The sequence below is a fragment of the Hyaena hyaena genome, unplaced genomic scaffold (genome assembly GCF_003009895.1).
Source record: "Hyaena hyaena isolate Hyena2069 unplaced genomic scaffold, ASM300989v1 scaffold_109, whole genome shotgun sequence".
Taxonomy (NCBI): Eukaryota; Metazoa; Chordata; class Mammalia; order Carnivora; family Hyaenidae; genus Hyaena; species Hyaena hyaena.
This window is the reverse complement of record NW_024080740.1, coordinates 2942272-3067982: the sequence shown is the minus strand read 5'-3', so window position 1 is coordinate 3067982 and position 125711 is coordinate 2942272. Positions and strand designations below refer to the sequence as shown.

At 38.1% G+C, this 125711-nt stretch overlaps 2 protein-coding genes across 5 annotated transcripts; one reads left to right on the top strand and one right to left on the bottom strand.

Moving 5' to 3' along the window:
* Positions 1–18162: 18162 nt before the first annotated feature.
* SGCE (sarcoglycan epsilon) lies at positions 18163–87568 on the bottom strand. 4 transcript variants are annotated; one of them, XM_039236281.1, is made up of 12 exons: positions 87412–87568; positions 60303–60425; positions 57877–58034; positions 51757–51829; positions 46332–46530; positions 36050–36212; positions 33280–33491; positions 32320–32346; positions 31397–31585; positions 21343–21386; positions 20428–20462; positions 18163–18444 (listed from the first exon to the last, which is right to left on the bottom strand). In XM_039236281.1, exons 1-12 carry the CDS (start codon positions 87518–87520, stop codon positions 18394–18396), a joined length of 1383 nt encoding a protein of 460 aa, XP_039092212.1. In that variant the 5' UTR covers positions 87521–87568; the 3' UTR covers positions 18163–18393. The 4 variants fall into 4 exon arrangements, with proteins under 4 accessions (XP_039092212.1, XP_039092215.1, XP_039092216.1 ...); XM_039236284.1 differs by having other exon boundaries at positions 57877–57980; XM_039236285.1 differs by lacking the exon at positions 20428–20462.
* Positions 87569–87828: 260 nt separating this feature from the next.
* PEG10 (paternally expressed 10) lies at positions 87829–100669 on the top strand. Its single transcript, XM_039236239.1, is given in 3 exon segments — positions 87829–88034; positions 94234–95438; positions 95441–100669. Coding segments are annotated over 3 exon segments (2382 nt in total). The 5' UTR covers positions 87829–88029; the 3' UTR covers positions 96613–100669.
* The last annotated feature ends 25042 nt before the right edge of the window (positions 100670–125711 follow it).

Below are 125711 nucleotides of genomic sequence, written 5' to 3'. Positions count from 1 at the left end.
GAGTGGTCCAACATTTTTAAAACATACACACACACAAGGGACATAGAGCTGGAGCCCTTTCTCAGAGACTACAGAATTTGAAATGTAAACTGTAAAGAAGTAATACGTGGACAAGAATATTCAAGAAATAATTTAAATAGACCAATGAAAAGGGTAGGACTCAGACAATCGGATATTTAGACATATTATTAAGTTATAGTTATATCAGTGCAGAATAGTAGATGCAAGGATATATAGATTAATGACAGAATATCAAGCACAGAAATAGATTATAATTCAGAACATATTAGAATAATGTTATAGTTTGATTTTTACATTACAAGAGAAAGGTACAAATATTCTTTAGATAGTCCCAAGAATTGCATTAACTATGGGGATGGGGACAGTAGACTCCCATTCTTACTCTCTATACCAAAAGACATTTAGGATGAGTAATGGGTTTAAAGATATGTAAGAAGTAGAAAATGTAAGTGAATATCTCAAGATGAGAAAAGACCCATAAAGGATAAAGCAAAGGGGAAAACCAGAATTGCTGCATCCTATTACATAAAAATGTAAAACCAATATCCCAGAAGTCATAAATAGAAAAAATACAAGCTGGAAAATTGTTGAACATGAACATTCGAGAAAAAAAAACATCTGGAGTACATACAGGACTCTTAAAGTTTAGAAAACCCAGGATATTTTCCAAACTTCAGTTGGTTCCTGATTAATTCTATACAGAAGTGCACTTCATTCAGCTACCTTGAGGAACATCACTCCTATAATTTAGCTTGGAAGAGCATCAGGAAATCACAGTACTCAAAGCTAGGCTTTCTATGGATGCTTTTTTTAGAGTTGGGGGATGGGGATCAACGGCCACTGTATTCAGTCATACCTTCTTTACACATATTCCAAACTAATATTAAGACCAGGTTATAATGAGCAGACATTTCAACCTAATGTCCCATCTGTCTGTGTGATAGTATATATTCAGCATTTTTCATCCCCCTAAAAAGAATCTTAGCCAAACTCTATAGTATTCCATCAGAAAATAGTGACGATTAGACTTAAATTTCTCCAAAAGATGTCGCTCCTACATTAGTTCAGTGTCTAATTGAGACCACTTTTTCTTACTAGATCCCTAGATTTCCTAGCCGAACTTCAGATTAGGCTATCTGGGATTTAACTCCCAGCTACTTGATATCTGTCAGCTATGGGTTTGACTGAAGCACAGTATTTATTTATTTTTGTTTTTAAAGCTTATTTTGAGAAGAGAGAAAGAGCGAGTAGGGGAGCAGCAGAGAGACAGAGAGTGAGAGAGAGTCTCAAGCGGGCTCTGTGCTGCCCGCGCAGAGCACAACACAGGGCTCATGCCCACAAAACCATGAGTTCGTGACCTTAGCTAAAAGCAGGAGTCAGACTCTGAACTGGCTGAGCCACCCAGGCACCCATGAAGCACAGTATTTATAAAGGACCATAAAGAATTTGCTCTTTAGGGGCACCTGGTGGCTTAGTTGGTTAAGCATCTAACTTTGGCTCAGGCCATGATCTCCTGGTTCATGCGTTCGAGCCCAGACTCGGGGGTCTGTGCTGACAGCTCGGAGCCTGGAGCCTGCTTTAGATTCTGTCTCCCTCTCTCTCTCTCTCCCCTGCTCATGCTCTGTCTCTGTCTCTCAAAGATGAATGCACATCAAAATTTTAAAAAAGAGTTTGCTCTTTATCACTTCCTCAGATGTGATAAAGATACCCCAGAATTAAGTCAGGCAAGCACCTAGCAAAGACCACCTGTACAATATTTTCCTCACGTATCCCTAGAATCTCTCTTCAGTTTGAAGCCATTGGTCAGCATTGCCGGACACTCTGTAAAACAGTTACATGAAATTCATCATTGTGTCAACTGTAAGAATGTTGTTGATTATGTTACACAATGGCCTCTTTATGTGGCCTGGTAAGAGTTATTTCATTCTGGCCTTAGAATTGGAATATTTGTGCTTCTGCTGAACAGTTCATCTGCTACTATCTTACAGACACTGTGAATCGGCTTTTCATATTTGCTGATTAAAAAACTAGAGCTAAATTTTTGCTTTATCCCAGACAACAGAGCTCTTTGGTCTTCATTATTTTTATTAGCCTCCTTCTTGTCTTGGCCCCTTTTTCCTTCTCATCTACTTCAAACGATGTTCCCTGACTATATTTTGCCCAGACCACTAAGCCTTCTTATATCCTTTTTGGAACAAGGCTGTGTGATGGTCTTAAAGGTTTCTTCAGAAGATACCAGCCTGTTGAGCAATAGCGGCTCCAGAGCAGCTCATAAAATATCCTGATAGCAAACCTTCACAGTTCTCTGCCCCTCTTCATAAAAACAGGGCTGGGAGTCTCCTCCTGTTCCCTCCACATCACTTCTTCCTTCTCAGCCGATGCTATTGCCTCATTTTTTTTTTAATATTATCAAACAATCAGGGGCACCTAGGTCACTCATTTTGTTAAGCATCCGACTCTTGATTTCAGCTCAGGTCATGATCTCAGGGTTTGTGAGTTCAAGTCCTGCGTCAGGCTCTGTGCTGACAGAGCGGATCCTGCTTGGGATTCTCTCCCTCCCAAGAGAGACTCCCTGTCTCTCTGCCTCTCTCCCAATCACAGTGTGTGTGTGTGTGTGTGTGTGTGTGTGTGTGTGTGTGTGTGTGTGAAGAAAAAAATTAAAAACAAAAAAAGATTACCAAAACTTCTAGTGGTATCCTTACTGGTTCCTTCTCTAACTGGCAATTTTGTTTCCTTTTCAGAAGTTACTGCTCTGAGGACCAGATGCCAGGTGGCAGAGTCAAGTTGTTGGTACACATTTGTTCTAGGCACAGGGCAGTGACCTCGTCTGTGGACACTTGCTTCTTACTGCCCAGCATCATGATACTGCTTTAAGAGCATCTAGGTCCAGTAAGTGGCTTTATAAATTAGACCATGAATCAGAGGCTCTTTCCTCACTAGAATGTGGTCTCAACTGCCCCCTTTTCCCTGTATCCCAGAGAATGTTGGATGCTTCTAGAAAATTCCTGTTTCTCCTGGCTTTAGTTTTCCTGGCCCTTCATAAAAATTTGAGACACTGTGACATATGATGGTGCTTGGAAGGGAAATGAAGGTAACCCCACCCTACACACAGAGGGCTTGGGAAAAATAGCACGGTTTTCTTTAGGGGGGTTCTAACCCATAAATCCCTAATCTGTGATCTATGACAAAGTGAGCAGTGACCCTTAGCAGAAAAGTGGATGGAAGGAAGGAGCATGGAACTCAGAGAAGGTGTTAGGTAGACCGCTTAAGACAGGAGGTTATCCTGAAACTAATGTAATGTTGTACATCGACTACACTCAGATAGATAGAAAGATAGAAAGATAGAAAGATAGAAAGATAGAAAGATAGATAGATAGATAGATAGATAGATAGGTGCAAGACAGCATATATTGTATGCTACATTTGTGTTTAAGCAAGAAAAACAATAAAACAAAAAACATATCTAATGTTGTGGGGGAGGGGGATTATACTACCTCCCCGCATTTCCTAAAAGGAGATGATGTTACAGAGGCCTCTTCCATGCAGAGGTGGGATCTGGCCTCTCTGAGGAGATAACTTTTCAGCTCTGAGACAGTCTCGTACACAGCTAAGGAATTCTTTGAGGGAAGGAAATTATTTGGGTGGACTAATAGGAGAATCAGGTCATAATTAGTTATTTTCAGTTTTCAATTTTGTCCTAAATAAAATGTCTATTTCCTTTATCTACATGTAACTTAAAGGCTTATGTTTTTCTTGGTAACCTTCAGGCATTCTTTGTAAAATAAAGATAATAACCGCTTGTCTAATGTTGCAAATACTTCCCCTGGTTGCCATTTGTCTTCTTTTTTGACTGAAGATAACTTTTTTTTTTACATAAAAATGCTCAAAGCTCAACACCCATTATTCATTTTGATGACTCTCTTTCCCTCACACCATGATGCATTTGGGACCCCTGTGAAAGGGAGAGAAAAGGTGGAAATTTGGGTAAGAGGAGCTTCCCCGTGCACAAAACTCAGAAAATCTCAGCCAGGCTTTGAGATGCCCCAGAGAAAAGCTGACCTGATCAGAAGAGTCCTGCATCAGAGAGGAACAGCCTCAGTAATTGGCCCCTGCCCTGCTCATTGTCCCCTGCTGACAGGGGACAGCCCAGGGCGACTGAGGCCTCTAGCTGAACAGAGAGGCAGAGCCATAGCGCAGTATCCGCGGACTGCCTGTTACCTTCTTCACAGCGGGTTCTCCCCACGGCAGATGTGAACAGGTCATGCCCACAACCGCCACAGCCCGCCCTGCTGGGGTGCACAAATCCACGTCCACACTTGTTCTACATGATTTTCATGGGCCGCTTTTTCTGAAGGTAAATTTTACTTTTATTTTTTATGTTGAAAAAAATTTTTAATTTTTTTAAGTTTATTCATTTTGAGAGAGGGAGAGAGAGAGCACAAGTTGCAGAGGCACAGAGAGAGAAGGAAAGGGATAGAATCCCAACCAGGCTCCACACTGTCAGTGCAGAGTCCGATGCGGGGCTCAAACTCAGGAACTGTGAGATTATGACCTGAGCCAATAACAAGACGCTTAACCAATGAGCCACCCAGGCACCCCTCTGAAGGCAAATTTTAAAAAGAGAGGTCAATAAGACACGCGACAGTCCCTGTCTGTGCTGTTAGCCTCCAGGACACAATTGATGGTCATATCTCCATCCTCCACCATCAATTTTAAACTCCCCTTTCCCTTAGCTATGCGGCTTTCGGTGGCTTACCTAGAGTTGTGATTGATCCACATTCCCCTTCTGGCTGAGTCTCTGAGCTCTTGGTAACCATACTCATTAGGCAGAGGTTGATGGACTCGTTCATTTACATTTCCAGGAGGACAAGGGAGCGGTGAGCAGGACCTAAGTAGATCACCTCAGTTCCGCACGTATTCTTTCCATCTGTCATTGTGTAAGAGCAGCCCTAGCTTCCTTCTAGTGCTGATCAGGAGCATTTGCTGCTTCCAAAATGGTGACTCTTTTTCATGCATGCTGGACCTCGCAGTTGATTTTTTTGAACTGAGAGCTTACCTCCCCTCCACGGCCGCCGCAAAGAAATGATGAGGGAAGTATTTGCATTCAGTAATAAATAATAATAAAGAAGCCCAGAAATTGACAATTAAATTCATGTGCTACATTGAGAGATCAGAAGAAAAAACTGGGAATAGAGTCATTTGATATATGAGAATTCATAATTTAGTGAACATAGAATTTTAAATAAATAAGGAAAGGAGGGGGACATGCAATTTAATTTTTTCTAATCTCTGATACAGAAAAATAGCTTAAACATATAAACAAAAGAGGAAAGCAAAATGCATATGATGGTAATATTTATAAAAAAAAGAAATATTTCTCTTGGCCAAACGAGATGCCACAAATAAATGGCAAATTGAAATAAAATACTTAAACTGATAGATTACTTTTACTATCCTTATATAAAGATGTCTTACAATTTTTTTTTTTTTTAAAACAAGAGTCTCTCCGACTTATGGCTGGTTTATGGTTTACAATTCCATCTACTACATCACTTTATTCCATTACCTTGGGCTACGTTACATAAATAGTTTAACTTGGATGGTATGTCAGGAAGCGACATTGCTCAAAGCTGGTCATTCCATGGGAGCTTTATTGAACTTTTCTTTTTTTTTCCCATTTTTTCTTTAATGTGAGTGGTGTGCTTTTGTTATGCCTTCCTTAAACATTACATGGTACAAAATTATCGAGTCTGTGCTGTATGGAGCAGAAATGTGGGTCCTCCATCGTCCATCTGTCTGTGATTAAGAGCAAATTCCAAGTTCCCTCCCACCCCCACCCCAGGAGCATCTTACCAGGTCATTACTGGCCCACAGCCGATGGTTCTTCTGGTTTTCAATATGCGAGAAAATGTTTCCCTCCCCCTATGTCCCCTGTCAGTCTGTGTTTACATTGGTACTTGCAATCAAACAAGCAAAATAGCTGTAGTCCAGATATTGCTAGAGGGATTTTACATTGTCATATTTTTTTTCTGCTAACTGTAATTTTTAGTCTTGCTATTTCCATCCCATTTTATATTATTACTCCTTATTGTTGTGGTTTATTTTTCTCTTTTCTAAAATGTTGCAATCGTCCAGTGTTTATTTTTCTACTGATTTAAACCTTTTGTCCCCTGCTTCTACCATTCCAGTAGTTATCTTTAATACTTTGAAAAAAAGTTCTAATATTATCCAATGGGGCACATGTAAAAAGAAGCAGGCATATTATTGGAACAAAAATTGCAACGGTCCATCACTTCCCGCATGAAGCATGTGTACGCTTCTTTTTTGGTAAGGTACTAGCCTTGAAAATACCAATGGAGTTATAATAAGGGGAGATCAGAAAGAAGACACCAGAGGGTTGGCAAAGCCTCTCTCTCAGCATTCTGGTCATCTTTAAAATACCAGGGGAGATATGTGGAGATAACAGAAATAGGAATGTAAACTGGCACCAGCCTGTGTCCTCTACTTCCCTCTTTCAAGGTCAACTGCCTTCCTATAATTCTTTTTCTGTGTTTGTTTTTGAATAGGAAATAGAGTCAGATGGTTCAAATCTCAAAAAAATATTAAAGGCAGAGAGTGAAAACTTGTATTTTTCCTCCACAGTCCTTCATCTACTGAATTCTGATGTAGCTTGTACTTAACCAGCTTTTCATGTATTCTTACAAAGTTCCTTTATATATAGTACAAAGAAATGGATAGGGGAACCCCTATCAATACCTAATTCCCCGCCCCACCCCACCCCCGTTCTTTGTTACCATGGTGTTATATGGCATCAGTGTCCCAACATCAATCCACATTCCTTCACTGATTCCCATGATGACCCACCATTCCTTTCTTAGTTCCAAACAATTATGATTACAAGTAATATAGTGAAGTGCTTTATTTATATGTCGTTTTCCACCAATATGAGTATGTGAAAGTTCCCAGATGTAGAATTACTGGGTCATAGGGTATATGCATTTTTAATTTGGTATTTTAGTGAGGTTCTTCTCCTTAGGGACCCCAGCAATTTATACTCCTGATCAGCAATGCAATAGTGCTTATCTCCTACAACCCCACACCCTCAACAGTGTTTCAACTTGCATCTTGCCATATATTTAAAAGCAATTCATACTTCCATTTCTGCGAACACTCTGCTTACACTGTCTTTCCATTTATCTATTACTGGACTTTTTCTTATCAACTCTGAAGAATTCTTTACATGTTTAGGAGATTAGCCCTATGTCTATCATATAAGATACAAATATGTTTTCTCAGTCTGTCTCAGTCTCTCAGCAAAGTTTTGTTTGCTTTGTAAAAGTTGTTTATACACAGAGAGATTTTTGTCAGTCAACTTCTGGGTTTTGAATAGTTTCTGAATATTTAGAGATTTCCTAACTCCAAAGTAATAAAGGAAATCACTTGCCTTTTTTCCCTGTACCTTATGATGTGAGGTAGGGATCCAACTTAATTTTGTTTCAAATGACTATCTGTTGCCAGTATTATTTATTCAAGAGTCCACCTTTTCCATCATTGGCTTTACTAACAACCGATAGCACATACTAAATTAATTCATTTGTATGGGATAATTTATGTACTTTTTACTCTGAATCGACAGATTGTCAAGCAACAGTCTCACTCAGTTCTAATTATAGAGGTTTTTCATATATTATTTCATAATGTTATAATATAATATGGCTTTCTGTCTAGTGAAAGTACCCTATTGCTCTTTTTTTTAAGCAGAGATTTTTTTTTTTTTAGCTATTCTTGTTTGTTGGTTTGCTTTTCCAAGTAAAATTCAGAATCAGCTTTTGTGTTTCAAAAAAATCCCACAGCTCTATTAGTATCTATATTGGAATCACATTAACTTCATAAATTAATGTAGAATAAATAATATCCTTTGGTTGCGATTTTGATCAAAACACTTACGCACCTTCATTTGCGTAAGTTGTATTTTATATCAGTTAGTGGCACATTAAACCCTTTATTCATATAAGACTTGTTCTGTTCCAGTTAAGTTCATTCTTGAATATTTTCTCTTTTTGACGACTACTCGAAGTAGAATCTTTTCTATCTTTGTAGCTTCTAACTAACAATTGTTTCCATATGGAGATGTCTCTATATTAAATCTACATCCCCTCTATCTTAGGGAATTTTTTATTATTCATTTGAAATAGTTTATTCAGTTGATTTCTTTAGGGTTCTCAGGCGTACAACCATATCATCTTAAAAGATTGATAGTTCAACCTCCTTCCTTATTGTTTTCTACTTTTATTACCTTATGATGTTTGTTTCTTGTTGTTTCCATGTTTTCTTGTCATGATCCTTCAAGTAAGATTTTCCTGATTTAGTCAGTGCCTCTATTGTTCCACAAGGCTGGCAGGACATGTCATCTTAAGGAATTAGCCATCTAATGTGCATTTTAGAGTATTTTGGAGGTCAAAATTGGAACTGAAAATTTTATCAAATGACTCTTCAGTTTCTGTGGAGATGATCATCTCATTTTTGTTCTCAGGTCAATTGATACATTGACGTAATAGATTTTATAATATTTACAAGGTAAAATATAACATTAAATATTTTATTTTATTTTTAATGTTTATTTATCTTTGAGAGAGAGAGAAAGCACACAAATGGGAGAAGGGCAGAGAAAGAGGGGTTGGGAGGATCTGAGGCAGGCTCTGCGCTGACAGCAGAGAGTCCAATGTGGGCCTCGGACCCACCAGCCTTGAGATCATGACTTGAGACCAAGTGGGATGCTCAATCAACTGAGACACCCAGGAACCCCTAAATATAAAATATTTTAAAATACTAAAGATGTATTTGCATCTTTTCATATGCTTACTGGCCACTTGTATTCCTTCTTTGGAGACATGTCTTTCCAAGTCCTTTGACCACTTTGAATTGGGCTACTTGGCTTTTTTGTTGTTAAGTTGTAGGAGTTCCATGCAAATTTTGGGTATTAATCCCTATGGCATATGATTTGCAAATGTTTTCCCCCATTCTGAGGGTTGTCTTTTCACCCTTTAGGTAGTGTCTTTTGGTGCACAAAGGTTTTTTATTTTGATGAAGTCCATTTTACCTATATTTCAAAGAGTTTTGTAATTTTAGATTTAAGTTCAGGTCTTTGATACATTTTGTGATCATTTTTATTTTTGTGATATTCCCAATTTACAGCAATTGAAAACAAATCAATGACTGCTATATGTCTCCAAGGCTTCTCTGTTTAAAAACAAGTGTCTATTGTACTTATCAAATCTGTGTCTCACCATTTTATGTTGAGTTTTGGGAATGGGACACATGACTCACAGTTTCAGTGTATGTCTCCATATCAAAAGAGCCACATCCAAGGAGAAGATCATAAAAAGTACTTTAAGTGTGTTGCCATGTTTGAATGAGAATTTGGAGCTTTTAAAGGGGTTTACTATTTTCTGCATGTGGGAAGAACATAAATAATCAGGACCAGTTCGCAGACTGTGGTAGGTCGATTGCATTAATGGCTCCTGTTAATAGCTACCTCATATTCACAGTCTGCCCTGTAATCTTATATTCTTCTCCCACTCCAGTTTAAGACTCAGCCAGTTTACTTGCTTTGACTAATGGGACATCAGCAAATGTGTCACAAAGAGTGCCTTGAAAGAAGATGCACATCGTCTGCTAATCTCTTGCATGATTGAGTTAGATTCTCTTTTGTGTTTCTGCTACGCTATGAGAACATGTCCATGCCAGCTTAATTAAGTGAGATAAACTCAGAGGAAACTAAGTTTTCCAGTCATCCCAGTTGAGGCCATCCTCAATGAGCCAGTAGTTAGCCAACTCTAGGACATATAAAGATATCCAGCTGAGATTAGAAGATACTTCTAAGCAAACTCAGTCTAAATAGTTGACCCAGGGTGAGCTAAAAAAATACTTATTATTTGAGGCAGGAGAGGTTGTCACACAGCACAGTTGTAGCAGATAAATGATACATCAAGAAATAAGTTACATAGCATAATCTAGTTGAAAGATACATCTCCTGTCTCATTCTTTATTTTTAGGCACTTGGCATTTCCTACAAAGTAGACATTATAGGCTTGTGGGTCACTCTGACGAACTTTGTGGACATGATAGATCTGAACTTTTTTAACAAAGACCTTAGGTATCTAATCTAAGATTATCATCTATCAAAATGTCACATCAACGTACATTGCTATGTCTCACTAGAAATTCCATGGACAATCAGTAAAGAACTCTTCTCTTTTCAATGACCCTGATTTCTTGGCTTGGCCTCGGAGCTCATGATGTTAACATTGAAACCCCTAAACACAAAGAGAAGGCAATTTTAATTATCCATTTTAATTTTCCAGTGATTTTCAGAGATGAGCTATTGCTACAAATAAATTAGGGCATAATTCTATTTACCTCTGAAATGTGTTTGTTCTTCTTCAGGTTTGTCTAAGATAGCCCCATGTTACACATTCACCTGAAACAAGACCCCTGAACTTCATTATCTTTATCCATGGCAGACCTTTGAACACTTTGCACTGATATAGATGTTACCAAGCATTAGTATACATGCTAGTTAACATTTTACTAATGTTACTGCTGTAGCCAATACAATTTGTTTTAGAGACTTACCACAAACTTATATACACAAAAATTTGGCACATGGTAGTGAAAATTCCTGAGATGGCACATCTACCCTGCTCTTTGCCCTAGTAAAGGATAGCCTTTGTAACTAGAAAAAAAAAGTTCAAAACTAAACCCTTGACTTTATCTTAGAGGTATTCTTTGCCTAACCTTCTCAAACTCAGTAAATGGATCAAAAATGTACCTAGGTTCCTAAGGTTATAAGTCTGAAAGTCATCTTGATTCCTCCTTTCCCCACATTCCCAATCTGTCAGCAAATCCTATCAGTTCTGTGTACAAAATATTTCTCAAAGACAAACACTTCTCTCCATTTCTTCTTTCCCATCATATTCCTGAACAGTTACATTAATTTATTGCCTTTTCAACTATTCTTCAGATTTTAGTTAGCATGCTATTTTTAAGAATTTTTATTTTGACATTAATTTCAGATTTGCAAGAAGTTTTGAATATGGTACAACTGTTCCCATATACTCAAATTTACCAAATGTTAATATTTTACCGCACTTGCTTTATCATTTCTGTCTATATAGCCATTCATTTCTATCTATACAATTTATTTTCTAAAAGAGCTGGGAATTCCTGTCCAACATCACACATTGCATTTGGTTGTCATGTCATTTTAGTCTCTCTAAATCTGGAGTTCCTCAGTGTGTATTTCCATAAGTGTGATAGTTTTGAATAGTAAGGCTAATTAGTTTGTAGAATGTCTCTAAGTTTTATATTGTCATATTTAGATTCAGGATATGCATTCAGTAGGAGTATCGCAGAAATGGTGGTTCTCATTGGTGCATCATATCAGGAGGCACATGTATCAATTTATCCCATTACTGGTGATAATAGATTTGATCATTTGGTTAAAGTGGTATTTCCCAGGTGTCTTCACAGTAGAGTGTTTTCTCCTACGCCAATGCTATGATCTTGTGATCAAACAGATATTTGCACACCCATGTTCATTGCCCCCTGACTTGTAATAGCCAAGAGGCGGAAGCAACGTAAATGTTCATTGATGGATGGATGGATAAAGAAAATGTGACATAGACATACAATTAATAGTATAGGTCCACAATACGTTACTGGAAATTCTTAAGACCATGTATATTTTGGTATTAAGTTGTATTCAGATTTTATAAATGTAATCAGTGTGTGTTCCTTGTATTATGTAACATAGTCAGGTAAAGGTGATATCACGTAATGAAATGTTAATGTTTCTATAGCAAAGCATCACACCAAGTGGGATCAAGAAAGATAAAATAAGCCTCCTCCTTTTTGTTCAGGTCGTATTCTACCATTAGATTGATTTGCTATGAACTTTCAAAGAAATTGAAATATCTGGATTTGGGAATTGCAGGTAAGAGATTGTGAACCTTTTATATTGTGAACCTCATGTATTTTTCTGCCAGAATTTAATGCAATATTTCTCCAAAATTTGTTTATCTAGTCCGATTATTATATCTACTCTATTTCTTTGTAGTAGTTGTTTTTATTTCCAGTTGAAAGTTCTAACTCACAGTATAGGTCACTGAGAATGATAGAACTACCTATTTGTGTAATTTTGTCCTCCATTGTTATACATACTTCTATTAGTCCATAATCACTAATCACATGTTTTGCCCAGTCCACATTTGTGGCAAAACAATGCTCATGTTTACCACCCATTTCCTCTTCCTAAGTACACAAGAAGACTACTTTTCCCAGCGTCCACAGCATTAACTTCTGGAGAACATGACATTACCAGATAATAGAGTATAGATGGAAGTGAGGAAAGCCATTTGAAAGCCCAGCTCTGAAAAGATATCTTACATGACCCTTCAGCTCTCATTTTCTTTACCTAGAAATCCTGGATACCATGTGTTCCAGATCATACAGCATACAAGGTGGAGGAAGACTGACCTAATCGCATTGTACTACGATCTGAGTGAACAGTGGCTAAGCCACTGTGATTTCAGTGATATGTTTGTCACACCAACACAGCTCACAAAATAATTTTTCCCCAGGGGCGCCTGGGTGGCTCAGTCGGTTAAGCATCCAACTTCAGCTCAGGTCATGATCTCACACTTCGTGGGTTCGACCCCACATCAGGCTCTGTGCTGACAACTAGCTCAGAGCCTGCAGCCTATTTCAGATTCTGTATCTCCCTCTCTCTCTGACCCTCCCTCCCCTGCTCATGCTGTCTGTCTCTCTCTCTCTCTCTCTGTCTCTCTCAGAAATAAACATTAAAAATTTTTTTTAAATAATAATTTTTCCCCAATTGAAAATCTATCCTCTCATGGCATTGAGTTTTCAGTATAGAGCAAAACAACAAAAACAAAAACAAAACCAAAAATCAAAAACCAAAAGCAAAAAACAAAAAACAAAAACAAAAAAACCCCCATAAAAACAAAAACCTCATCAAGCAATTTTCCTTTATGTATGACTCTCATGTGTATCCCAAGTTGACTTTACAGGCTGTGTGTCAATGATTTCAACCCACCACAAATTGAAATGTCAACGAATAAGTTCAAATGATAGTAATTGCCTATTAACAATGTATATCAATGATGCGGTGCAAAATCCAGCAGCATCCTTTGCTTGATCAAGACATCCTGCTGGTAGCTTGTGTAGCTTTCTTTTCTCACCTCCAGTTTCCATAGCATCTCTCAGCTTCCCTGTCCCAGGATTTTCTCTGGAGCCCCAGGATCTTGCTCTGCCCACTCACAGCCAAAGCCCAGGAATGCAGGGGGGTGAATGCCCCCCGGGGGCAAGTCAGTAGCAAGATGATGAGTCTGTGGATCAAAGTCTAAATCTCTTGTCATTTGGAAGGAAAATTTTGAGGTGTATTCTATACAGTTCATTAGAGGACCCCCAGGAGAACAGAGTTCTTCTTTCCAGAATAGTAGCCAGATCAACGACATATTCTTTCTTGGTTTTCCTTCAGAACCTCCTAACCTCAATCTTTCTGCTTCCATAGCCTGGCTTCCTGGGATCATCCCCAAATACGTGACCTGTTTGGGGGAAAACCAAACTAATTCAGTATTTCTGTTGTATTGCTGCCGTTTGTGAATTTGTGCTATAAGAGCGATCAATTTGATTCCCAGTGGATTAGAAATGAATTACATATTGTTTGAAAATGGTGCAAAAACAGCACACTGGTTACTGGGGTGGTTCTAGCGAACAGATTTCTGATTCAATAAAATCTACTTTTTTAATGTTTTATTTATTTCTGAGAGATAGAGAGAGAGAGAGAGAGAGCGAGCAGGGGAGGGTCAGAGAGAGAGGGAGACACAGACTCTGAAGCAGGCTCCAGGCTCTGAGCTAGCTGTCAGCACAGAGTCCGACACAGGGCTCAAACTCACAAACCGTGAGATCATGACCTGAGCTGAAGTCGGATGCTTAACTGACTGAGCCACCCAGGCACCCCTAAAATCTACTTTTAAGATTGACACTTTTCTGTTTTGGCTTCTTGTATGTAAAATCTTCACCAAAGTCATGTAGTATAGGACACACAGTCATATTCTATATTTGTAATGGAGCTTTAATCAGTCTTATTATGTTTTTTTCTTTAAGTGTATTTTTTTGATGCAAGGAGAGAGAGTGTGTGGGGAAGGGGCAGAGACAGAGAGAGAGAGAGACAGAGAATCCTAAGCAGGCTCTGAAACAAGCCCAGCATGGGGCTGGAACTCATGTACCATGAGATCATGACCTGAGCCGAAGTCAAGAGGCGGATGCTTAACTGACTGAACCACCCAGGCTCCCCATTATTATTTTGAATTGAAGGGAAATCTCTAATCCATGATGGAGATCTGACCTAACTAATGGAAAAGCAGGACTGGGCAAGGAGATCATCCAACTGCAATGCAAACCTGAGGATCTCAGCCAACTTATCAGGAAGCTCCAGAGTAAAAATTTCCCAGTAGAGGAGTCCTAGGCCCTGGTGCTGATACCATGCTTGGCCATGACTGGATGGTGGCTGCCCAGGAAAACTGTTCCTCTGTTTAAAGGCCAAGGCAGATTCTGAAGGTGCTAACAGCTGGGAGCTGGGAGTCAACATCCCTTTTTGCAACTGAATGGCAAATTCTTTATTTTTTTAAAGTTGATTTTGAGAAAGAGAGGGCTGAAGGGGCAGAGAGAGAGAGAGAGAGAGAGAGAGAGAGAGAATTACAAGGAGGCTCCACACCATCAGAGCAGAGTACGATGCAGGGCTTGAACTCACGAACCGTGAGATTGAAATTGAGAGTCAGACACTTAACTGGCTGAGCCAACCAGGAGCCCCAGCAAATCCTTTCTTGAAGGAAGATCCAAGCAGCACCTCCCCATGGCTGCCCCAGTTTTACAAATATAATCGCCAGTATGAAAACTACATGGTAAATTACTTAAGATGAACTGCACTCTATTAACTGAAAGTGAGATAATCTGACTACAGAAATCCTTGTGGATTAAAAATGTAATATTTATTAATGAAGTGAGATGTCTACAAAAATCATAATATTATATTTTAATTCTGTGAAATGTGTATAAATTAGATTCTGGCAAATACCCAACTTTATGCACTTTATCTTTCTGCTAGCTACTGTAGGAATAGCTGTCACACAGACTTGAGCTGACCGGGGAACATTCAGCTGATACACTGAGGACAAGTTTTTTCATCAACTTTCCCAGCTATACGGACTACCTAGATCCAGATGACTTACCAATTATATCTTCAGTTCAGACCTCTACTTTGACCTTCAAATTCATATATCCAACTGCCTCCTTTGCTTGGCTTTCTAAAGGTATTTCACATTCACTTTGCCTAAAATGGAACTCATTGTTTTCTTCAATGTTAGTTCTATCCACAAGGGACAGCACCACCATTTGACAAACAAACAAAAGCCCCGTCATCAGAATTAGCCCTTTTTGTTTACTTAACATTATTTCTAGAGTAGGGATGTACCAACAACTACTGCTTTTTATCTACCAAATAGCTCTTGAATCTGTCCATTTCCTGCCAACACTATCCTGATCCGAGCTACTATTTCTCCAATTGTGTTTACAACAGACCTATCCATACCCACCCAACCCACCTACTCTATAGTGTAGCTGGATTGATTGTATAAAAATGCAAGATATGGCCACATCACAGCCTTCTTCTTAAACATCCTTCAGACTTCACTTTTCTGCCTTTCAAGTCATGCATGGTTTAGTCCTACCTATCTCTTGGATCTCACCCTACACACTTTCCCAACATCTTCCTATTGTCCATACTCCAGCTGCACTGAAATTTCTTATAGAATTTTGTATTCACTAGGATCTCTTCTCCCAAAATAATTTACTCTCTTTTCTCCATCTCAAATATTCTTTCTTACTCCACTTATGGATTTATATTCATCCTTTTGATAGCACAAGCTTCCTTAGGAAATCTTCTCTGACCTTGCTCACGAGGTCAAGTCCCTCTAAGATAAGTTTTTATACCACCAATGATTTTCCTTCAAAGTATTTATTACAATTGCAATTTGACATTTATTTGTATGGCTACTTGATTAATGTCTGTCTTTTCTACTACAATGCAAATTCCATGATGGCAAGTCCTGTGCTTCGTTTGGCTTACCACCATATCCTCAGACCATGACTTGATTCATAAGCAAATACATAATGCAATAAATAAGCAGCTAGTAAGGATGTTGTATAGGAAATTCCAAAATGCAAATTTATGAAGCTATTCCATCTGAAAATGGCTTGTTGGAAAGTGTTTATTCTTCCACTCAATTCGAGATAGTTAGGACATAGGAAGTGATAGCTCTAATCCTGGACCATTCATGGATCCCAGAAGTCACATACCCCACCTAATTGCTATTTTTATATTTGGAGGCTCTGGTCTTGATGTTGTTTTAAATTATTTTCTGAATAGTTTCTTAGCCTCATATTTAGCCTAAACATTTTTACCTAATGTTCTTTTCTATGATCAGTGTAGGCTTGCAGATATGAACTCTTCCAAAGAGAGATCATAATTTATTGGGTGACTATACCTTGGAGGAAGGAAAATTTATAAACTTTTAGGGGATATTTGGAATACAAATCTGAGTTTTCTGGAATTCCTGAGGGTACTAAAAACCACTGCAGTTGATTTTGGTTGGGACAAGGGCTTACTGTGGCCAACTGAAAAAAGGTATTCTAATTTAAGTTCACCATTAAGATCCCAAATTTACCATATACTCATTTGCCCACCACGAGGATGTGTAGTTGGGATAGAAATCCTCACCATGTGGTAGAATCCCCACCGTTTTTGACCCATAAAGTCAGGACTATTAAGTTAGTAATGACCACTGGAAACTATCTTAACTCTTTCTCCCATCAAAATATGAAGTCAGAGGCAAGACCACTTTTTCAGAGGGAATGGCAGAGATTAAGGCAATTTTATCAACAGTTTGTGGGATGCTGGCCAATAATTTTTATCCCATTCAATTCCTTAATATGATCAGTGCAAAAACCAATGCTAACTCCAACTGCAGTTTCCAATCGTCACAGCGGCCTCTTTCTTAGAACTGATGAATAAAGTTCCCGATTCTTGATCTATAGTTCCTTATTTGTGGATCGTGTCTTGTTCCTGCTCACTTGGACTACCAGTTTGATTTCACCTGGAAGGAGCTATGGTTTGTTAATTTTCTGCCACTGTGTCACAGTCTAGTCATCTGGAATCATAGTGACCTTTCCTCCTAGAACTTGAACCTGACCCCAATGGTATTCACAACCTCAAGCTGATCAGTTCTGAAGAACAGCAAGTGGTAACCCTCTATTTGTCTTAGGAAGGAATAAAAATACAAGATAAATCTTTAAGAAGTTGAAGAACATACACCCTCTGTACAGTACAAGAAAGGAGTCAAGGCGGTAGGGAAGGTGAGTTCCAATGCCAAGGACATGATAGAGCATTCCCTTAAGTGAAAGACATGTTGTCACGTACAATGCTAACAGGGAGTCTTTTTAAATTTTGGAATCAGACTTACACAGCCTTAGTGTGTCCTCTGACCAATGAATAAGTAACACAGAAATCTGCTCAGAGCAGAGGAGGAGAAGGTTTTGTAGCTGGTCTAGTCTGCAACGAAAGTGGCCCTGTGAGGTAGCCTATAACCATACTGATCCAATAGTGTCCAGACCCAGGAAGCAGACCACCACTGTACAAGGAAAGTCTTGGAAGTGGTGTTATCACAGAGGAGCTCAGGGTTTTGGAACCAATTCATGTCACCAACAGCAGGTAATGATCTCTTTTTGAGTAACAGCTTCCAGCTTGCTTCTAAAACCAAATATATGATTATGGAAACAGGTAATGCAGGCTGGGCCATCCTTCATAAACTAGGTGTCATCAGATCCATAATCCATAAAACCAGGTCTACCTTACAACACTTTAAGAAGTAGTGTCTGAAAGAACAGATTAAATCATGCCACAAGGATACAAATACTGAACCTGTTCCCAGCAACAGAAGATGCCAACTATACAGGAGGCAATGGAGTATTTTCTGAAATAAATTTCAGCAGACATTAAGCTTCATTAATAATATTTATTTTAAAGGTAACTTTTTATTGTAACAAATATAAAGTCATCAATGTTTTACAAATTGTCAAAAATGCTTTAAGTACAAAAAAAATACATTAGTAAAATGAAAGTTATGTTATTTGGTACATACTTAATACCGTGGACATGCACACCAAATGTCAGAAAAGTTCATGCATTATTGGGAAAGAGAAGAAATAAGATATAACTGCTATATTGCCTGATTACAAATTCATTGCTTCAGTTAGTTTTCTTTCTTCAGGGATACCATTTACCTGCAACGTGTAAGAATGAGCACAGGCACGAGTTAGTCAGGGCATGGACACTTAGATTTTGAGCAAAACATATTATGACAAGGAGAAATTTTCTATCTTCTTAACATAATTTAAAGTAATTATGTTGCATTATATCTCTGCCTTAAGTTTTTTTTTTTCTTTAAAAAAAAAAGGAAAAATTCTAAATTAGTCCTCTCCTTCTTGGGCCAAAGCTATAATGGTTTATACTTCTCAAAAGGTATGGTCTGAAAAGTCCTCCCACAATAAACAAAAAGAATGAGGCTGACTGCGGGATATATGACTGTACCTTTTAATCATGGCTTTTTAGAAAGTATTGTGTGGGTTGGAATGGCAAAGAAAATGAGAAAACCTAAAGGGGCATCAAATCTAATGGCTTGGGCCTCACCCAAAAGGCAGTACAATTGTCAGCTTGTAACTGCTCTATTATACCAGCCAGTGCTTAGGTCCAGGATTGCAAAACCAGCAGCTAGTTCATTTCTGAAACTTTTGGTGATCATTAAAACACACACACACACACACACACACACACACACACACACACACACCTAAATAAAACAAACTTCAAAATATAATCTCCCTAACAAATTCCACATAAGAAGCTACAGATAAAATTACTTGGCATCCAACAGACAAACCCTGTGCTTAAGTTGTATTCATTAAAAAAACAAAACAAAACAAAACAAAACAAAAAAAACCTATGACCTCGCTTAGTGCTTTGAGATACTTGGAAAAGGCAAATTATTACTGCATGATAATAATAACCAGAAATGTGGCTGCCTCTTTGTGGTACCAGGATAAGCAGGAAGGAGTGACAGAAAAGCTGTGGTACCCATGAAAATACATTAATAGCAGTAAATCCATGAATATGCATACAGAGCAGAATAACTCAGAAGTTGAGAAACAATTTTTTCATTCGAATGAACAGAATGGGAATAAGGAATGTAAGCTGCCCATTCAGCTCTTCTCTCTGGGAGGCATAACTCTATTTGATCATGCATTTATCAGAGGCAGAAACACAACCATCTATCATAATTATAAAAAATGCTAGGGTGGTCTCTTTCCCTTTAGCACTTAGATACTTTGGGGACTCACCGAAAACAACAATGACAAGAAGTAAACAACCAAGAGGAGATAGTGCACTTTAGTCAATAATGTGCTCCAAATTACAGCAAAATAGAAGAAAACAAGAAGGTAATAGGCTATAGTATTAACTAAAAAGGAGATCAAAGCTTCCTTGACTCAAGCAAAATGCCTGCTCCCCAAAATCTATTTTAGAAAAATAATCTAGAAAATTGGGTTGAACAGCCTAAAATTCCCCTAGGGAAATTCTTTGGCTTTTATCCTATTTGCTCAGACATAAATTGTCCCTGGAGTTGGAAATGCTGCCTATTACTAAAATATAGCATACTAACAAGACTACTTGCTAAAAATCTATACAACTATCAAATATCTCTCTCTAATATCATCTACTTAGGTTTCCTTATTTTCTCTAATGGAGGAATAAGTAAAATTTACCTGGGTTTTTAAAATATACAGGTAAATTATTTACTGTTCCACTAGAAACTGTCTCCCTCTGCTCACTCCTTGCATGAAATAATTAAGAATCAGAGGAAAGACATCTTAGAAGAGTTAGAAGTTTATGAATTTAATGAGGGAAATGTAGAAATATTCCCTTAAAATTCTCCTTCTTAAAAAAATAAAGCCATGCAATTAGTGTTAATAGGGATTCTTTTTTTTTTTTTTTTTTTGCTTTGCTCTTTAGGTAACACATATTTATAATGAAGTTTGTTCCTTCATCAATCTCCTGAATGCTTACACAGTAGCACCACCACATCAATATATTGAACATCTTTGTTGAAACATGTTAGCATTTAATTAAAACAAGCGGTCAAAATGATGGGGGAAATGCTAATAAACATTATCTCGTAATTAAAATCTGATGAACAACCTTATTATACTTGCCTCAAATCTTTGAAAAGTTGTCAAACGAAAATCTCCTTAAATTCCCGAAAGCAGTAATAGAGAAAATAATTTTTGAATGAAAACATCCAATAAATTTCTATATGTGCCTAAGGTTTTTAAGAGACTTACTTAATAGCTTCCCTACTACAATACCACTATTCATACTCAGAATTCCACATCCAACTTACATTTTTAAAACTTCTCTTGCTTCTCCAAAAGAGCTACAAAAGACATTACTGGTTGCCTGGCAATTAGAACTAGGAATCAACCACTAATTAGAAGACAATCATGAATAAGTTATCTACTCAGTACTGAGATGAATGAAATAATTGGCTGTGGAAGTTTTTTTAGGGACACTTGAAAGAAATAAACTTAAAGAAAGCAAGTCTTAGGGAAATAGAATAGTCAAGGGAGAATCGTCCGCCATCTTGTTGTCACTGGTCATGTTGTAACAGCTTTCTAAAGTGGCATTAAAACCAGGCCAACCATTTCTCATTTATCCCCCTGAAGCCTCAATGATTAGTCACGATGGTTTCCTTTTGTAAGAGTCAGTTTCAAGCTGCTCACTTACTGAGACAAATCCTGGACGCATCCAAGCTAAGAATCTTTCATACCAAGGGGAAGAATAGGGAGCTTCGCTGAAGGAAGGGGATTTTATTCAGTCTTCCTTAATTAGACAGGACTTCCATAGATGCTTTTGCTCTAAGATCATTTACCCAGTGTTTATCACTCTGATGCCAATCTATGCAATAATCTAAGCTATTATTTTGAGGTTCTAATTCTGGTTAAGGAATGATACAACTGTTTTGCCTTACTTGGTGAAGCTAGCTTCATAAATTATATAGTACTATAATTATCTTTTAATCTGTTAGCCTCATACGTAAACATCATTACATTATTACTTTTCGTACTTACCTGTAGTCTGCTGTTGGGGAATCTGAGTCTGATGTGGCAAATTCCTAGAAATGATTGACATTTTTGAGTAAAATTGTCTTTGTCTATACACATGTAAACAGACAGCAGACAGAATAGAATGAAAAAATGTATAGTTAAAAAGCTCCCCAGAAATCATCTTACCCAGCACAGCCCCATGAGTTTATGGATGAGGAACCTGAAGTCTGGGGAAAATAAATAATAATATTATTTGCAACCTTCATAAAGTGCCTACTAAATGCTAAGTTCTACCTCATAACAACCCTAGGAGGTAGGTATTATTTTCCCCAACTTAGAGAGGAGAAAACAGGCTTTAGAGGTCCAAGGCTACATAGCTAAGAAGCAGTAGATAAAGCTGTGAACACAGGGATTCCAGGCTTGTGCTTGTAGCCTTTATACTTTCAGATCTAGGTTTAGAACATACATACACACTCACACAGAACAACATACATATCCATCTTCATTCACTGTGCCAAATCTGTGCTGTTGTATCCCTGACCCAGGGAATGACACTGGCCATTCATCCAACTGCAGTATTCAAGATGTAGAAATCATCATCAGCCAAGCCTTCCTTCTTCTTCAGTCCCCACATCCCAATCTTGAGAACCCTTGACGATTCTTTTTAACCTCCTTTGAATCTCTCCTCTTCTTCCCCACCTCTGTTGCTAACTTGGTTGAAGCCATCACTGTTTCTCACTTGGATGTTTGCAACTGACTGGATTGTCTCCTTAGTCCCATTCTTACTCCCTTATAATCCACTGTGCACGTTCTAAGACACAAGTCTGATTACGTCATTCAAACAACACACATTTCATGGTTTCCTTACACCTACCTGCAAATTAAGTTCCAAGTTCCTTAGTGTGGCCCAAAAGACTATCAATATATCTGGTCCCTACATGGAGTACTCCCTGAATTGCTTTAAGTAGAACCGCCATCACATCATGGCCATTACCTCTCTTGTACCCAACTGGTTCCCATTTGTCCTTGAAAACTCAACTTAAAATTTGTTACAAAATGGAGTGCCTGGGTGGCTCAGTCAGTCAAGCATCTGACTTAGGCTCAGTTCATGATCTTGCAGTTTGTGAGTTCGAGCCCCGCGTCGGGCTCTGTGCTGATAACTCAGAGACTGGAGCCTGCTTCAGATTCTGTGTCTCTCCCTCTCTCCGTCTCTCTGCCCCTCCCCAGCTCATGCTCTGTCTCTCTCAATAATAAATAAATGTTAAATTTTTTTTTTTTGTTACGGACACGAATTACTCTTATAACGTAAAAATAGCCCACAAGAAATGCTAACTAAAATTTTTTAACTTTTATCTTTTTTAATTAAAAATATCTCAAGTACCACTTGTTCTATGCCTCCTCACTCTCTAATCAGTCCCTTCCCATTAGGTTACCATTTAGCATGGATTTACACACATGCTGAACTGTCACTGTGTTTCTCGTCACATAATGTTTACTTGGCCCAAAGTGCCTTAACAGTAAGAACCCCTTATTTTGTTTAGTATCCTCAACAGTAAGCATGCAATAAATAATTTTTAATGGATACAGGCAAAAGTGAAGACACTTAGATTCACAGAATACATATGTGTTTGTTAATGTTCACACATAGTTTCAAATATCGATATTCAAATTCATTTGCAAAAATATACAATTTAGATTCTGTGTGGAAGAGATTCTAGGAGTCCGTCCCTTGCTATGGAGTAGGCCTTGATGCATGCCAGGGGTTTTCAGAGGTTTTTTGTTGCCGTTTCTCTTCAGCAACAGAATTCCTTTTAATTGAAATCCTAAGCAGAACTTGACGTACAAAAGAGATAAATGTGAAGTTGCCTGGGTTGAAACAAGGGAGCCAGGAATCCCGCCTGCTTTGTTTCCTTTGCCCCACATGCTGGTCCCTAAGGCATTTCTAAGAAACCTCCAAGAAACAGAGTTTGAAAACCATTGATCCGAATCATTTCAGCCAGGCAAATATTATGTTCCAAATACAACGATCTAAAGTGGAAAGCTGTATATGCTAGTTAAATACTGTTTAAACTCTTAAATTAATCTATAGAAATGTTAATGACTTCAAGTAATTTCTTTTTAAATTTTCAGTTCCATTTTAAATATATTGTTAACAAAATCAATTCTAGTTCAATTCAAGGAAGTTACTTAATAATTCATCCCAATAATTATATTCTTTTTTTATTACCTAGCAGCCCTACTTATCCTTGTGCGGTCTCAGGGAGCATTTTGTTTGTTTAGTCTTTCAGTATTTCACATGATGTATTTATAGTGGTTTTGATCTTGGAAGTATCAAAAGATTTATTTATAAGCCAGAGAAAAAATAGGTTCTAGATTTAAAGACGGAAAACAAACAATTTTAATACAGAAGTCAAAATGCAATTTCATGGGCATTTGGGAGGGGGATAGGAGTTTTGTTCTAACTTCTCAGGAACAACTAATTTGGTTTTACCTATTCTACATTAGAAGCTATTACACTGTACCTTACACACACACACACACACACACACACACACACACACACACTTACTTCTTCATTTACCATCATCTTTGGCTCTACCAAGCCTATCGATGGATTAAATCAATACATTTTGATAAAACAAAAATACTGAAGAGGACAAGTCTTTCAAAAGCCCTAAATCAAGGATACCCCAAATTCCAAATCAGTATCTGGCTAAAGTGGTTGCCACCCCCTCGCTCCTATCTGCCAGCCCAACTTACCCTTCTGTGGAACACAGTTTGAAAACCAGTGATCAAAGTCAATCTCCACCCTGTTGTTTCTTCTCTAGCCTCTGATTTTTTTTTTCTCTTCCTCTACACTCCTACACTTTCTAAGTAGTAATGGGCTTGGCTAGGTTTGAGAAGAAACGGTTGAGAAAGTGCCAAAGGAAGGTAGCAATAAATCTGAAGATCTATGAGAAAGCAACTGTGTTACTTTGGTTTAGGGATCTACCATTACCTGCAGTGCATGTCCCACTTGGTTAAGTTTGAACAAGGTACATGCACTACTTGCAACTTCAAATAAAATACAGATGAGTTACATAAAAGTGCTTATATGTGCAAAAAGGTGCTTAACAAGAAATATGTGGAGACACAACATGCCCAGAATCTCCGGGGTGTGCACACTTGGCTCTGTTTTTGTGGGTGCCCAAACCTGCGACTGCCATGTGAGCCTGAGTGTCAGGGTGTTAACACATCCATGATGGGCATACTTGAAGTGTGAATTCCATCAAGCAGCTGAAGGGAGGCCCCTAGTAAGAGCACTGCTTCAGGCATACTGGAGAGATGCCGGAGTAACTCGGCTACAGTCAAGCAGACCAGGCAGTGAGAAAACGGAGGCATTTCCATCATTGGTGAAAGCAGACTGCTAAAGGTAATTATACAGGAAAGTGTGGCTGACCTCAAATGGAAGTCCAATAATCCTTCAAATAAAGGACCTCTATAAAGTCATTAAACTGTTTAGAATAATTACATTATTAATGGACTGACTGAAAATTATGTGTAAACTGCATTACACAGAAAAAAGATTTAAGAAAACGGTATTTCTCTAAATTATTAGCATTAATTATTTTCTAATTTTGCTACCATTAATTACATGCATTTAAATAGAAAATTATGTAAATTAGCCATTGCACAAACTTTATTCTTTAAGGAAGCAAAGGTAATAACTTGCAAATTAATAAATAAATGATTGGGGGGGAGCACACGATTATTTATTATTTGTACAACCATTTTAAGGTTATTTGACATTCTTGGATATCCTGTAGAGTAATTCTATGAGTAAGGTTGATGATTATCAACCCATTATATTCCTACTTGTCTTAAGACTCAAAAGCAAAGAAGGGTTAAGTGATTTTCATTAAGCCACAGAATCTGTGCTAGAGTTGAAATTAAATGACATTAGTTTGGCTATGTAGAATACAAAATACTTCTCTTTTGAATGAGTATGGAGCCATTTAACAATAAGTAATATATTTAATAACAGTAATGTATCTTTGGAATTTCCCAGTTATTTCAACAAAATTGATGTTGCTCAACCCTTAAATTTTCTATAATTTTTTGCTAACAAAAATGCTGATTTGGACCCCTCACCTACTTTCACTAAGGAACCAGGCCACTGGGATTAAGGACGAAAGGAAGGACTCAGAAACATCTATAGTTTTTAATTTCAGAACCTAATTTTCACTAAAGTCAATGTAGAATATATATAGAACATAAATGAGAAGGGAGACATTTATTTCTTTTAGTTAGTTTCCCCTGCTCATATAAAGCCAAAAGCAAGCCCACCACAGCTTTAAACAGAAGCAGTACAAGCCTACAGAACCAAAATTCATCAGAGATACTGCATCCATTGCTGAATTAAAAAAAAAAAGTTCAAAGGCTCTAAAATATTCTTGGCTGCCTGACACTTCTTGTCAACAGGAAACCATTATCTGGGTACCCTGAAACATTCTCTTCAGCTGATATTAACTTTCATTGAAACCTAATGTTTTATTTATGAAATTTTACCATAGCTACTTCTCATTATTACCAAAGGGAAGACAAACAGAAAAATACTTTAGATAAAAGTTAAAATGATTAGTTACTATATCGCTAAAAAGAAGACTTAATTCTAGATTTCTATTCATTAATTTTGAAAAGATTAAGCATGATATACCTCCTGTTTTCAGGGAGACCCAATGACTCTGGATTAGCCATCATGTTTAGTATAATGAATAAGAAAAATTTTGTATAGACAATTAAAATCTTTCTAGAAAATTGGGCACTTTTCCCTAGTACCCATTACATATGAAGTAGTATCCATTACATTCTATGAAGATGTCTCCCATTCAAGGAAAGTTGACTGATACTGTGTTGGGATAAGAAAAGGATTCACGATGAGGCAGATCCACCCGCTAGAAAACCATGTAATATGTTACAAATTTTAGAATAAATTCTTTTTTAGAAAACCGAATAACTGAAATCCTCCAGTGAATGCCTCCTATAAAATTGAAAAATTACAATTTCCCAGTGGTTTTTAGTTTTTCAAGGTTCAGCATTTCTCTGCCCCAGTCAGTACTAATCAGTACTCATTTCTCACTTCTCTACATCATTTCCTCAGGCAGCAGAAGGAGGTGTGAAAAGGATAGCAGCTGAGAAATAGAAGCCCACAAACAGTCCCAACACTACCTCAGGCCCCTGGACTGCCCCCTTTCACACTTTTCCTTTGTACATCACCTTTTGGGGGGAATCAGGAGAAACTGCTCCCCTTTTAAAACTCTAGGGGGAGGAGTGTGAATAATAACCCCTTCCCCATCTCCACCCCCAAAAGAAATACCAAGCTGGTGTTCTCAAATTCTAAAGCCTAGCTCCTTTAAGTATTTTAATTGGGAATCCTCAATGCCTTTTCCTGGTCCACCAGATTCCCAATCCGCAGACGTAGGGCCCTGGGATCTGCATTGCAAAGGCTCCACAGGTGAATGTGATCTGCAACTTGGCTGGAAACAACCAGGCTAGACTATCTCTCAACATACCTTCTACGACCTAAAATTCCATGACTTGGAATTTGATTTTCCCCATTTAAATCATTACAAAGGTTTGTTTTTGAGGTACATCAAAACATCTGTAATATGTTTTAAATTAAGTCTTTGGTCAAAACCATAACCCCTAAACACAACAATGGTTCTGTGGGCAAAGCAAAATTTACTTTCAAGAATGACTTTATGGGGCATCTGGGCAGCTCCATCAGTTGAGTGTCTGACTCCTGATTTCAGCTCAGATACTGATCACAGGGTCATGAGGTCAAGCCCTGCATCAAGCTCCACACTAAGCATGAAGCTTGCTTAAGATTCTCTCTCCCTCTGCCTTTCTCCCCTATTCTCTCTCTCTAATAAAAAAAAATTAAAAATTAAAATAAAGAATTGCTTTATAATGCAATCTCTAGCAATGAACAGGATAAGTAAGGGAACAGCCTACAGAGAGAAAAGTTCTTACTATTAATGGTAACATGTATTCACTCCACTGAAAAGGTAATTAAGTACAGATGCAGAAAGCCTGACTGTATTAGGGGATGAGGAACATTCTTCAGAATATGTAGTTAGCGCTCTTCAAGACTCCAGGTCATGGGAAAAGAGGAATGTCTAAAAAACTGCTCAGACCAGAGGAGGCTAAAGAGACATGCCAATTATTGTGTCCCCAACAGAATCTTGGAAAAAGACATTAAGGGAAAAACTAGTGGAATCTCAAATTATTTAAAATAAATCTGAAGTCTCCTTAATAGTCAAGCACCAATGTTGGTTTCTTACTTGTGACAAATATACAATGGGAGCAATCGGGTGACATCTCTGGAAACTTTCTGTATTGTCTTTGCAACTTTTCCGGACCTCGAAAATCATTCCAAAATAAAACATTAAGTAATAAAGACATTAGCAAAGATCAAACCAATTTGCCCTGACATTTCCATGCTATGTGCTCATTTTAACAGCCTGTTTATATTGTCTCTGTAACCTGAAATGTGGAAGGAATACTGTACAACACGAAATCGCCCTTCCTGAGCATGTACTCCATCTCCTGGACCCTCTCCGGGTTTCCTTTCCACTGTCTGTTCAATCACATTGCCTCTTATCTGGATCAGAGATCCTTCTGAGGCCAATGACTACATTATCTTTGACTTAACATCAAGATAGGCAAATCATCCAATCCAGTTTTGACCTAATTCAGCACTGTCTCTTATCCATGTCCCAATTTTATCAAGTGCAAATAACTCAACATTTTTTTACTGTCTAATGAATGGTGCCAGTCTAGAGTCCTGTGAAGCACTGTACCAAGAAGGAAATATTACTGTGTAACTGACATGTTACTGGGACAGCCCCTCATCATACAACTGTTAGGAGTTCTCTTTACCTCACGCTGTTATAAGGTTCTCTGGATCCTAGACTGACTTGTTTAAAAGATCCAAGCGAGTCTCCATGCTGCTCTGAAGGAAAGCTTTGAATGTTCTGAGTCTCACTTAAATGCCAACATAAACTTTCAGCCATATCCTTATGCCTGAATATTTCTGGTGTCAAGCCTGACGAATAAACATGAAATCCTGAAGCTAGCCAACTTATTTATGAATGATAAAATCAGTAAAGTCAGTATGAATATGTGAAGATGAAGCACAGGCCCTTGTGGGAAGGGTTAATGAATAAATACCTGGCAGCATTATCCAAGCTTGGACTTGGTTATCAAGTGCTGTAATACCTCATCTAAGGTAATATCTCATTTTAATGTTGAGAATTCAGTTCAACCCAAATGACCAAACTATTTATGTATATATATATATACTTAGCACTGAAATAAAACTTGAAAAACATGCTTTTTAAGGTAAGGAGTTAAAGCTGAATTTGCGTAAAGGACAGCTGTGACGAACGTGATACAATGAATTCCCTATTATCTGGCATGGTTGGAAAATGAGGTTAATCACATATTCTGGCTTATAGGGAGTTACCATAGAGACAGTGCACATATTATCCATTTCCAAGAATAAAAGAAAGATAATATACACTCAACACTGAAACTACACCAAATGTAATTTAATTTTCCTCTGATGAGTCAGACGTACTTGATGATCTCGCAGTGCCTCAGAATAATCATTGTGAACATCATCAATTATCTATGTACCCTATTTAGATAGAAGTGCTAGTTAATGGAGTTTTTCCATTAGCAGAAATCTGAATAATGTGAAGGTTTTCTGGACTTAAAAATGCGTATATGGTCAAACTGTTGCAAGTTCAAGAAAATAACCTATTGCATTTGCAAATAGATAGATCTGATCAACATAATGACAGTCGATGGGGTTATGGAAGGACCAGGAAGATGTACTGGGTTGTAAACTAGACAGAAAATTTTATAGTGTTTGTATATTAGTAGCAACCTTGCAAAATCCTAACCACAGAAAATCAAAATAATTTTTAAGGAGCTATTATTAGTCTCAAAATATATAGTTGGAAAGTCTATCTAAAAACGCAGCCTTCTTCTTTCCTTTAAACTTCACTAGCAATATAGTTTTACTGACTTACAAATATACTTAAGTTCCCCTACTCATTATAACAAATATTTCTCTATTCTAAAATGTGACAGCATTGTTATTTTATCAATAGGAACATTTCCCAAGCTGTGTTCTGGAAGTTATGTCTGGCCTTTTTTCATGGATTCCTGAAGCATATCAATATACTCAAGTCCTCTGAAAAGTCTTGTAGTTTTAAAGCAAACAAACAAAAAGATGGCTTCTCAAGTATATTTGACCATTTTATTTTTTGAGGCTATATGTCACCATTTGAAGAGTATATACCCAGATTTCACTGGCACTCTTGGGTAAAGAAAATACAAAATGGTAGCCTTAAAGACTTTGAAAAATTCTTTCCATTTGGAAATGAATGATAAGGTTGTTGATAATCTTCACCTAAAAAAAGCAAGAAAGGTTGCTAGATTGTGAGCTATTACAATACTCTTGAAATTATACTCATTTTTTCCGTCGGTATCTAATCCTGGTAAAGGGGATTTTAGGATGACCCACGAACCATCAGAGAGCATAGAAATCTACCCCTTCCATTCAGTACAACTACATTTTGTGAGACTTTGCTATTCACATCCCTGATAGAATATTAATATTTCCAAAACTGAAAAATTTTAAATGTATGCAATTTTCTCCATTGTCTATGAGACTTGAATCAATTACTGTACACACACATGCACACATTAACACATACTTTTGCCTATTCAACACTAAGTAAATAATGTTAGAGTAGTTTGGGAAAATATAATACTTTTAGATTTCTGGAGTTTTTTGGACAAATTTATCAAATCTGACTAGCTATTTTACTCCTATTAATTACTGTTTAATCTTCAAATTACCACATATATTTTACATGATTACAAAAAAGCACTTGCAGTGGGAAACTGTTTGTACCCAGTATGGATCCCAAGGAAATCTTTAATCAGTAAGAGGTTACCCTAAGGTTTATGTGGGGAGAAGGAGGTAGATTTTTCCCTATATCCATCATATTATATTCACAAAAGTAAAACGAAAAAGAGGAGGATCTTGAAAGCAAGCTTTGACTTCCTTGGGAAACTGAATTTAACCCATTTTAACATATGGTTAAAATGCAGGGGAGATCCATGTTCTTAAAAATAAATGACAATTTTACCTACAATCCCCTTATATCAAAGTTAAGCTTCTAGGCATATAAGGTGGGTTCTCACAGAGCAACTGGGGAATTTCCTTAATCCCTTGTTCCCAAAGGTACCCTTTACAAAGGCTTCTTCCAGGCTTTCTGATCATAGTCCTTCTAGTACTACAAAGGTTGGCACTAATAAATTATGCTTTTAGTCAAAATTGGAACTACTCATTTTTATAAATAAGCAGATCCTTTTACCCTGAGGCACAAAACATTAGATTAAATAGATCTCTGGCAATAACATTAAAAAGCAGGTTAACAGGGGTGCCTGCGTGGGTAAGTCAGTTAAGCATCTGATTCTTGATTTCGGCTCAGGTCATGATCTCAGGTTCGTGAGTTCTAGCCCCATGTCACACTGACAGCATGGAGCTTGCTTGGGATTCTCTCTTTCCCTCTCTCTTTCCCCTCCCCTGCTTGTACTCTCTCTCTCCAAAAATAAATAAATAAGCTTTAAAAAATAAGTTAACAGAATCAGATAATTCTAATAATAGCTCTAAAAAAGAATTAATTTGTTATGTTTTAGGATATGCTTCTCTTTTCACAATTAACTCATCTTTGAGCAAACATGTTTAGTCTGTTAGCAGTGTCAGTTTCTTAAGTATTAAGGTGGACGTCATCTTCTTCCAACTAGTGAAGAAGAAAAGTGCATTTCCTGAAAGTAAGTCTTTATATTCGGGTCAGCATAGTGGGGTTGGGATCTATACCATCAATGTCCTATTGGTATTTTCTCTTAGAGTTATAAACAAACAAACAAAAGCAATAATGAAAGGTTCTGGTCCTTACAGAAATTAAGTAGATATATTCACACACACTAATAATTACAGTACCAAGCAGATACTTACTGCTGTGTTTGCATCAGAGGCATATTGGTGCTCTCATAACTGTCTGTGTGCAGAGGGGGTATGATTTCCCCCGTCACAGGGTGGAACACAGGAAGCGTTGACAGGGGCCATGCTATCTCTCTATTCTTGGACATGTCACGAAGTTCTTTGGTAGATTTCTGAATAGCACTATGATGGACCAGTTGGATGCTAGGTCAAAAAGAAATAAAACAACACATGTTTAAAATCATATATTAGCCCGATGGGTCTTCAAATTTGAAAAAATTATGAATATTTTTTCTTTTTAAAACAAGACGTTGTTGCACTTTTGGACACTCTACAAGTTATGTCTGAAAGAGATACATTTCACATACTTTTAACACAGCAACACTGAAAGTTGCAAATCAGCTTTTAAATAAATGTGTCTTGCATTAAACTAAGCTACAAAGCGTTGTGTTAATAATATCACAGCCCTAAGTGATAAACTAGCGCTCTATTTAATTTCTACGATTAAGATTAGACTACCATAGCTTTTATATTGTTGCTTCTGATGGGGCATTTATAAATACTCACAGAAGTTTCATTTTATGGTAGGTTATTACTGTAGATTCAGGAAAACGTGTATGAAAGGCCTTTTCATCTGTTCTCTGGTTTATAGAAATGCAGGTTGGGAAATCACATAATATAAATGTCAAGTTAATATTCTGAATCTGAAATTTTAAGTTTAATTTTTATCTACATCATCTTGTTTTCAAACCCTTTTTATTTTTTAGTTTCTACCACTACTAAAAGTCTCTATTTAGAAAGCAGCTTTCACATTCATGAAATAAACTATGAAAGATGACAAATGAAAAAATAAAAGCATGACACACATGTGTGGAGCGGATGAGCAACTGAGAAGTGAGAGAAATGATAAAGAAAATAACAGGAAAGAAGACACTTACTCTGGTGTTTGCATGTTTCTCTTTTCCCTAGAAACAAAACAAAAGTTATGAATTAAATCATAGCATTGATATTTGGAACATTAAGACTATATGCTCATGGGATCTTGCATGATGTGGAAATGCTGACATTGTTACTATTAAATGCAACCAGGCAGCATTTGCCACCAGGTTGATGACATTACTTGGATGCGTACACATACGGAGATGGAATACTGATGAGAAACACACAGAAAAATGAAAAAAAAAATGGAGATTAAGAATCAAGCTCTTGGAAACAAATTCTATGACATAATGAAATCAGGCTACATGTAAAAAATGGAAGAATCTGTTACTTGCTGCTTTATTAATTTTTTATCCTTTGCTTTGTTACCCTGGCTTCCAGATAGTCTTGGGAGATAATTTTAATTGACAGAGATGTCCTGAAAGTACTAACTAGTCATGACGTGAACTCATTACTCAAACTATATTCTTACTTTCAGTCATTACTCCTAGGTTTATGTGTAGAGATCCATATTTTTTAAACATTTAGATTATGCCACCCGTTTGACAGCAGAACAATTTCAAGAAGAATTCTGACCTTCACTTCTGAGCAAACTAAGACAATTTATTTATTTAAAGTGCAATTACCATATCAATAGATCCCCTTCTCTGCACAAAATGGCTTATATAACCAAAAGAGCTATCCTCAATTATTCTTGGAACTGTTTTGCCACCATGAATTTACACCTAGCCTTAATAATTGTTGAATAAAGTAATTATATCTCCTAATTTGATTTACTAGACTCAAAACTATTTTAATTCATTTTAAAGGACTAAAGTACTGTAGTTTGACTTGAACACAACTTCAATTAATTTATAAAGTGTTTTATGAACCAAATGAAACTTGGCTCTTAATGGAATCTTATGTGTTGTTACCCTAGTAGGCTCTATAATTTTTTATTAGTGCTTTAAAGTACTCACACTCCTTCCCGTCGGCAGCACATGATATAAGCAAGTATTAGAAAAAGGACCAGTGCTACTGCCGAGGGCACAGCCAGTGTAATTAGGAAATCCGTGTAATAGTCTCTGCTTTTCAAAGAATCAGAAGGGGGTTTGTACTCTCCACCATCAGGTAAAATCCCCTCTCCTCGAATCACCTCCTGATAGGTGGACACTTGCTTTGTTTTATCAACCTGATATAAAAGAAGACAATTACACATCAAATTAATAGCTACAAACATTTCAAGAGTTGAAGATCTAGACATATCAAAACATTCTTTGACACACTGCTCAAAATCAATCTCTTCCAATTCCTTTACTGTCTTGAACTCGTGGTTATTTATGGGAGCTAGGAAGTAAAGAGCAAAAACAATAAACGGTTGGGACACCTGGGTGGCTCAGTCCGCTAAGTGTCCGACTTCAGCTCAGGTCATGATCTCACAGTTCATGAAATCAAGCCCCGAATCAGGCTCTGGCTGACAGCTCAGAGCCTGGAGCCTGCTTCAGATTCTGCCTCCCCCTCTCTCTGCCCTGCCCCCAACATGCTCTCTCTCTCAAAAACAAACATTAAAAACAAGTAACAAAGGGTTTATGTTGGCCTACTTTCTATGTCCTTTTCACAACATACAGACATATGTAAGGGAAACCATATGCAATAAAGCTATGTATGTATGCAGATATTCTTTTCTAGAAGTTTCCATCCCCCAAAACAAAGTATCTTCATACTACTATGTACATTGCATGTTTCCTAGTGACAAACCTCTACTGCAGATGCTAACAAACCATGAACTGGCTGATAACCAGGTGTGCGGGTATGGTTTCTAAGATTAATGAAAGAGAAAAGACAAACAGAATGAGAGACAATTTCTAAATGATTACAATCTTGATCTTTCTTTCTGCCTAGCAGACAGAAGTAATTCTTAGGAAAGACAGCCAAGGGAGCAAGTCACTCATTCAATGCTACAATTTTACTAAATTCTATCCCAGAATCAAAAAATACACAACATTTGCACTATATTAATTTACCTCCATATTAACAAAATTGCTTTCACAGAGTTGCATTTAATTGTTAGTTTTTATTGGAGGGCTCTAAAAATAGCCAGGAGAAATTGGTTATTATGTTTACTCTCTGTCCTTCCCACCCCAAAATGCTGGGGAGAATGATTTGTGGCATTTCTCAGCATCCTCTCAAAAAAAAAAAAAAAACACTTGAAGAATTTTGTGAAGAATGCAATGCTAGTAAAACTTTATTTTCTGCTAAGAAATTGATGCTCTGCTTCTTTTAAGAAGGAGAGAACTAAAGTAACTGATGAATTTCCTCCTTCAATCCTTGATGTAGGAAGCTTGTTGTCAAACTTGACCTTAGGCTTTTTTTTTTTTTTTAAATAAAGTTCAGGTCCTGATCTTCCATTTCTTTGATATCTTATTTATTATATTTACTGTTGGATTATTTCATTTAAGCCTTCGGAAATCTTTTGGGGTGAGATGTGACATATAAATAAATGCATGTAAAATAAAAAATGAAAATCCCAATCTTTCCATGTATAAAGTCTTACCATAGAAACTATAATCTTCAAAGCCTGAGTCATCTTTAAACCTTTGGAAATGAGATAATATTCCTAAGCAGAAGCCATTTACAGCAAAAGCGTAAGTAAAATGGTGCTGCTGGGGTCTGCCGCCCATGGATTTTGATTACAGGTGCCCCCTCAAGCTATGATTGTGGCCACATAGTCTCTGGCACCCTTGCTCTGCAAATCCGACATTTACCTATAGTACACATAAACCACAGCATCTTCATAATTTTACTTGATTTAAGAAGACAAAGAAAGAAACTTGTTTTCCTAAGACACAGCCACATGCAAAGAGGAGTCCGGGCCAAGGGCCACAGGTGCTAAGTGCTACAACGTGAATACTATGTTCTCCCATACTGGATCCGGGCAAGTTGCCTGCAGTCAGTTCCCTAAGACATGAAGTGACAGTTGTGTTTATGTGTCAATAACTTTGTTCAAATGTCAACTTTAAACTTAGATCGAATTCACTCACCACCAATCATCAAGAGTTGAAAGAAGTTAAATCTAAAGGTCACTAAAGAAGTAAAACAACTTACCTATCTTCCAGAAAGCAAGATCAAAAAATATGTTTTATATGAAATATTATATATACCAAGTGTAGAGGAAACCTTACCTACATTTTCTTTAGTCTTTTAGCATGCTAATTACAAGGTAATTTAAAAAGAGATATTTAATATTTATGGGGCTGTGGGAAAGGTTCTGATTTTTCACCCCTGGAATTGTTCCTTATTCCTTGAATTCTACCTACAATTTGAATTTCTAGGATATTGACTCATAACACAATATTGGTTTATTTTCAGATTTATTAATGTGCTACAGTCCCTCCTTCCAAAGTGGATAGTGGCAGCATATTTGAGAATTTCTTCACATGTCACACAGATTCCATAATTTCTTCTGACTTAGCAGCCACCTGGATGTCCAGGCACACCATTTGGACCACCTGCCAAGCTAATGCAGCCCCAGCTAATCAATAGCAGACTCAGGACAAAAGTGGAAAGCCTCTTTCCCAAATGGATGCACTGGCAACGAGCTTGCCAAATCCTTAACGTCGAGAGAAGTCAACTGCGTTAACAAAGTAAACCTAGGATTTGTTCCTAAGAGCCATTCAGGTTTCAGTCAAATGTTATCTCCAGCCATATCACTTCTAATTACATTTGCCAAAACAAAATAAAAAAACTCACCAATGAAATTTTGCACCAGTCAATGTAAAATTGAGTACGAAATTTTTTATCACATGTTATCACAGGCTCCATTTCTTGACTGCATCTCAATTGATTCTGTGGATTTTCGACTTCTCGTAAACAAGAAGAAAATGGTACATCGGCACCAACCATGACATAAACGCTGCAAAAATGTGAAACTCTCAGGTTATCCTTTGAGAAAATTGGAAACACTGAAAAACAATCTACCCTGAAAGCAGGATTTATCCTTTTGAATTGAAGGATTATCTAGAATCATCCCTAAGGTAGGGGCCTGGGCTTTAAAAGCAGTGATTCATGTAGGGGCTGCCTTCCATTCTTTCTTATTCAACCAATATTTACTGAGTGCTTTGGTGTTCCAGATACTCTCTTGATTCTATGTTAATTTCTAAAAAAAATGTTTTTTCTTTCATACTATTTATTTTAATTCATAGTAATCATGTGTCTGTCACATTATGATTACTGTTTGATACATTGTTTACATTTTAAATTCTTAATTATTTAGAAATAACACTATTCCTAAATAATAAATAATTGTTAGTAATAAATCTCATTCAATTTTATTTTAATAAGATCCTGAAATTACATCTCTGGAGGTGTAGACACATAGCTATTCTACCCAAGTGTTCTGTCAGCTTTTCTCCTGCATAGACCCCTACTGTTAAGTTTCTTATTACACTCTTTTATCCAAGAAGTTAATCTAAAAGAAAAATTATGGTTTGATAAGCACAAATATGGCAAGCAGACTTTATTTTCTTGGTGTATACCTTAGCAATTAGGGGGAAAGAACTCTACCTAATTGGTCAATAAGAGTTTCACACACACACACACACACACACACACTCACACACACACACACAGAAAGAGAATGGGAGAGGGAGAGAGGATAGTGTTAAGACCATTTAAATAATCTTGAAGCAGCTTGAGAAAAGGGAGTCTCCTACGTCTTTCAGAAGAAGAGAGAAAACCAGGAAATTAAATAAATACTTCCTTTTCTAATGACGAAGCTATAACAACTTATAAAATGAAATAAACCCATCAAAATTCCAGTTCTTCGCAGAAATTGACAAGCTGATGCTAAAATGTATATGGAAATTCAAGGAACCTAAGTAACTACAAAAAAAACTCACAATTACCAATTCTAGAACTTACTACAAAGCAACAGTAATCAAAACAATCAGCAATAGTTATCTAGCAGAAGGACAGAGATGTAGATCAATGGTATAAAACTGAGAGTTCAGGAATAAACTCTTACATTTAGTAAACTGATTTTTATCACAAGTGCCAAGAGAATTCAATGGAGGAAAGAATAGTCTTTATAGCAAATGGTACTGGTACAACAGGGTATCCACATACAAAAGAATAAAGTTGGGCCCTTACCTCATATGATATAAAAAATAAACACAAAATAGATCAAAGACTTAAATGTAAGAGCTAAACCTATTAAGCTCTGAGGGGAAAAAGTCAGACATTTTTATGATCTTGGATTAGACAGTGGTTTTTTAGATATGACACCAAAATAACAGAAAAAAAATCTGATAAGTTGGACTTTATCAAAATTAAAAATTGTGTACTTCAAAGGTCACCATCAGCAAAGTGTGAAAAGGCAACCCATGAAATGAGAAAAAATATTTGTAAGTCATATATCTAATAAGAAAATTGTATCTACAATATAAAGGACTCTTATAACTTAATAACAAAAAGACATATAATCCAATTTAAAAATGGCAAGGGATCTGGGACGCCTGGATGGCTCAGTTGGTTAAACATCCAACTCTTGATTTCAGCTCAGGTCACAATTTCACGGTCATGGGATCAAATACCATGTCAGGCTCCATGCGCATGAAGCCTGTGTGGGATTCTCTCTCTCCATGTCTCTCTGTCCTTCTCCCCAACTCATGCTCTCTCTCTCTCTCAAAATAAATAAACATTTTTAAAAATTAAAGAAATAAAAATGGCAAGGGATCTGAACAGACACTTCTCCAAAGAAGTATACAATGCCCAATAAGCTCATGAAAAGATGACCAATATCATTTGACCTCAGCAAAACAGAAATCAAAAGCACAATACGATAATGCTTCACATCTATTAGGATGGCTCTAATTTAAAAAAAAAAAAAAAAAAAACACAGATAGTAAGTGCTGGTGAGGATGTGGAGACATTGGAACTCTCCTACTCTACTGGTGGCAATGGAAAATGGTGGAACTGCTTTGAAAAACAGTCTGAAAGTCCCTCAAAAGGTTGAATACAGAGTTACCATATGACCTAGCAATTCCACTCCTAAGTATGTACCCTAAGTTAAAATAGATGTCTTGTAACAAAGATTTGTACATGAAGGTTCATAGCAACATTATTCATAGCAGTTAAAAAGAAGAAACAATCCGAATGCTCACTGATGAATGGATAAAAGGTAGAATATTCATACAACAGAATATGACTCAACCATAAAAAGAAACAAAGTACCGATACATGCTACAACATGGATGAATCCTGAAAACAATACTGTGGATGAGTGAAAGAAGCCAGTCACAAAAAAACCACATACCATATGATTCTATTCATATGAAATGTCCACAATAGGCAAAGTTCTAAAGATAGCAAGTAAATAGTGGTTGCCTACAGCTTGGGCTGGTGGTGGTAGTAAGTGGTTGCTAATGGGTCTCAGAGGAGGTGTTAGGATGATGAACACGTTCTAAAATTGACTGTGGTAATCTAATGATTATACATCTTTGTGAATAAGCTAAAATCCATTGAGTTAGAGGTTTTATTTTTAAATATTTATTTATTTTGAGAGAGAGAGAAAGTGCAAGCAAGGGAGGACAGAGAGAAAGAGAGAGGGAGAGGGAATCTCAGGCAGGCTCTGCGCTTTCTGAGCAGAGCATGATGTGGGGCTCAAACTCACGAACCATGAGGTATGACCTGAGCCAAAATCAAGAGTTGGATGCTTAACTGACCGAGCCACCCAGTGACCCTAAGTTATATGTTTTAAATAGGTGAATTGTTCAGCATATGAATTACATCTCAATAAAGCTGTTACTTTTAGGAATGAAATTAAATGAAAAGCGTAGCATAAAAATTTAAAGCTATGTCAATGGAAGTGTGAACTCAACTGAGTCCCAGAATTTGACTACACAAACTCATTTGCTTGCTCTTTGTGTCCAATTTATATTTGGACTTAAGACTCATTGGAAGGAACATTTTTTTTTAAAACTATGGTGCCTTGGGGAGGCAAGTAGTATATAATGGACTGAAATTAAAGATGAAAATACAGATCAAAAATTCTGAACAAAAGTAGGTAGAAGAAACCATTGTGAAGTACTTAGATGTTCAGTAAATATAAATATATTCTATTTAAAATGAGTTCTTACTTTTAAGCTTCACATAAAGCCAATTTCTATTCCCTTAGTAACTGCTTAGCCAAGACCACATTTCTCCTTAATAATTGTGAAATGTACTTATAAATGCAGAAATGAGTATTTTTCATAACTGTTAACTGGCTTTAACACGACATTGATTTGCATTTATAATTGGTAAGAGTTTAAATTAATTCAAGATAACACAAATGGGCATAAGAGTTTTTGGTGCTTTGAAATGTTTTATTTTTCCCCTCAAATTATAAAAACAATATAAAAACATTACATAAAACCTGGCATTAAAAAAACATAATTAATTTATATTACCAAGATAACTATTTTCATTTTCCAATGTACCTTGCAAAATATCTTCCAAATGCATACATTTTAACCTAACTGCAATCATCTCTAAAATACAATTTTGCACCCTGCTTTTTCCTTTAATGCGTCATAAGCATGTTGCACCTTGTACAGTCTTTGCATTTACAGATTTATGGCAATATAATTTTTTAAGTGCATATGATTTATTCAACAATTATTTCAGTTGGACATGTAAGTTGCTTCCAATGTTTTGATTTTATAAATAATATTGGAAATGCACTGTCTCTGTGCATATTCTTTAACGTTCCTATCTTAAAAGAGATGCCTAGAAGTAGAAACATTTTTATGACAGTTGACACATACTGCCAAATTACTTTCATCTCTACTTGGATGATCCAAAAGCTTCACAAACTTAATATGTTCTGAACTGAGCTCATCGTCACCCCACCCCACCTCCACCTGTTCCAACTTTTCCATCTTCTTCTCTCTCGATGATTGGCATGGCCAGATGCTCAAGCACCATCATCTTTGACTCCTGTCCTTCTCTCCACATATTCAATCCATCATCAGTCTCTGACATTTACCCTGAAAGAACTCTCACATACACCTGCCCACTTTGTTCCATCTCACTGTTACACCCCTACTTCTGATCACCACCACTTTCCACAGGACATGAAGCAACAGCCCCTTAATGGTTCTCCTTGAACCCAGACTTTCTTGCTGTCCTCAGGGAGCCTCTCTGCAGAACAAATGAATGAGTAAAAAGCATTATACTAGTTTTAAAACACAAGCAATTACCTATCTGAAAGTTGCTAAGGGAGTAGATCTCACGAGTTCCTTCTCATCGCAAGAAAAAAAACTTATTACTAAGTGAGGTAACAGATGTTAGCTAGATTTATTACAGTAATTGTTTTGCAATATATACATACATTAAATCATTATGTTGGGCACCTTAAACTTGTACAATGTTACATGTCTGTTAAATATCAATAGTGGAAAAATAAATAAGTTAACAAATAAAGTGGAAAGAGACTACAAATGTCACGCTTGAGAGAAGGAGATATTAGATTTGCCTTGCAGGTCCAGAAAATGTGTATTTATTGTTTCCTTTGTAGAGCCCGTAAGCTTCAACATGTTGGCTTTTTACAAAAAACAATTTTGTATAAGGCCATGAATAATAACTCTGTGCTATACATGCTAAGATTACATGTTTCATAATCTGTTTTCCTTTTACCTCGCCTTTTGATATGCAGAAACAAAATTTTTACGAAGTGAAACAAAAAAGATCATTACACCTTTATGACCTTAGCCACATGTTTTCAAACTTTAAAACAGCTGAGATGGGAACAAATCGTCAAATACAAGGCTCTCAAGCAATGTTAACAAAACCCGGTGCCTCAAAACCTTAAGAATTGATTTACACGGAAGGAATTTGTTCTTATGAAGGAGTTTTTTCTTCCAGTTTGAACAAGTCAATTTCCCTTGAGGTAGAACGTATTCACTGTGCCTTTACACATACAATGTTGGAAACCAAGTAACAGGTAAAAAAAAAAATTAAGTCTAAACTCTGCCTTTTTCAGCCAGATTTCTGCCAACTAAATGGATCCAATGAATGCATACTTTACCTAATTGTCCAAATAACAAATGTGCTTTATTCTTTATTTTGTGTATATGGGAGGTAAAAGACAGTTTAGAGAAGGATGTGTCCACACGTTACATGTTGTAGGGGAACTAGAGCTCTTAAAAGAAAATGCACTATGATTCCTGCCTCTGTCCCCCACACCACATCTTTGTTCTGTGCATATCTACAGCCAGTCAATCAAAAAAATAAGATGAACGATAAGGGATAAGTTAAACAAATAAAAGACACAATACAGAAAAAAAATACAATAAAGGACACTTCCGGACTCTGTTCAACTGCTTGCTTGCCCCTCTCCATTGGAGACAGAATAAATGATCAGAAGACGGAACCGGAACACAGCGTCAGACTCTTCTAGTTCTGCGTGTGTGGTGGGGGCAGACAGAAAGGAGACATTCGGGTTTGGTCTACTCTACCACTCTTAATCATGTGTCCTTTTTTGCAAATGTCCCCAGCGTTTCAGGATAAAATCCAAACAATTTTTCCTGATATACAGGACCTGACACAGTCTGGTTTTTGCCTGTTTGGAAACTACCACCTTCTGGATCCCTGTCCCCCAAATCCACTTGAAATAGGTTTCTAAATCCATCAGGCTTTCTCCTTCCTAAAGGCTTTTGTTCAAGCTGACCCCTCTATCTAGAATCCCTCTTTGCTATTTTTTGGGAGCAGGTTAATTTGTACTCATATTTCAAACTCAGATCAGGCTTCCCCTCCTCATGAACCCTTTCCAGGCATGGAGCTGAAGCGCAGGTGATACACTCTCTGAATACCTCAGCAGTGGTGTGTACAACACTGTTTTCTAATTGTCTGATTACTCACCTGGTCCCTACTAGATTGTGAGCATAGATTTTTAAAAAATTACTGTACATTAAAGATTAATATACTATTCCCCAATAAAAATAAGTGTTTAACTTTAAAAGAAAAAAATGAATCTATATGTAGAACATAGACAAAATTTTTAATGTTTATTTATTTTTGAGAGAGACAGTGTGCGGGGCAGGGGGACAGAGAAAGAGAGAGGGAGACACAGAATCCAAAGCAGGCTCTAGGGACTGAGCTGTCAGCACAGAGCCTGATGCAGGGCTCGAACTCACTGACCACGAGATCGTGACCTGAGCCGAAGTCGGACGCTCCACCGACTGAGACACCCAGGGCCCTGAAGAGACTTTAGACATATAGTTATATTGTTTATTTTTATACTTATGAAAATGGATTTCTATGGACTTCTAATTTTTACATTATTAAAGAAGTTTCCATCATGTATCAGCATCATTCCATTAAATAATATTTGCGCCAAAAATGTAGGAGGCACGTTACTTAGGAATAAAGGACAATATTATAAATCAGCAAACATGGGGACAAAATCAGCAGAGTGCTAACGACTGGCCCAGGATCATGACCTTGCATCCGAGCAGTATTTGGCAGCCACTGACTTACATTCTCTTCCCCAAGTGTAAGTTTTCACTGAGGCCTTCATAGGGCAGAAAGCAAACAATTAATTAGAGGGAGTATTTCGTGAGATTGTCTAACGAATAAACTAGGATTTTCTGTTGCTGACTGAGGCTAGATCCACATGCTTTGGTAACCAGAGGAAATAGTGGTGGGCTTGACAATCTCCTATGAAAAGTGAGTATATTCTTTAATCCTCACACCCCATCATTCCCTTCATAACCACCATTTACACCACATCACTCACCCCGGGCTGGCAGCTATGCCATGCCTAGAATGAAATATGAACCCGCTCTTCTTTCCATGAGCCTTAGCCCAGGCTAAATGCATCCATGAGTCCTTAGCCTCTGGCTCCCTATCAGGAGTAAAAGCAGCCGTAAGACCACACCCAGAGTGAGCACAGTAGCCCGGGGTTATGGGTCTGGCGAGGGACAGAAGATCTTTTCAGGAGGCTCAGCCTTCCTTCGCAGGAGTTTATTTACTTTGAAGTAAATTTTATAATTGCTTTCTGTAAGATTTAGGAGAAGTTTGGAAGCTGTCAGTGAGTCTCGAGAGGTGCACAAATGTACATCAGGAAGGATGAGGGGCCGGGATGCTGCAGAGGGGGCTCTTGGTGATTGACGTTTAACAGGGCTTGGGGCTGCAGAAGGGCAGTGGGTTTCCTCTGATGGGTCTACTGCTGAGAAGGTCTATTCATCTGCTGTGTATCTGACTACATATATCAAATATGGAAAACTTGCCGTTAGCAGATTGTGGCTGCCATGAGTAATAGGAAATAGTTTTGTGGAGATTTTGTTTGTCTGTTTACCAGTCCGAGACTTCCACTACTAAATATTAAGCAGAACTCATTTATCAGGTGCTTAAATAATCCTTCAGAAGTGTACAACTACATTTTTAAATAAAATCTGAAAACAGAAAGGGATTGGGGCATCCAGGTGTGTCAATCAGTTAAGTGTCTGAGTTTGGTTCAGATCTTGCAGTCTGTGAGTTTGAGTCCCGCATTGGGTTCTGTGCTGACAGCTCAGAGCCTGGAGCCTCCTTCAGATTCTGTGTCTCCTTCTCTGCCCCTCCTCTGCTCACACACACACACACACACACACACACACACTCTCTCTCTCTCTCTCTCTCTCTCTCTCTCTCAAAAACCAAATAAACATAAAAAAAATTAAGAAAAAACAGAAAGGGATGGAATTCTTTTGCTATGCTGACCGTATTTCTTGATCTTTTCAATATTTCACTTTAAAAAGGGATTTATAGCCCACATTATTTTCAAAAGAAAGTACAGAGGCAAAAAGTTTATTAGGTAAATTAAGAATTGTGATATACATCAGCACGAAGGAAGGACGGCCCAAGAGAAGAGTTAGTCAAGCACAGGATTTATTTCTAAGTTTCAGGCAACAGGGTAAAAAATTATTTGTGCCACCAGGGCATTATATAACAACTAAAGAAGACATGCAGAATCATTCCCAGGGACATTTTCTCTTCTGAAATGATACTCAAGCACACTCTTGTTTCACTGGTGTTCATATAGGGACACTGGAGTAGTAGAGTTGGCATTGGGTACAATTTATAGAAATGCTATTTTAAAAGACTTATCATATGAATACTTTGTAAAGGTTATGGCTTAACATTAAATTAAAACTCATGGAAAGCATTTCAAGTTGGGAAGGGATCTGAGACAACAGGGTCCAAATAAATGCCATGGGACTGACTCTCTCAAATATCTGACAGCCCAGGCCTCCCTCTAGCAGGTGCTAGGGGGTCAGTCAGCTAATGACGGAATTCTCTAACAAGTACTTGTAGGACAAAAATTCTGTTCTTAATTTAGAGTCACATGCTCAGGCCCAGCCTTAGACTCCAAGACTCAGAATCTCCAGGGGGAAGTGGGAGCCAGGAATCTATCCGTATTTTTATTAAAGCTCTACTGGCAATTCTTAAGCTAGACTTAATTGAGAAGCACCATTTTTTTTTTGGTCAGAGTTTGCTTTAGACAGTTGTTCAGTTCAGTTTAGTGTGGCTGTTTCTAAAAGAGCTTCTGTGGGAGGGGCCTGCACTGCTGATTAGGGAAGGGTGAGCCCAGAAAAAAGCACAACCAGGGAAAACTCTACCAGTGCCTGGTTTTCAGGTTGCTTCCTCCAACATCTTGTGGTCACTGTTTTAACAATTATTGGGGACACATTACTTTAAGAAACTGTTGAAAAGACACCAACTTTGGAGAATGTTTTCAGAGGAGATTCTCTGTTCATCATTTTCCCTCTTTCTACTTTAAATACTCAGTGGGAAAGAGAATCGTGCGGGAACTTTGAAGTAAAAAATTTAAGCTCTAAAATTATGGTTTCATATAGAAAGCTAGCCAACAGATAGACAAGAGATAAAGCAACTATTTTTCTCAAAGCACTTCTATGTGTGCTTGACTGACTCCAAAATCCATTACTATAACATACAAGCTACAATTTAATTCTGAAATTTGTAAGTTGGACTTCACAGCTCACTGCTTATCCCTTATCCCCCTTCTGCCTACTCTCCCATACTTCATCTGTGTCTATTTGTGATCTCTTCCCTTACTGCCAACAAAGTTCTCCTTTAAAGCTGCCCTTAAATTTAATTCTTATTAATCCAGGTATTTTAGTTAATTCCAGATATCATCTGTATAAAAATGTTACCATGAATATGGATAAAGGAGGAGTTGGAAAGGCATACGCTATATAAACTGTGACTTATTCCATATCTCGTATGTTTATAGAGTGGGTTAAAAAAAGGTAGATCTGCTTCAACCTACAGGTTACAAATTAAAGATCAAAGTTGGATGTGACACTGACATTCAATCCTTTCAATTTATTCAGGCATAAAAAGTGTTTCTTAAACTCTACAAGAGTGTAAGTCATCATTTGCAAGGCATGAGAACAGACGAATCCCTATCAAATGCTGTCTCATTTAGATACTATAACAACTCTGAGAGCAGAAAGAGTACAATGCCCATTGGAGCAAATGGGGAAACCGAGGCACAGAGGAGTGCAGCATTTTGCCCAATGTCACCCAGCTTATGAATGACAAGGCCAGGCTTTAGGAATAGGTTTCAAATCCATTCCAGCTATCTGTCACCGACACATGGTGGAAAGAATGTTAAAGCGAAGACATAGTTTCCTAGAATAAAGTTACAGCAGTCTGAGTGTCCTGCAGCTGATAACTGGGGCATCAATTTCCTTTGAAATTCAGGCCCTAAATACTCAGCTCCTCTATGGAACGTACAAAAGACTTAGTGCTGTAATTTATGATGCTGATCCTGATCTACAATTAGAATTCACAGGACCTGGAACATCAGATATAAAGAACCATTAATGTAACCTCTTTGTCAATATAGAAAATTGCTAGTGTTTTCGTATCTGTAAACCACCTACTTATTAAAAGGAACGCAATAGGCCATCCTTTATCTATATACATTTGAGAAGATCACCATATTTAAAAATGCATATTTAAGGCAACGAGATAAAGGTCTGCTTACCCCTCCTTCATGTCATTAATGGGCAGTGGGACCCTTCCGCCCCTGTCTAGGGCTGACGTGATGTTTATGGCGTTCAGACGCTCCGGCTGCCACACATTTTTCACTGCCCCAAGAAAGTCTCCAAGAACCTCGCTGGCCAACATTTCTTCTACATTCATATTTTTAATGAAGAATTCTGCTTGATATGGTAACGGGAAGTCTAATTTTGGTGAAAAAGGGTATGCACATCTTTAATAAAGTAGTCTTTCGAAAGAGAAACAGAAGAACAATTTGAGATTTGTTGATTTCTGTCATATCCTGGCTTTAGGGAATACACTAATATTGACTTTACAGTCTTTCTGCATAACAAAGGACATTTCTAAAAACATAACATACATCTGACACAAAATTTTACCTACAATGCAATCGAATCCAAGGGATAGCAGGGCGATTTGTAATTGTAGGAATTTGACCAAAAAAGATAAAAATGCCAAACCTGCCTCCAATTTCCCAGTGACTTGCCAGTCTCCTCCCCTGCCAATGTAGAAGTAGCAGTTCCAGAAAACACTACGTGGGTAGGAATAATATTTTGTATTTGTAGTGTTTTAAAATTGACAGATCTTTTTCAGGTAATCATTACAACCCTATGTAGTGCTCTGCCCATTTGAACAGAGGATGAGGTTGAAGCACAGAGCAATGTCCTTTCCGAATAGAGAAGATGTTACAAAATATCTGCAATTGCTTGTGAGTTATTTATACAGAATGTGGAATACCGTATTTTTAATTTGCAATATTCCTGATCTTTTTAGAGCATGCTGAAACATTACTTTTACTAAAGTAAATATTGATTATATTTTCAAAAAGAAATCTGAAATCATAGTAATTTCTCTTTTGATGACTCTATAATTAAATATTCTAGGGAATTATATTTTAAATTTCCCATAAGATTCCATACCTCACGTTAGAGATTTATTTAGCTTTTTTCCTTTTCAATGTCTCATCAAAATTTCCCTCTAAAGATTTTTAAATTAATATCTTAAAGTAGCCAATGTCCAATTCAGACTCTCAGTGTAACTAAGAATAGATAGAAAGAAATACAATTTACAGTTGACTCTCGAGCCACATGAATTTGAGCTACATGGGTCCACTTACACATGGGTTTTCTATATAGTGAGTACTGTAAATGTATTTTCTCTTATGACTTTCTTTTCTTTTTTTTTTTTTTTTACATATTTTTATTTATTTCTAGGAGAGAGAGAGAGAGAGAGAGAGATAGCGTGAGCAGGGGAGGGTCAGAGAGAGAGGGAGACACAGACTCTGAAATAGGCTCCAGGCTCTGAGCTGGCAGTCAGCACAGAGCCCGACGCGGGGCCCGAACCCACGAACCGCGAGATCATGACCTAAGCGAAAGTCGGACGCTTAACCGACTAAGCCACCCAGGCGCCCCACTTATGACTTTCTCAATAACATTTTCTTTTCTATAGCTCACTTTATGGTAATAATGCACTATATAATACATATAACATATAAAATATGTGTTAATCAATCTATTTATGTTATTGGTGAGACTTCTGGTCAACAGTAAGCTATAGTAGTTCTGTTTTTTGGGACCCAGAAGATATAAACAGATTTTCAACAGCTCAAGGGTCAGCACCGCAACCCCTGCATTGTTCAAGGGTCAACGATATTTCAGTTTCTCAAATGTTACTCTTGAATTAAAAAAACATCATGTCCTATATTCAGAATGTTCTATTAAGATAAAGAATAGCTTTGGGGGTGCCTGGATGACTCAGTCAATAGTGCGTTCAACTCCATCTCAGGGTCGTGAGCTCATGTTAGACTTGGAGCCTACTTCTAAAATAATTAAGATAAAGAATAGCTTTTTATGTTTAATAATATTTCTGTAATAATAAAGGCTACCTTTTTTGGAATACTTACTATGAAGTAGGCCAAGCTAAGAGACAGTGGTGAATCATCACGTTTACTACTCACAACAAGGGGGTGAGTAGGTACTTGCTCTGTATTGTCATAAGGAGAAAGTGATCCTTAGAGAGGTCCAGGATTTTACCATCATTTGAGCTTGCCTCCTGTGATTTTTATCTAAGCTAAAGGAGACTGTGTATATAAAGTGCTCAGTGGAGCTCCTAGCATAGACTAAGAACCCATAAAACAGTAAACATTAGTAATTATTATAAATAATATGAACAAGATGTTTACCTGAATCCTTCCCTTAAAAGGAAAAGAAATTGTTTCTGGACTATATACACACGTAAAGTCCTCAGTAATTACACTACATGTATTCTCTGATTTTCTTCATTAAAACTCCTACATCTGTAAAGTATTCCACTCTTACTCAATAATTAAATAAAAATTTAAAATTACACAATAACTAACTGAAATCTTGATGACTTCATTTCTTATGACGCCTCTTTAATATTAAAAGACATTTGATGCCATAGGTCATGTCAGAGAAGATGTTCAGGCTTGAGAATTTTCCAGGGAGTTTTCTAGACTGTGGTGTCTCTTCCTGAAGACTGGGTTTTTCAAGGCTCTAATCACAGAAGGTTCTTTATTCATCTTCTATGCTGCCATTTATTCTGCTTGTGATTTTGTTAGATTTGTTTGATGTATTGCCCATCTGCAATCTTCTAAAATATGATTTATTTATTCTATTTTATGTAGATAAGTTTCCTGTTTTATACAGATACATTTCCTGTTTTATATAGATAAACAGTAGCTTAATCATGCCACATTTTTCTCCATACTGAAAAACAGCCATGCATAAATATGTCATGAGGAACAGTTTCTTGGCAATAAATAATATTTATAAATAATACCAAATATAGTTTTGGAGTGTGCTAGAAGTCTATCATCCATTAATTTTACTCAGTGTTTTTATATCTACTTTTCTAAAAAAGCATGCAAAACATTTTTCTTATTATCAATGCTACTTTTTGGAGAACCGTTACTTGGTTTTTCCTAATCCGTGTGACCCTGTTTCATGGCTCCCTTAGGAGACCCACTGCCGCCACACCCCTCCGAGGCGCTGCACCTTGCAGCTGCCTGCTATCTACCAAGCCAAGCGCTACTGCCAGACCTTCCAAAGATGAGTCATAGGAGCTTTCTAACTTTGGGGAAATCCCATGCCTGCTATATTCGGACATCACAGAGGCCAGGGGGACAGTAGGCCAACAGATTGGTGGCAGGCCTCTGAGGCACTGAACCCAATTTAGAGCATCACTCTATGTACTCTCCTGGAGCACCACGCTCTGTGATTCTGCATGACCACTTTCCCATTAGGTCTTTCAGAGCAGGAGATAGCTGGGCAGGGAGTCAGACTGAGCATGATTATCCTGATATGCAACTCCTGCTATTTCTCTTCCTACCCCTATCTGGGAGACACGGCATGTGTGTAGGCCCTGCTCAAAGATGTACATCCTAGTGCCCATATGCATTCCATTGAGACCAGCGAGCATAAATGCATGCTATTTGGTTCACTGGTTTCATATTTTTGCCACTGAATCCTATGTAAAAGGCAGTGGGACAGCTCTGCTGGAAATAAAAGCACAGGCTTTGAAAGATCCATCTGTTCTTCCATCCATAACAACACACCTTCGGTTAAGCAGCTGACTCCGTCGGTTAAGCAGCTGACTCCGTCGGTTAAGCAGCTGACTCCTGATTTTGGCTCAGGTCATGATCTCACACTCTGTGAGCTGGAGCCCTATGTCAGGCTCTGCGCTAACAGTGTGGAGCCTGCTTGGGATTCTCTCTCCCTCTCTCTGCCCCTGCCCTGCTCATGTTCTCTCACTCTCTCTCAAAAATAAACATACATTTAAAAAAATAGATAAATAGCCTATAGAGTCAACTGTCAATCCTACACATGTCTAGCAGTCTTCTAATTGTGTCTGGTTGATCATGGGTCCCTACCTATCAAACAGATAGAGGACGGATGCCTGTGTATTCTGTATCTACCAGTCCTGGGACTAGACTTGAGGAGCAAGGCCAAACTATAGCCCAAGCTGTCTTTCAGAGACTGTAGGGAGTCTGTAAGGACTCCTGTACCTGAGAAAGAGGAGCCCCTCTGAGAGCATAATGGTGAGGTTAGAGGTGCAAGCCCACTGTAACAATATCATTACACTGATGAAACCATTAATGGTATTTCAATTCTACAAGGATAGCTTAGAGTGGATGTAAGCATCCAATTACAATTACAAAAGTTGGGAGCAAAAGTCTTCCTGATCCAAACAGGAATACCTACCAAAAGCCCTTGGGAAGTAGAAATGGGGACAAGGGAACCTTCTGTCCAGACCCACAAAACCGGCATTTGGACTTGCCTTTCATATGTGAAAGTCACTCTAAATTTTAAACTAGCACATTGTTGTGTGCAACTGAAACTGCTGAAGCACCCGGGAAAAAACTCATGTATAGGAGTTCAAAATCTTTAAGCAATCTCCCCAATTATGTTTTGTAGCATCAATTCTATAAATATTGCTTTCTTTCATATAGTGTAAAGGCAATTTTTAACTCAATTATCATGAATTCCAAATTATAATATTTTCCAAATATTTTATCTCCAAAATAAAATATTTTGTGTTTGCTCACTTAATTGTACTGGTAAATAGAACTATGAACTCCCTTAGGAGGCACAATTGCTTTTACTATTGTTAGGGGGTAAAAATGCTGTGTCAGTTCTTCTGTTACCCTCATAAATGATATCTAGCATAGAGGCGTATCCCGTGATTTATACATTTTAACTACAAAGTTTTTAGTGGCATGTCTTTTTCCCAATCAAATGCCAAAAAAGAATCAGAATACTTGGGAGTGAAACTCTTGGAATATTTCCTGTGTCCTTAACCTTCCAAATCCTAGGGAGTCACTTACAATGTGACCATTTGTAACTCCAAATTGCTGATAGGTTCCGGCAATGCGTGATTTGCTATTTAGGAAGGAGACTGTGACCCAAATTCCAGGGTTTTTTTCCACCATCAACTCTCTATCTTCACACACAATTAAACCACTTCCTATGATCAGGTTTAAAGTAAAATAATAAAACTAGCTAGTAATTCCTGACCATGTACTCTGAGCTCAGCCCCATGATAATAAGCACACTTCAGTCCTTAACTCACAGACTCCTTCCTTACGCCAGACTTGGGAGAGAAATGCTGGTCTTTGTCTCATTCTACAGATGATGAAACCAAGGCCTGGAGAGATAAGTGGCCCATGTGTTTGGGTCCCTAGTCTGAGATTTTCAGCACCATCACACATTACAATATTTTAAAACAGAGTAAATGTTGCTTCGCTTTCTTTTCTACACTTTACTATTTTATTAGTAACATTAGGTATGTGGTACCTTAAAATCCTGAATTGTATTTTACACAGATCTAAAACATAATGAAATACTTCTGGTATATAACAAAACAAGCATCAACATATCCTCTGTACCTACCTTCTGCTGACATTATATTAATTATCAAATTATGCCTTGCAGTCTCAAAGGTACGCCTATTGTAGGCAGTTATCTATTAGAAAAAGAAAATCATATTAAAGAAGTGAAATGTTATTTGGGAAACGAAATTCATTAAGGACAAAATGAAAACAAATTGTCGTTCTTTCCATTTTCATTATTTGTTTATATACTTACAAAATGTGCCTTCTCTGGGCAATAACAACTCAGAGCTTTTAGCAGTGTTATGGGAAAATAAATAATTAGTAAGTGTCTTTAACATGCTGAAACAAAAAGTTAAAATCGGAAAGACCCTTTTACAGAACACCACTAAGTGCTAGTAGCGACGAAGATGCATCATTAGTAAATGGATTAACCATTAGAAATTACTTACCAGTGCCGGTCTAAGATTTCAAAAAAGCCAAAACAATGTATTTTTGCATTTTTAAATGTAGCTTAAGGATTATACTAAAGAGTACACTTTGAAAAAAGCACACCTCTGTGTTGTTTGTATTCAGTAATAAAACTGCACACCAACCCGTCAAAAAATGCATGAATAAACCCTTGGACATTGTATTTCACGATGGGAGCAGAGCAATAATAAGGATCATAGTCTGCAGAGCTTATGGCACATGCTCAAAAACACAAATCAATCCCTTTGTAGAGTCAAATATTAGTAAACATTTGCAGAGCCAATGAACTTACATCAAAGTCAACCCCGAAACGGCCAGTGCAAACAACAAACAAAGCAAAGGCCAACAACAGGATATGGCCTCAAAAATTAAGGAATAATTAACTTTATAACAGATATTAAATCATTCTGACAGGTCTGCAGTACCTCAAAAACAACAAATGATTGTGCAATCGTCTTAGAAGCCCGGCACTAGCCTTCCGGCAGTGACTGTAGCTGTAGTGGACATTGAGATTGAAGAGCAGGACACAACTGACTCAAACTAAAAAGAACAATCTTCCTCATTCAAAAATAAATATCAACGATTTTTATAGCATCATCTGGGAGCTTTAAAGGAAAGAAATTATGCTTACCAGAAATATTATTTGAACGAACAATTAAAAAAACCCGAATTTTGGAATAAGTAAGTCAAAACCTTTAACACTATTTTAAAGCATATACTCTGAAAAGCATGTTATTGCACGAAGTTAAAAGGATTTCTCTGTCCCCAAGCTGTCAAATTTCTGTTGGGTTTAATGACTTCCTTGCCTGTTAGGACACATAATCAACAAGGTTCCCACGGGACACTGAAATTAAGACGGGTCATTAAATAAATTAGGAACTATTGTTCACAAAGAAGCAAATGAAAAAATGAAAAAAGACTTGAGCTTCATGATTTTAAAAGTTTACCCTGTGGAATAACTTAATATGTTCTCAATGGAAAAAAATGTATCAACTTTCTACTATTTGTTAGAGTGTCGCAAAGCTAAAACTCAGAAAGATTAGACATTTTCGAGTTCAGGGGAAGACTTTTATGGCAAGCCTTCTCATAATTATCACAAATTTCATTATTATAAATTTCATCAATTCTAATGCTTTCTTTTTAGGTCACAGGCTACTGAACAGAGTGAAGGACTCTGTTCATAAATCAGAGAGAGAGTTTTATTATCCAAATTTATATTTAATGCTTAATTTTAACAGCTATCACTTCTAGTGACGTATTTAAATACAACAACATTTGTAACATTCCCAATCAAGTTTTACTTCTCATGATGATGTGAAGCCCTTCATAGCAGAGAGGTATGCATGTGTGCAGGCCTTTTTGATCTCCTATTTCTAGTACAGTACCTGATCTATTTTAGATGGTTAATAAATATCTAATGAATAAGTTAATCAGTGACTTTATATGATTAAATACTAGCTTAAGATATGCAAAACTTTTTGACTATATTAATAGAATACTTTAAACTACTATAAATATGTTACTATATATGAATATAGGTATAAGTTATTTACAGATAAATCACTACTTGTGTTAAATGAAAGATACGCTAAATTTTCATCATTATCTTTTTAGCATATTATTTGATACATATTCATAACATTATGTTGGTAGTAACGTATGAATGAGAACATCATGAACCCTTGAGAATTCTGGCTCAAGCCATGTGTCTCTCTCACCCCTTTTTCCCACCAGCAGTAGCCACTTTGAATTTTACATTTATCACCCCATTAATTTTAAATACAGTCTTATTATAAATGCATGTATGCTTAAACTATGTTAGTTAGTTTGCTTGTTTCTGAGTTCTCTAACGGTGTTGAACTCTATGTAGTCTTCTGGGACTTGTTTTTTCATTCAACATTATGCTTAAAACATTTACCCATGTTGCCGGGCAAGCTTACATTCATTGTTGCTGTAAACATTCAATAATATTGTAATAGAGCTGTATGGTGACAGATGGTAGCTACACTTGTGGTGAGCATCCCATCACTAGAGAGTTGTCAAATCACTATGCTGTACACCTGAAACTCTGTAACACTGTGTGTCCACTCTACTTAAATTTTTTTTTTTTTAAATCCACTGAGTAAAAACTCCACAATTTATTTCTCTGTCCCGCTCGTAGACTTTTGTTATCTATTCTCTTGCTGGCAGACTTCTGCGTCTCCATTGCTCTGTGGGTTTCCAGTGTTTTCCTATACAAACATTGTTCAATAAGCATGACTGCCCATGCCCCCAGTGTGCATTTGCAAATGTTTCTTTTGGGTATGTGCCTAGAAGTGGGACTGTAGGATCAGAGGGTACAATGATACTCATCTATGTGAAATATTCAACACTGTTTTCCAAAGCCGTTATCCAATCTCCATATCTATCCTCAGTGACTTTTACCAAGGATAAAACTCTCATTGTGATTTGAATTTGAACCTTTTCCATTACTGATCAGAGTAAGTTTCTTTATCTAACTGTCATTTGTCTCCTCGTCGGTGAGATGTCTGTTCATGTCGTATTACTTATTTTCATGTTTTTCTTATTATCAGAGTCCTTTTTTATATTTTAGGTACGTATCATTAGTCCACTACATATTTGTAAAATATCTTCTCCAAGTATGTGGGTTGCCTAATTTTTAATGATTTTGATGAACACCAGTTGAGAAGTTTAACACAGTAAAATTTATCAGTCTTTTCTCTTAAGTAAAACTGTGTAGGTATTTTGTAAGAAATCCTTCCCTACCCCAAACTCAGAAAGATATTCTTCAACCTTTTCATATAATAGTTTAAAATTTTGCTTTTCATATTTAAATCCTTAAACTATCTAAACTTTTAATTTTGTATTTCCTATGAAGAATCTAATTTTGTGTCTGCCATATGACTAACCAATTCTCTAAGCACCATTCAACTGACATCCTTTACCCCCATCATCTGCGGTACCATCCCTTCAGATGTCTATCATTGTTCCTTATGTAGATGTATCCATTTCTCGGCTCTCCAAACTGGTTAATTTGTCTGTTCCTGTATCAATACAACCTAATGACAATTACTACAGATTTATAATAAATCTTGATATCTGGAAGGGAAAGAAACCTCTCCCTCCCTCACTTTTTTTCTTTAGGAGTGACTTGATTGCTCTTGGCCATTTATCTTGTTTATAAATTTTAGAATTAGTTGACATTAGTTCCATGATAAAAACCTATTGCAGTCTTTCTTGGAATGGCATTGAATCTCTAAATCAATTAGGGGGAAAATGATGCCTTCATGATTTTGAGTCTTCCAGGTACTGAACAGACTCCCTCTCCACTTACATAATCTTTGTATCAATTACGTTTTATAACTTTCTCCATAGAGACTTTGCATACCTTCGGTTGTATTTATTCTAAGTACTTTATAATTCTTGCTGTTATTATAAATAGCATCTTTTTCAAACAAACATTTTCACAATACTTGTTTTTTATGTATAGAAACAGAACCAAATTTTTCATATCGATCCTATAGTTTACTGCTAGGCTTTCTTAAAATGTTAATAGTCTATAGACTCTTTATATCATTGGTATTCTATTTCTTCCCTTAAATACTTATAGATTTATGGTCTTTTTCTTTCTTTACTGTACTGGCTAGGACTTCTAATTTATTCTGTAACAAATGTGATGGAGGGGTTCACTCTGGTTTTGTTCTTCAATTTATTTATTTATTAAAAAAAATTTTTTTTAATGTTTTATTTATTTCTGAGAGAAAGAGAGAGAGAAAGAAAGAGAGAGAGAAAGCGTGAGCAGGGGAGGGTCAGAGAGAGAAGGAGACACAGAATCTGAAACAGGTTCCAGGCTCTGAGCTGGCAGTCAGCACAGAGTCCGACGCGGGGCTCGAACCCACGAACCGTGAGATCATGACCTGAGCCGAAGTCGGAGACTTAACCTACTGAGCCACCCAGGCGCCCCTGTTCTTCAATTTAAATGGAATTCCTTTAGTGTCTTCCAATTAAAAAAATGCATTTGCCATTACTTTGGGTAAATAACCAATATATAACTTTACTGAATATTTTTAAAAATTATGTTAACAATATGTTAACAAAATAACATTTTTACTTATATCTACACATATATCTATATGTTATACATAGTATAGCACTATATATACTATATATATCTATTTACTTATATATTCTATTTCTGTATCTATATATTTCTCTATCTTATATCTACTGCCATACGTAGATATATTGCCTACTGAAGCAGATTTATTTATAGAAATCACTGAAAAGTCATATAAATTCAAACTTCAGTTCAAAAGAAGAAATACCTTCTCTTGGCCAACATAGAAGCTCATATCCATAATCCATGGCTGATTAAAACTTTGGAGAAAAACTCAAAGCATGTGATCCCCTGAGAGTTTATACCAGATAGAAAACATGCCATTCAGGACCTGAACAAGCCCTGACAATTCCATTAGTAGTTCCTATGCCACTGCTCTGGTCACTACCACTACACCCTTATGGAATTAATCAGTTAAGTTAGAATCTAAGCTCATGAGGCATCAGGACATAAAACTTTAGTAAGACTCTCCTGCCATTGCCATTATAATTCTGATTTTGTTGGGTATAGCAGATAGGGAAACCCTACAGGTTTTTATATCTGTTTATTTTTTATAGTATTAATTCCCATTCAGTGTCAATATTCCTTTTGTTATTGTTTTAATTTCTTCTTCTTCTTTTTTTTTTTTTTTAACATTTTCCCCCCTTTGAGAGAGAGAGAGGGACAGAGCATGAGCTGGGGAAGGGTAGAGAGATGGAGAGACACAGAATCTGAAGCAGGCTCTGGGCTCCACAGATTCAGCACAGAATCTGATGCAGGGCCAGAACCCATGAACCATGAGATCATGACCAGAGCTGAAGTCAGATGCTCAGTCAACTGAGCCATCCAGGCACCCCTTGTTATTGTTTTAATTTCTAATGTCTTCCAGGTATGATGTTAGGCACTAGTGAAAATCTGATGAATTAAAATACCATTCATCCCTTTCAGAATAAAGGGCAAACATATCAGCATGGCCTATGGAATCCTCAAAGATCTACCTCTGCCAACATCAACACCTCTCTTCCCATCATCTGCCCTCTGGGGTGCATCCTGTCTTCTAGCCACAATTAGCAGTTCTCTGAGCTCACGTGCTTTTGCTTACACCTCCAAGAATTTGATGTTCTGTTTCTTCTAAGATAGCCTTCCTTCTACTTGTTAAGTGAATTCCTATTTACCCTTTTACAACTCTGTATCAAACAGTGCCTTCTTATTAGAATAGTTATGACAACGTTGGCTAACAACGGATTTCCATTCTAGTGCTTTAACTCCTGGAAGACATAGCAGGACTCACCTCTTACTCGTCTTCTACCACCAGCAGTTATCATAATACTTAGCACATGATAGGAGCACACATCTGTTTAAAAGACTGTAGTTCAATGAACATGCAATTTGAGATTAATATATAAAGTGTTTTAAATTTATATATTTTTACATAGAATTCATATTATAGTAATCTATCATTTTAAAATCTTCTAATTTTTTTTCCACTTATTTAGACTGCTCCCTTTTTTATATACAAGAACTGAAACAAAGACCTTGGTAGATAAACAGAAAGGAATAGTATATTTCCAAATATAAAAAAATATATAATCTTGTTCTTTTTAATTAGATTACCTCAATTATTGTTGGTTTCCCCACATTTTCGGCTGTTGGAGACCCATACAGGACCCCATCGCTATATGGTGTCCTTTGGATATATCGAAGCCATCCAGGTCGATCTGGGTAACCCATTAAATTTGTGTTAAACGTTATAGGATCATTACTAATCTCGCCTATATAAGAAACACAGAATTAAGGTATAAGACAGTTATTTTCACACGTGTTGCTTTGGTAATTTCAATCAAAATATTTCTAAATTTTTTTCTTACATTTGTAGCAAACTAAATACACACCAAAAAAAAAAAAAAATCCATCTGGGAATTTCAATTAGAGCCTCAAGTAAAGAAAAAATATCTTTTTAGTTGCTTAGTTTGCCTGGAAATCTCATGCAACAAATAAAGCAGTCAAACAATGTTTCTGGAAATTTTCTTTCTTTCTTTCCTTCTTTTTTTTTTTGGTCACATAGGAGTGTGAAAGTTCTGCCAATGAGACAACAACAATCTTTCAGGAAAATCCTCTAATCATGCTGATGCATGCATTCTCTTGAGAAGCCTTTCTTTCATAAAACTCTGGATACTATCAAACTAATCATAATAGACATCTCAAATTGGTAAAAGTATCATCAAAACAAAAATAATGTAATTTTAAAACTTCAGAGAATGTATTAATCCAAAAAGAACTGTGATAAATATTAATAATAGCAGCACCATTTGTTAGAATGTGCCTGGCCTCTATAGGCACTATTTCACCTGATTTTCAAACATACCTATAAAATGTAACTAATATTAGCCCTAATTTTATTCGTGGGATAGGTAATTTTCCATGTTAAGTAACTTCTCCATGGTCATATTAAATGGTGAAATTAGAATCCTGGCAGATTCTAGAAACTCTGCTCTTAACTACATATTTTCTTCACAAATATTGGAGCTACTGCTCAAAAGTTTCGGCTATATTGTTTTGCAAACACAAAATGCCACATATAAACATTTTGTAGGGGCACCTGGGTGGCTTAGTTGGTTACACAGCCAACTCTTGATTTAAATTCAGGTCATGATCTCACAGTTTATGAGTTTGAGCCCCACACTGGACTCAGGGCTAACAGCACAGAGCCTGCTTGAGATTCATTCTCTCTCTCTCTCTCTGCCTCTCTCTCACTGCCACTTCCCTGTCTCCCCCTCTCTCAAAATAAATAAACATTAAAAAAACATTTTTTAATAACTGATAAAAAGATTACATTTTTAATGCTGGTGAGAACATGATTAACTATTTTCTATGACTGTTCTCAGGTATGTTATTCATCATATAATCTACAAAGATAATATTTATATTAATTCTAATGCTATAATTCTTATAAAGTTTATATTTTGTTACTTAAAAGTTATAATAACAATTATATTTTTGCTTGCTATCCTTTCTGTATTTTTATTAATTTGATGGTGTTTGTGACAATCCAACATAATTTACACCAAGAGTGAATTATAAGTATTTTTAAGTTTTATTTTTGAGAGGGACAGAGCATGAGTGGGGGAGGGGCAAAGAGAGCCGGAGACACAGATTCTGAAGCAGGCTTCAAGCTCTGAGCTGTTAGCACATGCAGGGCTTGAACCCATGAAGTGTGGGATCATGACCTGAGCCAAAGTCTGATGGTTAACCGGCTGAGCCACCCGGGTGCCTCTAAACTGACAGTGAATTAAAGAAGGCATCATAGTTGGTATTATCTTGAAGAAAAAAATTAATCTCCATTATATTATGAAGTTATATAAAATTATCTCATATTGTATTAAAAATTTTTTTTTAATATTTTATTTATTTTTTTGAGAGAGAAAGACAGCATGAGCAGGGGAGGGTCAGAGAGAGAAGGAGACACTGAATCAGAAGCAGGCTCCAGGCTCTGAGCTAGCTGTCGGCACAGAGCCCAATGCGGGGCTCGAACCCACGAACCGTGAGATCGTGACCTGAGCCAAAGTTGGACACTTAACTGACTGAGCCTCCCAGGTGCCCCTAAAATTATCTCATATTGTAAAAGCTTTCTTGAGAATTCTTCCTAAATGCCATATTCATTCTCATCTACAACATATGTAGTCTTCTAAAGATCAATATACTACATAAGAATTGAACTCTTAATACAGGAAATCATAACTGTACAGCTATAATTAGTTCTACAGGAATATAGGTAGGTCGTTTGTCAGAAGCACAAAACTCAACACTGGAAAACTAGAAATAAGCTTTTTGTTAAAAAAAATTCAAAAACAAATTATTTCCTTCTGTAATTAAATTTCTAATCTTAAAATGGGAACTATCCCTACAACAGCCAATATACACTTTTACAGACCATTTCAAATAATGTTAAGAATACTTGATTATTTATCTTCTGAAATATACACACTGAACAGAAAGGAAAATTTAGTAAATTACCCACTTTTTTCCCACTGGGAACATACCAGGCTTGGGGTAAGGTGGAAATTCACCCTTAAAATACTCTCTTTCCAAAACATGAACAAAGAGGACGCCTGCGGATGGGTACACATTCCGATCAGAGTGCACCTTTGAGAAAATAGTGTACACTGAAAACAAAGGAAATATAAGAGATCGAAAGACAAATAATGAGATACACTTTCAATATTCGCTTACATTGTAAAGAAGGGTTTTGCTTCTTTAGAAATTTCTGTGAGAATTAAAGCAACATGCAAGATATTGTTAGGAAGTTTGTTTAAATGGAAGTGACTTCAGGACAAAACATATAACAACTCTTTCAACATGGTGTGTTTAGAGACTCTCAAATATTATATAAACAAAATGAGGCACATTTAATAATTGAAACTGCTATTAAATAACAAAGACATTCATAACACTTTTTGGTAATTTCTTTTTACGGAAATGATTACCAACAAAAACATGATAAGGACTGATCAACCATATAATTATTATTACAGTTTCTTTTTTTCCCTTTTTTCAAAGTGAAGTATAAAGAGTAATTTTTAAATGGTAAAAATCTAAACCATATTAACTTTGCTAGACAAAGCATACCAGAGTATATAAAACCATATGTATATAATAGGTGACTTTCAAACACACTTACAAAAATGCACTGGATACTTTTTCTGCAAGTATTATTCCTTGTATCTCTCCTAGAAATGATTTATTCCACTCTACCTGATCTTGACTTTTAATATAATCTATTCTAGTATGTTATATCCTAAATAAACATAACAGTCATATAATAAAATTCAGCACAAATAATTTCTTTAAATAAAATGGGGCATATTCCATGAGTTACTGATTACTTAAGATATGTGATGTGAGTACATTAAAATGGCTAAATTGGTTTAATTAGTTTCCACCTATTCTTTTTCCTATGATATCATCATCTCTACCAACACATTACTGCCATTACACTTGTCACCTCTACAATCTCTTTCAGCTTTTCATCTTCCTGATTGGCTAGTGGCTGCAATTTTTAAACAGATAAATCCTATCAGGTCAGTTCTTTCTCTTAGTCACTGATGGATTTGTGAATGTAGTAATTAACCTTGAGAACCTCCAGGCTGCTTACTCTATGCTCACAACTAACTAAAAGCCCTAGATAGCAAAATCATTGACAGTAAAATTTTCCAGCATAAAAATAGGAGCTCCCACAAAATGCTTCTTTATCTGAGAAAACTTGTCCCTGCAGTTCTGTGGATGGCTGACAAAAATGGAGAACTGAACTAAAATATTTGGCTTGTAGCTTCACGTACTGATAGCTTTCCTACTAAAAACATCAAAGGCTTTATAACAGACAGAAGGAAGTTGGAAATTACATTTAAAGTAGGTACAGAGAGAGACTCCTCTTTTCCTGACTTGATTTGCTAGTATTCCTAGGTAGTCTGCACATGGCCTTTAGAATACCCAACTTCCTCCCCCAAGAACAATTTACTCACCTCTGGAAATGGTTCCATTCAAAACAAACAAACAAACAAACAAACAAGAATGAGCAAATCACAGAATAACAGTGAGGATGAGAACATGAGATTTTTTCATCAGTTGGAGTCCACAGCATCCCCTGAATGCTAGGTGCTGGGGAGAATGTGAAGATGAAGGAGGCTCAGTCCCTGTCTTCCATGAGCTCACCATCTGGTTTGGGAGACCAATGCCCATCTAACTAGGTATGATCCCAGAGGTAAGGACTGCTCTGGCAATACGTGTTAAGATGCTGAGGAGCAATGGAAGCTGGAAAAGATCTGGAAAAGGTTTAGGTAAGAAGTAGAGTTCTATATGGCTTATAAAATACTAACAAGATTCTGAAACTCATAGATGGGGATTCAAGCATTTCAATAGTGAAAACTTGTACAAGATACAATCATGGGGTACTGGGAGGGGGGGACCTTTCAAGGAAAAAAAATTAAGTTAGTGATCCTGAGGTGTATATAAGGCAAAAGGAGAAAAGCTGGGAAGAAGAGTCAAATTACGGACATCTGTGAACCCCTACTGAGAAGTTACTTCGTTCAGTACGTAAACGTGTTTAAATTCTAGATCACAATCCTACACTCAAAGCACAGGAGTATTTTGACTCATCTAAAGGAATCTCTCCAGAGTTTATGTAATTTATTCTTTCTAGAGATTAAAACACCTTGGAGTCCAGCACTGAATTTTATTTACCATTGTTATTTTCTTGGCACTGAAGAAGGGCTGACATACTTGAATAATTTTATTAATGCCTGTTGAATGGATGAAAACCTTCTACCTAAAAAGCACTGTGGAGGTAAACACAGGTGCTATGTTTATGGATTCAATGTATATAAATCCTTAACTTAAATTTCAGCTTTATAGCTTGAATTAGTTCTCACATGTGTGTAGCAGTTTATGAGTTATCATCCTCCATCTACATTATAAACTACTAATAGTCTCCCTTGGTGTTTGCTGCCATAAGGCAGTAAAAGCTAGCATATGAAGCCGAAAGAAAGGTTGTTCATATTAAACAATATTGAAATGATTCTATTTTTTACATAGCCCTTGGCAAAGCTTGAAGGGGAACCATCAAGGGGGACCCGCCATTGCATATCGCCTCACCACAAGTACGAAACAACTCAGTTTCTGCTTTCGTAAGAAACATTTCTGTGATCTACAGAGCCAAACCACACTTTACCACGGCCCTCATGGGTTTTAAGATGACACGCACATTTCTTTATTCACATGTACTCAATTGCCTTTCTGCAATCTGCTGAACTGCATACTTGCTGGTCAGTTACCTTGGCAACTCCACAGTCAAGACTGCTTCGCTGTAAGTAGAGTGTGCCATTCACTTTGAAAAAAACATGATAGGGATGTATGGCACATTCATCATCTAGAAATGGAAAATGACTAAGCCACTATGTTTTGTTTGTGACAATGATACTTCCTTTCTGCGGCATCAGTTTAAATTACGGGCACCCAGACAACATTTTAGAGAAGGGCCCCTTACCTTTACCTTCCCTATTTGTTACTTGCCAAACAAATCACTCTTCAAGAGCGGCTATTTGGGCAGTACTTACACCTAGCTTCCCTTTTGAAACAGCATAGGACTCAGAATTCCAAGTTACAGGCTCTTGTTCTAAACATGAGCTATATAAATAATGCTGATCTGGTCTGCACTAACACCAACAACGGCTGTGACTCAGTTAACACATGTTGTGTTCATGTGTATCTAAGTAGTACTAACAAACAGAAAGCTTGAAGCATATTGTTTTCCTTAAAAGCAAGTCTTGAAAATCAAATTTAAACATTCTAAAAATTCACAATACTAAAATCTAATAATCTCTGAAATATACGTGTGTACAGTATCATGCTAATCAAGCTGAGGTCACAGGGTCTGGTCTCTCTGTGTATCGCATGGCTTTGCAATTGTCTACGGCTGCAAATCCATTACCTCTGCAAACACATGCCACTGGATACAAGTGAAACTGGAAACTAGTGTGTGGCTAAATCCCGTGCAAATCCATCACCGTTAATGGGAAAAACAATTAAAGCAAAAATCCAACCCACAGGGGGTCAAAAACATCATCTTTGAACAGCAAGGGTAGCTAGATTTGCAAAGATTAAAAACTGAAGACAGGTAGTCATAAATAACAGACTTTTTTAAAGGAAAAAATTACATATCGAAGAAGAGCAACAGGGTGTGTGGGCAAGTGGCCAGTGTAATTATTTCATGGTCTTTAAATGTAGTTCAATGTCCTTCATTACTATGCTATCAAAAACTTTACAAAACTGTTCTCTGTACGTTTTAGTCATAAGGTGCAGAAAACTACAGATCATGTCAACAATGATGTGACAGCAGAGAGCCAACAATCAAGTAACAGACGGTGATGGCAGTAGCGATAAAGTGGAAGCTCATGCTAGGGAAATAGCATCCTGCCTTCCTTTCTTAATCATCCATTTAAAATTTTCTCCCTAAGGGAGCAACCTCGTGATGAGGGTGTGCATTTGAGTGCTTATTTACAATTACTTAAAAACAAAAGCAAATTTGGATGTATTTAGTAAACATTAAATTTTGAAAGGGTTATGGTGGTGCATCACTAATGAATGTATAGCCTATAACTTCACAATTATCACAATGATTATTTTTAATGGCATATGCATGTGCACAGGCACGCACAAAGTCCCTTCTCTACAAAAAAAAAGTCCAGAGAACACTTACCAGATCTTTTTCTGCATCGCCAAGAACAAGCACATGGTTATAAAATAAACTAGCTGCTGAGTGGGAGATCCTGCAAGTCCCAGCGAGATTTAAATCTGAAAGCTGCCTCTCCACTGAAATCTTTGAGGAGAAAGTCAGAATACTGTTCAGTATTCACCCCCGGCGGCCGCTCTTAGGTACCTATTATGTGTATATCTCTCTCATAGATGCTTTATCAACAAATTAAGCATTCTAAAAGGTCCAATTATATCATCACTTAACTTTTAAGGTTTAATAAAATACAGTAAATTCTCACTTTCCCAGGAGCCCCAAGGGAGGAAACAGTTCAGACAGGTGAGTTTTCTAAAGGACTGAGTCCGTCCGTTTTCATGATGGTATAGGATCATCATTTGGCACATCAATTATTGCACTCTGCTCTATTATACAATGATGCCCTTAACGGACTGTTTGGTTGCCTTGTCATTTACTGATCACATACCTCCGCCAGTGGGTCCCAGTCTGCTGATGCTTTTTAAGGTTGTGTGTTTTATAGATTTTCTGTTTTCTCATCTGTAGACAAGTTGTCAGCTGTCATTTCTCATTGCTATCAGTATGTTTCCTATAGCAGCTTCTCTATCCCTTCTAATTTGCTGCTATTAATCTGCTGCAGGTTTAGAAACCAGACTACCAAATGAGGTAGTGCTGTGTGTTAAAGTAAGGACAAATTTGTTCTGTCTTAACGCACGCGGGGCTCTGCTAGATGTGAAAAACAGGAGCCTGCATTTGCCGCATCGATTTTGGCCACCTTTTGTGGCAGATTTCCTGGTCCTTAGCTGATGCGGTATACTTCTGAACAGATGATCTTACTATAATTGGGACATAGCCATTACTTGAGATGGCAGCATAAAGTCTATGTATTAAATGCATTCAGAAATAAATAAGTGTACCATAGAAAGTCTTAATTCAACTCATACATTATGTAAACACGAACTGTCAAATCAAAATGAATGGATTTAATGTGTTGTATAAAATAATTTCTTACATATCTGCTGTGTGGGAAATATACTGCATAATTTAAACAAAGAGATGTATTGATTAAGTGATCTATTACCCTTAGCAATAGCTAAATCAGCCAAGACTACTGTAACACACTTTGATTAATAAGTAATTTATTAATAAGAAATTAAAGTCTACTTCTAAAAGCATTTCAATTTTGTTAATTTGCCTCTCATGTTCAGAGAGTTTTAAGACATAAGCTGCTCGATGGGAAGCATGACAAGGGTGCTTTAACTGAGTGAAAATTACTGAAATAAGATGGTGCCTATTTCTCAACTGTTCATAGTACTGCCTGGAAAAAACTGGGGGTAAAAATGATGAAGAAGATTTTTAAATATATTCAAAATGAAAGATAATACCGAACAGCCATTTGTCTGCTACAGCTTTGAAAATAAACTTTTGCCTAAGCAATGAGACATTCCAAGTCCTCAAAATCCTCTTTACATGAAGAATCCTTATGCTAATCCTAATGTTAAGCACTGGAATATCATTTTAAAAGAAAGTTATGTAAAAAATACAATTGCTAAACTTATTATATGACCATCCCTGATCATTAAAAAGTATAAGTGCCATCAGGAAAAAAAAAAGACTTGTCTTATACTTTATAGCTTTACCAGCTAAAAGGCTCAGAGCCGCTGTACACACAGCCCAGCACAAAGCTGCTACCAATGCATCGGGACTGATTCTAAGAGATGAAACTCATTTGCTGTCTCTCCCTCAAGAGAACTCATTTCAGGGTTTTTCAGAGTCTGATATAGTTATGGTTTCCATCCCTATTTATTTTTTTAATGTATTACTTCTATAGCCAAATTAAAACTTAGTTACTAAACCAGATAATCGCTGTAGAAAACTATTTTGAGGGACATCAGTATCCAGCTAGGTACACGACCTTTCTGTGGGGTTTCCCCCTCCTAAGATTTACCTTGTGTTTTACCAATCCAGGTTTATAAATCTTGGTTTGGAATCAAAAGTTTTTCTCAGCAGTCTGCCCTTCACCTTTGAGTTTACTCAACATCAAAGTACTGCAGGCCATTCATTTGGTGGTGGTCAGCTATTGTTTTTATTTCAGTCACAGACCACGCTTACACTGTAGAATTCATCACAGGGAAGGCATTAAATTGCCTTTTTAACTTCATTCCTTTAAGAGATAAGGCTGCTTTTCTTTACATGAGGTAGAAGAGAAACATTGCATCTTTTTCTACAAAAAGCAAATGGGTTTTTTTTCCCTCCTAACCAAAGCCACTTACCAAAACTATTTTTCTACACTGAAGTGAAACGTCTTGATTTTCCATGTAATGATCACGTTTTTCTTTTGTCCTGTTGTTCTTTTTTCTTAAATGTCAGTTGGAAAGTGGTTGCAAACCATTGTTAATTGGTGATCGATAAACTTAGTCTCATGAACGCTGCAGTTGAGAAGGACTTTAGAGGTCATCCTGCCTGAGCACGCCAAATATATTTCTCTACTAAAGACAGACCATAGCACTACTTTCTACTTGGATGTGGCCTCAGCGTTCTGCTCAACCCAGAATTCCTGACAGACCCTATCAATCAAAATTGGCATGCAGTTGTTCCCCTGGAGGGTTCAGTCCTCCATTTTATAGATAACAAAATTGAACCCAGACAGACAAAATGATAGGTTCAAGCCTACAGGAATAGTAAGAGGAAAGGATGGGACTTGAACCCAGTAAGTCATGTACTTTGTTGATCTGGAAACATAAGGTAATACAGTCAGTGGCTGTGCCCTGTACTATTACGACCTACTGCAGCAAGCTAATTACATTGCATAACACCGGTACTTTCGTAATCATCTCTTTTGTTTGATGACACACCAGAATTTGTCCGAGTTTATTCTTTTGTGCGGTGAAGTTATTCTATTACACCGCACAACTGGAAGAAGTGAGTTGACAATCACAACTCCAAGAAAGAAAAAAATCTGAAGATTCTTTTGTTTAAAGAAAGAAACAAACGTGAAGTTTAAAAAGAGACATTTCAGCTGGCATTACCAGAGCCTAGAAAGAGAAACTCATATCCCTGATAGATGGTCCTTTGAAGTCCTGGACCTTTGCAACTATTCCTCCTACTTATGTCACCTTTCAGAGGCAAAGAATATATTCTCAGCTGTAGGAGCACCTCCTGCTCCTCTCCAATCGCAGAGGAAAAGAAGTCAGCTAGAAAGATATTTCCATCTTCAAGGCATGCCAGTCCCTTGACTGTTAGTGAGTTAAGGAGGAGCTCCTTTAACATGGCAGAAGAGAATTCTAACGAATTAGTTAGAGTACATAATTCCTTTAGTCCCAAGAAGGTCAAATTAAAGTTTAAGTTTAACATTAAATAATTAGGAAATCGGTATTATTTTGATTTCTTTGATTATTTTGACTTTCTCTTAGGAGAAAGTTTGTTTTTTGTTTCTGAGGGAAAAAAATAATACAAGTTTATCAGTAAACCTGAGGCTAACCCATTTTGGAAGGTGAGCTGTCTTAAGTAAGAAAGGAGAATTTGAAAACATTTATCTAAGTGAAGTATATAAATGAGTAAGGTGAAGGCTTATTTATTATTTAAATTATTCTGGGGTAAATTTTAAGTTCCTCTACCTCTACCCTAGGGGGAAAAAAAGGGAATCCATACTTAGAATACTCTCTATAATTTTTGTGATTTGTGCCAAGGTAGAATGATGCCACGTACGTTGCTCCGAGACTTCAAATTCCTCAAAATCCTATTTACAGAAAAGATACCATCCCACTGCTAAAGTTTAGAACTGAGCATTATTTTAAAAGGTATACAAAAATTACAATCACTAAACTTACTTTACTCTATAAATGCTCTTAGAATCTTTTGTGCTCCCTTGAAATTGTCAAAAAGAGATGATTGGAATTCATGGTCAAGAACATCTCAAAGATGCCTGAGGTAGCATTTAAAATGGCCTTGCTACATGAGCCACTAAAAACAATTCTCTTCATACAGTTGATAAAACATATCATTCTCTTGTATATTTTGATAATACAGAACTACAGAGATAGCATTTAAATTGGACGAGAAGACTAGGAAGGGAGAAAAAGCCAGAGGTTGAGTTCAAAGAAAATGAGGACGTGGTACCTCAGTAGATTCGGGATGTAATGATCACTTCTCTTTTGAGAACTATAGTTGTCACTCAAGTTCCAAGGAGAAAATCACTTTGGGATCCAATGAGAGCATGAAGTTTAAAAGAGGAAGAGACAAGTACTTCGTGAAGCTTCTGGGGAATGCTGCATGCAAAGATCTTGGAATAGCATGTTTCACTAAGAAAGTACCAAGGCAGATGACCCATCGGGGCCCAACAGCTTGCTATGAAACACCTTTATGGCAAATCAAATAGGAAATAGAGGGACATGCTTAAAAATAACAGGAACTCTAGAGAGGAGAGTGAAAGAGAAGAAACTGAAGAAAAAAAGAAAGGATGGCTGTAAATTTAGTGCAGAACGGTGTGAAGTCCAAAGGGAGGGTTTTCGGTGATTTCGTGTGGGGCACCAGGAAGCAGAGCAGGTCCCAAGTCCTCAGGCAATGACAGAGGTTTAGTACATTGCAGATGGCAATGCTGAGAGCCATCTGGGGCCATGACTAGCAGGACTAGAAAACAGGAAGAGGGGATGTGCCTAAGAAGCTGAGGGCCCACAACTTGATTAAGGAAGCAGCCAGAAACTGGTGATCATCAAGGGTAATTCCCTTGAAGAAACCAGGGAGAACCCATTGAGAATATCTGAGGAAGGTGTGGGGAAAGGACTATGAGATGATGGGCTTAGGTCCTGGAACAAGCGCATTTAGTGCTTTTTAAAACAAGGTTTTGTGATCTTCTCAAAGGAAGTTATTGTAACAAAACTCTAGGTTTTCTTATAGATATTACCAATGAAAAGTCCTTAAAAAAAAAAAAAAGCCAAGATGTTTATGGGTGTGTTTCAAAAACAGCAGAGTAGAAGAGAATTGGAAGCCTCTGTCCTATAGTGAAACAACCCAGAAGTGGATGATCTCAGCTAGGGAATAATTTGGCACCAGCTGGAAAATAGCTAGTGACCCCTAATTTTAGGGCTGTATGAAGAGAGTGAGGTAAGCCAGGAATCACTCCTACAAGGTACCCAGGAATTGTTACATGGCAGTAAAGCCATTTTTACCACATAAAATTACTTCCCTTTTAAGCACATTTTTAAATTGTTATTTTTATAGGCACTTTGGTTGCCTCAAAGTTGTGGAAATCAGGCTACGTGTCAACATGCATGACTACATACAGTCAAAAAGACTTTTTTATCAGGGAGAAAAAGACATGTATGTGTGTATGTGTGGTTGGGGTGGGGGACGGTGGGCAGAGATCGTAAAGGCAAATAATCAAGAAATGTTAAGTGAAAGTTTATGATGATAATCAGCATTTTGAAAACAACTAATCTTTTGGTTATTAAGTAAGTCTTTTTCTCCCTGATAAAATGCATTATTTCAAAGGTCCTGGCATACTGCTAATGGACACATTTATGATAGGGAAGAGAAAGTTTAGGAAAAAAAATCAATCATCCAAGGGTCAGGTCATCTTTCCAATAGAAAGTAAATGCCACATAATTATTTAATAGCAAAATATATCAATTTGGTTTGGCAACAAAAAAATCAGTCAAAAAATCATCCACAATGAGCCAAAATATTGTATGACCATTTTTCTAAGGTTGTAGAAGTGTTGTTTTTAAAATGATTTATGTTAAATGTGCTTCTTAATGTTTTTCAATGTTATAAATAAACCGTTATAATAACCACACTGGGACAATTTTTGTAAGTGGCAAGCTAATGACTGGATAAGGGTCACGATAGGTTAAAAACAAGAATTATTTTTAGTTTAAAAAAAGGCAAAACTACAGCAAAGGAAAAAATTTAGAAATAATGGATTAAGAACATAAAGGATCAGAAGTTTTAGAAGATTAGGAAAACAATCTGACTTTTTTCAGACTGACCTACCCAAAAAAATAAAAAAATCCACACATGACTGAAAAAGCAAAAGGAATACTGGAAGCGGACATTTAATTGATTCCCCAGAGGGGATTTAGATTTACCACCTAAACTCACCATCTTTCTTCCCACCAGTCATTTTTCTGCTGATAATAAAATTGTTGGCCTGTTTGGTCTTCCAGTTAACAGTTCCATTTATGCCATCAGCACAGCTTAATAAAAAAGCTTTTCAGAATAAAACAAATGCACAAAAAATGAAATTAATGTCACATTAAAATGACTATCACAGATCACCTACTATTAACTGGGATTAGATTCCTTTCAGCCCACTAGCTGTTTAATTCCATTTAATACATATTTGTTGCATGTCATCACAAGGAATATGTGAGGCTATAAGGTAAACAAGATATAGTTTCTGCAACCCAACAAATCTACAATGTTCAGGGATTGATAATTCATGTGCACAAATACAAATGAAATAGATACATGTATATAATCATTACACGTACATACAGTAGTAGAAAGCAGAAGTACTACAAAACCCTGAGGGGGGAGGCCATTATCCCTGGCTAGGGATGCTGTGATAAGTTTAAAGTATCTTTTAAATTTTATAGTTGAGGGGGCGCCTGGGTGGCTCAGTCGGTGAAGCATCTGACCCTTGTTGTCGGCTCAGGTCACGATCTCACAGTTTCGTGGGTTCAGGCCCCACAGTGTGGCTGCCAGCACAGAGCCTGCTTGGGATTCTCTCTCTGCCTCTCTCTCTGCCCCTCCCCTACTCACACTACCAAAGGTCTCCGGCTCTCTCAAAATAAATAAATAACCCTTTTTTTTTTATATTTTTTTAAAATTTATTTCTAGGAGAGAGAGAGAGAGAGAGACTGTGAGCAGGGGAGGGTCAGAAAGAGAGGGAGTCATAGACTGAAACAGGCTCCAGGCTCTGAGCTGGCAGTCAGCACAGAGCCTGACGTGGGGCCCGAACCCACGAACTGCAAGATCATGACCTAAGCGAAAGTCGGATGCTTAACCGACTAAGCCACCCAGACCCCCCTAAACCTTTTTTTTTTTTTTTTAAAAGAAGAAATTTTACAGTTGAGTTTTGGAAACATTACAGTGGCAAAAATGAGCAGAATTGAGATTAGGGGCTAACAAATAGGAGGCTATCTCTGGAGTGTAGGGTAGCAGTCAGCCCATAAATCAGTGGTTGAAGCAAAAAGAAAATAAAACTGGGGCCAGTTATATGACATCACGCAGATAATACTGACAAAGTTTTCAAATTGCTGCATGTGGGTTAGTTAAAAGGAGAATCAACAATGACTTTGCATTTTTGAACCAGAATGACACAAAATAGTGATCCATTAGGAATCCCCCCAGAAGGAGCCAGTTTTAGGAGCAGGATGATAAATTTAATTTGAGCTATATTAAATTCAGGGTGCTACTCAGAATATCCAAGTGAAACCAGCTAAGAGGAAGATGGAAATAGAACTCTGGTTTATAAGAGAACTTAATGGGGTTTCAGATACAGATTTGGAAGTTCATCTCCGGAGGAATGATTACTGAAGTCAAAACCCCAGTATCATTCTTTAAAGAGGCCATGCTCCCAGGTAACATGCACTAGGTACCTTCATTTACAAAATGGTCTGGAGAAGACACACCTTCATGTTCTTGAGCCATTCATCTATTCTATTTCCCATCACCCAAACTACCACTCTCACTGCTTACTCCCTTGTTTTCTTCCTTACCTTTCAGACATGATATTTGGGTACTCATTTTCCTAACTACAACATTGGGTCTCCAATGCATTCTCCTTTCCTCTAGCCATCTCGGGTATGTTCCTTCTGGGTTCAGCTCCATCCAGGAATCCCCCGGAGTATACCCTACAATTTTTTCCTAGCTTCTGGAGCTGAAATATAGCAAGAAGGAACACACACAAAAATGGGGGAGGCAGCAAAGGCAGGAGAACATGGTAGTAAATACATTTATATAGCAAGCACAGGGGATGACTCAGCAAAGAGCAGCAGAAGCCGTCAGATAGGTTGGACAACTGAGCCTGAAGTGTCACATATGTCAATGGAAGAGATACCAAGGAGAGTGAAATCAACATCCTCACATACTGCAAAAAGGTCAAAGAGAATGAGAGTTTAGAAAAGACTGCTAGTCTGTGTAAAGTGAGAAGTTACTGGTGACTCCTTGAAAGTGGAGTTCCAACCAAGTGATAAGAATAGAAACCAAATTGCAAAAGGTCAAGATGTAGATGTGGCAAATACAGTTAATCTTACAACCATTGGCAGGGAGCAAAGACATTAAATAATATGATAGATAGATGGAGACACAGCAAGATGGAGAGAGGGCAGGTTATTTGAGTGTGGGAAAACAGATTTTGTTCAGAAGTTGGGGGAAAGACAAAAGGAGAGAGGCAGGCTAAGAATAAAGAAAAGGAGCTAACCTGATGAGACACAATGCAAGAAAAACCAGAATGGGTGAGATAAGCATTTACAAGTAAAGAAAATACCTCATGAATCAGAAAGTAAAGACAAGTGAAGATAAAAATATCAGCAGAGGGACAGGAAACTTGATGTTGAAAGGGCTCCTCACCCTAAGAGATGAAATGTATATATCCTTTTTAAACTGAATTTTGAACAAAATTCTGAACTTTAAAATGATGAGAAATACCAAGTTCCCTTCCAAAATGGAAAAAAAGAATACAACTCAACACCCAAGTTCTTAAACACTAACAAAACAAGCAAACAAAACCTCAGGTGATCATTTATTTCAGCAATGCCTGCAGGTGGAAATCAAAGGCCCTACCACCCCAAGCAAATAAATGATTTGATGGGTATTTAATTTTTAAAATATGTAAACTTAAGTGTACTAGTTTTATATCTACTGAAAGACCAATCTTCTGGATGATTTGCCTAATAAATGGGTGAGTTGATTAATAATTGATGTTATGTCCTTTATATATATATAACTCATGACCCTGAGCTCAAGACCTGAGCTGAGATCAAGAGTTAGATGCTTACCTGACCAAGCCACCCAGGTGTCCATTTAAATCTAGGTGAAAAACACAGTAGTCCCTCCCTAAATACTTTAAGCTAAAATAGGATCAGAAATGTTCATGGCCTCTTGTGGCCAAATACTCCACCCCCTGCGTTTTCTTGATCACTAGGTTGGTTCCAAAGGCTAATTCTGGTCACAGAAGAATCAATTGGGCAGCTCTCTAAAAAATACATATGCACACCCCCAAAACTCACAACAAAAAAAAATGTTTTAAGTACGTATTCAAAACTCCCCCAGGGAACGTGTAGGTAGGTGGGTTACACAGTTCCATCAGGTAATTCTCATATACAAATATGAACTCTAGAAGACTGAGAGAAGACCCACAAAACCCAAGGGTATACAGGATATTCAACTGAGTCCCATCATATGTGCCAAATGTAGGGCTGACCTTAGAACTGAAAACTTTATCCACTCCTACCTCCACTTTCCCATGGATGGGAGAGTTACCGAAAAGAAAGAACAGTTTGGGGTGACTGGGTTGGTTAAGTGTCCGACTTCAGTTCAGGTCATGATCTCACAGTTCATGAGTTTGAGCCCCACGTCGGGCCTTCTGCTGTCAGTGCTGAGCCTGCTTTGGATCCTCTGTCCCTCTCCCTCTCTTCCCCTCCCCTGCTCGCATGCTCTTTCTCTCTCTCCCTCTCTCTCAAAAATAAATAAACATTAAAAAAAATGTAAAGAAAGAATGGTTTGAATATCCAGACAGCACCCCTTTTGTTCCCTCCTTTTTTCTAGCCCTGTAGTTCTCAGATTAAGTGTGCATAAGAATTGTTGTTCAGAGTTATACACACAAAACTACACATACTGTACTTTACGGGAGATTTAAAGAATTTGCTAAGATAACTTAAGTCTATGGGATTTTTTGGCTCTTACACTCTGCCATGTCCTTGCCAGATGAACCAGGATATCATTGCTCATACTTTCTAGGACCTATAGAAGGGTAGTCCAGTTAGCTTTTATAAGACTCAAAAGACGAATTTGATTGGTGCCTCAGTCATTAAAACATAGAAGCAGTATAAGAGTTTAAACACATCCCACCAATATCATTCTATTTTAAGGCCATCATTGCTTTGAGCATATTCATATTTTTAAAAGTTCAGAGTAATCCATCTAAAGTTCCATTCTGACCACAGAAGAGAGCAGTCCAATAAATCTACATAAAAAGACAACTTTTTTATGACTCTACTCACCAGACAATGTCACTAAAGGCAAGACACAATGCCATGGATGGTGTGTCTGCTTCAATATTCAAGTCCCACACCTCGAGGGAGAAATCTCAATAACATGGAAATAACTATTTGTTTTTAATTGTGTGTCCAAGACCATGGATCCACACGGCTAGCTTCTTTTATAGAAAATTACTATAATCTGTGCAATGACAAATGCAGATATTCGCTGAAAAAGGCTATGATTTTAAAGCTTGATTTTTTTAGAAAAGGACCAAAGCATTTCTTTTTCTGTGAGAACAAATTTCCTTAGTTAGCATGGGAAAATATAACTCAATTGAAGAATATTTACTCCCTACATAACTTATCAAGATTAAATCTAATACGCAAAAAAAATTTCAACCTGTACGGACTGGTTCTTGGACTCTTTCCAAAGATAACAGACCATCCTCAGAAATCTTGAAAGAAACTCTACTGTCTTCACTGGGTTCATGATAATCTCTGCAACAACTGTACCTAGATGTGAGTTTTGCTCTAATGCATAAACACAAAAGCAAAGAGTAGCATGCATACTGCATTTACACTGCCCAAACTAAGACATTCACATGATTCACTGGCATATACAATTTAACCAATTCCTCAACAGTTCTCTCTCAAAAATCATCAAGGTCCGAATTAATCCAGAGGTGCCTGGCATGCCCTTAAATTCCCTCGAAACCATATAATACTTAAAGTTTGTCTTAAGATTCCATGATTTATCCTGAGTCTTGTAGCAGCATGACTGACTACATTTCATCTGGCCTGGGGCAACCACTCTCTAAAGAGACATTACTCTTTCCCAAACCTGAATAATTTGCGGACTTGGGGAGGAGGGGTTTGTTATTTAATAAAAGAGCCATGAATGGTGACTGATTGCTGATGAGCTAATCAGAATGTCAAGGGAAAGAAATAATAAATAACGACTTACTCTGCCATTGCTATCCAAGTAAACAGCAGGAAATGCCAAATGAAATTTAATCTGATTAACACACTCACCTTAGAACCAAACTGTCACGTCTTTTTCTGTCCACTGTCTCATCTATCTCTTTTTTCATATTTCACTTGAAGGGGGCACAGACTTTGTTTTCATAAAGTAGATATACAGCTCACGTCCCTGACATCTGTCTGCTTTCCCTACATCGCTCTGCCGCTTCCTTGGCCTCTATATCTTCTCTTCCCTTCCTTTATGCAACATCCTTAATACTTTTAAAACTGTCTCTTACATTAAGACGGTTTCCTATTTTTCTCTCTAGAAATGTGCATTGACATTATCATTAGCTACTGCATTTTGAATAATAAGTGTGAGGCACTGCACTAAGAGTTTTATACATATCCACTGATTTAGTCATCACATTATCAACTATGGGCAGTAGGTATTATTAGTTCCATTTTGCACTGAGGATAAGAAGTCTTGAGAAATTATGGAACTTACCCTGGGTCATAAGTTTACTAAGTGGCAGAGAGTTGGACTTTGAACCTATTTCTTGGCTTACTGCAAAGTCCGTATCATCTACTCAATGGATACTAACCCCAAATGGTTAAATGGGAAAGCAATTTATAAACTACATATTTTTTAATGTATTTTGAAATATTATTATTACTAGTATGTCATCTTCAACTTATTTTTCTTTCTAGAAAAAGTAAGCTTCCCTTGACTACTAGATTAGAAATAGCTAATAATGAGGCAATGCCCATAAAAATTAATTCCATGTATTATGTGCATGATTGGGTGTGTCTGTGTACACGCATGCGCGTGGGCACGCGCGTGCGCACACACACACACACACAATTCATTAAAAGAGGAAAATTAAAAAGATGGAAACCATGGGGGAGAAAAGCTTTGCTGAGAAGGACTGTCCACTCCAACCTTAGGAAAAGAGCCTCTTAAGAGAAGCGTAACAGCAGGATTTTAAACCTAAGAATGTCAAAGGAAGAAGCTTCCAAGCTTTGTTAAAATAGAAGAGTCCAGCAGAGCAAAATATAAGCAATTATTAAATATGTTTGAAAATTATTTGCAATTTATAATTTTAGCACAAGCAAGGTAAGATACTAGTCTTCGAAGTGAAATAAAGTTGGAATACAGAAAGGTAGTGTTTTATATCAGTGTCTCTGAAGTCGAAATGGGTTGAAATCCCAGTTTTTGTCCACTGGGCAAATTATGCAATATATCTGTACCTCAGTCTCCTCATCTGGTAGGAACGGTATAGTGCCACTTCAAAAAGATGTTGTGAGTATTAAACAACACATTTAAAACCCTCAGAAGAGTGCTTTGCACATAATGATGTTCTCAAAAATATGTGAGCTCTTATTACATTTAATCTTCACTTAATATGAAAGAAATTTTATTTTAAAATTTTTAATGTTTATTTTTTTTTTAATGTTTTATTTATTTCTGAGAGAGAGAGAGACAGCATGAACAGGGGAGCGTCAGAGAGAGAGGGAGACACAGAATCTGAAACAGGCTCCAGGCTCTGAGCTAGCTGTCAGCACAGAGCCTGATGCGGGAATCTGACCTGAGCCGTGGGATCATGACCTGAGCCGAAGTGGGACGCTTAACCGACTGAGCCACCCAGGCGCCCCAATGTTTATTTTATTTTTGAGAGAGAGACAGAGACAGAGCATGAGTAGGGGATGAGCAGAGAGAAAGCAAGTGAGACACAGGATCCAAAGTAGGTTCAGGCCTCTGAGCTGTTAGCACAGAGCTCGAACTCATAAAACAAGGAGGTCATGATCTGAGCCTAAGTCAGCACTCAACCGACTGAGCCACCCAGGTGCCCTGAAGGGAATTTTAGATTCCTTTAAATGTGATTTCTTAAAAAGTAGACACTTAAATGAAAAAAATTGTTGTGACTACAATTGGCATTATAGATTTCATTCTCTTTTTTGTTCTCATGGTCAAGAGACACAGGAAAAATGATAATATTTCTATAGCTGTATTCAGTAAATGCTGGAGGCTGGTAATGAGCAGAGACAACAGCCCAGGGGCTTCAATGACCCTCAACTCCATGTGCCTCCCAGGGGACTAAGAAGATGGCACGGGCCACGGCATGCTAGACGAGAGCTGCAGCCTAATCCTTCAGAGGCAAACCAGATGTAATAAGAGGTTAGTTCTACTGATATGTGCTAGCTCTGACTCTCATAAACTCTTTGAGTGTTTGTTTTTTCCTGAGGAAATAATACAACAGAAGCAAAAACTGCACAGGATTCAAATTTGCATCACACATATCAAAATTGGGATGAAAATAAAATGCCCAATAAAAGAAGTGTTGATTTAATAGAACAGTTAATGGAGAAGGGACGGTTATGCCCTTCTCTTAGTAGTTTTACTCCTTTGCTCAAACAGCCTGGCCGAAGCACATCCCGGGTTTCCACTGCCCGGAAACGGGACTATCTGTGTTCCATCTCAGAAATGTTAGATGAATAAAGAGCACCAGTGGGACCCTTAACAAAAGGGATACATAATATATGCACTAGTTATATGCACCATTATAATTTAATGTCCTAATCTGCAAAATGTTGGACTATTTTGAAATTAATAAAATTAGCGAAAGGCAGAAGAGAGAATAGTATGTAGGCTATGTGAAATCTAGTGTAATAGTGCAATCTAGTGGAAAAGGATTAAAAGTCAGAGTGTAAGAGCTACTGGGTTAGGGAAGTCAAACTGTCAGGAAGATTCTATTAAAAACACAAAAAGTATAATGCTTACAAGATTTTCCAATTAAGAAACCCCTGAAAGAGAAATAGTCTCGTATCGGTTGTTTACGTGGAATTGTCATTATTTTTCTTTATCGTACGAGCCCTCATTGCAACATTTCAAATAGTAAAACCAGGGGGGTATAAAACAAAAAAATCCCCTCGCCCTTATCTGTGGCCTCCCTCCAATGCCTAGGGTATACATTCTCAGTGGGCTTTGCACCTTTTCACATCTGTGCATATACAGACATACGTTTGTGCACACACACGTGCATACACACACGCCGTGCTCTTTTTTTACACAGTGTGATCACACTGCCTTCCCTTAGCATAGATCTTGCATGTGTTTACATGACATCACATTTGAAGGCTGTATAGCTTTACGCCGGTGTGGCTCAATCATAATTTATGCATCAGCACCTCACACCCAGCCGTCCAAACTAGGACTCCTGCTCTTTCCCTTAAAGCCTGGGCCTCTTCTGGAATTCCTCATCCCATGAACGCCACCCGCATTCACCCTCCTGCATATGACAGAAATCTAGAAATCACCCCTGACATCTCCTCCTGCTGATCCCTGCGGCCAGTCCACGAACCACTGTTGCTATTTCTTCCTCAAAGTGTCCCTCCCAGCTTCAGCCCCCCCCCCCCCGCCCCCCACTCAGGAGGTCTCCAACTCCAGCCTGGATTACAAAAGTAGCCTTGGAAAAAGTGTGCCGCAAGTCGTTCTGACCCCTCCAACCCCTTCTCCACAAAGCAGCCAAAATGCTCTTTTTGAAATGCAAATCTGATCATGTCCTGCTTAAACCCCTCGGAAGACTTCCCCTAGGTTTTAGGATAAAGATTACACTCTTAAATGCGGTCTAACAGGTCCTGCAAAATTTGCTCCTTGACCTGCTATCTTGCTTCCTTTTGCATTGGGTTCCCTCTTCTCTGTAAGCTCCAACTTCACTGGACTTCTTCCAGCACCTTTGATTTGACAAGTCAACCTGCCCCAGGGCCTCTACAGAGCTCTTCTTTTAGCTCAAATACACCTTTCCTCTTCACCTCACTAACATTTACTCATCCTTCGGATCCAAGTACTTCCTCAGAGAAGCCTTCCTTAATCCCCCTGTCTGGCCAAATCCTCTACTTAGAAATTCTAGTAATGTCTGTAGCACTTATCATAGATCGAAAGGCACATTTATATGTGTGATTATTTGATTCATCTTTGTCAGCCTCACTAGCGTAAGACTTCCATAATGTTTGGGACCCTATAATCCCCAGCACCTCAGAGGAGACTCAAAACCAGTTGACATCCCAGAAAATAAATAAATAAAAGAATTAGTAAAGATGACCGATCCTTTTTCTAATTTTTCATTATGGCTATCAACCCTACAAGAAACATCCTTATACTTTTACTTTTGAGCACTTTCACAAGTGTACCTGTGAGCCAAACTCTCAGAAGAAAAACGGCTAGACAAAAAATAACATGCCTTTCAGATTTTGATAAGCACATGTAGCAACCTGTTCTGTTTCCACTTCTGTGGTGCTGGCCTTTGATAAGAATCAACACTATAACTATAGAAAATGACAAATGTTAAAGGTGCTACATTGATTAACTATTTCATAAGAGAGAAAAGCCAGCATCCTTTTAGCACATAGCTTACCAATCTGCTAAGGAGGAAAAAACAAAACAACACAAAACAGAGAAAAACCCCAAAAGAACATTGGGTCTGTATTTTTCTTTTCTTCTGCATTCCAAGGTAAAAGATCAACTTTACATCTATGTCGATTTCTAGAGAAACAGGAAACTAAAATATTTCACTTTAACTATTATAGTAAAATTAACTGTGATCTCTTCTTTCAAATTCGCAATAAACCCCAAATCTCCATAATAATCAGAGTGGTGACCAGATGAATGAGTGAAACACTGAAGAATGGGAAAGAATTTACACCAGAGCTGCCTAACTCCTAAGCATTTTTGAAATGAGCAGCTTCATTTGTCAGAAAAGAAAAAGTCTTCCTTCCGAAGTCACAACAGATGCCCTGGCAATTCCCGGGGTAAGAATGCTGAGGATCTATTCTAAAAAATCTGATTAGTCCAAGGCAATTAAATAGAGAGTGAGACATGCTAAAGATGAGTGCTCTGTAAGTAATAAAGCATATTTAAACTGCTACTGCATACATACTGCACAATGATTCTTAGACGTAGATCCAAAAAAAATAAAAATTCTCCCAAAGTGACTCTAGAAGAAAACAGCACTTTAGCTTTACTCACATTATTTTTTTCCAGGAACATGACGTTAATAATCATGCCAGCAACTTACGTGTTGAGACTACCTATTTATTTCCTAAGACAACTTCTTCAACTTTTAAATTTTAACACTGAGGATTATTTACTTCCCCGGAGCAGGAGCGAGCATTGCATTCAAGGAATCGCAAATAGCCGCCCTTGGTCAGGTGAAGGAGCGTTGACGAGCCAGAAGCTCATCTTTGAGCATTTCTCTCTCGGAAATATGAGCTCCGCGCAGGAACGCCTGTGGCATCCTCAACAACCGGGAAGCGAGCCATTACGAGTTGCCCTGTGCCTTATTACAATCCCACAAAAGTGCAAGACACTTGTATAAAAGATACAGAAAATAAGAACAAACTTGTTTCACATGAAAAATGCACTTCACACAGTCAGTTAGAGTGACCATGGTTCTGACCTAACAATTGGAGTGAGAAAGTTCTGGGTATGGGGTTGGAGAGAGGGAGAGACAGGTGTGAAAGGAAGAGGGTAAAGTTGGTTTAAAAAGATGACTGAAGAATATTCTCTTCTTTCTTTACATCTCTCATCACAGCCCCCCTTAGTTTTTAAGCCTCCGGAGCATAAAAATAGTTTCCATGGAGTCAGATGTATTACAGGTTATCAGACCTCAGAAGGGGGAGGGTCCTGTGTACATACTCTATGAATTAATCTTGAGCAATCAGGTTTTCAAAGTTAGATATGGGAATCAAAATAAACAATCAACAGGCAGATAGAGAGGAAAGAAAAATCTGCCACAAGACATGTTTGAGACACTGAGAGTATACCCCCGTGATGGTCAGAATCCAGGATAACCTGAAATGGAGAGAAGTTAAAAGACCACAGGGCAAGAAGTTACTTTTGATTGAAAGGTTTTATTTTCAATTGAAAAGCTAAAAATTATAACTAAGTATTGCAAGGTCATATAATAGGGGTGAAAGCTACGGAAGGGACTACTGCCCCCCATTTCACCCAGGGTAAGAGGGTCCAGCAGCCAAGGGCTTAACCCTTAACCCTGGGCTCCCTAGCATCCACGGCCACTCTGCCCGGGAAGCCAGCTCCCAGCCAGTAAGAAATGCCAGGAAAGGAAGAACTATAGGCAACAAGTTAAGGCCAGGACGCTTTGCAAGGGCAAAAAAGCACAAACAAACTAACCCTTTAATTCTCTTCTCAGATATTCAAGCTTGAAATAGAAGGAAAGGGGATAAAGGAATGTGTTAAACTGCCCTGTTTCAGCTACTTTCCAGTTGGACGAGATCAACTTGCAACACAGAGGACTATTCTTTTCAGACAGTTTATCAGAAAAAAAATAAAAATGTTTCCATCACAAGTTATCTCTGCTGCCCTATGTAAAAATGTTATCATGGCCTTCAGATTCAATAGGTGCTGCAAGAAAGGTGAATATTTCTGAGATTTTAAAAGAATAGACCAAGTGAAGGTGTCAGGTTGACTCCCTGGCTGAGCTGCACTAACTGTTAGAAAGGTCTGGAGTTGAACTCCAGCTCTACTTTTCATCCACTGACGCTAGTTCTGATTTCTGAAACAAACAGAAAAGGGTTTATGTCTACTTTTAGTCTTCAAGCTAAACATTTCCAGACCCTCTGAGGATACCTTCTATGACAAGATTGCCAGACCCCTTATCGTCCCCATGGACTGCTCTGGAAGTTGTCTAATTTGTCAACGTCTCTCTTTAAATGTGACAGCCAGAAATGGACACAATACTACAGATGTGGTTAATTAGAGTGGGTACTATTAATTTTTGTGACATATGGACACTATTCTATTATCAGAATCTAAATTTGATTTTTTTTTCTTTTTTACAGATACATCGTGCCACTGGCTCATATTAACCTTTTCCCTCAAAGACTGCCATCACATTAAGTCACCTTCTTCCCTACACACCAATGAATGGATTATGATGCATTCACTGCTATAAAATATATTTTTGCATAGCATTGCAGCCTATTTAAACCACATTAATTCTAAATTCTTGTTATCTACTTGTAACAGTTACCCCTTTTCAAGTCACCCCTGGATTTTAAAGCAAGCATCCTAGATCTTCATCAAAGTCATTCATAAAAATGTTGAAAAAGAAAAGACTCAGGGCAAAGGGTTAGATGTTCCTCCAAGGACCACTCTGGGACCCGAACCCGGCAGCCCACACTTGGAGGATGCTAGTTCAGCCTGCCTCATGCCCACAAAGCAATCCCGCTAGTCTACACACCATCTCACACACAAGAGCATCTAAAGCCTTAACAACTGCTTTGCTGAAAGCAAGACTCAGTTCTGTTTCAAAACAAAGGATAAAAAAACTATACATATTAAAATTATAGTCTTTGAAAAATACATTTACACACCGAAGCAGGACCAGAAGGACAGAAGCCTCAATGGGAATGCCTGCTCTAGCTTCAGACTGTGGAGACTGTTTTTTATTCAATACTGTCTTTACTATAGTTACATTGTTTAAAAAATTAAAGACACTAGGAATTCTGCTTTTAGAGAGAATGCTGCTTGGATGGAATTCATGTAACACAGCTTTAAGACCCTTAAGACTATCTGATCCTACCAACTTAAAAAACCCAATAAAAAAATACTCAGTTAAAAAAACTTGTTGATCCTTAGGAACACCACCTTTTTTTTTTTTTTTTAAATTTTGCATTCCTGTTGTTGGTGTAATATTTCTGGAAATCAGGGAGATAACAAACCGGAGGACAGTATTCTGAAGTTTAGAAAAAGCCTGGATGGTGCGTGCATGTGTGTGTGTGTGTGTGTGTGTGTGTGTGTGTAACAGAGAGTGAGTGAGTCAGTCTGTTCATGTCTGTCTGTCTGTCTGTTCTGTCTGTCTCTTTATCTCTGCTGGAGAAGTTCAAAGGGATGAAAAGGGGTGGGGGGGGAAGTCACCATGTTAATAGTTCTGTGAAGGTTTGGACTAAAACAGAGCTCCAGCCCAAGAATCTCTAACGGACACATAAACTCCTATCATCTATTCACCTAGAATCCTCTTTTCCACTAAGAGCAGGAAATAAGATCACCAATAGGATTTGCACTTTGGTGTTTAGAGCCGAGGCAAGGGTAAGGTTTAAGAAAAGGAGTCAGTAAGTGTACAGTTATTAAGAAAGAAAAAGAAATAAAATGACTGGTTATTTTGGAGAAAAATCCATAAATCCTGCCCTTATTGGAATCCCAAACAATCTGAATACTTGATGGAGAATTTTTTAACAAGTCAGGGTTTCTTCACCGCTTCAGCATCTTGTTTAGAGCATGGTTTTCATCAGTGGAAAACCAGCGCTAGAAACGGAATACATGTTATCCTTATCTCTTTGAGGTGGTCTCTCACTAGGTTTCTCTCTCGTGCTCTCTCTTGCTATTTTTAATGTCTGAGAGAGAGACAAGTGAAAATTCCACTTTGCTTAGAAATATAATTTGTCCACTGTCCTAGAAGCTAGGCTAAAAACATCAGGTAAACTAACAGCTTTTAGATTTACAGCAAACTCTTCTAATAAAGAGATAAGATGGGCAAATACTAAGTCCAGATGACAACTGAAAATTTTACTTTGCTTAGAAATAAATTTTGCCTACCATACTAAAAGTTAAGCCAAATGTATCTCAGGTTCATAGATCCACATCAAATTTTCATTTAAAATAGATAAAATGTCCAACTAGAACATCTAGTGATTATTTGACAAGTGAAAATTCCACTTTGTTTTGAAATACAATTTTCCTACCATCAAAGAAATTAAGCTAAGTACTTGAGGTAGATCAACAGTTTCACAGATAGATGGCAAATTGTCATAAAATGGGCAAACCTCCAAAGAGAAAGTCTAGCTATTACTTTGTAGAAAGGAATAGAAATAGAAAGGAAAATTCTACTTTGTTTTGAAATACAATTTTCCCATTGCTCTAGAAGTAAAATACAGGTAGTAATCAACAGCTTCATGGATCCATAGCAAATGCTCATAAAAATCAATTGAAATGTCCAAATATAATGTCCAGTTATTATATGATAAAATAAATATGCAGAGTATCACCTTTTTTTGCTTTACATGTAGCCTTGTGCAAAATGGGTAAGAAATAGTCAATACTGAGAATATCTGAGAAAATCCAAAATTCACTTAGGAATAATAAATGTCAAAAAAGTGTTTTAAATTCTTGTCTATTAATTGGAGGAAGGCTAAGGTTTTGTAAAATAACACAAATGTTATCTAAGGTATTTGTCTATCAGTGTTATATTTTTGTGTTTATTTTTAATGCTGTTTTGCTGTTTCAGATTTTTAAAATTTTATCATAATTACTTATCAATGTTGTTTTTTTCCTCAGAAAATTCTATTTATAAGCAAAATAAAAACTATTTCATATGAAGAGAAATAAAAAACACAAGGAAATACACCAAAATGATAACTATGTGTATGTTACAATAGTGAGATCAGAGGAAATTCTCAGTTCTCCAGTTTTAAATATTTATGTACTAATGTTGTTCATTTGAATTTTAATTAGAAAAAGTAATTAATATTATTTCCTTTAAAAGAATCTCTGCAAATCTAGTATTGTTTGACAGTTAGGTCTCTTTAGAAAGAAAATAATGAAAGAAAGTTAATTTGATCCGATTTGTAATTTTTAGGAATCATACATATGTAGCCCTATGAGAAATATATATTATTTTAGTACATATAAATGCATAAAGAAAGTCTGAAAAAGTAAACTCCATAATGTTTATGGGATTAGCTCAGGATGAAGAAGTTACAGGTGATCTTGATTTTCTTCTTATTTTTTCCCAGTTTTCTGGAGGTTTTTTCTCCTGAATTTTGTACAGTGAATAAAAATTCAGTATGATAAAAATAAGACTAAAGCTGTTTTTATACAAAAAACTTCTGGCTAACGTTTGAAATAAAAAATTAAATTGGTACAAAGTTATTCAAACTTTAAAAGTCTTGGGACAGATTTTTAAGCTTTTATTTTCCCTACCATCTATCCTAGCTTTTAATCTCAGGTTTTAGAAAAAGAATATCTATCAGTTAAGAATTAGGTGAACTAACTTTTCTAGATTAAAAAAAAAAATCTAAGGAGTTGACAGTTCCACGGTCAGGAGAATGGTACTCTGGCAAACGTAAGACATCCTAAAATTTTATCTTGCAGAAAAGGATGAACATCTTTAAGATTAAAAGCCACTTCTAAAAAGTACAATTGTGTTCACCCAACTTCCTAGAAAAACGTCTTCCACTGTTGGAAATCTTCACTTCATTCATTCATTCATTGATCTGAGATCTGATGGTCAACATTTTATTTCTCCTAAGACGTAAAACCCCAGTAAATGTGTTCGACTTTTGTTTATTCCTAGAAAAGCTAGCTTTAATTGTGATCCCTGACACCGTGTCATATACAATGTGTCAAATTCTTCTTTATCCTATATGTATAAATAATAACCTGGAGCAATATTACTAAAATATACTCGATTTTAGCCTTTAAATACAAATGAGGTCGTCCGCATTTCAGGAACTTCACTCAGCTGTAGACAATTGGCTTTTCATTTTAACTTAAACTTCTTTTTCTAAGATTGTCAACAAATTGTCCTTTTTCTCAGAGCCTGACACTTTGAGGTGCTTAAATGGAAATCCTCGTTATGGCTCTGTTTTTGCTGTTTTTTTTTTAAAGCATCCTTCTTCATCAGTATATTAGAGGTTTGTAACTTATTGCAATTTTATCTAAAGCAAAATATGTATGTTTATATCTATAAATACACACAAACATTTGTGGCCGAATCTCGGCAACACGCTTGAAAGGATTAAACAAGCGGTTACCGTGACTAACTGTATTCACTCACTCTACAAGACTTAGAAAAACGTTACGTTGCAGGGAGAGCTAGGTCTCTGTGTAAACCTTGTAATCACCACCAAAAGGCCATAGCTGGGAGCCTCTGAAGCCTCCCAGCACACTGGAGGCATCCACAGCTGTTTTTAATTGTTTTTGCTTTTCAAAATCGTGCACTTGGTGGGGCAAATGGGGCTGTTTGCAGCGTCTCTGGACCCCATCCGGGGTTAACCCTGACCTGAACGCTCCGTTTAGCTCCCAGCATTTCATGATTCTGCTTCCCTGCTCCGTAAAACCTAAGAAAAACGAGATTTCCGTCGCCAAGAAATGCCCGCAGAAAGAGGGGGAATTAGGTGTTGCAAATGCACAGTTTTGTGTTCTCCCCCGACCGGATTCAAGAAAAGAAAAAAAGAAAGAAAGAAAGGATGTTTGTGTGGAAGGGGATGCAGCTCGACACCCATTTCCTATGGCTTGTCTCCGGGCCGCAGAGCCCCGTTCCTGTGGTAACGACCCCCAGAAAAATGGGCAGCAGCCCCCAAGTCTTTGCTGCAGGGTTGGGGAGAGGTCTACCACCAGAGCTCGGAATTAGGGGTGGGGGGGTGTTGGAATGGAAATTGGAGATGGAATTTCTGCGCGCTCCGGGCAGGGAGGGGCCCGCGGGGGCGCGGAGAAAAAGAAAAGGCCAGGGGTCAAGGCTGAGAAGAGACTCACAGGGCCCGGGAATTGGGGTCCGGGGTGTTCTGGATGAGGGGTGCAGTGAGGACGCGGGTAGAAAGAGGGGCTAACGCCCAGAAAATGCCCCCAGGTACCCAAAACCCGGGCGGGGGATGGGGAGGCGGCGGCCTGTTGGCCCCAGGACCTCCCGTCGCGCGCGGACCACTAACCTGTCAGCAAGAAGGTGCCAGTGGTCGCGGGGCTCATCCTGCGTGTCCCCCGACCCTGTCCCGTCCAAGCACAAGGGTCTCCCAGCTCCCACCACCGGGGCAATTGCATTCTTGGCCTGGCTAGGCCGGCCGTCCTCGATTCTCCCCTCCCCTCCCTTTCTTCTTTCCTCCCAGCTTGGCCAGTTCAGCATCAGCATCCTGCACCCCCTCCTTAATCCCGTACTCCCCCTAGCGGCGGGCCAGTGTAGCGTGGCCATCGCCCCCACCCCCCATCCCCCCCAATTCCCCCCCTCCACCCCCGCCCCCGCTCCCCTCCGCCCCCCTAACCCGCGGAGCACGCTGGGATTTGGCGCCCCCCTCCTCTGTTCAGCCTATATAAGGCTCCCGGTCGGCGCTCCCGGTACACGCGCTTCAACTTCGGTTGGTGTGTGTCGAAGAAACCTGACTACGACCTGGGGAGAACAGCGAAGAGGGTCCACCGAGCCTCGCGAAAGGTCCGCTGAGCGGGCTCGCGTCCGGAGTTACTCCGGGCCGCGGAGCACCCAGCGGAACCCCCGCCTGGCACAGGTGTGGGACCCCGACCTCCTGTCTTCGCAGAGGAGTCCTCGCGTGGTGAGTATGCGGTGAGGATGTTTCTTTTTTTAAGATCACGTTCATTCCCTGTCCTTTTCGGGAGCTGCGGGAGATGGAGTAGTGCCCCTAAATGTCTCCACGCAAATCTTGTCACGCCTTCACTGGCTGTCCCCCAAAACAGAGTGGAGAGAGAAACCAAGCCTTCAGGGCTTTGATTTCTAGGACCCAAGTCCAGATAAGAGCTGTAGACAGACATGAGCTGCGGACAGACATGAGCTGCAGACGGACATGAGCTACAGACCAATTTGCAATTTGCTCTTCAAATGCGCTACATAGCGATAGGCGCTACAAACTAATTGGCGCTCCAGTGCGCTATAAACTGATAAGCGCTTCAAATGCGCTATAGACTGGCGCTTCAAATGCGCTACATGCTGCTGGGTGCTTCAATGCGCTACAAGCTGATGAACGCGTCAAATGCGCTATAGATGGATGGGCGCTTCAGTGCGCTACAAACCATTACGGACTGCAGCAGTATATGAGCTGCAGACCGATGACTGATTTGCGCTTTAAATGCGCTATCAAATCTGAGCTGCAGAAGATTAGCGCTACAAAAATGATACCATTAGCACTACAGCAGCGCTTCATTGTGTTACGAGGCGCAGGAACTGCAGAGGTCCATGAGCTGCAGAGAATTTACACCTAAAATGCGCTACAAAGTAATCACAGCTGCAGAGGTATACAAGCTGCACTGTTTTACGTTATAAAGAAACCTTCTGTAAAGGGGCAAGAGCTGTAGAGTACGATTACTCTGTGTTCTTAGACGGGAACCCCACCCTTTGTCTCTAACACACCTTTTGGAATGGCTCCCACTATGTTGTTCTGCAGGACGGTTGTCTGCATGATGGTGCTATTACACAAAATGGAGCCCCGGGCAAAAATTAGTGTTTAACATTCTGCCCACACTATTCCTGCTATAGCAGTGGAGTAGAGGGGCGCCGACTTGAGTGTAAAAGGGAATCTTTTGGTGGTGGCAGCGCGAGCTGCGTTGCCTACTTGCGCTTGATTGAAGTGGCAGTGTAGTTGTAGCGGTGGCGCGAATTGGCGTCCAGCAACAGTTTGTGGAAACTGTTGGTTTGCTTAGTATGGGGGGGGGGATTGGATCTGGGGACGATTGCTCTTGTTGCATGAAATGAATCTGGCTGCTGGAAGGTGGTGGGAGGGGTTTTGGAAGGGGGGGGATCGTGGGAGAGGCAAACAGCCAGTCTCAGACCTGCCCCGCCCATTCTAGCGCGCCTTCTCTGCAGTATCTTCTCAGAGCCGGCTTAGCGCCTCCCAGCGCCTACTCAGTGCGCGCCTCCTCTGCAGCGCGCCTTCCTAGAGCGCGCCTTCTAGAGCATTTCTCCCCAGCTCCGCCTCTCCCTGGCCCCCCCTCCCCTGGGGTATCTCCCCCAGACCCCGCCTCCTCGGAGGCCGCTCCTCCCCATGAGCCCGCCTCCTCTGAGGCTGCTCCCCCAAGCCCCGCCTCTCCCTGAGGCCGCCTCCTCCGAGGCCTCCCCAGACCCCGCCTTCCCCTGAGCCCGCCTCGTCTGAGGTGGCTCCCCCAGTCCCCGCCTCCCCCCACTTGGCCCGCCTCCCCTGAGGTGGCACCCCCAGAAATCCCCCTCCCTAGGCCCGCCTCTTCTGAGGTGGCTTGCTCAGGCCCCGCCTCTCCAAAGCTTGACCGCTCCCTCAACCAGCCTCTTCTGAGGGGGCGTACGGCCCCGCCTCCCCCAGAGCCCGCTTGCGCCTGCGCAGTGTGAGTCTCCAGCCCCTCCCAACAGGCCCACCTCTGCGCCTGCGCACCTTCACTGCCTTCACTGCCTGAGCCTGGCTGTACGGCCCCTCCCTTCTGCAGTTTCTGTGTGGCGCCGCTTTTGCTTTTTATACAGCAATGTCTAATAAATATAAGAACAATAAATAAGAATAATTAGCAACAATGATAATTACATCTGGAATTTACAAGCACTTTTTATCAATGCTTTGTGTATGTTAAATAACATAATCCACAATTTAAACTTGACAGTGGATTATGAAAGGTGCTTCTGAGCGTACATGGCTGGTGCCTCTAAGGGCAATCCAGCTATATGTTTTTACTACAAATGAAAAACAAATTGTTTTAAATACTTTTAAGGTTTTTTGAGACACTAATGGACATTTATGGTGGCTTACTGGAATAGGTTTCTTTGGTGGATACAAAATAAGAAACAATTTAAACTGTGTTTCATAAGAGTTTAGTGGCTTTTTGGCTTTGTTGGCGTTGGAGCAAGGATGAGGTGTTTATCTGGATGCCTGTGGAGCTGGTTGTTTTTTTTCTTGGAACCTTAGGGGATTAGCCCTGGCTAACTTGCCTACATATTTATTAACTGTGCCTGGCACATGGTAGGCATTCATTAAGTATGTGTTAAATGACCAGAGTAAATTGGTTTATTCAGTGCCTTCTTGGGTGTCTGCAGGTGTTTTTCTTGTTTCTTTTCTCTGGTGCTTTGCTGTACTGGATTGTCCAAGGCATTGCTAGCCTTATTTCTCACACTTAATAGGATCTTAAAAAAAAGAAGTGTGTGTATGTATATATATACTTTAAACTCCAATAATGTAAGCTGTAATTATAATAAAAGACATTTTAATTTAAAGTATTCATAAGAAATTGCTTTTTTAAAACTAAAAGCAAAGCTAATTATTAAATTTGGGGTGACTGGATTACTTACATAATTGTCATTTAAAATTTGTAAAATTTTAGGGATTTGTATAATGTTACAATATACAGATTTGAGCATTTCAGCTGGCATCATTAAACTGTTTTTATTAAACCAATTTATGCCTTACTTTTAGTCAGATATACCATGTTTATATTTCTAACTAAATGAAGAACTTTGAAAACTTATTTATCTTGATACTTATTTATACTTATAATTACAGCTTTCAGTAAGTCCCCGCACCCACCTTGACACCCTGACGCCCCCCCCCCCCACTGCTCTTTGGAAATTCTGTATCTGCATTTTTTTAAAGTTCAAGATAATGGTAAAAATGTACATATTAATATAATTTGCATTTAACAAATAGTACACATAGTACTAAAAAAGAAATTGGAAGTTTTGAAAATGTAAACCAATTAAGAGTTGGTTACTGAAGTGTCATTTTCTAATGAGATGTTTAATGTGTGACAGTTTTTGGCTGCTATTATTCTTTGATGTGTTTGGGGAACAGAAGTTTTTAGAAGTCATCCTGAATAGTCAAAGATGAATCAAATGTATTTAATTTCTATATAGACTAGCACTGAATACTTCTTCATTGTAAAGGTGACTCTGTCTCACGTGGCTTGGCTTTATGCTGTATATCCTTTCAGGTATTCCTAAAACCTGACCCCAACTCCCCAGTACAGTCCCTAGTAAGGGAGGGGGGAGGGGTTAAGGAGCCATAGTTCTGTAATTCAAATCAAGTCACAATGCTCCTGTTTCCTATGTTAACTGGTGCTCTAGTTGCTATTTAAATATTTTAAACTTTATTTACACCAAGGTTAACCTGCCTGCCCACGATCCTATCACTTTTAAAGTTGAAATCACTCTTCTCTGGGCAGTCACCTCCTTTAAGATTTAGAACCCCACCCCAAAATCTAAAACCTGAAACCTGATCTTGGTAAAGGTCAGGGGTCTCAAACTGGTGACCTTGCAGGCCAAATAAGACCCTTAATTTGACCAGCACTGAAATAAAAATTTCTTAGAGATTGAATGTCTTTGGGGGGGATGCATCCCCAAATTACAGTGACAGCCCCCTCCTTACTGTGTTAACTTCAGTTCCTTTTCACTTTTTGGTACCTTCCTGTCTACCAAAAGCATTTGAATTTTAAACCTTATTGTATCTTCTGATTCCCTAAACAATACAATGATTGTTTGCTGATTTCTGAACGTGTTGTTATATCTGTCCTATTATTGTATTTTGCAGATGTTAAAACCAGATCTGGGCCTCAATAAAGCTCATTTCAGTGACTGTGATTGACATGTAGCGTGTTAACCTTCCTGACCTAGGTCAGGCAGCGGCTGGGCCATGTTCTGAATGCCTTTCCAGAAGTCTTTAAGTTTTGAAAGTATTGTCTAGATGACAGAAGTGGCACCCAAGTCATGTGACTTGTGCTTATTAGTTGTTCTTTAATGGGACATTAAAACTCTTTAATTTTTAAATAAAAAGTCCACTATTTTGTGACCTTATATTCTGAGTGTCACCAAAACAATTATTTCCAAGGAGTTGGAAATGAAACAGTGTCGCAGATTATGATGTGTTAATTGCATCTTCTATTTTTTTCTAAAACTTTAGACTATTTAAAATATTTTATCTTAAATGTCAATTAAAACTATTAAAAAGGCATGGTAATTCTGTCCCTTAAAGATTCTGCTTGGGGGAAAAAAATGATTCTGCCTGCTATATAGCCATTCCTTGGAGTAGGGAGGGGAAGGGCAGGGGAGGGGTCTAAGTGTTATGAGGGGTGTTAGGGAAGGAGAAGGCAGGGTATTTCTCTACACCCAGGGTCAAGGCTGAAGTGTACAGTCATCATGTTTGATTACCACCAGCTTTTTTTTCTTATGCCCTATTGACTGAAATGTTAGCTATTTTTCACCTAACTTCTTTGAATAACATATGTTTATCTTTGTGGGTTGTAAATAATATGATTAATTTAGTGTCCATTTTGCCTTGATGAGTCAGAGGAACAGGTGGCCAGGACTGCCAAGTTAAAATTGTAGTGAATGGGCAGTCTGCCTGCTTCATATATTATATTTTTAAACTTTTGAGCACTTTCCTAAAGTTTTCCAAATATGAGAACTTAATGATCTTTTTAAAATCATTAAGAAGTTTTTAAAAATTACTCTAAATGCACTTAGCCCTATTTTTAGGAAATACATAGGCACTGTAACTGTAGGATCATTCATTGTATGTGTGATTTATTGTCACCATACCCATAATTAGGACCTTTAATCCTCCAACTCCCCCCACCCCCCATGCCCTATACCTCCACTCACCATCTAGGAGTGCAGCCCTATATTCCTCTAAATTACAAACTTCTACATAGAGCTGTGCTGACAAATTTTGTTTAAAAACCAGAAATTGCAGACTGGTGACCTAAAAGTCAAATGAGAGACCCTGGATTTGTTCAACCTACAATGTATACAAAAATAATAATGTCTTTAGGTGGGAAATGCATGCCTAGAAAATTAACTTTCTGTTTTCCTATTAATAACTTTATTGATATTAGCTAACAGTTATTAAGTATTCACACTGTGCCTTACCTGCATTATTTAACTAAATCTATATTGTAAGTTTGAGGTATACTATCCTTGGACTTCTTTGAGCGTCTCATTTGATAGCTCAGCTCCTCCTTAGGAGCATTAATTAATATTTGTTGATTGCATAAGGAGGGAAACTGATATACACATGTTGCTGCTCAGTGCCACTTCTGTCCCATAGGAAATTCTCTTTGGGAAGTCAAATTGTGGTCAGAAAGGAATTTAGATAATCCTGTGGGTTTTGTGGCAGTTGTTGTTTGTTTTGATAATCAGTTACCTTCTGCAAGGAGGTAGACCAGGGTTATGACACTTGGCCAAAGTGCCCCGTACCCCCAGGGTTGATGAATACAGGTGTTATGATTTTTATCCCCCACTTTTTTTTTTGGCTGGAATAACTTGTCTAATAACATTTATCATTTTGACTTTACTTTGTGGTTTTATTCGGGGTCCATCTTTGACTTGAAAGTTTTCCACTGTGCTCTCTTGATATAAAGTTATTTGTTTACAATGTCTCCTTGTTCTTTTATAGTCCGTGAAGGTAAACTTGTTGATATAGTTATGTGTTGTTGAATCATAATGAACAGGTGACATTTGAGGAGGAAAAGGTCATTTGGAGTTTTAAAAAGTTGGGTGCTTTTTGTTATGCATTGTTTAACTTATTGCTTAATTGATTAATTTCTTTCTCCCCTTTGGAGGGCTTGCATTTCTTTATTAATTATTGATGTAAACAGCTAGAGCAAAGAGATACTTTAAATACTCATGTATTTAAAGTATTTTGGGCGGAATACTTTAAATACTCATGTATTTAAAGTATTTTGGGCGGAATACTTTAAGTACTCATGTATTTAAAGTATTTTGGTGGACACTTTAAAATCTTTTTTGTAATGTGCTGCTTTGAATGTATAAATTAAATTTGTGCTTTTATCTTCCTTTACAGAAACAAAAAGCTTTTGAAAACAAAAAGAAGAAAGGGTGGAAGAGGAGGCCAGGATCCAGGCCTCCATCCCCACAGGAGCGAGGCTACACCTGGGAGGGCTCCTCCCACTCCAGCTCTCACCCTGGGGCCCGACTGCCCACCTCCTCCTCCTCCTCCTCCCCCCAACGGCCCTTCCTCCTCCTCTTCCTCCTGCTCCTCCTCCTCTTCTTCTTCTTCCTCCTCGCGCAGCGGCCAAAGAGGCCAGTACATCCCCAACCTGGCCGAACGAAGGCGCGACGATCTCTCTGAAGAGATCAACAACCTCAGAGAGAAGGTCATGAAGCAGTCGGAGGAAAACAACAACCTGCAGAACCAGGTGCAGAAACTCACAGAGGAGAACACCTCCCTCCGGGAGCAAGTGGAGCCCGCCCCTCAGGATGAGGAGGACGACCTCGAGCTCCGAGGTGCTGCGGCTGCAGCTGCCCCGCCCACCCCCGTGGAGGAAGAGTGCCCAGATGACCTTCCCGAGAAGTTTGACGGCAACCCAGACATGCTGGTTCCTTTCATGGCCCAGTGCCAGCTCTTCATGGAAAAGAGCACCCGAGATTTCTCAGTCGATCGCGTCCGCGTCTGCTTTGTGACCAGCATGATGACCGGCCGTGCCGCCCGCTGGGCCTCCGCGAAGCTGGAGCGATCCCACTACCTGATGCACAACTACCCAGCCTTCATGACCGAGATGAAGCACGTCTTTGAAGACCCTCAGAGGCGGGAGGCTGCCAAACGCAAGATCAGACGTCTGCGCCAAGGCATGGGGTCCGTCATCGACTACTCCAACGCCTTCCAGATGATTGCCCAGGACCTGGATTGGAACGAGCCCGCCCTGATTGACCAGTACCACGAGGGCCTCAGCGACCACATCCAGGCGGAGCTGTCACGCCTTGAAGTGGCCAAGTCGCTGTCCGCACTGATAGGCCAGTGCATCCACATCGAGAGGAGGCTGGCCAGAGCCGCCGCGGCGCGCAAGCCACGCTCCCCGCCGCGCGCCCTCGTGCTGCCGCACATCACCAACCACCACCAGGTAGATCCCACCGAGCCTGTGGGAGGTGCCCGCATGCGCCTGACCCAGGAAGAAAAAGAACGACGCAGAAAGCTGAACCTGTGCCTCTACTGTGGGAATGGAGGTCACTACGCCGACAACTGTCCTGCCAAGGCCTCAAAGGCTTCGCCGGCGGGAAACTCCCCGGCCCCGCTGTAGAGGGACCTTCAGCGACCGGGCCAGAATTAATAAGGTCCCCACAAGATGATGCTTCATCTCCACACTTGCAAGTGATGCTCCAGATTCATCTCCCGGGCAGACACACCCTGTTCGTCCGAGCCATGATCGATTCTGGTGCTTCTGGCAACTTCATAGATCACGAGTACGTTGCCCAAAATGGAATTCCTCTGAGAGTCAAGGACTGGCCGATACTTGTAGAAGCAATTGACGGACGTCCCATAGCATCGGGCCCCGTCGTGCACGAAACACATGACCTGATCGTCGACCTGGGAGATCACCGCGAGGTGCTGTCCTTCGATGTGACTCAGTCTCCGTTCTTCCCCGTCGTCCTCGGGGTGCGCTGGCTGAGCACCCACGACCCCAACATCACGTGGAGCACCCGATCTATCGTCTTTGATTCTGAGTATTGCCGATACCACTGCCGGATGTACTCTCCCATCCCACCGTCGCTCCCCCCACCAGCACAGCCGTCCTTCTACTACCCGGTGGATGGATACAGAGTTTACCAACCAGTGAGGTACTACTATGTCCAGAACGTGTACACTCCAGTGGATGAAAACGTCTACCCAGATCACCGTCTGGTTGACCCCACCATAGAAATGATTCCTGGAGCACACAGTATTCCCAGCGGACACGTGTACTCACTGTCCGAGCCTGAAATGGCGGCTCTGCGAGATTTCGTGGCCAGAAACGTGAAAGATGGGCTGATTACCCCAACAATTGCCCCCAATGGAGCCCAAGTTCTCCAGGTGAAAAGGGGGTGGAAACTGCAAGTTTCCTACGACTGCCGAGCTCCCAACAACTTCACCATTCAGAATCAGTATCCTCGACTCTCTATTCCAAACTTGGATGACCAGGCTCACCTGGCAACGTATACTGAATACGTACCTCAAATACCTGGCTACCAAACATACCCCACATATGCCACGTACCCGACCTACCCAGTAGGATTCGCCTGGTACCCAGTGGGGCGAGATGGACATGGGCGATCGCTCTATGTCCCCGTGATGATTACCTGGAATCCGCATTGGTACCGCCAGCCGCCGGTACCCCAGTATCCGCCGCCGCAGCCGCCACCACCTCCTCCGCCGCCTCCGCCGCCGCCGTCTTACAGCACCATGTAAACACTTGTCGTGTCCTTCAAGGTCTCTGCCCCCAGATTTACTCCTGTGCAGCTTCTCAATCAATGACTGTGTGCTAAATTGGGCTACTGCATCTTCAGGCCAAACTTGAGGCATAGTCCTCTCTGAAACGGCTACAGAAAGGTCAGGGCCACCCTGGACTGGCACACATCCTGAAAAGCACCAAAAGAGGGACAGAGTATTTACCAACAAATTATCTCCCAGTTTTCCACCTTAACTGCCAATTTAAGTAAAATTCGTTGAAAGCTCTGTCACCATCTGAATTAATAGGCTGCCAGATTCCACCTTTAACATTTACAGAGAAGCTGATGCAAACACAGGAAATGCTGATTTCTCAAAGGAGGGGGAGATACAGAGGAGGAGGAGGAGGACATGACTTTTCTTGCAGTTTCGGTACTCTCTTTACATCATCGGAGGACCGACGCCTTATTAAGGAAGCCAGAATTGTTGGTGCAGTGTAAAATGGCTTCCGTGATCTTTTTGCTGCACCCTTAGAAACTTCACCATCTTCAAACTCCACATTCATGGTTCCGTTAATTCTCAAGGAGCAGCATCTCGACCGGTTCTCCCAGGAGCAGGCAAACCCCCTGCAACAGAAACACCTCAGGCCTCAGAAGGAAGTGCTCTCTTAGAAGGGTTTCTTGCATGTTTAGAGTGTGCCTTCACACCCTGGTGCAAATCACATGTACCCAAGGACTATGGCTTTCTCACAACACCTTACCATCATCATGCCAGTAATGGCTTCCACGAAATGTTAAACCCGGTAATTAGAGACTGTTGGTGACTACGTTTCAGTCATGCATGAGGGTTAACGAGTAGCAAATCAAAAGGACTCCTAACCCATACCCACCTCTTAAGAGACTGAGTTAATGTTACCAACTTGTCCTGGTCCATCAGAAGAAATTTCATGAGCGTTGTTAAGTTAAGGCTGAAAGAACATCACCTGAGGTCTTGGAAGCATCTCTCCATGTGTTTGCCTCCATTTGCATCTGGGCATTTCATCAGCAGTCCCCTCACTAGACTATAGCATTAGGATGCTTAGAGAGGGGACGTGAATTTAGCACCCAGACCCACACTCCTATGCCTGCGAGAGATATCTTTGAAGAAGGATTGAGGCACTGGACGTGGTCTTGGAAGATACAGACTTCTTTTTGAGCTTGAAATCCAGAGGGTGACCTGATGGGTAACCACTTTAAAAGGATCAAAAGTTCACAGGACGGAAAGCGGTCCCCTCTAGGGGATGGAGAAGATAATAAACTGCCAAGGAATGAAAGGCCTCGAAGCAACTCAAATGACTCAAAGCAACAGACAACACTAGCGTTGTCTTTAATCCAGTGATGACGTCTAGTCTCCTGGATGCTTTGTGCTAACCTGGGACTGCCTGACTTCTTTAGCCTGGTCTTTTGCTACTACCTTGAACTGTTTGTCTAACCTCTCTCTTTCTGTTTAATTCTTTACTACTGCCATTAACCCTGCTGCAGGATTGGTGTCATCTTTCCTGCCTGGTTGCTGAGACTCCATTTTGTTGCCATGCACGGAGGAGAAAGAGGCAGGCTCCGAGGGGCGTGTGCTTCAATACACAATGTCCAATTGCCAAAACACAGTGTGAGCAGTAGACCGCATGGTATATATTTCAAATTGCTTATCATGAAGAGGAGTCCAACGGTGAAGTTTCATTTTTCATCAACATCATCTTTCATACATTCATTATCACCCCCTCCCCTTATCTTTGCATGCTTAAATACTTAAAAGTTTTAGCTGTAGGTTAGTGGTGTCTTTTAACAGTGTTTTAAAGTGGTGACTGCTTTCAGAAGTTATTTCCATTGAATTACAAAATTCTATCCAATTCTTACCGTTAAACTAATTAAAATTGATAAGTTAACATAGTATAAAGTATTTTGTTACTGTGAACTTCTCTTACAACACTGTGAATGAGAGGCTCCTCAGAACTGGAGTATTTGTAGAATAGTTTATCCCGTTCACCTTTAATCTGCTATTTTAACATCCTATATAACTTCAATTTTAATCAATTGGGCCTTTAACAAATCACACAAAAAGATCTACAAATTTGGAGGAGATACCTAATTGGCTATTTAATTCCAAAAACGTTCGCGCGCCTCCCCCCCCCCCCCCCCCCCCCCGTTTTTTCCTTCAACGGAATCAGAAGGCTTGTCAGTCACCCACGTGTTTTAGAGTAAGTACTTTTTAAACGGTGCGTTTGTGCTTCTGGACTTTTTTGAAGCGTCACTTCAGTTTACCTCAGATCAATCCATCATCCATACATTTGAATTCAAGTTGTTTTGTGTCAAACTTACAGTTGTCAATTGATCTTCAAGCTGCAGAAGACCTAGAAATAGGTCATTTGTCTGCAGCCCCGGCATGTGCACACGGACATTTGCCATCACTGCAAGCAAAAGTCTGGAGACATTGACCAACGACAGCCGCTGTCAGGGAGAGCACAGTGGTGTGGATGAAGACCCTGACACACATTTGGCTGTTTAGTAAAGCTTGGGAAAAACTTTGGGCAGTGTGTACTGTGCTTTATTGCTATATATACTATCTATTATACTATCTATAAAAGTAGGTGTTAAGGATAAGTAATTTCAAATTTATTCTATAGTATCAGGATTTAATAAGTTTCCTTTCACTGAATTTATTTTGTTGCTATTGATTATGTTAATTGGACACTTTAGCTTTTTTTTGGCATTTTTCCCACAAAAATGCCTTTATTCATTAGAAAGGAAAGAGCAAAGGAAATCTCTAAGGGAGTTAGGAAGGGAGCAAAATAAAGCATAAGGGACATAAATAAATCAGAACATCAGCAAAGCCAATGGTCGACCTTTTTGAAACAACTTGGCAAAGGTGATTAACTTTTGACCCAAATTTTCAGTGTTCATTAAATGAAGGAAGAAGAAGATTTGAGCTCCCATTGTTAGGCAACCCTGGAGAGAACTCGTGAAGGTCATCACACTAGGATGTTGAAATGGAGAAAGTTTACATACATTTCTGAGGGTCAATCTAGTTTGAGCAATGAGGTATTTGTATTAGGTGCTGGAAAATGAGTTTGATTCAATCATGCGAAGTGGCACAATGTACTTGAGGTGCACAGAATAAAGAGGGGCACATCTATATTGTGCAGTCTGGATTTGTGTTTAAGTTTGCAGGTACCTCTTGGGCTCCTGGATTGATCTGGTTGTCATCCACCACAGACATCGAACAGCAGATGCAGTTTCAAGATTGACAACAGAGAACACTCTGGAGAGACCTGGGCAGAAAGGAAGAATCACCTGTCGAGATGAACACCTGGGTGGGAACCGTTCATCGAAAGAATGAACATCTAGTGGGATTGAAAGTTCTTTGTTGTTTCAGATTGTAGAATGTGATCCATTGAATTGGTCTGTGGAAATTGCATTGTTTTTCTTTATGTAATCATTTTAAGTAATAGGGGATATATATAATAAGTATTTTAAGGTGGGAGGGACTATTAAGTAATCTTAAGTGGGTGGGGTTAGTTTAAAAGTTAGCATGATATTATGTATTAGGTAACTATAAGTGGACATGTGTACTTACTTGTGATCTTTTACCCTATGATTGCTACCCTTAAAGATTTCAAATAAACTCAGAGGGAACTGCATAGAGATCAACCTATTTAGGGCAGTTTGGACATGGACAAAACTCTAGTGGGAAAAAGTTGAAGGGTGATTGGATAAATGATTTAGAAGAGGCTTTTGCCCTGGGTATTAACTCCAGGGTCCAGATTGTGAGCAAAGCCTTTGGAGAGTTACAGGATGAGTAGACACTCAGAGAAATTCTTGCTGGGATGAAACTCGTAAGGATGGAAGGTAAATATTCATGGAAGTTATAGGAAAGTGATGATGCCCCTGTCAGTGGCCCTCCTACTTACCCCTGCCTCCTCTCCCTATCCCTGCCACCTCCCCACCCTTCCCCATTTTATTGCTGTATTTCTCTCTATTTACTAATATTGTATTGATGTTATAATAAAAATTCAATTAATAAAGATTTAGTGGTTAAGTGCAAACTGTGTCCTGATCATTTCAGCGTCTGTCAACATTAAAGGAGCAGGGTAGGGATGGGGGGGTGGGGAGAAAAGGAGATGGGAGGGTAGAGCAGTGAGGGTGGGGCAGTGGGGTGGGAGAGGGGAGGAAGGGAGGTGGGAGGGTAGAGCAATGGGGGGCGCAGTGGGGTGGGTGAGGGGAGGAAGGGAGGTGGGAGGGTAGAGCAATGGGGGGCGCAGTGGGGAGGGTGAGGGGAGGAAGGGAGATGGGAGGATAGAGCAATGGGGGGCGCAGTGGGGAGGGTCTAGGAAACTAGAGGGAGGGTAGGGGTAAGTTTGGAAGTGGGGGTGGTATAAAGAACACATCAAACAGTATCAATTACCCAGAATACTCCAGGAAATCAACGAAATTATCCCCAGATGCAAAACTCGAACACATAAAATTGAAATAAAGCACCACAATTAACGCTTTATTAAACTTTAAGATGCAAAACTTTAACATATAAAGCCACATAATAGTGATTGTATTAACATAAAAAACTTTATTTTTCATATGAATCCTTCATGGAATACTTGATACTAATAGAAAAATTATAAAATCATTAGGACTGAAAGGAAGACATACTAATGAAATAAATTGGAGATGTGTAGATTTTTTAAATACCAATTAACATTAACAGAGTTCATAAAGGTCATGAAAGTCATATGAAGAAAAGTGACAAATGTGTCAGAATGACATCAGAGTTGTAATAGGTTGTATATAAAAAACTGAAAAAAGGGACTCTTCATGTGAGTTTCAAAGGGTTGCTGGGTTCATATGACATGATGGTCACATAAACAATGGTTTATTGAGAGGGATACGTGGGACATAGTGACTAAATGAAAAGAGCTGGGGCTAATGATGAAAACACACAATAAGCAATTCTCACCTTGGAAGCAGGCTACCCTGGATAGTTGTCTACTCAACCCAGAGTCCGCAGACTTTCATAGGTGTGTAGAGTGATGGGTGACACTGGGGAAATTGGGAGTGGGGGCACAATCAAATTCCTGCATGGGGGTTACTTATATTTTACACAATATGACGCAAAACCTATCAACCAAATCACTTTGAAAGAAAATGGAAATATCCAATTCACCCCTATCTTATGACCCCTAGGGTCCTTCCCATACTGACCTCCACGTCTCTCCATAAACCATGAAATTAGCGGCACCTGGGTGGCTCAGGTCGTGATCCCAGAGTGGTGGGATTGAGCTCCCTCTTTGGCTCTGAGATGAGCATGGAGCCTGCTTAATGTCTCTCTGTCCCCCTCCACCGCTTGCAGGCACACACTCTCTCTTTCCCTCTAAGGAGAAAAAATTTTTAAAAAATGGGGTGCCTTGGTAGCTCGGTTGGTTGGGCGTCCGGCTTAGGCTCAGGTCATGATCTCTTGGCTCGTGAGTTCAAGCCCTGTGTTGGGCTGTGTGCTAATAGCTCAGAGCCTGGATCCTGCTTCGGATTCTGTGTCTCCCTCTCTCTCTGCCCCTCCCCCGCTCATGCTCTGTCTTTCTATGTCTCAAAAATAAACAAACACTTTAAAAATGTTTTAAAAAACATGTAGGGACACTTGGGTGGATCAGCTGACTCCTGACTTTGGCTCAGGTCATGATCTCCCAGTTCTTGAGTTCAAGCCCCTCCATCTGGCTCACTGCTGTCAGCACAGAGCCTACTTCAGATCCTCTGTAACCCCCTCTCTGCCCCTCCCTTTCTCTCTCTCTCTCTCTCAAAAATGAAAAACATTAAAAAAAAACACATGTAATTAAACAAGGCCTCAGGGAAACAAAAAGGTGCTGAGCCTTAACATTGTATTAAATTAGATTATGCGGCAGTATCACAAGGCCATTCTCACTTAAAGTATCATTAAACTTATTTTGTACAGCAATGGCAATATTTGTTAAAATCCATTACAGTTTTATAAAAGAAGCTGCTTCCCAGAGAGGTATCAACAAGGTCTGTTTTGTAGCTATACAAATTACATAATGAATCCCTTTTATCAAGCCTAGTTGAGGCAAATAATCAAATTATGAGGCAAATAATTGTTTAAACTTAACACATTGTTTAACTTAACACACATAAATATACTTTCATTGGTCAATCTTGATAGAGACCTGTGTTTCACTGATTGGAGCTCTTACCTTTCTTGAATAAATTAGTAGTACAAAATAAGTTACATAACAATGGGAAAATACATAACTTTTAAAAATGTATAACAGTAATCAAATGTGAGCGTGGAAAAGAATCACGTTTGACCCATATATCAAAAAATACACTATGGATGCCTGTGTGGCTCAGTTGGTTGAGTTTCTCACTTTTGATCTCAGCTCAGGTCATGATCCCAGGATTGTGGGATGGGGCCCACGTTCCCAATATTTTCTGAACGAAATAAACACCCAACTCTGACCCTTAACTCTTTTTCCATCTTCTTTGAATATATGTAGAAAAGAATCTGGATGGAAATAAATAAGTACATGTATGTCTGTGTGATTGTGTAGGTGTCTGTGTCTGTATATTTGATTTCCAGTTTCTTTGAGTATATGTAAAAGAGAATCCGAGTGGAAGTAAATAAATAGATGTGTGTGTCTTTTTATGTGTCTGTACATTTATTGATTTCTGGACTCTTTAAACACATATAGGAATGTATCTGGGAAATAAATAAATAAATAAATAAATAAATAAATAAATTGTGTGTGTGTGCGTGTGGCTTTCAATATACATACAAATGTATTTGGAAATCAATCAATTAATCTACCAATCATGTGTCCCTTTGGATGTCTATGTATTTATTGATCTGGCTTCTTTAAATATATACAGAGGGAACACCTGGGTGGCTCAGTCAGTTAAGCATCTGATTTCAGATTGGGTCATGATCTCCTCGTTCCTGAGTTCAAGCCCTGGATCAATGGGTCTCTGCTGTCAGCATAGAGCCTGCTTCAGATCCTCTGTCCCCCTCTCTCTCTTCCCCTCCCCTGGTTGCACTCTCTCTTTCTCAAAAATAAACAAACATTAAAAAATGTTTAAGTATATGTAGAAAGGAATGTAGATGGAAATACATAGATAAAGTACAAGTGTATCTGTGTGTGTGTGTGTGTGTATAATAATTGACTTATGGGCTCTTTAAATATATGTAGAAAAGAAACTTCATGAAAATTAATTAATTAAATACGTGTGTATGTCTGTACATTTAATGTTTTCTGGCTTCTTTAAATATACATAGAAATGAATCTAGATATAAATAAATAAGTGTGTACATATGTGCATATTTATTGACTTCTAGATTCTTTGAATATGTAGAAAAGAATCTGGATAGAAATAAATAAATGGATGGAGATTGTATGTGTGTGTGTGTGTGTTTATTAATTTCTGGCTCCTTTCAATATAATGTAGAGAAGAGTCTGGATGCAAATAAATAAGTGTGTGTGTCTGTCTGTCTGTGTCTGTGTGTCAGTGTGACTGTGTGCCTGAATATTCACTGATTTCTTTCATTGTGCCAGACACTAGACCAGGATTTGGGGGTCACAGTGATGGGCACAGACATTGGGCGAGTACAGGTGAAGGATGAGGACTCAAGGATTCCCCAGCTAGAATACCCCAACTGCTCTTAGGCACCATAGTTTCCCAAGTCATCTTTGAACAGATATACTGTAATCATCCTTCAGTGCAAACAAAGGATCTCTTTTAATTTGAGTTATTTCTTTAGAAAACGCCAAAGTTCTTAAATGGTTTTTATTTTGATTAGTGCTTAATTGAGAATTAGGAAGGATCAATAAGAGAAAAGGAAGCTACGTGGTTCTTTCCTCCCAAAGAGTTCCCAAGGAACGAATTCTCTAATTCTGTTGCCAGATAATCCCTAGAGATGGGTGACACAGGTACACCTAGAATACTATTTTCTGGCAAGTCAGTATAGTTTACAGAATACCATGTGGACCCATGACAATAACTCCAAAGAGAAAGCAAGAGAACCTCTAGAAGATCATCAATTACTGTTTTATATCAGGCCTTAGATCAGAAAATGACTGAATTCAAATTAATTATTACTTGTATAACTTTGTATCCTTGTTCTCAAGCAGTTTCTGTCATGCCAGGAAAAAAATAGCGGGGCATTATACTCAAAAACAGCTCCTCATGAAAGTTCATTATAGGTATCAATTATTTTTAAAAATAATAAAACCACTAAGGTTACAACCTTATTTAAATCTTATTTAGATCAACTTTATGTTAGAGTAAATTTAATAAAATAGCACAACAGCCTACATTCCAGGCCAAAATTTATTTTAAGACTATGCTTTACTCGTTTCTACAACTTTGAGTCATCTGAGTACCACCCCAAATTTCAACACTACCTGCAGTTCTTAAGATTAATCACAGTAGGGTGATGGCATTTTACTAGCTTTAGCACCACAAAATTGGCATATCAAATTACTCCATCAGTCCAGCACTGAAATAATGCCCATTTCTGAGGACTAGGTTTAAGCTTTGTTAGTAGGGGCTAACCCTCATCAAATTCCAATGTTGGGGTTGGGAGAGTGTTCACTGATTACCTCTCTCTCCTTTGGAACCTACTAGAAAATGAACACAGGAAGTTAGACGTGAATTAAAAAGCATTTTTCTTTCAGTATTATTTTTAAATTGAGGTATAATTGACATATAACATATTAGTTCCATGTGTACAACATAATAATTCAATATGTATATATTATGAAATAATCACTACAAGAAATCTAGCTAACATCCATCACCACACAGTTTAAAAAATTTTTTGTTATGATGAGGGTTTTAAAGATATGCTCTTAGCAACTTTCCAATATACAATAAATATAATATTATTAACTGTAGACACCATGCTGTACATTACCTCCTCAGGATTTATTTGTTTTATAACAGGAATTTATACCTTTTGACTGCATTCATGTATTTTCCTCACGCCCTTATCCCCCACCTATCGTAACCACCAATCTGTTCTTTGCATCCATGAGTTTGGTTTTGGTTTTGTTTGTTTGTTTAGACTTCACATGTCACCTGGATCATATGGTATCTGCCTTTTGTTGTCTGGTTTATTTTACTTAGCATAATGCCTTCAAGGTCCCTCCATGTTGTGGCAATGGCAAAAATTTTCTTTTTTTCTTTAAAAAATTTTTTTTACAAATAGTTTATTTTTAAGTTGGTTTCCATATAACACCCAGTGCTCATCCTCACAAGTGCCCTCCTCCATGCCCATCACCCCCTCCCCCCCACACCCATCAGTCCTCAGAAATTTTCTTTTTTTATGACTGAACAATATCCCATGTATATATGTATATATGTATGTGTGTGTGTATATGTGTATGCATGTGTGTATGTATCCATGCATTCATTTATCAATGGTCAGGCTATTTCCATGTCTTGGCTATTGTAAATTATGCTGCAATGAACATAGGGATGCACTTTTTTTTCCAGGCTTTATCTTTGTTTCCACTAGATAAATACTCCGAAGTGGAATTGTTGAATCATATGGTAGTTCTATTTTTAACTTTTTGGAGAACCTCCATACACTATTTTCCATAGTAGCTGCACAAATTTACATTCCCTACAACAGTGCAACAAAGGTTCCCTTTTCTATACCTCCTCACCAACATTTGTTATTTCTTGTCTTTTTGATGATAGCCATTCTAACAGATGTGAGATGTTCTCATTATGGTTTTGATTTGCATTTCCCTGATGATTACTGATGTTAAGCGTCTTTTCATGTACCTGTTGGCCATCTGTATGTCTTCTGTGGAAAAATGTCTATTTAGATCCTCTGTTTTTTAATCAGATTGTTCTTCCTTCCTCTCTCTCCCTTCCTTCCTTCCTTCCTTTCTTCTTCCCTCCTCCCTCCTTCCCTCTTCCCTCCTCCCTCCCTCTCCCTCCCTCCTTTCTTTCTTTCTTTCTTTCTTTCTTTCTTTCTTTCTTTCTTTCTTTCTTTCTTTCTTTTTTCTTTTTTCTTTCTTTCTTTTCTTTTTCTTTATTTCTTTTTTCTTCCTTCCTTTCTTTCTTTCTTTCTTTCTTTCTTTTTTCTTTCTTTCTTTCTTTCTTTCTTTCTTTCTTTCTTTCTTTCTTTCCTATTGAGTTCTATAAATTCTTTATATATTGTGGATATTAACTACTTATTAGACATACAATTTGCAAATATTTTCTCCCCTTCAGTTGGTTGCTTTTCATTTTATTATTTTCTTTGTTGTGCAGAAAGCTTGATATAATCCTACTTTTTAAATTTTCCTTTTGTTGGTGTACAATCCAGAAAGTCATCATCAAGGTTGAGGTCAGGAAGCTTACTAGTTGTTTTTTCTAGGAGTTTTATAATTTCAGTCTTTAATTCATTTTGAGTCCATTTTTGTGCATGGTATTGTAGTAGTCGAATTTCATTCCTTTGCATATGGCTGTCCAGTTTTCCTAGCACCATTTATTGAAAAGACTGTCCTTTCCCCATTGTATATCCCTGCCTCCTTTATAGCAAATTGCCCACACATGCATGGGTTTATTTTTGGGTTCTCTGTTCTGTTTCACTGATCCCTGTGTCTGTTTTTTATGCCAATACCATGTCATTTTGATTCTATAGCTTTGTAATATAGTTTGAAATCAGGGCATGTGATGTGTCTAACTTTGTTCTTTCTCAAAATTGTTTTGGCTGTTTGGGGTCTTTTGTAGTTCCATACAAATTTTAGGATTATTTGCTCTATTACTGTAAAAAAAAAATGACGGAATTTTGACAGGGATTGCACTGAGTCTATAGATTGCTTTGGGTAGTATTGACATTTTCATGGTATTTATTCTTCAAAACCTTAAGCAGGGAATATCTTTCCATTTATTTGTGTCTTCTTCTAAGTTTATTTATTTATTTTTGAGAGAGAGAGACACACACACACACAGGGAGAGAGAGAGAGAGAGAGAGAGAGAGAGGAGTGCAGGGGAGGGGCAGAGAGACAGGGAGAGAGAGAATCCCAACCAGGGATTCTTCACACCATCAACACAGAGCCTGGCACAGGGCTCAAACTCACAAATCGTGAAATCATGACCTGAGTTGAAGTCAAGAGTCCAACTCTCACCTGACTGAGCCACCCAGACTCCACTTCTTCAGTTTCTTTCATCTATGTTTTCTAGTGTTCAATGTACAGGTTTTTCACCTCTTTGGTTAAGTTTATTCCTAGGTATTTTATTCTTTTTGATGCAATTGTAAATGAGAAATTGTAAATTTCTCTTTCTGATAGCTTGTTAATAGTGTGTAGAAATGCAACTGATTTTCATGTATTATTTTATATGTTTTAACTTTACTGAATTTATTTGTTAGTATTAACAACTTTTAGTGGAGTCTAAGGTTTTCTACATATAATATCATGTCATCTGTAAATAGAGATAACTTTGTTTCTTTCTTTCCTATTTGACTGCTTTTTATTTCTTTCTCTTCTTTGATTGCTATGACTAGGTATTCTAGTACTATGTTGAATTAAAGTAGTAAGAGTGGGCACCCAAAAGCTTTCAGTTTTTCACCATTGAGTATGATGTTAGCTGTGATCTTGTCTTATGATTTTGAGGTACATTCCCTCTATACTCACTTTGTTGAGAGTTTTTATTATGAATAAATGTTAAGTTTTGTCAAATGCTTCTTTTCCATCTATGAGATGATTGTGTTTTTTTCCTTTCATTTTGTTAATGTGGTATATCACATTGATTAGTTTGAAGATGTTAAATCACCTTTCCGTCCCTTGAGTAAATCCCACTTGGTCATGTTGTGTGATCCTTTTAATGTATTGTTGGATTCAGTTTGTGAATATTGTGTTGAAGATTTTTACATCTATGATTATCAGGGCTATTAGGCTATAATTTTCCTGTTTTGTATGTCCTTTCCTGAATTTGGTATCACAGTTATGTTGACCTTATACGATGAGTTTCGAAGTGCTCCCTCTTATTTTTTGAAAGAGTTTGAGAAGAATTGCTGTTACTTCTTTGTTAGGTATTTGATAGAATTCACCAGTCAAGTCATCTGATCCCAAACTTTTGTTTGTAGGGAGGTTTTTTAAATTACTGATTCAGTCTCCTTACTATTGACTGGTCTGTGCAGATTTTCTGTTTTTCTCCATGGTTCAGTCTTGGTACATTATGTTTCTACACATTTATCCATTTCTCCTAGGTTGTTTAATTTTTTGCGCATAATTGTTCATGATAGTCTTTCATGATCCTTTGTATTTCTGTGCTATCAGTTGAAATGTCTCCTCTTTCATTTCTGATTTTATTCGAGTCCTTTCTCTTTTTTTCTTTTTAAATCTAGCTAAAGATTTGTCTTTAACTTAAAAAACCAGCTTAGTTTCATTGACATAAAATGCATCATTATTATGGTAAAGCTAAGTTGTAGAATGCTATTGAGGCCTTAGGTTAAAATCATTTCTGGGGCGCCTGGGTGGCGCAGTCGGTGAGTGTCCGACTTTGGCTCAGGTCATGATCTCGCAGTCAATGAGGTCAGTGAGTTCAAGCCCTGCGTCAGGCTCTGTGCTGACAGCTCAGAGCCTGAAGCCTGCTTCAGATGCTGTGTCTCCCTCTTTCACTACCCCTCCCTCACTTGTGCTCTCTTTCTCTCTCAATTATAAACATCAAAAAAAATTTTTTAATTCTTGTCATTTAGAACTTGATGACATCTACGTCTGCTGCATAGTATCTGGTGTCACTTTTTTCCTCTCGTATTGAAAGATCACATCTCTGGCCAGAAGCTCTGAAAGTCAATGTGACAAAAGCCTGCATAGTGATTCCAATCCACAGTGATGGCCTAGTGGGCCACTTTGAAGAGGTTAAAAGGTGGCCTTCTATACTCACTACAAAGGTGTGTGTGTGTGTGTGTGTGTGTGTGGTGTTTGTTAATTTAAAAATGGAGTTTTTTAACTTAACTTTAGGTGGATTAAATAGTTTTATATTAGATTTAATGTTGATGAATTCCACACTTACATATTCCATAAATGGTAATCCATAAAATCTGTATAAAATATTTGTTATGGGCTGAATTATGTCCCCCCAAAATGCATATGTTGAAGCCCTAATTCCCAATTTGGAGACAGCACATACACATGGAGGAAACACCACGTGATGACAGGGAGAAGATGGTCATCTGCAACCAATCTTATTGGCACCTTCATCTTGGACTTCCAACCTCCTGAACTGTGAAAAAATAAATTCCTGTGTTTAAGTCATCCAGCTTGTGGTATTTTGTTATGGCAGCCTTAGTATACCAATACAAAATTCTATGTTATGTTCTGTAAATTATATACTTATCATAATTTTAGAGTAGTATAGTATAATAAATGTAAGCCTAATATGGTAAGTTGTAAACAGGATATATTATGTGTCATATTATATAATTATTTGATGTGTTCTACATTATAGCATACATGTAAAATACTAAATAAATGTAAGTATAATGTAATATGAATATGGGTATGACAAGCATAAATATATACACATATTCGGTATTTATTATACTAAAATAAATATGAGTAATATGAACACACTCTCTCTGGTTGATGTTTGCATTTAAGATTTTTTTTAACATTTATTTTTGAGAGACACAGAGAAACAGAGCATGAGCAGAGGAGGGGCAGAGAGACAGGGAGACACAGAATCCAAAGTAGGCTCCAGGCTCTGAGCTGTCAGCGCAGAGCCCAGTCTGGGGCTTGAACCCACAAACTGCAAGATCATGACCTGAACTGAAGTTGGATGTTCAACTGACTGAGTCACCCAGGTGCCCCGATGTTTACATTTTTATATCAAAACCAGTGGATTATCTATAGTACAGTTTACCATAATTGTACAACCTTGCTCTTCACCTCAATGTAAGTGGGCTTCTGCAATTCACGAGCTAGAGCAAAGAAATAGATAGCATTCTGTTGTCAGCAGTACTCAGCAAGAAGGAGCAAATGCAGTGTGTTGAGCCATGAAGAAGTGATGACCTTCACCTCCATTTTTCGAATGCTACAGGGGAGAGTTTCCTCACCAGAATGCCCCAAAGAGGGTAAGCCCTTGTTAGATGGTATGAAGTGGCGTAAGATAGAGAATGGTTTCCCTCTACTCTCCTCAGCTTCTCATCCTATTATCTGGTTAGGTTAACAACCACACGTGTGGGGTGGCTGTTGCACTTGGAGAAGGGGCCACCAACAGCTTATTAAGATAAGCCTATACCTATCCTTGGGCATCTCCCCAACATCACACACTGCTACTTTGTTTATTTTATGCCCAGTGATGGGCAGTTTAGTCTGTATTCGCAGATCTCTGAAATGGGTCATAATAGGTTGTTAATTAATTCTAAAACACTCTATAACCTAAGCCAAAATTTCATCCCATTTATCATTTTAGCACTATGTTTTTTTTTTAATTTTTTAAAATTTGTTTCTAGGAGAGAGAGAGAGAGAGCCAGCATGAGCAGGGGAGGGTCAGAGAGAGAGGGAGTCACAGACTGAAACAGGCTCCAGGCTCCGAGCTGGCAATCAGCACAGAGCCCAACGCGGGGCTCGAACCCACGAACTGCGAGATCATGACCTAAGGGAAAGTTGAATGCTTAACCGACTAAGCCACCCAGGCGCCCCTATCATTTTAATCTCAAATTGTGCCCAACAAAGCACACTTGGGGTTGTACAGACAAATTTAGAGATTCATGATATGAGAGCCAAGTTAGAATGTATGAACCCCCTGCTGCTTCTAGGAGGAATTAAAGTGAAAAGAAAAACCCTTCCAAATTGAGTCAAAATTCACAATTTGTCCCTCTAGTTTCTTATTCCATTCAGTCTATTCAGTGGGACGTCACTGCCCTCTGGGTGGAGCAGGGTTCCCTTAAGTTTGGACTATCTGGTCCTGAAGGGATGCTGGTATTCTCTTTGGCATCCTTCAAACTCAATCCCAGATTCCAGTCTCTCATGTGTCCCTTTGAAAACAATAGTCAACAGTACACATAAGAAGACAGACCTACTTCACTCTATTGCACTTCACTTTATTGTACTTCACAGATCCTATGTTTTTTTTAAAAAATTGAAGGTTTGTGACAATCCTGCATCAAGCAAGTCTTGGGTGCCATTTTCCCAAAGCACCTGTTCACTTTGTGTATCTGTGACACATTTTAGTAATTCTTGTAATATTTCAATTTTTTTCATTAATATTGCATTTGTTATGGCGTTATGTGATAAGCGATCTTTGATGTTATTATCAGAGACTAAAGATGTGGGTGAGTTGTTGCCATCTCATGCTAAAAGTTGAACAGATGAGGAGTTGATTCTTAGGGATGAGCAAAGAAAGTGTTTCTTAAGGTGGAATCTACTCTGGTTGAAGATACTGGGAAATGGTTGAAAGGACAACCAAGGATTTAGAATCTTACATAAACTTAGCTGATAAAACAGGGGCATGATTTGAGAGGACTGGCTTCAGTGCTGAAAGAAATTCTACTGTGGGTCAAAGGCTATCATCAAACAGCTTCGCAAGCTACAGAGAAATCGTTCATGAAAGGAAGTGTCAGTCTGTGTGTCAAACTTCACTGGCGTCTTATTTTAAGAAACTGCCACAGCCATTCCAACCATAAGTGATCACCACCCTGCCCTGGTCAGCCGGCAGCTATAAACATTGAGGCAAGATGCTCTGCCAGCAAAAAGATCCCCTATGACTCACTGAAAGCTCGGATGATGATTAGCATTTTTTAGCAATACGGTATTTTTAAATTAAGGTACATACATTTTTTATTAGTCCTAATGTTATTGCACACTTAATAGACTACACTATAATGTAAGCATAGCTTTTCTATGCACTGGGAACCAAAAAAATTATTTGACTTGTTTTATTGTGATACTCGCTTTATTGTGGTAGTCTGGAACTGAACGCACACTATTTTTGAGGGATACCTGTATTACAGTTACATATGCATTACATATGCACACCATACCCCACATTCCTTAAGGACTGACCAAGCTATTCTTAGGCCTTAATGCATGGTGTGCATCAGTCAGTATTAGTTTTCGCTGCACATAAAAGAAAACTTAGTAGCTAAAGCAAGACAGACGTTATATCTCTCTCAAATGAAAGACTAAAAAAAAAAAAAAAAATAGTCCAGGGTTGGTGAAGTGACTCCATAGTATCTGTAGAGACTGAGACTCCCATCTGCTGTTCTACCATCTTCCAGTCTTAGATGACCACTGGCCAGAAGAAGGAGGAAAGGCAGAAAAAGACAAGTGGTCCTTCTCTGCTGAGTCAGCTCCCTTTAAGCTGAATCCCACACATATTTACTATTATTTCATTGGTCAGAACTTGGTTACATATTGGGGTAGAGTTGTGGGAGGATAGAAAAGTAATATTTCATTCCACATTTTTCGCCCCCAGCTAAAACTTTGAGATCTGCCTCTAAGAAAAAAGAAAATAACTGATGAAGCTAGAGTAGACAACTTAGTTTCTAACATATAGTACAATCCGGATCCACATTGCTTCTGATCTACTTGTAGTAAGAGAATAGGGGTGTCTGGGTGGCTTGGTCATTTAAGCGTCCAAATTTGGCTCGGGTCATGGTCTCACAGTTGGTGAGTTCGAACCCCATGCTGGGCTCTGTGCTGTCAACTCAGAGCCTGGAGTCTGCTTTAGATTCTGTGTCTCCCTCTCTGCTCCTCTTTTCTCTCTCTCTCTCAAATAAATAAACATTAAAAAATTATAAGAAAAAGAGAAGAAAGGTGAGCAAAGAGAATCATGAACAAAAAAAGAGAAAACAGTTTGGTTTGAACCTTGCCTGTATGGCAGTAGTTAATTCAGAACCAGCTCTTCTGAGTCCCAAGCCTATGAAATTCACCTCAATTGAATGTAGTCTTCTTTTAAAATATTAATTCTACTTCCATGTTTTCAACATATTTGGGGGATAATATCCAACTGTGCATGAGGCTTTATTGTCCAGAAATTTTATTTGACTCATTCTTGTCTTTGAAAAATTAAAAAATTTGCAATGTGGTCTCTTCCTGTGGCCTATCATGCAGAGTTAAAACACTTATTTCCCTGCCCCCTCTTTTGTACTTTCTGCTGCTGGCCCCCAGCAATGAACTGAGCATGAGGTTTAAATCATGGCAATACTCCCTGTCCTGTTTTAAATATATTTCTCCACATCTGTATCAAGGAATTATTTAAGTATAATTCATTTCATTGCTTTCTTCATTCTCCAAATCTACTGTCTGTGTTTCTTCATTTCCTGCAAAGTCCCAAGGCATTTGTGGTTCTCTTTTTTAGCATCCTGGAAATTCTTAGGCCTTTGAATCTGGTCTTCTGGTGCAGTTTCTTTCTTTTCTTTTCTTTTCTTTTTTTAATGTTTTATTTATTTCTAGGAGAGAGAGAGAGAGAGACAGCGTGAGCAGGGGAGGGTCAGAGAGAGAGGGAGTCACAGACTGAAACAGGCTCCAGGCTCTGCTGGCAGTCAGCACAGAGCCTGACGCGGGGCTCAAACCCATGAACCTCGAGATCATGACCTGAGCGAAAGTCGGACGCTTAACCAACTAAGCCACCCAGGCACCCCTCTGGTGCAGTTTCTTACTTGCCTCATATCTAGTCAACCTGAGAATCCAACTCAGAATCGTGAACTGGAGCTGCTGGTGATAACTCCAAAGCCTTTCCTCAGAGATCCAATAAAGAGCAATATGATCTTCCCTTTGCTATGCACCCTTCGAACCCTTATCTTCCCAGGCCTACTGATGTTGCTTCGACTGCGTCAGAGATCCTCCTTTGAAATACTCCTTTGCAGCATCAAGTGGGATAAACCTTTAGGATCCATTTCGTTTTCCCTGTCATTTACTCATTCATTTTGACCGGCCTAAGTTGAGTGTTTGCATTTTTTACCTGCTTCTAAGGTTGCTCCATTTTCCTTTTTATCAAGAGGAAACCTAGCACCGATGGGGAAAACTTGACATTTCTCTTCTAACATGTTTACCTAGATTTTCTTGTTGGGGCCCATAGCAAGAGACCTGTAATGGGAGACATGCAGTCAAAGATACTGGGTCTTCAAAAAGCATCTATTGCTCAAACAAATTTTGTGTTCCCTCATCAAGTCAAGTTGAATAATTTCACGGAAGAAATATCTTCTCACCATTCCCAAAACATAATCAACGACTAAACTCAAACTTGTCCCTCTGCTTGCTTATGATGCTCCTGATCGTCCCTGTGCTCTTCATAAGAATCCTGACTTTTACATGTCATTCATGCCTTATACCTAGACAATAGTTCTATCACCTTAAAACTCACATGATCTTAATTTTGACACTTTGAAGTATATTTTTATGCTGGTCTTGTCTCAAATATGTCCAAATCTTAAATAACCACTGGTTAGTGGCACGGGTCTTTTTGTCAATTCTTTCTAATTTTCCACATAGATGACTGTGTTGTCTGCTGACAAAAACAGTTTTATTTCTCCTTTCAAATTCTGTATACATTGTATTTCATGTCTTATTTCATTAGCTAGGAGTTTCAGTATGATGTTAAAAAGGAGTCATGAGATGGGACAGCCTTGCTTTGTGCCTGATCTTTGTAGAAAGTTTCGAGTTTCTTACCATTAACTATGATGTTAACTGTAGGATTTTTGTAGGTATTCTTTATTAAGTTGAGAAAGTTCCCTTCTAATCTTATGTTGAAAGCTTTTGTCATAAATGCATGTTGGACTCTATCAAATACTTTTTCTACATCTATTGATATGATCATGTCAGTTTTATTTTTTAACTCATTGGTATTTTGGATTACATTAATTGATTTTTCAATGTTAAACCAGACTTGCATAATTGGGATAAATCCCAATTGGTAATGGTGTATAATAATTCTTTCTATAAATTTTTTTGAGTTTTTTTTTGCACCTATGTCCACAAGAGAAACTTAATCTATAATTTCTTTTCTTGTAATGCCTTTGTCTGGCTTTGATGTTAGAGTAATGCTAACATAAAACGAGTTTAGAATTATTCTCTCTGCTTCTATCCTCTGAAAGAGAATGCAGAGAATTGGTATGATTTTTTGTTTAAATGTTTGGTATAATTCACCAGTAAACCCATCTGGACCTGGTGCATTCTGTTTGGAATGTAAAGTTATTAATTGTTGATAAAATTTCTCTAATAGATATAACTATTGTCTTTTCTTGTGTAAGTTTTGGCAAACTGTGTCTTCCAAGGAATTGGTCCATTTCATCTGAATTATCAAATTTATGGTCATAGAATTGTTCATAGTATTCCTTTATTATCTTTTTAAAGTCCATAGGATCTGTAGCAATGACCCCTCTTTTATATCTGATGTTGATAATTTATATCTTCTCTTTTTTATTTTTATTTATTTAATACTTTTTAACTGTTTATTTATTTTGAGAGAGAGAGAACAGATGAGGGATAGAGACAGAGGACAGAGAATCCCAAGCATGCTGCATGCTGTCAGCGCAGAGCCAGATGTGGGGTCCCATCTTTCTAAGAGGGAGATCTTGACCTGAGCTGGACACTTAACCAACTGAGCCACCCAGGTGCCCTTCTTCTCTTTTTTCTTGGCCAACCTTGCCAAAGCTTTATCAATTTTATTAATTTTTTTAAAGCAATTTTAGGTTTTGCTAATTTTTCCTACTATTTCCTCTTTTCAATTTCATTAATTTCTGTTTTAATTTTTATTTTGTTTCTTCTGCTTGTTTTAGGTATAAATTGTTCTTCTTTCTCTAGTTTCCTAAGCTACATTATTGATTTTAGATTTTCTTCTTTGCTAATATAGACATTTAGTGCTATAACTGTCTTGCTAAGCACTGTTTTTCCTGCATTCCACAAATTTTGATATGTTTTTTCATTTTCATTCAGTTCAAAATTTTTATATTCTTATGAGGTTTCTTTATTGACTTATGTGTTGTATGTTGTTTAATCTCCAAATATTAGGGAATTTTTCAAATCTAGAATTATACTGATCTAGTTTAATTCCATTGTGATCTGAGACCATACTTTGTATGATTTCTATTATTTTAAAATTTTAAAGGTGACCTTTATGTCCCAGAGTGTCGTCTACCTTCATGAACGCTCCAGGTGGACTTGAGAAGAATGTGCATTCAGCTCTTATTGTATAGAGTATTCTATAAATGTCAATTAGATCAATTTGATTGATAGTACTGTTCTGGTCAATTATATTCTCATTGATTTTCTGCCTGCTTGATCTATGCATGAGCTACAGAGGGGTGTTGAAGTCTCCACATGTAATACTGGATCTATCTCTTTCTCCTAACAGTTCTATCAGTTTCGCTTCATGTGTTTTGAAGTCCTGTTGTTAGGTACAAATATATCAATTGTTAGATCTTCTCGGAGAATTGATATCTTTATCATTATGTAATGTATGTCTTTATCCCTAAAAGTCTTCTTTTCTGATGTCTGCTTTTTTCTGAAATCAATATAGCTACTCCAGCTTTCTTTTTTTTAATCTTAGTATAGTATATGTCTCTCTATCCCTTTACTTTTAATGTGTCTTTATATTTAAAGTGCCTTTTTTTTTTCTTTTGTAAACAGCATATGTTTTGTTTGAATGTTTTTATCCACTCTGAAATCTCTGTCTTCTAATTGGTGTATTTAGCCTATTCACATTTAGAATGATTACTGATATAGTTTGATGAATGTCTACCTTGTTTATAACTGCTTTCCAGTCAGTTGAACTTGTTATTTTGTTCCCTTCTCCTTCCTCTTTTTCTGTTTTCTGTGTTTCAACAGGACATTTTGTGATTCCACTTATGGTTTAGCATATTAATTATGCCTCTTTAAAAAATAACTTAGTATAGTTTGCAGTATTTATTTTTGTCAATTAAATTTTACCTTTAAACAGCAAGGGAGGCTGGGAAAGAAAGTGGCTTCTATTCTGGTGATGCTCATAAGGTGGGAAATTCCTCAAATATTGGAAGGTTGTTCAAAATTGCTGAGTAGCTAGAATGACAAATGTCTACTACATATTTTCTCATATTATTTTTTCTCATACTCTCCACTTCTTTGCTTAGTGCCTAAAACAGTCAATTTGTTTCTACTTTATCTTTCAGTCATTAGGTTGTTCTGAAAATATTTTATTGTCCTTCAGCCTTACAAAGGAGTTTTCTTTTCTTTTTATAAAATATCATATGGCCATACTTTTAACTTCCAAAAATTCTCTTATTCTGATAGTTTCAGTTTTTGAATGCAATAACCTTTTAAATCTATTTGAAGGTATGAATAATAAATTTTTAGAAGATCATTTTTTTTCCTCAATATTTATGTATTGACTTTGGTGTCTCTTTTGCTGTTCATTTTCCTCAAAATGCCTTGTAACTCATTTTTTTGTATTCATATTTATAAGTGAAAGATTTGGTTCATCAGTATAGTAGTCATGAACCTTGGCCATTTTCAAGCTTTCTGTCCTGTTGAGAACTGCCACCCAGGAAGAAGTGACTATAGGTTGGCAGAGAAAAACTTACGGAATGCTTCTTTCCAGGAGATAAAAGGAAACTTTTCTGAAGGGCCCAGAGATAACCAGATAACCTACTGAGTTAGCTACCTGAGATGGTGAGATAAGGAAAGGATCACTGTGGTCCAACTCATTTGATCTTAAAGCTACATGTCCTTGTTGTTTTCCTCATGACCACTCATGCCTATTTGAGGGTCAGATTTTACTTTTTGACCTTCTTCAAGCCCAGAGTCTCATGGTAGATTTTCATTTCCCATAAGTCAGAATTTCCACCTTAGCACTTCTAACGGAATTTAGCCTGTGAGATAATGATCATTCAAGTTGGGACTGCCCCAACGATTGCACAATTCTTTAATGAACTGGCTTACTAACTGGACTGTGGCCAGCTCACATTACTAACCCTGCTGGCTCAGTGCTTTGCATTCCTCTGAGGTTTCTAGCACTCACCCCACTACTGTATATTTTCAAGAAATTCCTCAAATTTTCTGTACGATAAGCACACTGTGCTTTGTCTCCAGTTGTGTTAGATTTGTTCCTTTTCTTGTACAACTCCTATTTTTCAAGGAGATTTTACAGATGAAAATAAAATGTCATCTCAGTGTGGTGGTGGCATTTGGTTTTTTTTCCACTTCACATGGGTAAATATATCAATGGATAAAATCAGAATGAACAGGTTAGCTTAGGCTAAATCTGCACTGGTCTGATTGAAAATTCAGTTTTAAAAAAAAGAAAGAAAATTTAGCTTTTCTGTTGGTACATTTGGAATTTGTACTCATGCCAAGATTCTTAGACTTAGGCTTCTTTACTATATTACTGTAAAAACGCAAAGTATTATTTGATGTTTGTACAATTCATTTCAATACTTCAGAGAAAGTTTTTCTTAGCTCTTTTCTGAACCATATATATGTCTATTAACATAAATATATTTTCCATATGGAGATGAACATATTTATTCTGTTTATTCTGGAAGGTGGAATTTTGAGTGATATTATCTTTGGTTTTAGATTGTGTTTTGCAAATTTTCTACACTAAACATATGTATAATTAAAACGGGACATTAAAAATAAGTGTATTTTTTTCATTTTCCTTCAATTTGTTGGATGAATGTTATACCACACCTGTGGCTACAGAGAGAAGCAATCACATTTTTGAACAGTATAGTTAAGGTATGGAAAAATCTAAAAACATGAACAGTCTTATCTTCACCAGTTGCATAGAGATTTTTGGGTGTACTATGAAGTTTAAATCTTCATGCATTATTTCTTTTCTGCTTTTTCCTGCCAGCTGCTGACCTTCAAAACAACATATTATTGAGATGACTCATCAGAATCAGTGTGAAATAGATTGTGTTACTGCTGGAAGTTTCTTCCCCCATAGACCAGTTAGCACTATTTCAGAGTATTGTATAAAGGAAGAACAAAGTTCTAAAAACTGAGATTGGAAATTAGTCCTGTCAGCACACCTAAAAAGAACTATAATTTTGTTAGGAATGTGCAACAAAAGAATCCATGTTAAACATTCATTTAACAATAACATTTATTATGCAGCAGAAATAATACATTAGCAACATCATAACATGGGATCTCTTCTAAGATCTACTGTGGCAAATGCAAAGCTTCTGTAGGCTTCATTGTAATTTGGCTAACAACTCACATCTCTCAAATTTTCCCATAAATTATACGAAATTTATGTATTTCACACAGATTATTTTATTTAAATATGATATTTAATTTTATTTTTAAATACATTTTAATTTTATTATTAAAATATTTTATTTAAATATGATAACATTAGCCTTTCACTTTACTTAATATCTGGGACTCACCATATAAAAAGCTCTGAGGAGTAAGAAATAGATGATGACTCTAATTGTGACGGTGACATTGGGAGGCATTTTCAAAACCTCAGAAGAATAAAGAGTACAGGTATTAACACTTTTATTTGCTATGAAAAAATAGGCAAAATTTGAAAGTGAGGTGAAAAGTTGGATACAATGTCCCTTTGGTGTCATACTGAGGTGACAGCTACCAAAGCATTATCTAGGGAAAAAGTTCTCAAATTTCGTGTCTGTCAAAACCATCCAACGGACATTGTACAATTGTACTTTAATACAGATAAATCAATCAATTTTGACTGAATTTTGGTCCCCTTTTCGACTTGATTATGTAATTTTTTATCAAGCACTGTACACACACCAACATCTTTTAAATTGAAAATGACGGGGGTGCCCAGGTGGCTCCGTTAGTTAAGTGTCTGACTCTTGGTTTCAGGTCAGGTTGTGATCTCGCGGTTTGTGGGTTCGCCCCCTGGCGGGCTCTGCTCTGACAGTGTGGAGCCTGCTTGGGGTTTCTCTCTCTCTCTCTCTCTCTCTCTCTCTCTCTCAAAAAGTAATTTAGTAAATAAACATAAAAATTTTTTTAAATAGAAAATTACATATTTTGTAAAACATTAAACTACTTCAAAATTTCTTGTGTTATTTTAACTGATTTCCTTTTGTTGTCTCAGATTTATGTGCTTTTACATTTTCTTAAAGCTGTATCAAAAAGTTGTGTTAGGGTGCTTGGCTGGTTCAGTGAGTGGGAGTGCGACTCTTGATTTCGGGGTTGTGAGTTCGAGTCTCACATTTGGTGTAGAAATTTCTTAAATCTTAAAAAGAAAAAAGAGTTTTGTTATATGATGGTTACTATTAACCAGAAATCATTTTCTCTTCATTTTCATTTAAGTAATTTATTGTAAAGAGTCCTTTTTATGTTACATGTGGAAAAATACATAACTTTGTGTATGTTCTTCATAAAAATTTGGTGGCATTAATGTAAAAAATACATATTTTAGCAAAGAGAAATAATACCAGAACATGGAAACCAGAAGTTTATGTATACTTTCAGGAATTAAGTAAATAGCTGGGGAATTTATAGCTTCAAATTCAACTCCCAAATTATCACCAATTTCTTGTGAGTACTGGGAAATCACAAAGCTCTTAAATTCTTGTGTATCATTATTTGCCAAGCATTGTGTGCAAATATTTGCAGGTTTATGATATTAGAACTTAGTGAAGTTATAGGCAATGTTTATAAATTGGGAAAAAGGTGGTATCAAAAATACAAATCTTCAAAACCACCATGATATATTATTATTTCACACTTATTAAGATGGCTACTCTAAAAAACCCCAGAAAGTAACAAGTGTTGGCAAGAATGTTAGAACCTCTGTACACCATTTGTGGAAATGCAAAATGTTGCATTTGCCATAGAAAACAGTATGAAGATGCCTCAATATATTAAAAACAAAGTTAACATATGATCCAACAATCCCACTTTTGGGCAGATATCCAAAGAATTGAAAGCAGAATTTTGAAGAGCTTTTGTACCCCCCCAAGTTCATAGTAGTAGCATTATTCACAATAGCAAAGAGGTGGTATGTACACAATAGAATATGATTTAGCCCTAACAAGGAAGAAAATCATATCACAAGCTACAACATAGGTGAAACTTGAAGACATTGTGGCTAAGTGAAATTAGCCAATCACAAAAAGACAAACACTGTATAATTATATGACGTATCTAAAGTAGTCAAATTCATAGAACAGTAGAATAGGGGTTGCCAAGGGTGTAAGCAGGAAGAAATGGGGAGTTGTCATGTAATGGGTATAGAATTTATTCCCCAAAATAAAAAAGCTCTGAAGATGCATTGCACGGCAATGTGAATATACTTAACCCTACTGCACTGTACTCTTCAAAAAGGGTAAGATGACATATTGTATGTGTTTTTTATTACAATTAAGAATAAGAAATATGTAGGGGCACCTGGGTGGCTCAATTGGTTATATGGCAGACTGCAGCTCAGGTCACAATCTCGCAATCTGTGAGTTTGAGCCACGCGTCAGGCTCTGTGCTGGCCTCTCAGAGCCTGGAGCCTGCGTCTAATTCTGTGTCTCCCTCTCCCTCTGCCCCTCCCCTGCTTGCGCTCTGTCTCTCTCTCTCAAGAATAAAAAATTTTTAAAAAAGAATAAGAAATATGTAAATCTTTCTGGATAGGCCTAATTTTACGGCTTTATAAAAAGGCAGCTACAGGAATGTAATTTAAGGCTCACCGAAGGATTCGTTTCTCTTTAGCCTGTGTTTATGTCTTAGATGCCAACCTTAGAGCGTCAGTCCTTGTGGTTATGGGCATATTTCCTATTGTGAGTAAATATCTAAAATAATGACCTATGATTAAGTATTTACTTTTTAAAGAACTTTTCTCCAGATTGTAAAGAGTAAGCTTTGATACAATAAGGCAAGAGAAAATAGAGCAATACAGCGTAGGATCCTTGGTGGCAAGAGTGTTGGAGTTGGTGAAGTGTGATTAGTTACCAAAAAATTCTATTTAACTTCACCTCAGACCTGCAGAAACATTTTCCTTTCCTATTTCCTGTTGCCCTGGGGAAAGCTGCCATTACCATACAAAAAGGGATTTTATGTGCGTAACCTATGCATTCCTTTCTGGGGGCCAACAGAAAAACTTTGTGAGGGACTCACCTTCACAGCCCATTAGCATGCTGTCTTAAGCAGTATTTTTTTTTTCCTGTTTTTGAAGTTGAATCCCTTATTGATTGTTTCTTCCCATTTCCACATCTTCTTTTAGTTTGACAGAGGAGCGTTATATTATGATCCTTACAAAGGGACCAGAAGTGCCGATCTATTTTAAGGTCCATTCAAACACAGATCACCACCCACCTCTCCTCCTGGTACTGTGGAACTTACTTCTGGAAGAAACTCCATTCTTAATTTTGCGATTCTTACACATGTACCAAAAAAAAAAGTGGTTACTATGGAAACCGGGGGAGTAAGTAACTTGGTAACTTTAACAGAAGTGCTCACTTGCTATTGCTAACGCTGGAATAACAACTGTACATTTACCAGGGGAATACAGAACTTTCTATCATAAAGTTGGCTACTTTTCTTTGCCAGGTGCTCCATAACTCTTCAAGCATATTCCCAATACAGGAGCAATATTTTCTACATTAACGATATAGGGAAATGTTCATTATTGACATAGCAATATGGTGGTTAGTAAAAAAAATTAAATTAATTAAGACAATTTATTTCACTTTGTGTGTCTATATTTCTCTCTTCTGTCTGAGGCTTCAAAAAGGCATCTTGAGGGTTTTGTGGGTCTTGGTTTCTTCTACTTTTAAACACTGAAGTGATTCATTATAAGAAATTCAGATAGCAGAGTAAAACATAAAAAAAGTGAGAAAAAAAAAAGCCAATGAACTCCTTATCCTGACTCAATTTTTGACGCATGTTCTTCCAAGATGTTTTAAGCATTTTTTAAAACATAACCGCAATTATTGAAGGCTTTACTTGAAATTATAACAGGCATTGCGGAGTCCTTGTTTAAGTGGCTGGGATACATGCATAAAACTACTTTGCTCAGTATTTCTTTCCCTTTATTTTCTGGCAGTAGGATTTATTCAAGCCATCCGTCATTCAGCACATCCTACTAATATGTCTTCCTTTTGCTTTAGAATGCTTATTTTCCCATGTTGACATGTATGGTTTATATAATTTGGGAATTGTTTACCTGATTAAAAACAACTTATTTGATTGATAAATATTTGCTATGGAGAAGATACCAAGCAATGCTTTTGGGGCCACCGTATTAGAGTTTGAATTTACCTGCAAAACACTCACTGCTGACAGGTGAGTGCCATGGGACCTTAGATGCCCAGAGGACACTAGTGATGGTGGGATTGAGACTTCACGGTTGTAGTCACCAAGTGGTTGTTCCTTCCATCTCTCACGATAACGCTCTTACCTGGATCTCGCGAAGTCGGCTCTGAAGGTGATAGGGCTGAAGAGGTGTGCAAATGGAAAATTCAGGAAAATGCTGTAATCAGAGAAAGGATTTTGAACTCATTTAAGCTTCCATCAAAATGTACTCTTTATATGAACTCTGGTGATATTAATAGCCTTTCTCTCAAGATACTAATAGATAGCATTTACTGAGTGCTTACCATATGTCAGGTACATGACATTTATTATCTAACGAAATCTTCTCAACAGTCCTATAAATTAAATCCTGTTATCATTCTCATTTGAGCAATGAAGAAACTGAGTTATAGAGAAAGTACATAACTTCCCCCAAATCAGGAGCTAGTTAGTAATGAAGTCAGAATGTGAACTTGGGTAATCTAACTTGAAGGTCTATTTTCTTTACAATGTTTTACTGTGTTCCTTCTGGTAGATTCAAATAAATAAATCTTCTCAAGACTATGAGCCTTGTTATCACTCTTCCCTGAAAACTTAACACCAGTTTCCAAATGCCAAATGTAGAGAGCACATGTCAGTATTTATTTTTAAGTCTCTGAAAAAGACATATTCTTAAAATTTTTGTTTAAGATTCATTACCTTTTGTCTTTTGAGATGGACCATAAGGATTACTGGAGATCTTCAATAGAAACAGAAACAATTCTTGGGGGCACCTGGGTGGCTCAGTGAGTTGAGCATCCGACTCTTGATTTCGGCTCAGGTCATGATCCCAGGGTCCTATGATGGGGTCCCATGTCAGTCTCCTTGCTGAATATGGGAACCTGCTTGGGATTCTCTCTCTCTCTCTCTCTCTCTCTCTCTCACTCTGTCTCTCTCTCTCTCTCTCTTTCCCTCTCCACTCATCTCCATCTCACACAGTCTCTCTCTAAACAAACAAACAAACAAAACCAAACAGTTGTCTGAGCACACCATTATCGGCATCTGATTGTATAGGTTCTCTGTACTTTTCATTGCCTTTGAGGTTTTTTTTCCTTTTTACCATTTTTATAAGTTGTAGATAACTAGTAGCTCCTACAAATGATTGCTTCTAAAATCAAGCATATGGCTTTCATCTGGAAAAATGCAGGTGATTTCTCTCTATCTCCCATGGAATAAGTCAGTTTTGCAACCATTTGCAAATTGATTTTAGCATACTTAATCTTAATATATGTGTGATTCTTAATCTCATTTGAATCAACTGTAATATCTATGACTTCCTCATTAGTCAATGAATGAAAAAAAATCTTGGGCAGGTGTCCAATTTCTTTTCGTATGAGAGTCATGATTACATCGTCTTTTAAAATCTCAAGCTTCCTTTTCTCATTTTATTCCAATCAGTCTCCATATTCTATACATTCTACCTCAAATGTATTTTCAACTCTTCTTTTCTGTTCCTTTTGCCTGATCTAGACCCTCATCATCTCATCAGTGCACTCTAGCAGCAGTGTAACTAATAAATATGTTTGCTGGATAAATGTATGAACACCCAGGTTTCGGATTAGGATTCTAACAGTTATTGTCGATGATGGGATCCAGCTGGAGCGGGAATCGCAGGAAATAACATTCTAGAGAGGCAGTTTTTTCAAAAATGTTTCTGAAATATGGTTTCATTGATACTTTTTTTTCTGATAAGACCCTTTAGTGCAATATGCACAATAATGTAACTGGTCTTGCACTCAAAATTCAACCGGCTTTGTAGTGGCTTGATGCCTGCCTATATTTCTTCTTCCATCTCTTCCATTTCTTTAAGCATTGCTAGGTAACACCAAATAGTTGCTCATCACGTAGGGCTTATACTATTGAGATATTC

What these genes read in the sequence shown, in the direction of transcription:
- SGCE (XM_039236281.1), bottom strand. Translation starts at nt 87,520, where the DNA reads ATGCAATTGCCCCGGTGGTGGGAGCTGGGAGACCCTTGTGCTTGGACG. An exon ending in TCCACCTTACCCCAAGCCTG is followed by an intron (nt 58,035 to 60,302) that starts GTATGTTCCCAG and finishes TTTCTTATATAG; the next exon opens with GCGAGATTAGTAATGATCCT. An exon ending in AGAAACATGCAAACACCAGA is followed by an intron (nt 31,586 to 32,319) that starts GTAAGTGTCTTC and finishes TTTTTGACCTAG; the next exon opens with CATCCAACTGGTCCATCATA.